We start from the raw sequence: 144,179 nt of genomic DNA on the forward strand, positions 1-144,179 counted from the left end.
CAGGCCCCTGAGGAGGGGCCGGGCGTGGCAGGAAACAGCAAGGGGCCCAAGTTCCTAGAGCTCAGCTGGGGGTGAAGAAGCCAGGGGTGGATGAAGTTAGCAGGTCTTGAAGGCCAGGGTCAAGATTCTGGATTTTCATCTAAATATCATGAAAGTCATTCGAGGATTTTGTGCAGGTGAGTCACCAGCATCTTAAAAGGATCTCTTGACGTGGTTTTGAGAGAAGATTTTAAAGAATCATGGTAATCACAAGGCCGATGGCCAAATATTTCTTGCTCTCTACCTCCTGGGCACATGCTGGCTTCCTGTTTATGCTTCCTGTTGTGCAGCGTGGCCATGAGACTCTGACCAATGAGTTGTGAGCACAGGTCACTGTGTCACTTCCAGGCCAAGCAGCTGGTTGCCAGATTGCATGCCTCCAGAGCTCCTTTACAGCCACCAATGATGTTCAAGGTGGATGCAGCTCAGAAAGCCTGGGTCTTTGTTTGTGCTGCTATCACAAAATACCCAAGACTGCTGGGTAGTTTATAAAGAAGAGAAATTTATTGTCTCACAGTTCTGGAGGCAGGGAAGTCCAAGATCAAGGTGCTAGCATTTATTGAGGGCTGCTCTCTGCTTCCAAGGTGGCACCTTGAACACTGTATCCTCCAGAGGGGAGGAACGCTGTGTCCTCACATGGCAGAATGCAGTAGGGCAAAGAGGAAGAACTCCCTCTGCCATGCCCTTTTATAGCAGCATTAATCCATTCATGAGAATAGAGCCCTCATGACCTAAACACCTCTGCAAAGGCCCTACTTCCCAACACTGTTGCATTGGGAATTAAATTTCCAACACATGAATTGTGGGGGACACATTCAGGCCATCACAGCCTAGGTCCAAAGAGTGAGGAGAGACAGGGTGGAAGTGTTGACCTGCAGACAAGTGGCTTTAGCAAGAAATCCCTGTAATCACTTTGTTGGGATAAATCACGAAGATTTGGGAGGGCTACCATAGCATAACCACGCATATCCTGACAGTACAGGGTGCAAGAAGAGAAGACTAGAAGTCCTCCTCTTTTCAGTTAGGAGGCTGAGAAGTAATTCTATGTTGGACTGGAGTGACAGCAATAGAGATAATGGGAAGTGGTCAGATTCAGGATATATACTGAAGGTCAAGTGCAAAGGCTGGACTGATGTAGGGTATAGGAAAAAGAGAGAAGTCAAGGATAACTCTAAGGATTATGGCCTGAGTAACTGGATAAATTACTGAAAAGAACACTCTGGAAAGGACAGGATTATTCACAGTGCCAGGCAGACAGCAAAGCTACACGATTCTAGGTCTTATGGTTATTACTTTAAGAGGGGAAGGAATATGGAATGTAGATACTTAAGGAACTTTTCGATCCAGAGTTATTGAGATGTAACTTATATACAGTAAAATTTACTTACCTTTTTTCAGAGACAGATTCTTGTTCTGTCTCTCAGGTTGGAGTGCAGTGGCATGATCATAGCTCACTGCAGCCTCGAATTTCTAGGCTCAAGCAATCTTCCTGCCTCAGCCTCCTAAGTAGCAAAATTTACTCTTTTTGGTGTACAGGTCTGAGTTTTGACAAAGGCATTCTATCTTGTAAGTACCTCCATAGTCAAGATGTAGATAACTTCCACCCCCTGCATTCTTTTTTGCTGCCGTCCCTTTGTAGTCAAATGCTCCCTCCACCCCAGTCCTTGGCAACCACTGATCTGTTCTCTATCCCTCTAGTTTTGCCTTTTCCAGAAAGTTACGTAAATGGAACCACACAGCATGTGACCTTTTGAGACTGTGTTCTTTCACTTAGGATAATGTATTTGAGATTCATCCACATTACATAGATCAGTAGTGTGTTCCTTTTAATTGATGACTAGTATTCCATGATATGGATGTGCCACAATTTGTTTATCGTATCGCCAGTTAAAGGGCATTTGGGTTGTTTCCAAGTTTTGGTGATTATGAATAAAGCTGCTATAAATATCTGAACACAGGTTTTTATGTGAACATATGTCTTCATTTCTTTTGGTAAATCCCTGGGAGTGGGATTGCTGGCTCATACAGTGAGTGTATGTTTAACTTTATAAGACACTGCCAAACTGTTTTTCCAGAGGAACTGTACCATATTGCACTCCCGCTGGCAATGTGTGACGGTCACTCCACAACCTCTCCAGCACTTGGGATTGTCAGGTGTTTTTTTTTTTTTTTGCCATTGTGATGTGCAGTGGTGTCTCTTTGTGGTTTTAATTTGCATTTCCCTAATAAATAATGATGTTGAGCATCTTTCCATGTACCTATTGTGCATTCGTGTATCTTTTGGTGGAATGTCCACTCACATCTCTTGTTCATGTTTTCATTAGGTGGCTTGTCTTCTTATTGAACAGTAAAAGTTCTTCATATATTCTGGATATAAGTCCTTTATCAGATATGTGCCTTGCAAATATTTTCTCTGTCTTTGATTTGTCCTTTCATATTATTAACAGTGTCTTTCAGAGATAAGTTTTTAACTTTGATGATGTAGAAGCTATCAACTTCTTCTTTTATGGATCATGCTTTTCGTTTCACATCTAGGAAACCTTTGCCTACCCAAGGCCACAAAGATTTTCTCCTATATTTTCTTCTAGAAGTTTTATAGGTTTAGGTTTCACACGTTGGTCTATGATACAGTTTGAGTTAATTTTTGTCAAGGGTGTGACATATAAGCCAGGACAATTTTGACTTGTGATATTTCTACTGTGGAAGAGGCAGATCAATGAAACTTCACATCTCTGATAAGCACGTGCACAGATGACACTGTAAAATGTCACCAGGTTGCAAAATCTGGTGAAGGTTCAACACAGATGGTCAGGGAAGTTCCATCTCACTCTGACTCCAGGGGAGCTTCTTTAGAAGTTAATCTTATCTTCAGCATTAGTCTCCAGATGTCCCCAGTGATACCAGCACAAGCCTCAGGCTTTAAGTGAAATGAGCTGGGTTCTCCCCAGTTCCTAAGACCCTCCAGCTCCAGGTAGGTAGTTGCTCCAAGCAACAGTTTTCTCTTTTGAGCCACTGAAGGAATATTATGTGCAAAATAGGGCATTAATTCCTAGCGATTAGGATTGACATTTTAACCTTTCTGGCTTCACTCCTTCTTGGGTGGCTTTTTCAGTCACCTCGTGATACTGTTTTCTCCTTCCTCTTCCCCTCAATCACACATAACTCAGAAAGCTTCATTAAGATCATTTAGGTCTCGGTGCCCTTAAAACTTCAAGGATAAAATCAGCGAGGGGAGAGAATTGAGAAATCAACACCGAATTGCCAACTGGTGATTTGGCCAATTGAGGACATTTTAGGAAAGGCAACTGCCACACACTATTGCCATCATTCCATTAAAGAAGGAATGCTTAAATTACCTAAACCTCTGAAAAAGAAAAAAGTGAAAGAACATCATCTAAGAATAAAAAACAGTCTTTCCCAAGAATCAACCATTGGTAATTTATCTGGTCATAGGAAAGTACTCATACATTTACCCCTTATTTTTCTCATTTCACTGCGGATTGTTGAAAATGTCACCCCAGATCAGGGTGTGGGACTCAGACCATAAGAAGGTGTATCATGGGTGGGGCAGGGGTAAGCACTGAGGTGTTTGGAACAAACCTTTTTTCTCTCACTTGTTTATAATACGTTCATTGGGGAATCCTAAGGTTCAAAGTCCTAGGCTTAGTGAGTATTCAGGTGTCCCTCTGGGGAGCAGCACTTGCAAATTTAAAGGCAGGAAGAAGCCTGAGTTGATAACTTTCCAGCCCTTCCCATTGGCAAGCCTCAGTGGCTTTCACTTCTTTCTTGAGCTGCCCTTCATGGTCTGAATCTGGGCCATTTTAAAGGTCCTTCCACTACCTCCCCTCCTTTAAGGAGTCTGCTTCTCTCAGCATTTAATTCTTTACGGCAGACACTGACAGTCCCAGGTAGACATATTCTTGTAAACTCATCAGTGGCTTCCATCGCATTCAGGATAAAGACCTCACTCCCAACTCACTCCATACACTGCCATATGGATCTATCCAGCACCTGCCTCTCCAGCCTCATTTCTCCTCTCTGGCGGGACTCTGGCCACAGCTGCTTGCCTTTAGCTCCTCCAAAGCGCCAGACATCTGACTGCTTTTGCCTTTTTTTCTTGTGGGCAACTTAACTTTTTCAGGGGAGTTCCCGGCTCCACCAGCTACATCAACACCCTCCCTCTCTTAGTACCCTCTCACCTCTCATCTCGCATTTTGTCTTTGTAGCAACTGTCACAATTGTAATTACTTGTATAATGTCTGGCTCCTCAACTAGGTGGTAAATTCCAAAAGATTAGGAATGAAGTCTATTTTGTTTATCTGATCTTCCAGTCCCTGGCATGAGCATGATAGCTAGTTGCTACTCAATATATTGTTACATGAAAGATTTTTTTTCAACAAATGTACACTAGTCAGTGTTCTAGGCACTTGATATATACTGGGTGGGATGGTGGGGGGAACGCAACAGAAAAATAAAATCCCTGCCATCATGAAGCATATATTCTACTGGGGCAAGGATCTGCTTAAACAAGATAGCTGAACTGTGGGGTATGTTAGAGAAAAAGTCTCCTCATTATAAGAGCCAAAGGTAGGGTATGCTAGGGAGAGAAAAGCAGAGCAGGACACAGGGACATGGGACATCAGGTTTGGGTTAGTGTATGAAATTTTTAGGTTGGGCCGGGTGCAGTGCCTCACGCCAATAATCCCAGCAATTTGGGAAGCTGAGGATGGAGGATCGCTTGAGCCAAGGAGCTCCAGACCAGCCCGGGCAACATGGTGAAACCCTCTTTCTACTTAAAAAAAAAAAAAACAAAAAAAACAAAAATTAGCTGGGTGTGGTATTACGTGCCTGTAGTCTCAGCTACCCAGGAGGCTGAGGTGGAAGATTGTCTGAGTTCGGGAGGTTGAGGCTATAGTGAGCCGTGCTGTGATTATGCCACTGCACTCCAGCCTGGGTAACAGAGCAAGACTGTCTCAAAAAAAAAAAAAAAAAAGAAAAGAAAAGGAAAAGAAACAAAACACATGGAGATGTAGATTGCGTGACCAAGGAAAATCTCAGTGAGGAAGTGACCTTTGCGTAAAGACCTGAAGGAATTGAGGCAGCTGACAATGAATGTGGGTATCTGCGCAAAGAGCATTCCAAGCCAAGGGAGCAGTAAGTGCACAGGCTCTGAGGCCCTGAAGGTAGGGAACTGTTTTAGAAACAACCAGGAAGCCGGTGTGAGTGAAGCTAATGCGGGGAAGGAAGTCAAATGTAGACTTCAAATTGTCTTATGTATCTGTGGAAACATTTATACTGGACATTTCTTGGCTAGTGCTTCTAACCAGCATCTACACTAAAACCATGGGGTTCCAACAATTTTTTTTTTCTCTTTGAAACAGAGTCTCACTCTGTTGCCCAGGCGGGAGTGCAGTGGCATGATCTCATCTCACTACAACCTCCGCCTCCTGTGCTCAAGTGATCTTCCCACATCAGCCTGCCGAGTAGCTGGGACTACAGGAGTGTACCACCATGCACAGCTAATTTTTGTATTTTTAGTAGAGACAGGGCTTCACCATGTTGGCCAGGCTGGTCTCAAACTCTTGGCCTCAAGTGAAACATTTGCCTCTGCCTCCCAATCAAATAATTTTTAAAGCAGTAGAACCCTTTTGTCAAATGAAATATGAAATGGAGGTTCAAGGGAGGAAACAGAGGAGCAGGGACTGGCTGGCAACTCTCACTGTTACTCTCACCCCACACTGGTCCAAGACGACATCTTAGAGGAAGATTAGTTTCCCATCCAGCTCAGCCTCCAAACTCCACTCCAGAATCACAGCTCTGCCTAGAGCCACAGCACTCTGGAGCACACTGTACCAGAAGTAATCCCATTTGGCTCATACAACTACAAGGAGACTTTGCCTCCAACATCTGAATGAAATTAGAGCCTCTAAAGTTACAATCACAGAGTGATCCTTGGGTCTGATAAGTTCCTAGAGATTAGTTCTCTACTCTGAAACTGTTTTCTTAAACACATTTTTTTGGTTTTTTGGGTTTTTTTTTTTTTTTTTTTTTTTTTTTGAGACGGAGTCCTGCTCTGTCGCCCAGGCTGGAGTGCAATGGTGCAATCTTGGCTCACTGCAACCTCCATCTCCCTGGTTCCAGCAATTCTCCTGCCTCAGCCTACCGAGTAGCTGGGATTACAGGCGCCCACCACCATGCCCAGCTAATTTTTTTTTTATTTTTAGTAGAGACAGGGTTTCACCATGTTGGCCAGGTTGGTCTCGAACTCCTGACCTCAGGTGATCCACCCGCCTCGGCCTCCCAAAGTGCTGGGATTACAGGTGTGAGCCACCATGCCTGGCCCTTCTTAAACCCATTTTAAAAAACTTTTTCTTTTTTGAAAAGATAACACAAGACAAAGATACAAAAAGACATACTAAAACAGTCAATCTCCTATGGATAAATTACAGCATATTTGCAATGGAATTCTACACACTTAAGCAAACAAAAATGAACTATTGATATAGGCAACAACGTGGATGGATATCACAAACATGCTGAGCGAAAGGTGCCAGCCAGACACAAGAGTACAGACCATATGACCCCTGAATATGACCTTAAAGAACAGGCAAAACTAATCTTTGGTGACAGAAGACGGAATTGTGGTTACCTAAGTGAGGGATGACTCATTGGGAGGATAAAATGTTTTATTGTTCTAATGGTGGAAAGTGGGGTGTAGATGTATGCACTAAGCTGCAGTGTGAAAATCTGTGTATTTTATTCTATGTATAGAATAATAACAAAGTCTCCTTTCCACTGCTATGGCTCCCAGCTACCTCCCCGGAGGCCGCTCTTCCAGTGAGGGTTTCTTAGTGCCCCGTTTCTTTCACGACCTTCATGCCAGGGGCAGAGTCCTGGGGGCATGCCAGGCAGACACCAGAGGCCAAGGCTGCTCCACGGCGCAGCTGCACTGGGCCATGGCTTGTGTACATACCCTTTGGCTTTCTACGGCCCTTTTACCCCTAGAACCCTATCCCTCTCTCCTCCTCTTCTTTCTTTCATCCCTCCCCCTAAGGAGGCAGCTGTGGCATTGAGGCCTTGAGAGGTTGCTGACCCTTGTTAAACAGTGTTGCTTCTCCTGGCCCTCCTGGGTGCGCCTGCCTGGAGAGGACACTGCGTGCTGATCAAACTTATTGTTGACACATTCATTCTTTTATCTCTCCCTTCTGATCCCTGGACTGATCTCCAGGAATTTCTGCTCCCTGGGTGCTCAGTCTCAGTGAGCTTCCCTGGTCGCAAGCCCTGATATGCTTCCCTTCCATGGGGCAGTCCTGATAACAACCTACTTTGTATTTGCATATATAAACCTGGCTGAGGGTCTGTCTTATCTCCAACCCCCCCACCCCCGAGCCACAACTCCTAGCAGCATTCTAAGACTCCGTCCCTCCCCTAACCTGGGGCATCAGCACGGCCGTGTCTGTGTCCTTTATCTTATCATCTGGGGTCCTCCTCCTACCAGATCTCCCGGCCTGAGGACAGAGGGTCCCGAGTCACTTTCAAGTCAATTTGGCAAGCGTTTTTGGAGCAGGCCAGAAAGTGAAGGGCACTACCCTGTTCCTCGACTTCAGAAACCGAATGCGGGGGAAATGGTGCACAATTCAGGCCCAGTTATAATAGCTCCTAATACCCAATATCTTGTTTTGGTCCATCGTGAATACCAGGCATCCATCAGCGAACCTTCCATGCAAGATTTCTCTGAATTCTCAAAACAACCCTGGGAAGATTAGCCCCATTTTGGAGATGAAGGAGCTGAGGCACGAGGTTTTAATGCGGGCATGTGGTCGCCAGAATTTGAATAGCAACTTCCCTAAGGAAACGCCCTATTTAGACTCTAGGGGAGAGGAGGATCCCAGGAGGAGTCCGCCAGCAGGAGCTCAGAGTCTGGCCTGGGGGCATTTAGTTATGCCACACCCTTTCTGCACTGTTCCCTCCCGCGTCAGGGGACTGACAAGGAGGGGGGCTTCGGGCCAGCGTGTCGGCCGGAGGCAGGGACTTCAGAAGAGGCAAATACAAAGCTCCGCATGGCAGAAGAAGGGCGCGGGGGAACGCGGTCCAAAGGAGGACCTTGTCGGCCCCCAGGGCACTGCAAGCCTCGAGGCGCTGTGAGCGGTCAGGCTGTCGCAAGCTCCCGCGGCGCGCGCAAACTGCGTGGAACTACTTCCCCGGGGCGGCTTCGGGGCCGCCCCGAAGTCCCGATCCCGGCAACAGCCTCACGGGGCGCCGAGCGCGGCCCGAAGCCAGTTGCCAGCTCCCGGGCGCGGCCACGTGCGCCCCGCCGGGCTTGCACGCTCCGCCACGCCGGGCCGCGGGGCCACCGGCAGGCACGCGCGCCCCCAGCGCGCACACACTCCCGGGCACGCACACCGACGGCCCGGCCCACGTCCGCCACGCCCCGCCTTCCCCCGCGCCCCGCCTCCGCCCTCGCGGCGCCGGCCGCTGCCCTCCCATTGGCCGCACGGCGCGTGACGCGCGGCGCCCGGCCCCGCCCCTCGTCAGTCACTCGGCGGAGGCGGCGCTGGCGGGGACTAGTCTCGGCCGGAGACTGACGGCGGCGGCGGCGGCGGCGGCGGCGGCGGCCGGAGCTCGAGCCGCAGCGGCTGAGGGCGGGCGGGCGCGGGGGAGGGAGGGGGGCCGGTCCGCGACGACTCCCCGGACGGCGTTTCTCCTCCGAGCGGCGCCGGTTTCGGCTTGGGGGGGGCGGGGGTACAGCCCATCCATGACCATGGGCGACAAGAAGAGCCCGACCAGGTACCTGCTCCGAGCGGAGGGGGCGGAAGGGGAGGGAGGGCTGGGGGCGGGCGGGGGCCGGCGACGACTAGGCCCCGGAGCCACCCGGGGCGGGGGGAGGCGCTGCTAAGATGGAGATCCGGGGGCGGGGGGAGGCGGCGGGCGGTGGCGGCGGCGGCGGCGGCGGCGGGAGGCGGTGTCGCTCCCGCTCGGGGCCGGCGGCCGTGCGCGCCGCAGCCATGGCGGCTCCTCCTCAGCCGCCCTCCGCCGCCGCCGCCGCCGCCACTCCTCCCAGACAAAGGGAGATTTAACCAGGTGGGGAGGGAGGGAGGGAGGGCGCGAGCTTGGGAGTGGAGAGGGAAGGAGCCGGCCCACTCCCCGTCGCCGGCCTCGGGCTGCCCCTGCGCGCCCCCTCCAGATCCGGCCCGCGGCTCCCCTCCCGGCCCCCCCCAGCCCCACGCTCAAGTCCACAAGTCCGCCCGCTTCCTGCGCCCGCCTCGGCCCTTCCCGGGGCGCCGCCGCCACCGCCTGGTGTGCGAGGCTATCCGGCCCGGGCCCGGGGCTTGCAGGGTGCCAGTGGGGGCGCCCGGTTCCCTTCCTCGCTCCCTCTTCCAGTCCCCGGAAAGGGTGGGTGGGTGGTCGCCTGAGCGAAGTTTCCAGCACTGGATTCCTGCGAAATTACGACGGCTCACTCGCGCCTGTGTTTTGCTGTCTCTCCCCCGTTTTCCTGCTCCCTGCCTCTTCCCTCCCTTTTCCCCCACTCTCCACTCCTCCGAAGGCCAAAAAGACAAGCGAAACCTGCCGCAGACGAAGGATTTTGGGACTGTAGCGTCTGCACCTTCAGAAACAGTGCTGAAGCCTTTAAATGCAGCATCTGCGATGTGAGGAAAGGCACATCCACCAGGTACTTGAAGATCTGTGTTACCTTTTGTTAAAGGACTTTTTTTTTTTTTTTTTAAGTGAGAGAGGGTAGTGAGCCTTACTTTCTGCCCTTTTTCCAACTTGTTGATTACGGCTTTTTTTGCATTTGCGGGTGGGTTGTGTGTGTTTTTGGGTTGAGTGTATTAAGTGTTGGGTGAAAAGCCTTGTGTTCACTAAATGATTTATGGGAGGGAATTTTTCCAGGTTTTCATCTTATTTCAAACAGACACTGGATTTATTTGACACTTGTGTCTATTGGCTTATTGGTATTGGCTGGGGAAGAGAGGAAGCAGTACTGTCGCTATGGATTGTAGGACATAGACCTTTTATATTTTTGCCATGTGTAGAATGGTTTTAATTTGCCTGTCCCGAGTTATTTTTCTCTTGTCTGAGAAATTTAGTGGGGGTAGTAAGGCTGGCTGTGCTTTTCCTGTCTTGAGCTGCAAATGTCTGTTACTTTCTTGCACTTGAAAATAAATGTCGGTATTTGATAAAGTAAGTGCATTTTGTGGGAGGCTGAGCTGTCAGTTTTTTTTTTTTCTTTGACTAGCTTATGTGGGGTGGTGATGGGGGACGATTTTGTAAAATGGTGAAATGAGCAGTGACTATGTGGAAGTTTGTGTTTAAAGCTCTATTATGATGAAAAGAATGTTGAAAGAATTCCTTTTCATTTTGATGAAGGTCGTAAACCATGTGATTAAAATGAGTTGAACTACTTTAGATTTAACATTCATAAATACTTGGATAAAATGTCAAGACTGATGTTGTAGTCTCGGTCATCTTTTAATTTGTGTCTGGAATTTGTTTCATTGGCGTTAGAGTTTGAAGTTAAACTGTTCTTGGTGTCATTTAATGAACAGGCATTGGGTGTGTATGTGAGACAGAATGAGTTTTTGGTGGATTCTTTAGAACATTACAGTTGATTGCCAAAAATCTCATTTTATCAGGTACGTATTTTTGAATTGGTGACATTCCAGTATGACTGTGTAGTAGTACTTCACAGTTCCAACTGGATATTGTTTTTTGGTTAGATGAATATGTCATGTTAAGGTTTCATTGGTTTATTTATACTTGGGATTAAATAGGATTATTGGGCAACCTAAAATAATCTAACTCTGAGATTAATTGGCCTAATTATTGTTTCTGTGAATTGCACTCTTTGAATGATGAGACCTTTGAATAAAAATAATCAAAAACTGAAAATACTACCCCATACCTTGTTTTAAGTAAATTTTTGTCGGTGTTTTGTATTGTCATGGAATGTATCTAAAGTAAAAAAAACACGCATCAGTAGTTTCATAGATTTTGTTTTGCTGTCTAAAATAGGGAATTCCATCAAATGGCATGAAAGTTTTTAGAAATGTATTTGTTATTTAAAGCGGTAGTGATTGTATATTATTTATGAGTAATGTTTTTTACGTGTAGAATCCCTCAGAGGCCAAACCTCTTTATTGTGGTTTTGCTTTGAGTGTTACCGTAGATGGTGTTCAAGTAAATGATTAGGAAACTCCTAAGAACTTGAGAACATTACTGGTGAAGAGAAACGTAAACCAAATTCAAAAGTTTATGTCTGATTTATTGCTGGGAATGATTATCTCATAATGAAGTGCATTTCAGTTTTTAACATGTATTTTTAAAAACCTTACTCATCAATTTTTCGGAAGCACATGGAAGGTGTTGACTTTTAAAAACGGCATGTATATATGTTTAAAGTTTTTTCAGAGCCACAGATGACAGTTGAAACTTAGTTAAAAATACTGAATTACTCACAATGAAAATATTTTAGAGTCTATTCAGGAACAGGGAGAGGCATCTAAGGGTCTTCGAGTAATTTTCTGTTGTCATTTAATAGGATTTGAATACAGATTTAACAGGTGTGAGGACAGAAAACTGTGTCCATTCATGACACTCTTAGCTGGCCACAGTTTCATTTTGGTTATTGTCAATATTTTGGTGTTTTAGATCTATTCAGAAGTCATCATTGGTTGGAATGCAAATAACGTTTTGGTTTTCCTACATTATGAACAGGTTTTATGTGGAGAAGTGAGTTCGACAGGTTTTCATCCTATCCTGTCTTGTGTGTTAACTGTTGGTTAATCCCTTTGTGATACTGGTTACTGCCATGTTTTTTTCTTGGCCCTCTTGTATTTTTTTTGTACCTCAAAGCTTTGAATATGAATTTGACTTTTTCTATCTTGTGTAGTTTTAATCAGACTTGGTATTGATTGATGGCAATAGAAAACTTGTGTTTTGGATGCTGGGTAATAGGCAAATATTTGTGATTTTTAGAATAATTTGTTTCGTGGCACAGAAATTGTGTTTTATTGCTCTGAGCTGGTGTTACTTATTTTAACAATTCTAGCTAGTTGGCTAGCCGGTGGTTATTTTGCAGTTTTTGATCATTCTCGTCGCTGTCACCATCATCTACCAGTCAACCAAGGAAACCACCTGTGACTTAGTGGTAGGCCAGTATGATAGAGAACTATATTTGCCCTTTGAGGGTGGAATTGATATTGCTGATGTGATTGGGAAAATACTGCCATTCGTCTAAAGAACACTTACTAAATTCCTAGGATATGAAAGATGCTGCTGAAGGGATTGGAGAGAGGAGAGGGGAATGTTAAAATGTTGATAAGCCATGTATGGGAATGATCATAATTCCAATTATAAAGGCTGTACGGATGCAGGGGTCTGACTTAGGGAATCAGAAGGATTCCTTCTTCTCCATTTCTTTTGGACAAGGAGAATTACAAAATCACCTGTCACCTTTTCACTATTACCATGTACGTCAGATATTTTTAGTTCTGCAGGTGGAATTGTTAAGGTGATTGAGAATGAGGTCTTTTTTTTCTTTTTGGAGCAGCAGTAGAGCAGAATGAAAGGTGAGATGGTCTTAAGGAATCTGTTAAGGGAAGAGGGTGGCCTAGGCTGTGTGGAGTTTCAGGGGCAGCAGGAGAGATCTATATTTTAGATGTATTATCAATATGTGTTGGGTGTCTTTGGTTCTTTAATAAACTTGTTTTTCTAACTAGGCTGTCCACTCTTTATGCCTTTTCTGGTTATATACATATCCTTTTGTTTGGAGACAGGGCCTTTGTCACCCAAGCTAGAGTGCAGTGGCATAATCATGGCTCACTGCAGCCTCAACCTCCGTGGCTCAAGCGATTCTTTCACCTGAACCTCCTGAGTAGCTGGGACTATGGGTGTGCACCACCACATCTGGCGAAGTTTTGTAATTTTTATAGAGACAAGGTTTCGCCCTGTTGCCCAGACTGGTCTTGAACTCCTGGCCTCAAGTGGTCCTCCTGCCTTGCAGGAGTGACTGATAATTTACTTATAACACCGATTTTAAGTGTGCAAATCAGTGATTTCTAGTCATTTTAAGGAGTTGTGCAGCCATCACCGCAACCCAGTTTTAGAACATTTCTATCATGTCAAATGGTTTTCTTATATCCATTCTGTAAGTCTAACACAACAGAATGGAGAAGTCATGGGCAACAGGTTGCTTCAGTACCATGCTGATGTACCCTGAGCCTTTCAAGTTAGAAAATAAAAGAGTGCATGTTAGAATGTGTGTGTAAGGTGGCAAGTGGCTGGGGGAGAAACACTATCCCTTTCTTAAGTGATAAAGTAGTATTTCCCATCCTGCTTTGCCAGTCTCAAGAAAGAGGATACCAGCTTTTAAAAGTAGGAGAAAAAAACTGCAAATGCATGAATGTACCCAACTGTGTGTGTGTGTGTGTTTTTTTTTTTCTTTGTATTTTCCACCTTCCTACACTTCCAGCTGATGTTTTTTTGTTGTGGTGGTGGTTTTTTTTTTTTTTTTTTTTAAATGAAGAGACAGGGTTTTGCTATGTTGCTCAGGTTGGTCTTGAATTCCTGGCCTCAAGGGATCCTCCTCCCTTGACCTCCCAAAGTGCTGGGATTTGCCCAGCCCCTAACTGTTGTTTTGTTAAGTTGCATTCCTCAAGATTGGGCAGAGTAGCTTCCTAGACTTGGTGATTTGATTTTATTTTTGTGGTCTTGTTATTTCTCTGCATTCAATGTTACCTTAATTGTAAAATAAAAATTACCAAGACATTGCTGAATATAGTTGTTGATTAGTATTCCCTTGATACTAGTTCTGCATTTTTACTTTCAGCTACTGCTTAATCATATTCATTTGCGAAATTGGAAAATTTTTACTTTGGCTAATTACCATAGGTTTAGAACTTCCTGGTCTTCAACTCCAGAAATGTATCACTGTGTTGAGATCATGTTTTATTTCATCCCTGTTTATTTCAATACTGCCCCTCTGAAAAGTTGACTGTTTTTGGAGCTTTTATAGACAAGTATGAGTGAGGAAATTAGGTGTAGAATAAAATTGTGTAGAAATAATTATCTTTGAAAAAATTTGGTATTCAGGATATTGAATTGGAAGTGTTGAAGAAGCAGCTGTTTTGTGTGTAATACGTTTCTCTTGAGAACTTACCAGTTTTTTGCAGTTGTAACTTTGAACTATCCATCCCCCCCTTAAATTTAGATACCCTGACAACCCAAAATCTCTTGAATTGTCATGAAGTACTTTAGTAGAAGTTTTATGGAAAAGCACGACATAGTTATGATCTTTGCTGGAAGCTTCAAAAAGGCATCATCCTGTGATGCTTTTTAGGTAGAAAAACTCCCAGAAATAAGATAAGGTACCTACACTGGGCAAAGCCAAGCCTCTTACTCATGTTTCCTGGTAATCCACAGCAGTGGTTTTGCTCCTTTCATCACATTGTTTTTGTTGTAGTGTTTGTCTTTCATAAAAATTCTCCATAAAAATACATAAAAATTATCTGTCTTCCAAATCAAACTTTTATCAAACCTTCCAAGCTGAAAGCTGGTACAATTTTAAGATCATTCTTACCCAGGAACAGAGTAATAATTTATTTTGTGTTTACTGTTGCATTGGACTTAACTGATTTATTGGTAGTGACTTGATCTTATGTGTACTTGGTGACCTTAAAGTAAATTACCTGGGTAGTTGTGGTCATTGACAAGTTTTTATTGAGCACACAGCTGTTTGCACTCTTGGTGTACGGTGGTATAAAGACGGACCAGGTCCCTGTTCTTACGGAGCTTAAAATACTATGGACAGGAAGAGAAAATAAACAAATGAACAGAAAAATAACAATTTCAGCTAGCGACAAGTGCTACGAAGAATTTAGAGCAGGATAAGGAACTACAGAGTGATGAGAACTGGGTGGAGTGACTGCTTCATAGACAACGTTGAGATAATGCATTTAATTTTTTAGGAAAAAGTAATGCTACTTCCTTTTTGAGCCAGGGGTAATTCTTATGTAGGTTTACCTGTGCCATTTAGCTCATTTGGTTGGGGGACAGACAGCTTTTAGATTTGGAGCCCTTGTGCATAGGCTGCTAAACTTATAAACTTAGTTCTGTGTTGTAGACTAAACCTAGGCCAGCTAATTTACTAGTACTGTTAGTTATTAGGGTGGGAGATTATGAATGGATTCACTTACATACTATTTATTCATGTGGCGTGTATTTGTTGTGCATTTTAGTAGGTGCTGGAGAAAATTCCAAGATTAAAAACTTTCTCAAGTAGCTGTAGTTTACCAAAATAGTTATCAGAACTAATTCGGTTCATTAGGACTTTCGGTAAATAGTAGGTCTGTCGTGTCCTAAATGACTTGAGCTAATACATTCTACAGTCTTCCTGGCACTTGTTTTCTCTTTTGGCTCATCACCCATGCTTTTTCTCTTTGTGGCATCTTCTGTGTTACTTTTCATAACTAGTACTCCCACTTCCCTTTTTACCTATAGATATAAACTTTTTCAGCTGTCGCATACATAGAAGTGCACAAATCGTAAGTATAAGGATTTGATAAAGTTTTGCAAAGTGAGCATACCTTTGCAACTAGCACCCAGATTGATTTTTTTTTTTTTTTTTTTTTGGAGACAGGTATCTGGCTCTGTTGCCGAGGCTAGAGTGTGTTGGTGTAATCACAGCTCACTGTAGCCCCTGCTTTGAGGCTCAAGTGATCCTCTCACCTCAGCCTCCTGAGTAGTTGGGACCATAGACATGTGCCACCATGCCTGGCACACTTTTAAGAGCTTTTTTTTTTTTTTTGTGAGACAGGGTGTCCCTATGTTGCTTAGGCTAGTCTCTAATTTCTGGGATCAAGCTATCCTCCCGCCTCAGCCTCCCAAAGAGTTGGTATTATAGGCATGAGCCACTGTGCTGGCTTGCTCCTAGATTCTTAAAGAGAACATTACTAGAACATTACCGGAAGCCCCTTGTACGCTGTCCCCTATGGGCCACTTCCCCCACCCCATTCCTGTCTTTTAATACTAGAGATCAGTTGTGCTTGTTTTTGAACTTTATGCGAGTGGAGTATACTATGTATACAGTACACAGTAAATACTGTATGTACCACTGTGTATATACAGTATACTCCACAGTGAGTGAAACAAGCCAGTCTCAGAAGTGTACATACTGTACGTACCACTTTGCTTAGTAGCCACAGTGTATGCATCGTGGTACATACATATACTTCTGAATCTGGCTTGTTGCACTCATGGTTAGGTGTGCAGGATTCATCCATGTTGTTGTGTGCAGTTCTTGCTTCTTTTACCAGTCTGTTTTATTCTAAGAATATCTTAGGCATTCAACTCTGCATGCAGACCCTTCCTTACACGTTCTAGAGAGAGAACCTGTCTTCACCCTGTGTTTATTACCCACATACTTGAACAGCTGTCTCCTCCAGGCATCATTATGCAAAAGGAATGAAACCCGGTGTGTGCAGCTTTTTTAGAGGACGTAAAAGGAGTCAGCTCCTGCCTCTCATCAATAGTATTGTTTATCATTTCTCTTTTGAGGCATTGGTTGAATAAATGGGAAAATTCCTGCTTTCAAGGAACTTAGCAGACTTGTTGACAGATAAGACCATAAGAAGAAAGCCAGTGAAGTGTACCCAGTGATGTGAACACCGTGGTATGCGCAAGTACGTAATAGAGACCGCATGTGCTTTTTAGAAGTTAGAGATAGTCATTCTCTGGGGCTTCCTCAGGAAAACCCTCACTGAATCTGGGATCTAAACTGGGCCTTATGATTCTTGGATGTAGGGTTTGTTGTATAGGTTGATACAAGTTACTTATTAATAGTTGTTTGCCCCCCTCCCTATTCACTGTCTTCAGGTGATGTCCACACCTTTACACATCTCCTCAGGAGCTGGTGATTCCCAGATACTATTTGTTAACCTGCATCACCACTCCCATGCACACGAACACAGGACAAACAAATCCAGCTGCTTCCTGGCATCTCTACATGAACGACTTAAAGGCAGTTCAGATCCCACATAGGTGAAAAGCGGAATTCACCTATCAGAGTGTTTTCTAAAATCCCAAATAGATTATATCCCATTCCTGCTTAGAATGAGCTCCTGATTCTCATTACCTTTTGGATAAAACCCAATCCTTAGTATCACAAGGGGCTTGTGATTTGGTCCTTTTCTGTGTCATTCTTCAGAATTTCTGGAAGCAGCCTATCATCGCTCCATCTGCCCTCCATACACAGCGTTTGTGTGTGTTATGCCAAACTGCTTGGTGTTTTCCAACCGTGGACCATGATATCTCACTTCCTTACCTTACCTTCATATGCTTTTCCTTTGTGTCTTCTTCTGAAATGCTTCTTCCTTTTGTCCAGGCTGACTCCTGTTTGTCTGAGACATGCGTCTCAGGAAGCCTTTCCATTCCCCTCCAGTCATTCATACCTCTGTCATAAACACATAGACTGTATTTTTAATTTGATTTCCAATCTGTCTCTTTTAGGTTGTCACCTTTTTTGAGGACAAGACCTTTTTGTTTCATAGCTTTAGTTTGCTGTGTCTGTTACAGTGCCTGGCATTTGGTGTAGGGGTTGAGTAAATGTATACAGAATAAATGAAGACTGGGAGAAGCAGTTCCAGTTAAGAGTTCTAATAAATAACTGTTTTTTCAAAATCTTGGGGCTTTCATCTTGTGTGTTGAATGTTACTGGATTAGGGGAAAGTTGTCTTTATGAAGTGTGCCCTTAAAACTAGTATTCCTGTTTTTCTGTTATAGTTCCCTACTCCCTGCCCCACACCCCCCCTTAAAAAAAACAAGTACTAGAAGTTAAACATAGAACTATAGCCTTGGAGGCTGTAGGCAGTGCATTTAAAGTACTTCTGGAGTGGTTTTGAGCTTCAGAGCATTGACACACTTCCCTAAATAACTGTGACAATTCTTTCTATTTGCTGTTGCCCATCGGTGATTTCAGTGGCCAGTAGTCATATTGGAAAGTCTGATAATAAAGCAGGGGATCAGTCATGTGGTACCAGACCAGTTGTGGGGAATGTTAGATGTGTTAAGATGTGATAAGCAACTACATTCCTGTTTGTAAACTGGCATCTATGGCGGTTTAAAAATGGTGGCAAAACCATTTTGAGTATTGTTGGAAATGTTATCTGTTGTTCTGCCATGTTAATATACCTATAATTTGATTGTTGCATCTTGTACCCTTGATAGTCATACTTTGTACATTGTGTATGCCACTATTCTGTTGAGTAATTTGGATTAATTACTTTGGTTAGATTGAAGTCGTGACTCATTCACTTCACTCATTTATTTAGCTGTAGTTTCAGTTCCATGCAGTGAGTGACACAGACTATGGTGCCAAAAAGGAATTCTCAGTAAGGGCAATGCACATAAATTACTGTGTTACTCAGAAATCATGAATAGTTGAAATCACAAGGTAAATGGTGAAAATTTTGTTTTTAAATAGGATTAGATATGACTTTCTCCCCTCCTTTCTTCCCTCTGTCAATTTAGAAAATCTACTTAAATTGTCCTGTGGTTGGGAAAAGAAACTAGTGGAAGGAATATGTTAAAAAAGCATCTTTCTTAAAATGTATTCAAAATATTTTTCTCTACAATTTAAGAGCATTAGCAAATACAACCTAGGATGAAACTTTAACCGCCTTTGAGAGGGACAAGAAATGAAATTAAGGGTGATATATGAAGCCAGTATCATCGGTGTACTGGGTCTCATAATACATACAATACATGGTAGTTAGTCATAGGGAGAAAACAAACCTGGTGGCTGCTTTCTAAGAACAAATCGGATTTCTTGTGTAGCTATGTGGTTTAACTGTTCTTGTCCTTCTTTCACAAAACTAAACAGGTTTAATATCATAAGTGCTACAGAAATAGTCAAGATTGCTCTATAATTAGGAATCTAGCTCAAACTACCTTAAGTCAGAAAAGCCAAAAATTTACTGGCCCACGTAGCCAATGAGAGAAGGTTGATGTTTGAACTCGGGGAAACGGGAAGAACTGCAAGAATCAGGACTCCTGTCACTTGACTGGTCCCTAGGTTAAAACAGAAAAACAAACAAAGGTCACCTATCATCCTGCCATTCAGAATTATTTATTGAGCATTTTGTTCATTGGACCTCACATATTTGAGTAACTATGGTTTTACAGTTGCTTTGCTTTAATAATGATATTTCATTGAATTTTCAAAATGATGGTTCCCTATGGGAGTGGGAATTATGCTATGTGTTATATGAAACAAATTGAATTTGATTTTTAAAGGCATGTATTCTTGTCTGTTGGGTGATAGAGTTCATTTTGATTTCTTCTTCTAGGGGAGAAGTTTTATGAACACTTAATGGTTTTAGAGTTCTATTTGTAGAAAATAAATATAAAATCCAGATTTCTTTCAGGATTATTTTCATTTTGGGAAGAACCGAAACATTGGATTCTTAGTATCTATAGCATAATTAACTTTGCCCAAATCTTCCATTAAAGAAAAATTATGTATACAAGAGAACCCACACTTAATATTTTTGTTCTAAATTTGTTTAGATTGCTGGTTCTCAAACTTTAGCATGTTATCAGAATCACTTGGAAGACTTCTTCAACACATTGTTGAGTCCCATTCCCAGAGGTTCAGAAAATTAGATGTTGACATTTTCAAAGTGAACTTAAGAAAAGTAAGTGGTCTACATTTATAGGAACCATGTTTTTGGCATTTGAGGTGATTACTTAATTGGTGAAAACATTGTGCAAAGTATAGGAGTGTTTATAAATTAGGGAACCATATCAATTAAACCCTATCTTTTTGCATTCTAAAATCATCTGTCTTGCATTATTAGCACTTAGGATTGGATTTCAGACATGTTTAAAAAAAAATCTGATTTCTGCCTGTGATGTGGTGGCTCATGCCTGTTATTCCAGTACTTTGGGAACCTGAAGCAGGAGGCTTGCTTGCTAACAGTTAGGAGTTTGAAACCAGCCTGTGCAACAAAGTGAGAACCCGTCTTTACAAAAATAAAATTAGCTGGGCATGGTGGTGCATACCTGTAATCCCAGCTACTTGGGAGGCTGAGTCAGGAGGATTCCTTGATCTCAGGAGTTCGAGGCTACAGTCATCTATGACTGCGCTCCTATACTCCAGCCTGGACGACAGAGCAAGACCTGGTCTCAAGAAAAAAAAAAATCTTAGTTTTTTTTGCATTGCACAGTGGAGAGATGGAACTAGGTCTTATAATCAGTAAACCAATATTCCAGTAAAAAGCCTGCAAAGAATGCAAATAAGTAATAAAAGAACTACAAATTAAGTCAGTAAATATGAGAAATGTATAGCCTTCCCATTACTCAAAGAAATACAAAATAAGATAACTTTTTTTTTTGGCAAATCAAGTTTTAAAGATTAAAAAAATAACTTCACTGAGATTGAGAGGTAGGCATTCTCATAGACTCTTTGCGGGTATGGGAGTTGATTTACATTTTCTGAATGCCAGTACGGCAGTTGTTATCAAATGCCTTTAAAATATTTGTGCTCTGTGATCTAGCAACATAACTTCTAGGAATTTGCTTGACCTGCATATAAAAATTCCTGTTACGAATTATGTCATTATTACAACAAAAAATTGAAAATGACTTAAATAGGGATTATTAGGGAATTGCCAAAATTATGGAACCACCATGATGGAATAATTTGCAGCTGTTAAAAATGTTTTGTGGGTTTTCATACCTGTCATTTTTTTTTTTTTTTTTTTTTTTTGAGGCGGAGTCTCGCTCTGTTGCCTAGGCTGGAGTGCCATGGTGCAATGTTGGCTCACGGCAAGCTCCACCTCCCGGGTTCACGCCGTTCTCCTGCCTCAGCCTCCCAAGTAGCTGGGACTACAGGTGCTCGCCACGACGCCTGGCTACTTTTTTTGTATTTTTAATAGAGACGGGGTTTCATCGTGTTAGCCAGGATGGTCTCAATCTCCTGACCTCATGATCCGCCTGCCTCGGCCTCCCAGAGTGTTGGGATTACAGCCATGAGCCACTGCACCCAGCCCATACCTGTCGTATTTTTTTTAAAAAAAGTTTTCAGATCTGCCACACATTGCTGGTGACAATATGAAATGGTACATTCCACTTTGGAAAATAGGTTGGCAGTTTCTTACAAAGTGAAACATATACTTACCGTAGGACCTAGCAGTTGCCTCCTGAGCATTTATCCCAGAGAAATGAAAGCTAGTGTTCACAGAAAACCTGCCCACAGCTTTCTTTATTTGTAATAGCCCAAAACTAGAAAAAACTCACATGTTCTTCAGTAGGTGAATGGTACATTCATGCTGTGGAATACTATTCAGCAACAAGAAGGAACAAACTATGGATACATAGAATAACTTGGGTGGACTCCTGGGGCTTTATGCTGAGTGAAAAAAGCCAATCTTAAAAGGTCTCATACTATAGGATACTATTAACCTTGAAATGATAACATCACAGAGATAGGAGAACACATTAGTGGTTGCCAGGAGTTAGGACTAGTGGTGGGAGGGAGGGAGATGGATATAACTGTAAAAGGGTAGCAAGAGGAAGATCTTTGTGGTGATGAAGTAGGTCTGCATCTTGATTGTGGTGGTAGTTACATGAATCTAAACGTGATAAAGTGGCGTAGAACTATATGCATACCTACCAATGTCAGTTTCCGGGTTTTGACATTGTGCTATCAAGAAGGTGCACATGTTGGGAAATTGGGTGGAGATTACATGGGACCTCTGTGTACCATTTTTGCAACTTCCTGTAAATTTATAATTATTTTCGAAATAGTTAAAAATGTTGAGAATATGTGATAAAGGAAGAGGTTCATAATCAGAAAAACAAGTTACAAAATGATAAAATTACATGAAACTAATATTTCATACCATTCGTACTAATACATATACGTGGAAGGAATGACTGATAAAAACCTTAACTCTGAGATGATGATTCTTTTTTGTATTTCTGTAGTGTATGTGTGGATGAGTCAGTATCACTTTTATAGTGGTAAGAAAGCAATTTTCCTAATAGGAAATTCTTAGAATTAATCTGGTTTGGAATATTCAAGTGACAATGTGTTTTTACATTAAGGGATTAAAATTTTTATCAGGCACACTACTAACTTAGTATTAAAACAGCTGTTAAGATTGGAAAGTATCTGAATGTATTCTTTAAAATATATTGTATTTGTAAATTTAAAATTATTTCATACTTTTCATATATATTATAAGACATTCTGTGTGTTCTAAATCAGTGCTATCCAAAAGAAATATATTGTAAGCCACATGTAATTTTAAACTTTCTAGTAGTCACAGGAAGAAAGTAAATTGAGCAGGTGGAATTAATTTTAAGAATATGTTTTATCGAACCATTTATATCCAGAATGTTTTTTTTTAAACATGTAACCAGTATTACAGTGAGATACTGTACATTCTTGTTTTCAAACAAAGTCTTCAAAATCTAGTGTACATTTTAGGATTACAGCAAGGTTTAGTTCAGACTAACCACATTTCAAGTGCTCAGTAGCCACCTGTGGCTAGTGGGTACCATATTGAACAAGAGGATGAGTAGTTGGGAGTGAGGGCTTTGATGTCAGACCCAAGTTTGAGTAACAGCAGCTCTGCCATTTGCTCACCTTGTGACCTTGGGAATGTTACGTGAACCTGTGCTTTTGTTTTTCATTTATAAGATAGGGATAATAACTTCTCCATAGTGGTATTGTAAGGATTAAATGAGTCATTGTAGGTAGCATGCTTGGCACAGGACTGGGCACAAAATATGCACTGTAAATAGTATATGTTATACAGTGGTAATTTTTAAAATTCCCAAATATTGTGTACTGAATTGAATGAGTAACCATTCTAAAAGTGTGACTGATTTCTTAGTAGTAGTAGTGAGTAAATACATAAGCAGTACAGGAAATAATCCTTCCTTCTTACCATTAAAGTTTTGGGTCCTTTTAAATTACGACTGATTGAATAGACAAATATTTGAGTACTCATGTGCAAAATATTGTACCAGCCACTTGAACATTTAGAAGGTAGGTCTTAAGATGATATCCTCAGATGTTTTATATTTACATAAGTACTTGACATTTTGCTTGCCACTTTTGTGTCTTTTTTTTTTCAATGTAATACTCAAAGCAATCCTGAGAGATAGTTGTTACTCTAACTTTCACAATTGAAGAAGCTGAGTTTCAGAAAAGTAACTTATTTGGTGTCATACCCAGTTAGTAGAATAGAAGACAGGTGACTTAATTAAATGGACAAATTTAATATGATGTTTAAAGTGTTTCAGCTACACTCCTTTGATTCTTTCCCTTCCAACTTTGCCATCTTTTCCAGGACCATTTAAATTAGAGGAGGACAATAAAATGTCAGTTGAGGAGTTACCTTTCTCCGAATTATCCTGAGGTTATTAGCCTATTCAGATAATCTGTAATGTAAAAAGTTAACATAAGCCTGTGTAGATTAGATGATTTATTTTGCTTGTTGCAGTGTTTCTCTTTATAAAGTTGAGTATTCTTCATCCTGTCTTTTGGATACATATACCTATAAAAACGGGCCAAGAATATGCATTCTGTGCTGACTGCCTTAAAATCGGATTCTTTGAAGTGTAGTTTGTCACTTCACTTATTCAGAAAATTACACAATTCTTTTAAGGAACTGTGTGCCACGATTAAAATCACTAGTGAAAGGCAGTGAGTTTGTGAATGATTGACTTTCCCAGGGCAGTGGTGCAGTGGAAGGCACTTGTTACCTGGGCAGAGTTAGATGGAGCGTATTTCATAAGGCGTTCAGGCTCTGTATTCTAGTGTGTAGATTTTGTTTTCACTGTATGCATTGCTGGATTTATTTCCAGTTTCTTCTCTAGTTAAAATACTGAGGAAGTCACAGGACATCCAGTTTGTTCTTGGGTACTATGGGACAAAATATATGACAGTAAACTATCAGCTCATCTTGGCAAGTACTTTTGGTGTGGACCACTGAAGCATATTTGTAAGAAGGGAATTATATTTTGGTGGTCAGGATGGGAGTGATGATAGTTTCAAAGATTTCTATTTTGGAAGAGGGATCTCAATGCCTAGGATTTCTGAAAAAATTCACTGTACACAGTTTCTGCTACTGCAATTACGTTATAAATAAATGCTTTAATTATAAGATACAACTTTATATATGTAAAGATGTGTATGTTAGGTTGAGATTTAAAACCGTGGGTTGCAATTAAAATAAAAGATTCCCTGAAATTCATGGAACTGGACGATGTCTTTCCTTTCCTTTATGTTCTTTTAAAGATAGGGTCTCGCTCTGTTGCCCAGGCTACAGTGCAGGAGCATGCTTATAGGCCACTGCAGACTTGAACTTCTAGGCTTAAGCAATCTTCCCATTTCAGCGTCCCAAGTAGCTAGGACTACAGGCTTGTGCCACCAGGCACAATTTAATTTGGTTAAAATTTTTTTTTTTTTTTTTTTTTTTGTAAAGGTGAAGTCTTGATATGTTGCACAGGCTGGTCTTGAACTCCTGGCCTCAAGTGATCCTTCTGTCTTGACCTCCCAAAATGTTGGGATTACAGGCATGAGCCACTGAGCCCGGCCAGAACTAGATGACGTCTGTGTCTTTTCCAGTTCTAAAATACTTTGCTATGTCAGTTTGGGCAATTTATCATACAGTAAGATGACTCTTAAAATTTTACAATGCCAAATTACTTGTCTACAAGTATATAGAGAAGATAATTTGTCATTTCCTCTCCCCCAGTGTGTTATATAGATATTCATGCATTTTGTGACTTGTTTTTCTTTCTTTTTTCTTTTTTTTTTTTTTTTTTTTTGATGGAGTCTCGCTCTGTTTCCCAAGCTGGAGTGCAGTGGTGCAATCTCGGCTCACCGCAACCTCCACCTCCCAGGTTTAAGCGATTCTCCTCCTTCAGCCTCCTTAGTAGCTGGGACTACAGGCGCCTGCCACCACGCCCAGCCGCTTTTTGTATTTTTAATAGAGACAGGGTTTTGCCATGTTGGCCAGGCTGGTCTCAAACTCCTGACCTCAGGTGATCCACCTACCTCGGCCTCCCAATGTGCTGGGATTACAGGCATGAGCCACCGTGCCCGGCCACATTTTGTGACTTCTGAAGAGGAAAGCTTTATCTTAAAAATTTTTCGTAGTGTTATTTATGTGTAGCTGAATGATTTTCTTATTTAAGTTATAATTAAGGTTTTAATTTTGAAATCTTCATTCAGGGGTTAACAAATATTTGCCCCATTCTAAGAAATTAAACTCAATGCAGACTGACCAAAGACCAGATTCAGTCAATCTCCTTTTCAGGATCTCTGAGATGAGGGCTTCAGGACAGAATACCTGGTGTGGAAGGCTAGTGTTTTCAAGTATAAACAGGTGTACTGCAGCCCTAAGGCTGTTCTTACTTAGACCTTGATCATATTAATTAAAAGAATGACACTGATACATTTTTTTTTTTTGAAAAGTGTTTTTATTACTGAAATGGTTAATACTGAATCATGCTTCACAGCAAAGCTTGGTTCTAATAGAACAGGTGTACATTGGGTGTTTTTCCTGCTTAACATTTATTGATACCCATCTCTAGCATTCAGTCTGATACCAAATTCTGCTGACTTTATTTGTCCAGTATCCCTGCTGCGACTACCTTAATTTAGGTTCTCATTATATTTCATTTTCTATTTCAATTCTTAATTGCAAGCCTGTATTACCCAGACTTGTACCATTGCAGTAGCCTTGAAACTGTTCTGCCAAGTCTAGTCTGTTTGCTGCCTAGAGATATCTCCAGAAAGCACATAGACCATGTTGTGTGCTTAAAAACCCTGGATACTGCCTCGTTGCCCAAAGAGGTCTTGCCCTGCTTAGCATGCACTTTCTGGTCAAACTGTTCAGTGTTACCTGAACATGTTCTTTTATGCCATTATGCTGCCTGCCACATGTATTTCTAGAACTGCTTGAAGATGTTAACTCTTTGGGGAAACCTTCCTTGATTCTTTTTTTTTTGTGACAGGATCTTGCTCCTTTGCCCAGGCTGGAGTGCAGTGGCATGATCAAAGCCCACTGTAGCCTCAGAACTCCTGGGCTTACGCAGTCCTCCCACCTCAGCCTCCCAAGTAGTTGGGACTCCACAAGCATGTGCCACCATACCCAGCTAATTTTTTTCTCTCTTTTTGAGAGATGGGGTCTCCCCCATGTTGTCCAGGCTGGTCTTGAACTCCTGGCCTCAAATGATCCTCCCACTTTGGCCTCCCAGAGTGCTGGGATTACAGGCGTGAGCCATTGCTGGGCCTTGATTTTTGTCTTTTGTGATCTTTGAAGCACTTTGTGATATACTTACCATACCACACAATCATTTTGTACTGGAATTTCGTGTTTACATTTGCTGCTCCATATCCGCCCCTGTGTGAGGCTCTCAGGGATAGAGACTATAACCTGTTGTTGAATCTTTAGAGGCAAGGTCTTACTATGCTGCTTTTGTGTTCTTCAAATGTATTTAGAGGGCAGTCTGTTCTTCTGATTTCTTATTTAAAATGTTTTCTTTTTAAAATAATTGTGTGATATATTGGTTAACCCCCTCTGCAAATAGGTTTATTCATTTAAAACCTTTGGGAAATGCCTTGGAAATACTGCTACACTACTTTCCTTTTTCACTTCAGTTTCTAGTTTTACTGTGTGCATCATCTCTTTTTTTTACCCTTAAGATGATTCCCTTGATTATCTGTCTCTCTTTGAAGTTCATGCCTGCTTTTCTGTTCATAGCTGATAAAACAGTTGATTGCGAAATCGGATTCTTCTGAAGTAGTGTCTGTTTTAAAACGGTGATCCCTCTTAGTAGGGCTCCCATACAATGCCTTCTGAAGTTCTCTTCTGCTCTGTGCCCTCTGGCTGAAAGTTTTAGAAACAGAGTGACTAGAGTGGTCTAGAGTCAGAATACAGTGTAAGGAAGCAAAGGGGATGAAAATTGAGAAAATCGTGAAGTCTGTATTCTTCATGAGATTTTGCAGCTGAATAGGACTCAGAATAGTTGTAATTCTCTTGGGCTAGATAGTTGTTTGAACTGATAAATAATTTAGATACCGGAATTTTCTCTCTTCTTTTTCAGGAGCCACCTCCTAGATAATCTTCCGCTTTAGCTGGTACTGTTTTATAAATGAAGCCTCTGAATTGTTCATTAGTATTTTCAGAGCTCTTTTATCTAGTAAGCTTTATGAGAGAAGACATTTTTCCTGATGAATTGGAATGTTTTGATTAAAATGGTTTTTTTTATGTTTTAAGTTAATTTATTAGACATTAGTAAGCACTTAATTTTTGGGGCACAGTATGTGTGGAGACTAATGCTCAACTACAGAGTTAGTTTCTCAGTAGATGTTATGTAGAAACTTCTGGAATCTCAGTACCTAGTTTTAAAAAAATTAGAATTAGGAAATGATCTATATAGAAGTAAATAAATTTAGTACACAGTGACCAGATTGATCCCTAGATTGGGGGGTTTTTGCTAATTTAATATTAGATTTAATCCTAATATTTAAATCAACTAGTAATGCCATGAATAATTTTGATCTTTTTGTGGTTTTGAAAGATGTATTTTCAGAATTAATTTTATTACCCTCATAACATGCTCAGAGAACTTTGGTGTAAAGATAATGCTTTGTTTTTCTTGGTGGCCAATATAATCTTTTAAAGTGTACTTCTTAGCTTAGGTATCCCTGGAAGTTTTTGTTCTCAGTTTAATGATCTTGTCAAGTAAATACCACCTAATTATCTATTCCTATTCCGCTGTCATTTATCCAGGCAATAGAGTTTTATATTAAATAATGCTTTAGGAATGAGAGATTTATTTGTAATTCCTGTTCAGCTATCTTGTCTATAAAGCAAAATTCATACTTACAGTAGTTTTTATTCTCTAACTTCTCAGTTAATAGGCAGTGTGGTGAAGTGGAAAAACCCTACAAACTAACATAATGACAAATACATCTTGGATATTTTTGTGTAGTTCTCTTGTCATTTTAACTTTTCTAATCTGCTAATGAATCAGACTTTAGAGGAAAGAAATAAGAGCTGACCTTCTGCCTTCCTCCATATAACTGAGTAAACCTATCTGGATTGTAGATTTCATTTCATTTCCTTTTTTTTTTGAGACGAAGTTTCACTTTTGTTGCCCAGGCTGGAGTGCAGTGGCAGGATCTCAGCTCACCGCAACCTCCGCTTCCTGGTTCAAGCGATTCTCCTGCCTCAGCCTCCCGAGTAGCTGGGATTACAAACATGCGCCACCATGCCTGGCTAATTTTGTATTTTTAGTAGAGATGGGGTTTCTGCATTTTGGTCAGGCTGATCTCAAACTCCCGACCTCAGGTGATCCACTTGCCTCAGTCTCCCAAAGAGCTGGGATTGCAGGCATGAGCTACCACGCCTGGCTGTAAATTTCGTCTATAAGAGAGCGATACTTGTGGTGTTCTTGTGTTTATATATTTTTTCCTCCAAGAAAGTGGGCTTTTTGACTGATGGCTTGTTCTTTAGAGTCATAATATCTTTAGTGTATAGATAAACCAAAATTCTTCTGTAGTTCTGTGATGGAGGACGCAATTTGACCTTCAGGTTAGTGAATATTTGCATTGACTTGTGCAATATTCTATGTATATGAATGAACACATTTCTGATTCTTGTCACAGGCTGTTTAGAATCAGAGGAAGCAAGGCTTGTTGGTCTCTGCTGCTCTACTGCAAAAGCAATGTGAGAGTGATGAATGCAGAACAATTAGTGTAGCTGCCGGTTTTCAGTTGTCTTATATGATTGGAAAGTTCCTCATCTAAACACTAATTTATTTTAATCGTTAACCTTTTCATTATTTTCTCCCTCAAAGATGCGCCCCCCCCCCAATCAAAAACAAAAACCCACCCAAGCCCTAAAATTAAACCAAAAAAAGACTTCTGGCAAATAAAGTTGATTTACTTTTCTTTCCTTACCTCTGGCCTTTCAAGATTCAGAGACTCGAAAGTAGTGAAACAAGTCATACTTTTCCCTATATCCTGCCCACAAAAACTTTCAGATGACATGAAGCAAGAAAGAACTAACTAGATAGTTGACTTCTGAGTAAACTCAGGCTTTGCTTCTTGTGTATCTTGTGGTAGATAAGAAAGACTTTGGACCAGATACTGGTGTGAAGATAAGGAAGAAGAGTAGGTTTACTTTATTGTTGGGAATATGGGAAATATATTCAAAATATATGAAGCTGTGTTCTAGTGTAAATATGCTAGGTTGATTATCTCTTCCAGTCATCACGAAAACCACTTCATGCCTTGGTGAAACTGGCAACGTGGGTTGTTTCTGAAGACATGCATGTTACAATTTATGAGGTGTATTTTTTGTGTATGTGTGTGTAATGGTAATGATGGTATTCATACTGAATTTACTGCTACAGTGTTACAATCTATTGCCAGTTAAAATTACCCAGGAATGAAGATAGAGCATTTTGAAAATACAAGTTAGTGGTAAAATACTTTGCTGTACAAAAGTAGAATTTATTTGTTACATTTCTATACTGCATCATCAAATAATATTAAACAATTGGATTTTATCTCCTGGTAAAACTTGTCTAAAGTAAATGCTGTAGACTAATGTGTAATTTTGAATTATTTAGTCTCTGTATTTAAAAAAATTCAATAAGTATTATACTGCAACCAGCATAAAAACACAGCATTTGACGTCCTCATTTAAAATTTTTCAGCTTTATTAAAGTGTAATTGGCATGTAAGTAACTTCACTTTTAAAATATTACCTGGGAAACTACCACTGTGAAGATAATGATCACATCTGTCACCCCTAAAAGATTTCTCCTGCCTTTTGGTAATTCCTCCTTCCTGTTCCTTTGTCACAGGCAGCCACTAATCTGCTTTCTGTCACTATAGATTAGTTTGCATTGTCTTGAATTTTATATAAATGTAATAGTGTATGCGTTTTTTTTTGGTTTTTGTTTTTTTTTGATTTGCCTTCTTTCAGTCATCATGGTTATTTGAGATTAATCAGTGTTTATTTTGTTATTGCTGAATAATATTCCATTGGGTGAACAATCTGCAATTTAACTGACCCTTCACCTGTTGAGGGACATTTGAGTTTTTTGCAGTTTCTAGCTCTTACAGATAAAGCTGTTGTATGCATCCCTAAACAAGTCTTTGTGTGGACATATGCTTTCACTTCTCTTGAGTAAATACCTAGGAGTGGAATTGCTGGGTATTTTTAACTTTTGGCTGAACTTAATAGGTTCTAGGAACTTTTTTTCTAGATTCTGTAGAATTTTCTCCATAGACAATTTTGTCTTTGAATTGAGACAGTTTTTACTTTCCTTCCAATGTGGATGCCTTTTATTTCTTTCGCTTGCCTGTTGTGCTGGCTAAAACTTCCAATACAGTGTTGAATGGAAGTTTTGGGAGTGGACGTTCTTGTATTAGTAAGTGTGATGTTAGCTGTAGTAAACATTTAAATAGGTTTAGGGAATTCCTTTCTGTTTTAATTTGCCGAGGGTTTTTTTTTCTTAGTCTGGGTCTTGCTCTGTGGCCCAGGCTGGAGTGCAGTGGTGCAGTCACAGGTCACTGTGGCCTCAAACTCCTGGGCTCAACCTGTCCTCCTGCCTCAGCCTCTTGAGTGGCTGGGACTAATGCACCACTATGCCTGGCTAATTGTTTGGGGGGCCGGGGGGGGTGGAGGTGGGATCTCACTGTATTGACTATGCTGGTCTGGAACTGGCCTCACGCCATCATGCCATCTGGCTTCGGCCTCTCAACGTGCTCGCATTACAGGTGGGAGCCATCGTGCCCAGCCCATTGAGCGTTTTTATTAAGGAATAGAAGTTGGATTTTGTCAAATATCTTCCTCTCCTGCATTTAGTAAGACAGTCATACAGTTTTCCGTATAATGCTGGATTACATTGGTTGATTTTTGATTGTAGGAGTCCTAGACCAACTTGGCATTCCCAGATTAAATCTCACTTTGTCATGATGTATTTTCATGATGAATAATCCATGTTGGATTATTTTGTTAAGAAAATTAGCATCTGTGGTCATGAAGGACATTGGTCTGTACTTATTTTTACCTTCTAAGCTATTTGTCTGGTTTTGGATTCACGGTAATGTGGGTCTCATAGAATAAGTTGGAAAATGTACTGCCCTCTTCACTTTTCTGGAAGAGTGTGTGAAGAATTGAAATTTTTTTTTTCCTTTTTTTTTTCGAGACGGAGTCTCACTCCGTCGCCAGGCTGGAGTGCAGTGGCACAATCTTGGCTCGCTGCAACCTCCGCCTCCTAGGTTCAAGTGATTCTCCTGCCTCAGTCTCCCAATTAGCTGGAGCTACAGGCACCTGCCACCATGCCTGGCTAATTTTTTGTATTTTTAATAGAGACAGGGTTTCACCATGTTGGCCAGGATGGTCTCAATCTCTTGACCTCACGATCCACCCGCCTCGGCCTCCCAAAGTACTGGGATTACAGGCATGAGCCACCGTGCCTGGCCTGAAATTATTATTTTCTTAAATGCTTGGTAGAATTTACTAGTGAAACCATCTGCTCTAGGATTTTCTTTCTGGGGAGATTTTACTACAGATTCAATTTATTTAAAATACGTAAGGGTATTCAGATTATTGATTTATTCTTGAGTGAGCTTTGGAAGTTTGTACCTTCCAAGGAAGTTAGGAATTTGTTTTATTGAAATAATGTTCATGAAATTTCCTTATCTATACCTGTAGAATCTGTAGAGATGTCACTTCTTGTTTTCATTGGTAATTTGTGTCTTTGTCTTTCGATGAGTCTGGATTATCAAGATTTTATTGATCTCAACAAGCTTATGATTTCACTGTCTTTTTGTTTTTGTTTTGTATTTCATTGATTTCTCATGTGATCTTTATTATTTTCTTTCTTTTGTTTATGTTGAGTTTCATTTGCTCTTCTGTTTTTAGTTTCTTAAGGTGTGTACTTTGCTCCGTGGTTTGAAACTTTTTTTTTCAGTATGGGTGTTTGGCGCTAAAATTTTTTCCCTCAAGTTCTGCTTTAGTTGTAACCCCCAAATTTTGATATTTTTGTGTTTTCCTTTTCATTCCATTTCAGATGCTTTCAATTTTTCTTTTTTTTTTTTTATCTTATGAGTTATTTAGAACTGTCATTTAGTTACTAGATATGTGAGGATTTTCCAGATACCCTTCTGTTTTTGCTTTCTAATTAAGTCATGTTGAGCTTTGTTACTTTGGTGCATAAACATTTAAAATTATGTCTTGATGAATTGACCCCTTTTTCATTCTGAAGTTAACCCACTTTATCCATGGTAATAGTCTTTGCTCTGAAATGTACTTTGGCCAATATTAGTATAACCACTCCAGCTTTGTTTCGAGTAGTGTTAGCATGGCATCCCTTTACTGTATTTGTGTCTTTGTATTTGAAATGAGTTCCTTATAGGCAGTATGTAGTTGGGTTTTGTTTTTCTAACCAGATATCATAATCTCTGCCTTTTAATTGTGGTTTGTAGACCATTTATATTTAATGTGATTATTGACATGATCAGTTTTAAATCTACCATCTTGCACTTTGTTTCCACTTTATTTTTTGGCTTTAGTTGTTTTTTAAATATAATTTATGTCTTTTATTAACTTACTAGCTATAACTGTAGTTATTTTATTTATTTATTTATTTATTTATTTTGAGACAAGCTCTTGCTGTGTTTCCCAGGCTGGTGTGAAGTAGGGCAATCTGGGTTCACTGCAGCCTGGACCTCCTGGGCTCAAGCAGTCTGCCCACCTCCGCTTCCTGAGTAGCAGGGACTACAGGCACATGCCACCACACCTGGCTAATGTTCTGTGTTTTTTTTTTTTTTTTTTTTTTTGTAGAGATAGGATTTTGCCATGTTGCTCAGGCTAGTCTTTAACTCCTGAGCTCAGACGATTCACCCGCCTTGGCCTCCCAAAGTGCTGGGATTACAGGGATGTGCCATTGCTCCTGGCCAGTTATTTTAGTTGTGTTAGTATACATCTTTAACTCAAGTCAGTTTGCCTTTAAGTGGTATTACACATCTTCACATACAGTCTAACAACTTTGTCGAAGCTCCTTTTTTCCTTCTGGCTTTTGTGCTGCTATTGTAATACATTTACTTCTACATATGTTGTAACCCTCCCCACAGTGTTGTAATAATTTTTACTTTAAGTAGTCCGTTATTGTTTAAATATTTAAAAAAAGGAAAATTTCCCACATTTTTATCATTTCTTGTGCTCTTCATTCCTTTGAATAGATCCACATTTTCATCCAGTAATATTTTTTTTCTACCTAAGGGACTTTGTGTAATATTTCTTATAGTACAGGTCTGCTGGTGATTACTTTTTTAAAAAGTTGCAAATTTTTTGTTTTGCCATTTTTCTGGTAACAGCTTTATTAAGGTATAATTCACATATTATACAGTTCATCCATTTAAAGTGTGGAATTTATTGGTGGTTAGTACATTCACAAAGTATGAACCTTTGCCATATTTTGTTACCCCCTCTCCCCAACGAGGAATCCTGTACCTTTTAGCAGTCACCCTCCAGCCTTCCCCAACTCCCAGCCCTAGGGAGTCTTTAAAATAGTACCTGTCTCTAAATATTTGCTCTTTTTTTTTTTTTTGAGACAGAGTCTCGCTGTCCCCTAGGCTGGAGTGCAGTGGCGTGATCTCGGCTCACTGCAGGCTCCGACCCCCGGGGTTCACGCCATTCTCCTGCCTCAGCCTCCCGAGTAGCTGGGACTACAGGCCCCCACCACCTCGCCCGGCTAATTTTTTGTATTTTTAGTAGAGACGGGGTTTCACTGTATTAGCCAGGATGGTCTCGATCTCCTGACCTCGTGATCCGCCCGCCTCGGCCTCCCAAAGTGCTGGGATTACAGGCGTGAGCCACCGCGCCCGGCCGAAGATGTGCTTTATCTTAGAATTTTGTGTAAATGGAATCACACAATATGTGGTCTTTTGTGACTGTCTTCTTTCAGTAGCATAGTTTCCAGGTTCATTTATGTTGTAGCGTGTGTATCAGTACTTCATTCTTGTTTATGGCTGAATGATATTCCCTTGTGTAGACATGCCACATTTTCTTATCCATTCATCACTTAATGGACATTTGCATTCTGCCTTTTGATTATTATTAATAATGTTATTGTGAACATTTGTATATGTATTTGTGTGGATATATGTCCTCTTGGATATATACTTAGCAGTGGAATTGCTGAGTCAAATAAGAACTGCCTTTAACCTTTTGAGGAACTGCCCCACTGTTTTCTAAAGTGGCTGTAGCATTTTACATTCCCAGTAACAGTGGTTTCCCATTTCTTGCCCTTGTTTCAAAACATATTTTCAATGTGTATAAAATTTCCAGGTTCAGTTTGTTTCTTTTAGTTGTCTTAAAAGATGTTACTCCACTGTCTCCTGGGTTACATAATATTTGATTATCATTCTTTTTTTTTTTTTTTTTTTTTGAGACAGTCTCACCGTGTCACCCAGGCTGGAGTGCAGTAGCGTGATCTCTGCTCACTGCAACCTCCCTCTCCTGGGTTCAAGCGATTCTCGTGCCTCAGTGAGTAGCTGGGACTACAGGCATGCACCACCACGCCCGGCTGATTTTTGTATTTTTAGTAGAGGTAGAGTTTTTCACCACATTGGCCAGGCTGGTCTTGAACCTGACCGCAAGTGATCTGCCCGCCTCCCAAAGTGCTGGGATTACAGGCGTGAGCCACTGTGCCCGGCCAGTAATTGATTATCATTCTATCATTTTTATCTTTGTTCTTTAAAATAAGTCTTGGTTTCTCTGACTGCTTTTAAGATTTCACTTAATCACTGGTTTTTTAGCATTTTGATTATAAAGGGCCTTAGTATAGTTCTCTTCATGGTGGTTGGGCTTGGGGTTTGCTGAACAGCATTTTGCCGCCTTATTTAAAGCTTATATCCTATTGGGAAATATATAGAATTTTATAAAATGAGAATGTTAAATCCTCATTCATATTAAGAAATATGCCATAGCCTATTTGGCCAAGAAGAGCTAGAATCCTTTAGATTGCCCTTGGTTGCTACTGTATCTTTCTCTTTGGAAAAATTTATTTAAGACAGGTTTTAGAGATATTGCCCAACCATTAACTAAAATCCAGTGATTGGCACAAGGTTATGGAGCACATTAATAGTAATAGAGCCTACACTGGACTCTTAGTCTACCCTTGGGTCTTCCCATCAAATTACACCACCTCTCTGACAAACCAAGTACTAGGAAGATGACCAGGGATACTACTCTGGACCCTGTGAGTGTTGACTGCTGCTGTGCTCTATATTTTAGATTCCTTTACCTCTAAGATAAAGAAATGGTATGCCTCATTCCCCTTCCTTTCTCCCCTTATCCATCCTTCCCTGTCTTTCAGAACTATGGTAGACTCATATTTATTTCATAATGAAATAAAAACTGTCTCAATTTCCAGCTCTTTCATTTCTCCATACAAACACTTCGGTGAAACTCTTTTTTGTTATAGTCCACAAACAATGATAACTATCTCAGACTTCCAGTTATGTTACTTTAGGAAGTCTATGATTTGGATTGGCTTGCTATTCTCAAACAGCAGTTAGCTTGACCAACTTTTTTATTTATTTGGTACGATGGGCTTTGGGGTGTGAACTTACTTTCTCTTGACATACGTTTCTGTTTTTCTGCCCACCTAATTTCCCCCTAGCGGGAAGTATGTATGAGTGTGGGTTGGTGATTTTAAATTACCATCTGTATCACATCCATAGCGCTTCCTTTCCCTTTGTAAGATTTCCTTTGTTTTTAGAATCCTCTCATGTTGGTTATTCGACGTTCTTTGTAGATAATTGTGGAGTACCTGGAGCATTTTGGCTATAGTGGAATGCTTTACAGGTCTTTATCCTTTTTGAAGTTTTCTGATTGGTTGTACATTCCCATGCATTAGAAACAGATTGTCTAGTAATATGGAACATCCAGTCACTTATCTTGTAGAGTTCAGGAAGTACGTGTATCTTCTTAAAGTATCTTCTGGCGTTCAGGAGGAATTTTCTAATGGAAAACCAAAATGTTGTAATTTTGAGAAATCTTTTTTAAAGTTAAATTTACTGAGGTATGATAATATAGTAAGAGTAACCCTCTTTGCTGTATAGGTTCTGTGAGTTTTGATGAATTTAAGTCCTATGATAATTAAGAAAAAATAATGTAGTTTAATTTTCATTTCCCTGATGACTAATAATAAGCATCTTTCCTGTGCTTATGTGAGTCATCTATATATTTCTTTGATGAAGTGAGTTCAGATTTTTTGCCACAATTTCTAGATTGTGTTGCTTTCTTATTACTGAGTTTCTAGAGTTTTCTGTATATTCCGAATACTAGTTTTTAATTAGGTATTTGTTTTGCAACTATTTTTGCTGAGTCTTTGACTTTCCTTTTCTTTTGATTTTGACTTTGCATTTTCTTAATGGTGTCTTTTGAAGAGCAGAAATGTTCAGTTTTTATGAAATCCACTATATCAATTTTTCTCCTTAAAGGCTTATGCCTTTTTAGTTCTTCCATATGGAGGAAGATATAGATCGAGATTCTTAATTTTGATGAATGGATGCCCCATTCTTTTCTGCACCATTTGTTGAAAGACTCTCTTCTCCATTGAGTTAGATTGGCATATTTGTAAAAATCCTGATTACTATTAATATATATGAGTGAGTTTATTTCTGGACTCTGTTCCATTGACTCTTAAGTGTCTGACCTTTTGCCAATACCACGCTGTCTTAAAAATTGTGAATAGGTAAATCATGAAATCAGGTAGCATCAGCTCTTCAATTTGGTACTTTTTTTCCAAAATTGTTTTGACTTCTAGGTGTTCTCTTTTTCCATGTAAATTTTAGAGTCAGCTTGTCAATTTCTAAGAAACTTGCTGGAATTTTGACAGGATTGCATTGAATGTGTAGATCAATACTCTTCAATAGGATTATCTGTAATGATGGAAATGTTGTGTATTTACACTATCCAGTGTGTGTCCTTATATGGCTAGTGACTACATAAAATGTTGCTTGTGAAATTGGAGAAATGAATTTTAAAGCTTATTTCATTTCAATTTATTTAAATTCAAATACAGTCAACATGTCACTAGTGGCTGTTGTATTGGACAACATAACATAGGTTATTTTGGGCACAATTATATATTATTTTGACTTCTTAAAGTCAGTATTGAGTTTTAAAGCCCACAAATGTGGTATATCTCCCTATTGAGTCCAAAAATTTGAGATTGCAGCATACATAACAGATCTTATAGTACATATTTTGTTAAATTTATCCTGGAGTATTTAATGATTTTTGGATGTTATTTTAAGTGATATTTTTTCTTTAATCTTTTAATTGTTCATTGCTAATATGCAGAAATAAAAATGATTTTTGTATATTGACTTTGTATCCTTTGGCTTGCTTAGCTTTACTTATTCCAGTAATTTTTTGTATGTTCTTTGGGATTTTCTGCATAGACAATCATGTAAACTCTCAGTAAAGACAGCTTTATTTTTTCTTTTCAGTCTGTATGGGTTGTATGTATTTATTTTATTCTTTTAGTGCATAGGTGAGGATCACCAGCTAGTTTTGACCAAAAAGTCTTAGTTTGCTGAGTTTTAAAAATTACTATGAATGGATGTTGAGTTTTATTAATGCTTTTACTGCATCTATTGAGATGATCATATAGTTTTTCTTTTATCTTTTGACATGGTGAATTACTAATTTTTCAAATATCGAACCATTTTTGCCCGACCCACTTGGTCATCATTTTTTTTATATATATTGCTGTATTCAATTTACTAATAAATTGGGTCCATGTTCTTGAGGGCGATCGATCTGTGTGATCTGTGGTTACTTTATATTGTCTTTGTCTAGTTCTAATGTTCTGGTAATGCTTGTAACTAACATTGAGGTGAGAAATGTGTCTTGTCCACCCCCTCAACCCCAAAGACACACACATTGTGTAAATTAGCCGGGCGTGTTGGCGCATGCCTGTAATCCCAGCTGCTCGGGAAGCTGAGGCAGGAGAATCATGTGAACCCAGGAGGCAGAGGTTGCGGTCAGCCAAGGTTGCGCTATCGCACTCCAGCCTGGGCAAGAAGAATGGAACTTGATCTAAAAAAAAAAAAAAGAAAGGTTACCTTGGTGGGAAGAGGGAGGGGTGTTTGGTTTAATTGTTGAACGTTTTGAAGCACACACTAGTTATTTATTTATTTTTATTTATTTGAGACAGGGTCTCACTCTGTTTTCTAGGCTGCGTGTGATCATGGCTCACTGAAGCCTCGACCTCCCAGGCTCAGGTGATCCTCTCACCTCAGCTTTCCAAGTAGCTGGGACCATAGGTATGTGCTACTGTGCCCGGCACATTTTTAAGAAAAATTTCTTGAAGAGGCAGAGTCTCCCTGTGTTGTCTAGGCTGGTCTCAAACTCCTGGGCTCAAATGATCCTCCCTCCTTGACCTTCCAAAGAGCTGGGATTACAGGTGTGAGCCACTGTGCCCAGCCTAGTAATAGATATAGATCTATCTGTTTGTTCCTTTATGTTATCCGGTTATTCCTTTTTGAGACGGGTCTTGCTCTGTTGCCCAGGCTAGAGTGCAGTGGTGCAATCATACTTCGTCAAGTGCGACCTCAAACTCCCAGGCTCAAGCGATCCTTCCATCTTGGCTTCCCGAGTAGTTGGGACCAAAGAAAGGCACACTCTGTCATGTCCAGTTAATTTTTGTATTTTTTGTAGAGACGGGGTTTTGACACGTTTCCCAGGCTGGTCTTGAACTGGGCTGAAGCAGTGCACCTGCTTTGGCCTCCCAAAGTGCTGGGATTACGGGTGGCGTGAGCCACCATGCCCAGTCTAATTTTTATTTTATTTTGTTTTTTTTAAGTGTAGGCAAGATCTCACTATATTGTCCAGGCTGGTGTTGGACTCCTGGGTTCAGGCAATCCTGCTGCAACCTCTCAATTATCTATTTATTCTTAAGTGAACTTTGGCAGTTTGGAAAAATTAGAGATCACATTGCATTTAAGCTGTCAACCTTAATATTTATAGAATTGTTTGTATATCTCTCTTATTATCCTTTTAATTTCTGTAAGACTTGACATGTTTTCCCGTTTGTTTCCAATACAGAGAATATTTATCTTCTTTTTTTTGGGGGGTTTTATATGCTACCCCTTTTAAAACTTAAGAAAAAATCCATAATGCTTCAAACGAATAGAAAAGCATACAGAGTGATGTAAGATACCCATATATGCTCACCACCTAATATTTGCTTTAGTTTTAATTGAATTTTTAAAACAATGAACATTTAGCATTGCTTTAAAAGAACAAATTCCTCTTCATCTCCCTTAGTGTCTTTTCTAACCACTGTCACTGAAGTAGGTATACATCATTCTTACGCATATTTTCCTATTTTTAGTTCTTGTTTGTATCAGTCCATCATCATTCTGTACCTTTTTTGTTTGGTATAGTTACTTAAGTGATATACTGTACATATCCTTTTGGATGTTGTTTTTTTCACTCAGCATTGTTTGAGATTACAAGAATGTTGACACTGCAGTGTGTGTACTATGTTAGAAATTAGATTCTAAACATCATGTCTTAAATGGGAAACTGCTGCTCTCTTTATCTTACTTGCAATTTATGTTTGAAAACATAACCTATTGTCTGTTGGCAAATGATAAAATGAGAATATTTTGAAAATTGTATTAGCCTCTATATTGAAAAGGTTAGAATATTGGATTCTAAGTTTTATTGCCATGTAATTTACATACCATACACGTTGCCCTTCAAACAGTTCAGTGACTTTCAGTGAATTTATAGTTGTGCAACCATTACTACAGTTCAGTTTTAGAATATTTATATCATTCTCAAAAAGTCACCTCATGCCTGTTTGCAGTCCGTCCACTCTCTGTAGGCAACCATTGATCTGCTTTCTGTCTTCATAGAAATTTTATGTCAGTGGAATTATACAATAGATAGTCTTTTGTTTATGTCTGGCTTCTTTCACTTAGTATAATGAGTTGAGATTTGTCTCCCTTGTTTGTTGCATCATCAGTGCTTAATTCCTTTTTATTGCTGTGTAGTATTCCATTGCATGGATAAACCACATGTAGCTGGAAACGTAACTAATGAAGTCTATAATGGCTAGTTGGTGGACATTAAGAGTGCTTGCAGTTTGTTACTGTTGTGAATAAAGCTGCTGTAAGCACCTCTGTAGCAGTCTTTGTGTGCACATATATATATATATATATATATTTTTTTTTTTTGAATGGATATGTAGGAATAGATTGCTGAGTTGTATAGTAAAGAGATGTTTTAACTTTTAAAGAAACTACCACACTGTTTTCCAAAGTGGTAATTTTATATTACCACCAACATATGAGGGTTCCAGTTTATCTATATTCTCACCAACACTTGGTATTTTTTTAATTATAGCCTTTTGAGTTGGTGTATTGTGAAACCTCATTGTGACTTTTTAAATTTGTGTCTCTCAAATGACTAACAATATTTAGCACCATTTCTTGTCATTAGCCAGTTGTAGATCTTCTTTGGTCAAGTGTCGTCTCTTCATATATTTTACCATTTTAAACATTGGGTTGTCTGTCTTATTTATGGAGTTGTAAACAGTTGAGGAATGGGCTTTACCAGATACCAGATATGCTGGTGCCTTGATTTGGGACTTACAGGGCTCCAAAATGTGAGGAGTAAATTTCTGTTATTTATAAATTACCCCGTATCAGGCATTTTGTTAAGCCCCTTGAATAGACTAAGAGTTCAGTTTATAATTTACTTCGACAGAAAGGTATTTTTCAAGAAGGTAATTTTAGCAGTGAAACAATGAGGTATACTTCATGAGCCTTTTTTAGTTGGTTTCTAAAACCATGTTGGGATACTGCCTTGAGTCTTGGTTTTTAGCTTTCTTATCCCAAAACGAAAAAACCATTTACTGTATCTGTATTTCTGTTCTGAACCTTCTGGATGTATACTAGTCGTCCCCCCAACCCCCCAGCCCATTAGTGGGAGATGCATTTTAAGACCTCCCAGTGGATGCCTGAAACTGTGGATAGAACTGAACCCTAGATAAACTGTGTTTTTTCCTGTGCATACATTCCTGTGATAAAAGTTTAATTATACATTAAGTACAGTTAAGAGATTAACAAAAATAACCTCACTACTCTTGCATTTTGGGTCATGAGTAAGTCAAATAAGGGTGACTTAAGCACAAGACTGATAATACCACAGTCAAACTGAAATGGCTATTGACAGGCAGGATGGTGTCTACAACATGGATATCTTGAACAAAGGGGTGATTCATATCCCTTGTGGGACAGAGTGGAACAGTGAGGGATTTTATCACGCTGTTCAGAGCAGCATGCAATTCACAACTTAAGAATTGTTTATTTCTGGAATTTTCCGTTTAATATTTTTGGACCACGGTTAACTTCAGAAAGCAAAGTCTCAGATAAAAGGAGATTACTGTATTACAAATCCGTGAGAAGTTTTCATTGTATTACTTTGTAGTGAAAAGCAGTAGATACCAGCCTAGGCCTGCTCAGGTCGTTTTGTTGAAGAACAAGTAATCAAGCCACCGACTGATTAATTTACAAAAAATAGTAGAAATTTATTTCTCACAGTTCTGGAGGCTGGGAAGTCCAAGATCGAGATGCCAGCATATTGTGTCTCGTGAGGGCTGCTCTCTACTTCCAGCTTTGTTGCTGTGTCCTCACATGGCAGAAGGTGGAAGGGCAGAAAGGCCTTGCTAGTTCCCTCCAGCCCCTCTTTTTATTTTATTTTTTATAGAGATAGCATCTCCCTACGTTGCCCAGGCTGCTCTTGAATTCATGGCCTCAAGTGATCCTCCCACCTCAGCCTTTCCGAAGTGCTGGGATTACAGTGCTTCCGGTCCCCCTTTTAGAAGGCACTGATCCTATCCATAGGGCACAGCCATAATGGCCTAATCATGTGTTAAAGGCCCTACCGCTTAATGCTGTCACCTCAAATGCTGTTTCTTTGGGATTTTCAACATGAATTATGGAGGGGACGCAAACTTTCAGATAGCAGGAGTATACATTTTCCAATTCATATGTATTTTTTGCCTGCAAAAGATAAAAATTTTTCTTGCTTAAAAAGTAAAATTGACTTCCCTAAACTGGTGGTAAGATGGGGAAAACGTTAATAGGGATTTCATTGGTGCTTTACTGCGAAGCTTCTTAAATGAGAACTCTGTGAGGGAGAAAGTGAGTGACTTGGAGTGTTGGTGGATTAACATATGAGCTCTGGTGCAAGATTATTCCCATCAGAGAATTAGCTGTGCCTTTTTGGAAGGTATCTCTTTTATTTTGTATTTTACACAGTTATGTGGAGATTGATGTAACAGATGAAGCACCTGCTTCATGCAGACATTAACACAGTATTTTTCCAGCATAGTTGATGCACGGAAGTGCTAATATGGAAAATAAGGATGGTGTTTTAATAAACATGTTATAATCTTTTAAACATACATTATCTTGGAGCTTGCCTAAAATGGATTTTGAATGTTTTCAAGTCTTCTCTGGTGATGATACGTACTGCTGAGTTAACCACAGTCTTTTGGTTAGGCTACAGTTAGTTAGCAAAGAGCTACATGTAGCTATGTAGGTAGTCTGATTTTGTCCTCTTATCAAGCATAGCCTAATAAACTGAGTGGATTGCCCAAGCTGATTTGGATGTTTTCCCTCAGTTACAAACCAGGAAGCATGTTTTGCAGGCTGTTGAAGAAATGTGGATAACAGGTGACTGGACTTGATTTCCTTCTTTAATTCTTTCCCAAACATGGCAAGTTTTGCCCTCATTAGCTACATTTTCACTGTATGGTTTAATTAGGTTTTCCTTACAAGATTCAGCACTAATAATGCTTTTTGCTTTTCTGTTTTTGAAGAGTATTCTCTGACACTTTTGTTTATTAGTGTCTTTGGGAGTGGGGAGGGAGGGCATTTGGGGAAGGAATGCTGATACGACTGGGAGACTTGTGCTACTACCTCAGCTCTAGGGTGCTCTACTTCATGTGGGCATAAAATGTGTATAAAAAGGTAAACCTGCTAACAAATAATGGAACTTCATTTGGTGAAATATAAATGTAGTATCTCTTGTCTCTTATTCTCATCATTAGTATAGCTGCAAAAGAGGATTGATTGGAACCCTTCTGAATCTTTCGAGACTGATAAGAATAAACCAACTTCACTGTTCACCTCCCTGCAGATCGTGGCTGTTAGCACATCTAAGGTGCATCTGTAGTTCTTGTCACCGATGAAATGGCTTCATGGGATACGGGGGATCCTTTTTTTTTTAAACATTGGTTTCCATAGATAAACATTGAGATGGCTTCTTGTAACAGATTTATGAATCGGCTGACTCATCCTTAATCTTTGCGATTTGTTTGTATAGAATTTGTTCTCTGGGCTAAAGTTGATTTCTCTTTCTCCTTGTATGTATGTAAAATGTCCTTAGGTTTGTGTTCTGAGATGTCTATATGGTTTATAATATACTTTAAAATTCCTAAATAGCTTAGAGTAAAAGATAAGTAACTATTTGATAAGGCTTAACAGTTAAATTATTTGCACATTTTTATAGATTATGGAAAATAGCGTACCTTACTGCTTTTGTAACCACAGTGAAAGTTCCTTACTGTTTCCTAGCTTTCAGATAAGAGCACAAACCTCGGGTAGAGTTCTGTGTGTTCAGTAATTGGGTAACTGCAAAGAGTTCTTATACCCATCAGCTTTTCTTAACCAGCTCTGAGAGAATTAAGCTCTCCTGCTCCAAGACTTCCATTGTAGACAGTTACCTTTTCCCCTATGCATTCAAAATGGTACTAGTTATAATACATACTTGGAAGAATTGAGAAAATAATCACCCACATCATTTTTTGGGTGTTCTGTGGTTCAGACTGAGAAAGGCCATGGACCTAGAGAGTACACTGTGATATTATTTCTCATTCAGATTTACAAATGTTAAACAAAACTGCCTGCAGAGTTGTTCTTAGTACTTTGAGACATAACCTGGCATATGCTTTTGGCTTTTCAGTAACCCAAATAGTTAGTGAACCACCTGCAGTCCTTTCTTTCACAGGCAGTAATGTGCTTTGGCTGCTCAAATTATTTGGAATTCCTGTACTTTTTATTTCTCTCTCACCTTACATAGGTTTTCTTCTCTGTTAGGGATGTTCCCTTTGTTCACCTAGTTCACTGAACTTGAAGAGTCACTTCCTTTGTGAAGCCCTTAGTCATCTGCCAGCACGAGGTTGGTATTCCCTCTTTTGTGCCACAGTACCTGCACTTAAAATCATTATCACATTTAAAAATAATATTTTACAGAATTGCCTCACCATTCCTATCTCTATCCATCCCTGGAGGGCAGGGACTGTTAGGTTTGTCAACACCTAATGTGTGTTGGTTGAATGTTGAACGAGTTGTTGATACACGTTTGCTGTATAAGGTAGGCATTTTACGATAAAGTTTTGCAGTATTAATAATGGCAGTGGTCGGGCACGACGGCTCATGTCTGTAATCCCAGCACTTTGGAAGGCCGAGGCAGGCAGATCACCTGAGTTCCGGAGTTCAAGACCAGCCTGGCCTACATGTTGGTGAAACCCCGTCTCTACTAAAAATACAAAAAAATTAGCCGGTTGTGGTGGTGGGTTCCTGTAGTCCCAGCAACTCAGGAGGCTGAGGCAGGAGAATGGCTTAAACCTGGGAGATGGAGGTTGCAGTGAGCCAAGATCATCCACTGCACTCCAGCCTGGGTGACAGGGCGAGAGTCTGTCTCAAAAAACAACAAAAAACAAAAACCCAGAACGAAACATTCAAAGGGCACCAAACAGCGCAACACATTGGCCTTTGTTGAGATAGAAATACCATCATGGCTTCATTAAAATACCATGCTCAACCCAGCTGAACCGGTAACCATAGCCTGACTGGGGCATAAGAACATTGAAGCATATTCTGAGCGATGTAAAACCATAGTACTTCAAATACAGGTATGTAATTAATTGTAGAGAATGAGCCAGCATCGTATTTGATAGATGAGATAGATAGATAGATAGATAGATAGATAGATAGATAGATAGGGCTTCAAAGGAGGTATGTACCCAGAAGACCTAGATGAGATTGCCTGCATTGTCACTACCTAATATCTTGAAAGGTCACCACCATCTCTGGGCTTCTCATATCATTTTCTCATTTGTGAAATTGTTGTTTTGGGAGAATTCCTTGAATATTTGAGCAAGTGTGTTGAAAGTGAGAGGCAACAAAATAGATGTGTGAACTGTAGTGAAACTTAACAAATTCTAAGTTTGGATTGTTGAGAGGTTTCTATCACTGCTCGTCAGTCAAAGAGACTAATATATAAAGTTCTGCCATATAGTGGATATTCAGTAAATGTTTGTTGAGCCAATGAAAGAAGTGAAATTCCAAGATAGAATTAGCAAGAATGACACTTGTAGGTTGAACTGGGGCCCAGAAAGAGTAGTCTAGGCAAAAGATGCCTCTGGAGAATGTCTGGAAATACCAGTACTACATGGGAATGGATTGTGAAGTTAATTAAAACCTTGAATCTGGCTTATAGTGCATTGTGGGAACCCAAGCTGATACTTCTGTACTTCGATCTGATGCAGGAGGTGGGATACTTACCATATATTGAATGACCATTGTGTGTCAGACCAAGTACAAAGCACCTTATAGATGATTTTTATGTTGATAGCAGCTGAAGACACCTATTTTTACCTGCATTTAAAAGATGAGGATAGAAATAAGCCATCCAGAAAACACATAAAAGGTAGTATGATAAGTAATTTATGTTGGCAGAGGAAGTGGTTACATGAAGAGAGGGGGAAGAAGAAAGCAGGAGGGGTGGTAGTTGTGTTGTTGCAAGGGTTGCTCTTCACACTGGATCTCTCAGACTTTGCCTTTGCAGATTTGGTGGGGAACAAAGGTGAAGCTGGTTTTCTTTCTTTTGGAAACAGTTACTTGTTTTTGTTTTAATTATTTACTGAAGGATTTAGTCAGACTTTTAAGTTTGTTCTGTTGCATTGAACATTGGTCATACTGTAAGGAAGGGTCACAATTGATAATGCTTATTACCTATTTTTAAAAGATCAAGTGATGAATGACTAGTGGCAGTGTATTGTGAAAGCTCTGAATTTGCGGAGGAAAATAACAGTTGAATTTTCTTGAAAGTAAAACTAAGAACTGTGTGTAGTAATTTAACTTCCCACATCAGTGAGTAATTTAACCATTTTAACCACCCAAAGAAGTAATGAAAATAAAACTTTTATTCAAATATTTGGCTGTACACATTATATCTATTGTTTTACATTTCAAAGCTACATTTATTGAATGGACAACATTTTTTTCTCTCACACTTCATTACCTTCTATAGAACAGATAGAGCGAGTCACTTAAGTTTTTAATTCCTACCTGCAAACCTTCTTCGTAATTACATTTATTTCTGAAATGCCTTACAGCATCTTGTCAGCTTCCTCCCCGCAGCCCCAGAGATTTAAATCAGGTAGATTCTTACGATATCAAGAAGTGTTCAGCTTCTTCTATAGAAAGTTATGATTTATTGCAACATACTGCTATAACCGCTTTGCCAGTTCATCCATTGCGAATCCACTGACGGTACTGTCTAGTGTGCATCTTAGTACATTTTGTGTTGCTGTAACAGTACCTGAGACTGGATGATTTATAAAGAAAAGAATTCTATTTGGCTCATGATTCTGAGGTTGGAGAGTCTAACATTGGGCAGCCCCTTTGGTTGAGGGTCTTGTGCTCCTTCAGTTCATGGCAGAAAATGGAAGGAAGCCAGCATGTGCAAGGAGAAGGAACAACCCACTCTTTGAGTAATGAATCCAATCCTGTGAGAGGAAGAACTCACTCCCACAAGATGGCATAGTCTGTTTATTAGGTATCCCTCCCATGACCTAATCACCTCTGACCAGGCCCCACCCTCTAACACCGCCACACTGGAAATCAGATTTCAACATGAGTTTTGGTGGAGACAGACCACATCCAGACTGTAGGCACATGCATGAAATATTTTTGCTTTGTATGCTCTGAATATTTTGTGGTGTTCATAGGTTTCGCTCATAATCTCCAAAAGGGAAATTGTAATAACTTCTAACTTGCAATTGAACTCAAACCAGTATAAACAGCCTTATTACTTTTAAAAAAAGTTTTAGGAAGAACTGGTAGTTTAGTATTTTAAGCTGTATCAATTGGATGAAATAAAGTGGAGGAAATGTTTAGAAGTATTAAATTGCTGAGTTTATAGAAATAACTTATATATAGTGCATGAAAAGGAATGTATTTGAAAAAGATGCCTGATGTACGATAAAGCAATTGAGCATTATTTCAGTAAGCGCAGAGACTGATTTATAAGTTAATACTTTAATATAAAGTCATACCATTGCTTTAATGGTGGTGGTGGAGCAGAACACATTTCTAAGAATTTACTATTGTTAAAACAAAGATTTCTGTTGGAAGACATGTGTAAGTCATCCTTTTTTTCAAAGTAACTGTTTGGGAAGGAAATAAAAATATGAATAAAATGTGTTTTAAATTATGTCATCAAAAGGTGGGATGTAATGTTCTTCACAGATTTAAAGAAACATTTCATGTATATTTGGACCTAGAAGTTTTGGAGACTGAAGGCATTTGCTAAGCATTGTTTTTCTTTTAATTCATTTAAGGCTCTGTATGGCATCTGTGTCAGGCTGACAAATTCACATGTGTTACAGAGTTGAGTCATGAGGCCAGATGTGCACCCGTTAGCTAACAGGTGGTATAAGCGTTAAGAAGCCCAATAACCTGTTCTCACGTCTGTCTCTGTATACTGTGGTCAGTGAAGACTGTATAAGTGCAGCTGTGGAAAGTTTATGGACAGTAAGTGGGATAGGTATTGAAAGACACTTCTGGTACTGATGGGAGACTGTATTTCAAACAATAGTGCCAGGATGGTGTAATTTACATTTGGCCCAGATTCACCTTAGTTCTTTGAGAGAACTAATTTTTCTCATTGTGGCAATTGTAATTGGCCCTCAGAATGAATCTGTTTTTAAAATAGTGAAGTGAACATTACATTGCATTTTTTACTTTTGAGATAAATTTTCGTAAACAAGTCTTGATTTTTTTCATGCATAAAACTGCCTGCTTAATGGTTAAAGTCTCCTTATGCTTTAATGTAAATGTTTGTTATCAAAAATATGCAACAGCCTGACAGTAAAAACAGATGCACAGATAAGCCCAAGTAACCAGTGAAATCCAAAACTATTTATGAGCTGAGTTTAGCTTTGAATTATTTTATACACTAACCTGTGTATATAACCAATATTGGGGGCAGGGTCCTATTGGTACAGATAACTAACACTGCCTATCAATTTTCTTCTATAACAAAGCACAGGATTTTTACCCAAGGTGTCTCTACTTGTATTTAGGCAATTTTAATAGCTAAAGAGTTGACCTATATGTGACTAGCATTTGAGTTCTTAACGGTAATATGCCAGTAACTTTAGGAGTAGTTTTGAATGCAGCTCCTCTCTTCGAGCCTCTTGGGACCCTGCGTCTGTCCTTGTCTGTCAGATTCTCAAAAACTTTACCTGGGACACAAGTAGACTTGGGTTCAGTAGTTTCCCTTTCCTTTTTCCCTTTCTTGAGAGTGGGGAGACGTTTCTTTGTTGGACAAAAATCACTCATCTCATTTTTTTCTTCCACTTTATGGATTTTACGCCATCTCCTACAGAATAGAGTTTTGATTAGAGTATTCAAGACCAAATTGCTTACTTTCAGGGTAGCTTTATTATTCCAGCGCAATACTGCACTCCCTACTGCATTTTTGGTACAAACTTGCTCGTTTGAAAGGGTGTGAAAAGAATGATGTGGTTCCTGAGATTTTGCTACTCAGATAGAGAGTAGGAGGAGACAGCAGGAGTTGGGTTAAATCTAGGAGGAATGAGGTGGGGGAATGTCTAGTGTTTTGAGGAAGGGCTGTGAGAAACAAAATGCTATTTTCTGGGAAGCTTGTTAAGAGAGTTGTCCCTAAGGCAAGTAGTTCTCTACTGGGATTTCATGTTTCTAGAATCTCCTCGGGGGAGCTATTTAAAATACCTTTGTTTAGGTGGGCCCATCTCCTGCCCATTAAGTCAGTGTCTCTGTTAAGTAAACAGCATTTCACCTGTTTGAACTTAGGAGTTTTAGCAGCCGAAGGCATTTACTAAGCAGACTTTGATTTTCTTTTAATTAATTCATTCAGAGGCTCCATATGACACTTGTGTCAGGGTGACAAGTCTCCACTTGTGACATACTTTAGGCTGGACCAGAGCATCATTGTTCTTTTAAAGGCTCCCCAGCTGATATAATGTGCAGTCAGATTTTTGAGCCACTGCTCTCCAGGACAAGCATGGTTGAGAATCAATGATGTGATCTGGTGGCTTTGTCTCCCAAGTTGCTTATTTTTTAGTAGTGTGTGTGTATTTTGTTTAATCTTCAAGTGAATTTTAAGTTTCCAGTTAGATAGTACAATAGTATGGTATAGGGGTTCATAGTAGCTGAGTACATACATGATCCCTAAGTAACAGTGCTTGATCTGGCTCCTTGCCTTCAGTTCCTGCCTTGTCTTGTCAGCCCAGTCTCTTCAGCTTAGCCACCCTAGTCTTCTTTTAGTGTTAACTAAGGTATGATTTTTCTTCCTACCACAGGGTCGTTTTCCATGTTTTTCCTGACTGAGACCACCCATCCTTGGCCGCCCCCTACCCCACCCCTGGCCCAGACGTGACTACATTTTTTGAAAAAGTCCTTGATGTTCCTGTCCTTTGGAACATTTCCCTCATTTGCAATTTTCTATCCATGTGTGTGATTATTTGCTTGTTTGGCTCCCTTATTAGACCAAGCTTTTTGGATCTGCCTATTCTTATCCGCCTTTATTTCTAGCATCTCCTCAGTGCCTGAGATACAGCAGATGTTGAATGAATGAACAAATGAAAAGTGCAAGGTAACTAGACAGAAATTCAATTAGTTGTATGTGTCTGTAGAACCGAATAGGAGAGCAGTGCGATAATGTAAAAGCTTCTGGGGCTGGAGAAATTGTAATGGACAGGAATAGTCGGGGAAAGCTGTAAACTGGAGGTAGAAATAGGGAAGAGGGTAATCGTTGTCAGGTTTGGGGGTGAGAAGTAGTGGGAAAATAGGTAAAGAAACCAGACCTATTTGTTTAGGGTATAGGGATGTTGCTTGGGAAAAGCAAATATTAAATTGGTATCAAATTGAGGGGTTTAGGTTTTAGTCGAAAGACATTGAGGGTCTTAGGGGAGGGATTAAAGCAGTATTGGTAAAAGATGAATTAACTTTAGGGTAGAGGCTACAGTGGGAACGGTAAGGAAGGAACTGTAAATACTGTGTGTGAGAAATGAGTAGGATATGGGTTTTATCTTGGCTTCCTGGAGTGTAGTTTTGAGGAATCTGGGGCCCCATTTTCTACCGTGTTTAAGGAGGGAGAGCGTTTATTTATGCTTGGGTATTTGTTATCTCTGGGCTTTTGGGAAATGACTAAAGATGAATGGTAAAGTCAGTGTGGGAAACCTTGTGGAGGAGAAATAAATAGCCAGTGTTTATAAAGGGTGATTATTTTTTAGAGGAATTGTTATCAAATGATAGTTAATGCTTATTGTAGCAAAATTTAAGTAGTTTGAATTTCTTTGGGTTGATCTTTTTTTAAGAAAAAAATTAGGATAATCCAAACCTTTTTAAAGTTCTAAATTGGCAGGCAGACTACTTGTTCATTCTTTTGATTGTTTATTAATAGCAGATGAATCCTAGGACAGATTTTTAATATTTTAGAAATATATTTTTATGTATTTGTGAACATTAATTCCAAGATATTTATATGAATCTTACAAGGAAGGCAGTGTTACAAGATAAAAAAAAAAAAAAAAGAAGCAGGACTACTGTATCCAGAAGTTAGCAGACACTAAATAGCAGTAAAACTTTTGGCAAATCACTTAGTATTTGCATTTCATCTGTAAAATACAGTAGTCCCCCATAGCTGTGATTTCACTTACGAGTTTGTTACCCACTGTCAACTTCTATCAGAAAATAGGTGAGTACAGTAAGATATTTTGAGGTAGGAAGAGAGAGCAACATATACCATGTTCACATAATTTTTAATACAGTATATTGTTATAATTGTTCTGTTTTAATATTGTTAGTCTCACTGTGTCTGATTTACAAATTAAAGTTTATCGTAAATATGTAAGTATAGGAAAAAGCGTAGTATGTAGGGTTCAGTACTGTCTGAAGTTTCAGGCATTCACTGGGGGACTTGGAACATATCCTCTACAGATAAGGTGGACTACTGGTAGAAGAAATCTGACTAAATATATTCTAACTGGGAAGGGGCAACAGAACATGGTTGCCCACTATTTATTGTATGGACTTCCCCACAGCTTAAAAGAAAACAGATCCTAATACAAAGAAAAATGGTAATCATGATTGGTGCTTTTTAATTTTGTCGATAATTGTTCCTGTTAATTGTCCTGGGAGTAAGATGCATGGAGATTTATCAGTGTTCTTTGCTAATAACTAGCCTTGCAGGAAGCCTAAGCCTATTTAGTGGCTAAGCTCATCCGAAAGCATTGTCAAAGCCAGAATATCCGTGGCAGTATCTTGAAGGCTTTTCTGTGATCCTGGTGGGCACCTGGTTGGAAAATTTTCCATGCAAAGGTTACCTTAAATGACCTGTGAAGTTTAGGGAGTCAGTTTAGTATTGGTACATGTGCTGGGGTAGGTCCCCCAGATACCTAATGGCTTTGCCTTCAGCTGTCTCTGCTATTTACCCCACAATGGGGTAGGATGATCTGACCTGATTTAAGTTCCTTAATTTTTGCCATACTTCAGCACCTATCTCTATACCTGGTTTCTAATATCTAGACCCCTTAGAAAGTGCTTCCTCTACTGCTTTCTATCCAGCTTCTTCCCAAAAATGGCAAAAAAATTTTGCATTTAAGGAAGATTAGAGGCAATATAGTCCCTTTTCCCCAAGACTGTCTTTCCTGAAGGATCAAATGGAGCTAATCAGTGGCTGTTAAACCTGGGAGAGTATCAAACATGCAGGGACCCTGTCTTGTCTTACCCTAAGAAACTCATCTGCTTTGCTGGCTTCTCCTCTGCCCCCATTCTTAATTCATCCCCCTCTTCTGTCCTTTTTCATCAGAGCTACCTGGAGTTCATCCAGCCATAGCAAACATGTTGTATATTGTATATTTGTTCTTTTTCCTAGTCTCAGTTTTCTTCTAATAAGCACATTTAAAATATTTGTTTCATTTCCACTCTGTACTTTGAAACATATAGGTGTTTTCTATCCTTGCCTTAAACCTACATTAAAGTAATATATAGAGTACGTTTATTGGAAGGGAGTTGATTAGCCATGGTTCAGTGCTAAATTTACTAAAAACTAAAAAATTAAGATTAACATTGAGTTTTCCTAAGATACTTAATATTTTTCAGTTTTTAAAGAATTTTACTTTAGTATGGACCCTATGTAAAGTACATGCACAGCTTTAGACTAAATATGTCTGAAATTTTGAAGACTTTAAACAATTTATCAATGCATATTGTAGTTAGATTCAAGCTGGATCCTTACCTGTTATCAGATGCCAAATACAGGATAATGCTCTCAGCCACCAAGTATAGCCAAGCGAATTCAAGACTGTATAATTTCACAATGAGCACCCAGCTTTCCATTTGTGGCAGATGTAGCTTGATCCTGTTATTTTTCCTATGGGGATATTCAGGATCATAGATTGGCCCACTAGACTGATTTCAAGTGCTTTCAAGTGATATTTTCACTGGAGAAACGGACATTTGATGGGAAGCTTTTATTGGGGAAAAAAGAATTCTACCGAGAAGATTAATGGGTCTATAATTTTAGAGACAGAGACAAAACACTGTTTTAAGACAAGTTAAACAGGGGTACTGGCATTAACTTCAGAAAAATTTCACTGGGTTCTTGGAAAGAAAAATTTTCCTTACATGAGAACCTAAGCAGTGGCACATTTTCCAGACCAAAATTTCTTCTTGTCATTCAAAGGTTTCAGATACAATAAATTATAGCTCCATCATGAAAAGTCTGAATGCCAGAGAAAACAAATGACGGGGCAAGGATCGCACAGCTAGTTGCTATGCGTGAGGGCTAGACGTTGGTCACTTCACCACCTTATTGTTATGAGGGCTAATTTAATCAGATTAACTTCATCTCAAGCATCTATTGGTTCAAATAAATTGAGTTTACAGAGCTTTGTGCTTTTTTTTTTAAATATGAAGCCTGTAACCAAAGGATGTGATAATGGCAGTAGTCAAAAAAGTAAATTGTATACCTGTTTGCTTACATGGGTCACCAGTATGTCAGCCTTGCTACTCAAACCCCTTACTTGCTTGATGATAGATATGTGCTAGGAACATTACCACCGCCAGCCCTGTCTTAATCCGTTCAGACTGCTGTAACAAAATATCATGGACTGGATAGTTTACAAGCAACAGGAATTTATTTCTCACAGTTCTGAAGGCTGCAAAGTGCAAGATCAAGGTGCTGGCAGATTGATTCAGTACGTGGTTCATTGCAACTTTTTGGCTGTTCTTATATGCTGTAAGGGGAGAGGGATCTCTCTCTAGAAGAGCACTAGTCCCATTCATGAGAACTCTGACTTAACTACCTTCCAGAGGCGCCACCACCTAGTATCATCACCTTGGGGATTAGGATTTCAACATATGAGTTGTGGGAGCGGGGAGGACACAAACATTTGGATCACAGTAAGTCCACTTTCCCCAATATCCTAACCGAAAGAATTGTGCATTTTTCCAGTTGGACAGGATTGTATGTCTTTATTCTTTAGGGCTGTGTGGTTGAGTGGATACCAAATATTGTTAACTTGAGAATAGCAAACCTTGCTCTCGTGAAAAAGCAAGGTTTGCCATTCCTTGTAGCTCTGGTCATCTAGACTCTAGTTGCCCTACCCTCTGTATTTTTAGGGTCTGGGAGCTCAGGATGGTTTTTACAGTTTTAAATGGTTGTTATGTATGTGTCTACATAATATTCTTGATTTTGTTTCTTGGCCTAAAAGAGTTATTATCAGACCCTTTACAGAAAAAAAATTGCTGATCCGTGGTCTAAAGGAATACAATACACGGCCAGGCACAATTCCTCATGCGTGTAATCTCAGCACTTTGGGAGGCCAAGATGGGTGGATCACCCGAGGCCAGGAATGTTTGAGGGTGTGGAAAGTGCATATGTATCTATTCATTGTCTATTGCTCTGTAACACATTACCCTGAAATTAGCCACTTAAATATTATCTCACAGATTTTTGAGAGTCAGGAATCTGGAAGTAGCTTAGCCGGACGGTTCTGGCTCAGAGTTCCTAATGAAGCTATAACAAAATGTTAGCTGGGGCTGCAGTCATCTGAAGGCTTGACTGGGGCTAGAGGATCTGCTTTTCAAAATGAGTCACTTACATGACTGCTGAAGACCTCAGTTCCTTGCTGGTTTTTGGCAGGCAGGTCTTAATTGTTGACGATATGAACCTCTCCATAAGGCTTTATGAGTGTCCTCATGATGTGACTGCTAGCCTCTACCAGTGACCCAAGGGAGAGCAAGGTGGAAGCCAGGATTTCTTTTATATTCTAACTCAGAAGTCACTCAGAACCTCGTATTCTGTTAGCTGTGATTCTCTAAGTCTATCCCCACAGTCAAGGAGAAGGGAATTAGGCTCCCTATTTTCTTCTTTTAAGGGAGGAGTATTAAAAAATTTATGGACCAATTTTAGAACCACTGCAGTCTATTTCAGTGGTAGTGGTGGCAGTGGCAATGGCAGTGGGCTGTAGTATATATGCATTGGAAGGTATTAATGGATTGTATTTTTTTAGGAGTATGGTTGGGTTACATATAGTAAGTCTTGGTGACCTTTCTAGGCAAGCAGCAGAAGGGAGGCACATGAGCATGTATATTTTGGGTGAAATTAGGCATGTTTATTTGGATGGTGTGTGTATTTTTTGTTGGTATCTTGCTGTGTGTATGCGTGTGTTTGAAGGCATGTGCATTTGAGGGGTGTGTGCACTTGTGAGGTGATTGGTTGCTTGAGGGGCATGGGCAGGTTGTGTGCATGTGCGCACGCATACCTGTCTGAAGGGCGAGTCTATGCTGGTGTGTCTGGGATGAAGTTGGGGTAGGGTAACACTGGGATGCTGTGTTATCTGGGAGGAAAGTTGATTGGTGGGAAAGAATAGACTCCCCACTGTCATCAGGTGGGTTAGGATTTCATTTGGAGGCCCCTAGGAGAGGCCGTATCTCTACTTTTGGGGGCTGCTTTTGCCCTGAACTGGGATTATTTCATTACAAATGCGCATATGTATGTACATACATACACATGTGAATTTTCTATGGATGACTTCGCTGCACAAGCCTGTGGAATGCATCTCACCCAAGCCACCCCATTGTAGTCTGCCTTCATCAACTCAAAGATTTGCTTGAGATATCTCCGGACTCTTAATTTTCATGTTTCCAAATTGGCCCAATGGATTTATCTATGAAGGAGATTGATTAATATACAAAGACTTATTCCCTCCTATTAGAACATATCCCAGAGCATCTCTATTCTGAGAAGACCTTAAACTGTGGATTTTAAAATCAGACTGCTGGTCAAGTGTCATCAGAGGAAGGAAACACAGAAGTGATTGATCCTGCAATACCAGGTGTTGACACTCTTCCTTACTCTTCAAAATATTATTTCCAGAGGCTTGGGTTTTAAAAGAAAGAGTGAAAACTTTATGAGGTACTTAAGATTTAGTTAGGGAATTAAATACATACGCAAAAATTCAATTTAGGAATATACAAGCAAGTAAAAACAAAATATAAACTCTGTTAATTCTTCTGCAATAAAAAGCAATGACGGGGCCAGGGTGGAGAGGGAAAGTTCTTGGATGTGGATATTAAATTGCTCCATGATTGTGTCACTGTGTAGATGAAAATATGTGTAGAAAAGAGGTAGATGACATTTGTGTATGGTCATTTCCAGTCAATTTAGCTATGTTTTCAAGGCATAATCCAATGTAAATACTATGTTTTTTAGTTCTCATAGTTGATAACTTGAGAAAAATTAAAAATCAGACATTAAATGTACCACCTGAGATTCTGCAGGTCCCACATGGAATATTAGCCAGTCATCCTTGTTGTTTGTTATTTGTAAACGGGAATCTGCTTCACCGGACGTTCATTATTTGAGATCCACAAGTCCCCTGAAATTGCATGCAGACATTTGTGTGTGTACTTATTTCTGAGTAGGTTAAAGTTTCAACGTGCAGTCCTCTGTATCCCAAGTTTCACTCCTCGGATTCAACCAACCACTTGTTGAAAATATATTCAAGAGAATAAAACCAAGAAAAATAACAATACAACAATTAAAAATAATACAGTTTGATAATTATTTCCATAGCATTTACATTGTATTAAGCATTATTAGTAATGTAAAGATTAAAAGGTATATAGGAGGAAGTGCATAGGTTAAATGCAAATATGCCATTTTACATAAAGGACTTCAGCACCCACAGATTTTGGTACCCGTGGGGGTACTGGAACCAATCTGCACAAGGAAGATTTTGGTTGGCAGCGCCACTGTCCAGTCTTGTCATTGCAGCTGTTGGTCTGAGTGTAGATAGCTGTTGGTCTGAATGTGGAACTCAAAAATTTAGAGGGGGAAATCACCATATGCTGTACCTTCCCCCACAATCAAACACTCACCACTTCGTTTTAAACATGTTCATAGTTAATCTGTGGGACAGTTTGTTCAGTTCTGCCAAAACCTTGTCAGCCAGGGGTTTGTCATGATCTTAAATATTTGAGAAGGTTGAATAAGGTTAATTGTCATTATGCAAACAGATCAGTTAAATTGAAAATTATTGAGTATTTTTTCTGTGCGAAGGCTTATTTTGAGTTTTGTGCTTTTGGAAATATTCTCAGTTGAATTTGCTAATTCCTTCAGAGAAGATGGGTCATTTGTTGGATAGGCAACACCTCTTTTATGATTAAGGTTTCACTGGTTAGTCCTGATATGTCCTCACCCATATCCCTACCAATCCCAAATATATTTCCTAGCTCTCGTTTGAAAGGGAATGATTTTAGCCCTGGGTGACTGTATTGTATTTGTTGTTCCCGTGAGATAATACTTCATATAAGAGAGTATTGATGTGTTTGAGTCTTCTTGAAGTTTTTCTTACTAAATGTTATGTTTGGGGATGTGGAAACATGCTGGAAATAACATGGTGTTGTGGGTTGCTTATTAAAAATAGTTAAGTATAAAAGGAAGTTGGTTTTCTTTTTTTTCTTTTTTTTTTGAAACAGAGTCTTGCTCTGTCGCCCAGGCTGGAGTACAGTGGCGCGATCTTGGCTCACTGCAACGTTCGTCTCCCGGGTTCAAGCGATTCTCCTGCATCGCCTCCGGAGTAGCTGGGATTACAGGTGCGCACCACCGCGCCCAGCTAATTTTTGTGTTTTTAGTAGAGTCGGGATTTCACCATGTTCTCCAGGCTGGTCTCGAACCCCTGACCTCAGGTGATTTGCCCGCCTAATCTCCCAAAGTGCTGGGATTACAGGCGTGAGCCACCATGCCCGGCCATAGGAGGTAGTTTTAAACGTGGTTTTTATGACTGATAAATTTAATGCAGGAATACCTTATTTAAGAGGGTGAGTCTCTTTAAAGGACACTTGGAGAAGATGCTTTATTATTGGTCATGGATGGAACTCAAAATTGTGGTCTGCTTCTGAAACAATTATATTCTCAATTCTAGTACGTTGCTTTAAATGCGTTTGTCTCCCATAATGAGGGCTGGGTGCTGTTGTGGAAGACACAATAACAGTAGGAACCATGGACAGCTGCTAGAGTAACAGGTGGGACACTGTCATTGCTGTAAACCATCAAAACAGTGGCAGGCGCTGTATTGGGTAGGGCAGCTCTGAATACTTCTCCAGGGAATCTCATCATAATAGCAACCTAAAGTAATCAAAAGAGAAAAAATTCTTTTCCATGTAATATTAAATGATACAGGGTCTATAGAATACAGTTTTTAAAAACTAGAATCAGTGGTGGTGCTCAATAAATGTAGTGTGGCAATTAAGGCTTTTTTCTTTTGGAATATTTTTTCTGTAGCATCCACATTCTGAGGCATACATGTGTCTGAAACTTGGGGGGAAATATATTCTTGTGATTTCACTAAGACCAAAGTTTTTAAAACTTGAATTTGCTTTATTAAGATGTATATACAAGTGTGAAAGAAAAACAAAAATAGCACTTGTATACTTTTTCTTCCAAGCGTTTATTTTACTGATTCCAACCTTTTTTTCTCAATCATATTGATGAGAATGTAGGACAGGTATTTTCTTTGTTTTAGCAGTTGGGAAAACAGGCTGAAGGCTGTGGTTCGTTCTTACAAGTCATCTGCAAATTGATTAAAAGTGCCAGGGCTAAAATTCCATTTTCTTAACATTTGTTACTCTTTTCACTAGCATTACATTCACATTAAGAAATGCAGGGGCTGATCACGTGGCTCATCCTGGGGGTCTCAGCACCTTGGGAGGCCAAGGCTGGAGGATTGCTTAAAGCCAGGAGTTTGAGACCAGCGTGGGCAACAAAGCAAGATTCTGACTATAAAAAAACAAAACAAAACAAAACTGGACACGGTGGTATGCACCTGTACTCTCAGCTACTCGGGAGACTGAGGGAGGAGGATTGCTTGAGCCCAGGAGTTCAGGGCTACAGTGAGCTATGATCACACCACTGCACTTCAGTCTGGGTGACAGAGCAAGAGCCTGTCTTAAAAAAAAAAAAAAAAAAAAAAAAAAGCAAGCAGATGAGCTCTATAAATATTACTATGCTGTGAAATCTTGTCTGATCTCAGAATCTATTATTCCAGTTCGCTGAACCCCTTCAGATTTTGGTTGTCTCATCCAAAGTGCAGCATATCCATCCAGCTCTCCTTTCCAGTAGACGTTGCTTGTCTACTGTGTTTACTTCCAATTCACTGATTCTACAAACCTTTATGCAGTGCATACACTCTTACTCATCTAGGTCAGTGCTTCATTTTTAAGAGATGGTTGATTGTACCTTCTTATAAAGCTGTTTAGCTTAGAATAAAAAATGCTTTACTCTATTACTCTGCTCCAAAATTAGGCAAGTAGCTGTCTTTACTTTCGTTCTGTTCTGAGTTCTTGTACCTCAATTAAGACACTCTTTGGACACGAAACTCCGCGGGCTTCTAGTTTATTTTTAACTTTTAAAAACGGATGTAAATGAGACAGAAGAATAGAAATAATCTCCCTGTTCATCACCCAGCGTCAACAGTTTGTATATTGGCAGGCCTCTTGATCTTCATAAATACTGTACGGGCTTATTGTTTTTGTTAAGCCATCAGCTTAACAGTGCACTTGTATAAAAGTGCATTCTGGGCAAAAAATTAGCTCCACACCATTAGTCATTGGGGAATTACAAATTAAAATCACATTGGGATGCTACTATACACCCACTTTAATGGCTCAGATTAAAAAGACTGACAGAACCAAGTGTTGTTGAGGATATGGAGCAATTGGAATGCTCATACTTTGCTGGAGGGAATGTAAGATAGCACAGTCCCTTTGAAAAAGAGTTTGGCAGTTTATTATAAAGTTGAATATATATCTTGCCATAAAGTTAAACATATACTTGCCATAGGCATTTTAGCCAAGATAAATGAAAACATATGTCTGCACAAAGACTTGTTAATGAATGTTCATCTCAGCTTTATTTATAATAGTGGCAAGCTGGAAAAAGCCCAAATATCCATCAACAGGAGCCTGGATAAACAAAACACATAACAACATGGATGATTCTCAGAAATACTATGCAATGAAAGTAGCCTTACACATAAAGAAGGGTATATACTGTATAATTCCATTTATGTGAAATTCCAGGAAAGACAAATGGAATCCATAGTTACAGAAAACATCAGTGGCCTCCTGGAGCTGGGAATGGGGATTGTCTAGAAGGGGCACCGAAGAGGATGAGGGGTGATGATTAATGGCTGTATACATTTGTCAAAACTTCTTAAAACTGTACACTTTGTTGTATATAGATTGTACCTCATTAAAATTTACCCTGTACAAACATTGGCCATGTCAATAAACTGCAGCACTTCTTCTTTTACTTCTTCTTCACGTTTTTTGTTTTTATTTTTGTTTGGATGGCAGGTAATCATTCACCTGTAAACAAGCAGGGTGTAATTTTGGAGGTACCACTAGTCTTTAGTTCTATTCCAGCTGTAGGGAGGGCTGGATAGGGTCAGAAGTAATGGGATTCTTTGCTGCTTTTCTCTGCTGCAGGCTGTTTGGGTCTTTGGAAGATGAAGCTTTGGCTCTTATATCCTTATTCCTGGGCGGGATAGCTCCAGTTTCTTTCAGAGACTGAAGTATTTTCCCCTCTCTTCCCCACTATCCCGGAAAAACATACTTAATGTTTTAGAGAACACTTTGTCTAACTAATGAATCTATCGTTATTTCTCCTGATAGTTCTCCTTTTGGCCACAAGTTGTTTGATGCTCAAGTTTGTCTTTAGAACACAGCAGTTTCTCATTAGCAGAGGTATTTGATTAGTGATATAAATTAGTTTAAAACTCCTGCAAAATATATTCATAATGATATTCAGAGCTCCCACACCTAACTTTTGGTGTTGGTTATGCTGTCTGGAATTTAAGGCTAATTGGGATAGGGTGTAATGATATATCACTTTGCGTCACTTACTAGTTAGAATATTGTAATCCTTCTCTAGGTGGCCCGTAATGGTTTTCTTTGAGTACAGTGCTTAGGAACGTGAAAAAGTCCAAGAAACATCTGTTCCTAAAAATCATCTAGATTTTTAAGAGTTCGAAAAAGAATGGGGGCTTGTCGTAAGGAAATAGGGACTGGGTGCAGTGGCTCACACCTGTTATCCCAGCACTTTGGGAGGCTGAGGTGGGGAGATCACTTGAGCCCAGGAGTTCAAAACCAGCCTGGGCAACACAGTAAGACCCCATCCCTACAATTAATTAATTAATAAGCCAGGCGTGGTGTCATGTGCCTGTATGTAATCCCAGCTACCCAGAAGGCTGAGGTGGGAGGTTCACTTGAGCCTGGATATTTGAGGCTGCAGTGAGCTATGATCACTCCATTGCATTTCAGCCTGCTCAATAGAGTGAGACCCCCGTCTCTTTTTGTAAAAAAAAAAAAAAAAAAAAAAAAAAGACAGTCTGAAGGAGGAGCTCCTGATGGCCAAAGCTGGAACAATTTGAGCAAAAAGTTATATAATGACAGTTTTCTATTTTAACCTATAGGTTAAAATAAGTATCCATGAATTCATATTGATGTAAATAATTGAGTAAATATATGGGAGAGCAGAGAGAGCTCTTAAAGAAAAATTCCACTTAATAATTATAAAAGGAAAGAGGGAACTAGAAAATCACCATTAGGACAAAAATACCACCACTACCAACAAAAAGAGATTTGTGCCGAATCCACGTTTGGACGCTAAAATTTAGTAGCTTAAGGTTTCAGGAGAAAGAGCTTATTTATATAGTCTCAATATCTCTGTCAAAATAATTTATTTGAAAGACAATAACTTTAAGGTGGAGAAACATAGCAACATCATGAACCCTTTGGTGTGATACCCTGAGGAGGGCACATCATTGCCGTGGTGTTGTAAAAAGTCACGACTTTCATTCTGATCATGAGAAAACATGAGACAGGCCCAAATTAAGGAGCATTTCTGCAAAATAACTGACCAGTCCTCAAGAGTTTCAGGTTCATAAAGGACAAAGGCCAGAAAACTATCAGGAGGAGCCCAGAAAATGAGAAATAACAACAGAATGTGATGTGAGACCTAGATAGGATCCTGAAACAGAAAAGGGTCATCAGTGGGAAAACAGGTGAGATTCAGGAAAGGTCTGTGGTTTAGTTAACGGAATTGTACAGATGTTAGTGTTCCAGTTTTGATCATTCTGTGTTTATATAAGATGGTAACATTAGGGGGAACTGGGTGAAGGGTATATGAGAACCCTACTATTTTTGCATCTTTTCTGTAAGTCCAAAATTAGTTAATAAAGCATCTAAAATTTCTACTTCTAAAAGGCATTAGAAAAATCTGTTTTCTCTTTGCAAATTAGTGAATCATTTTCAGCAAGTCTTTGCAGAAAGTGTACTTATAGCAGTTTAGTTTGGTGGGGAGGGAGGTGTCCCCTCCCTCTCTCCCTCCCTTCCTTCTGTGGAGAGGTATCTCTCTCCCTCCCTCCCTCCTTCCCTCCCAACAGGGTCTTGCTCTGTCACACAGGTTAGAGTGTAGTGGTGCATGATCACAACTCACTGCATCCTTGACCTTCTGGGCTCAAGCAGTTTGCCCACCACAGCCTCCTGAGTAACTGGGACTGCAGGTGTGTGCCACCACACCTAGCTAATTTTTTTCTATTTTGGTAGCGTTGGGGTCTTCCCATGTTGCCCAGGCTGGTCTTGAACTTGGGGGTCAAGTAATTGGCCCACCTCCGTCTCTCAAAGTGCTGGTATTACAGGTGTGAGCCACCACATCTGGCTTCCCTCCCACCCCCTTCAAATAAAGACCTTTCAGAGTCACTTATGGAACATACAGAATCCTCACCTTGTTGGAAACTTTTTACAAGGGATAAAAATTGGATTACACTGATGCCAAAGGCAGATAATTTGTAGTGGAATACTAAATTGAAAAGCTTTTGTGTCAGAATGATTACACTTATGCACGTACTTTCATGTGTGCAGTATACAATCCCAATTTTCACAATACCCGTTTTTTAAATCTAAGATTTTAGGTGAGTCTGTAATTGGAGGTCTTGCTAGTAGTGTGAGAATCTCACTTGATGCCACAATACTTGGGGTTGTGATAATGTAGTTTCTCTGAGGTTAAATAAGCAGGCATATTATGTCATGCTCTGGGGACTCAGTTTTTACTACCTATAGACTTTTTCTGTTTTGATAGAGAAAGAGAAAAAGACAAAGAGCATTCCTAAAGGACTGGATTCAACTTCCTAAGAAGTTTGTCCTAGTTCCTTCTTCTAAGATTTTTTAAAATCATAGGCATTGTAGAGCAGATTGCAAAAGTAGCTTTTTTCATACCGGTATAGGTGGGACATGTTTTGGTAGTTGGACTGTTCGAGGTAGGAGGAAAGGTGGAGGGTTAAGGGGCATGTATGTAATCTGGTGAAGGAATTGGAAAAGAAACGCTTTGGAATGATACCTTCCTGATTGCCAGGTTCAGAGGCTTGTCCTCAGGCCTTATTTGCTATAGCTTTTAAGATTATTTTTAATATTATTGACCATTCTTTCCTGGAAAATCTTCTCTCCCTTTTAAAATGGTATCTCATTCTCTTCGTTTTCCCCTCTTTTACTGGCTTCTGTTCATCTCCTTTCCTTCTCACGGTTTAGTGGAAAGAGCAGAAACTTGGGTTAAACTCTACTTGCCCTAGTCTCGTTTTTACTGTTGGCTGTTTGGTTTATTTAATAACTTCAAGAAGTCATGAGAATAGTGAGAAGTAATGTATGTAGAATGCTCAGCACAGTGCTTCCTCATGGGAAACATTCGTTACCTGTTAATTTTCTTACTTCTTCCCCTCTTTTAACAGGGAGCAGTTCTGTCTCTGGGTAGATCTTTATATTCATTGAGATCTCTCTCTCGTCTCTCTCTCTCATGTATCATATACGTTGAGATCTCTGTCTCATATATGTAATATCCCTAAAGAGCTCAGTTCTGAGGCCCAGAGAGAGAGAGTTAAGTACATCATTATAATACAATGTTATGCAACATGCTGATGTAGCATCTGCTGTCTGCACTGCGTTATACAGAGGACATACACTTGCAGCCAGCATTAGCTGACCTACTGGCAGGAAATTATTATTTTGAAGCAAGTTTGGGGAGTACACATAACATTGAAAAGGTCGGTGCTGTCTCAGAGATGTTCGTCATCTAGTAGGCAGACATAGACAAGCAGGGTGGTAAATTATAATGTAGAACCATAAGTGGTGGAGGTATGTCAGGGTGGTTTGGGAACACTGAAAACCTGACCACAAACTTAATTTGCCAGGAGAAGTTGGGAAAGAAGCGGCATTTGAGCTGGGTCTTAAAGCAGGTATGGGTTTTACAGAAGAAGTATGGAGAAAAAGGGCATTGCAGAAGCTGGGGAATAGATAAGCAAATAAAACAAGTAGTAAAAGGTGTCTTCCGAAAAAGATAAGATAAAGTTTAGTGTGGCTCGAGTTCCTATGAATGAGAGGCCTGGGACAGTGAGTATGGAGAAAAAGCAAGCTGAGAGAAGTGTCTGAAGAAACTTGGGAAGAGCCTATATATCACGCTAGGGAGTTAGGATTTCATTCTGTTAGCAGGCTGTGGCAGAGTTTTAAGCAGAGGAAAGGGAATTCACCTTTTCTCTTTAGGCCCTTTGGTCTTTAGCATCATGTATGATAGCTAGAGGGAGGACTAGAAAAGACCAGATAGGACCTTATGGACATAGGAAGATATTTACGTCCAGAGCTAGCATGGAGGAAGACAATGAAAATGAAAGGTGGGTATAGGAGATTAGAGAGTCCTTTCTGAGGTTTCCTTGGCATGTGAAGAATGAGGGTGGGGGGAGAGTTCACATACTAGAGTATTCCCAGTGGTGTATTCCGAACATAATGGTCTTAACTAATTGATGCTGAAGCCATTAGATGATACACATTCTGATACTTTTTTTTTTTTTTTTTAACATCATTTCACCACACTTGCTTGGAAAGTTCTTTGGAGAATTTTGCTTAGGTAAGAAAAGTACTCACGAGTGGGAGCTGTGCAGAATTAAGTTTTTACGTAGAAGTACTTATTAACACCACTCTGGTCCTTCAAAATGAAAAGAGTACAGAATGAAAGAATTGATTAAGATTTTCCGACAAATGTTTTCTTTAGTTAGAGCGGACTTTGATACTTGCATGATTAACTTCTTAGGCACTAAGATGTGCATGCTTGGGTGTGTTAGGATGTGATACATGACTATTGACAGCCTCAAAGATTCTCTTCTTTATTCAAGTTTCTGTTCTTACGCAAATGTTTTCTGGTTATTCTGATAAATATTTCATTCATATGTAAAAAAAAATATGACTAACATTTTAAGTTCAGAGATCACTATTTAAATCGACATACGAATTCTCATCTACCTGTGCCAATCTGTGCCCTCCCAGGCCCCAGAAAAACAAAACCGTATTTGTGGAGTTGAAGTAATTATCAAACTCATTGCTAGTGTCTCTAGTAATAGATACCGGTAATTTTAGAGTGTTCTTCACCTTTATTAATATCTGATTTTTCAGCCATTTGACCAAGTAAATAAAGATACCCTAAAACTTTTCTTCCCTTACTCAAAAGCCATTTCCTTCCCTTACTAGAAATAAAGACCATGATTACCAGAAATGTTTGAGGTATAGATGGTATTGTCACAGTTGTAATTGTATAGAGACCATCAAATTGTCTTTCCATCTGGTGGAAGAAGAGTGATCACACTTCTCAATACAGAGATAACACAGTATCAGAATACTCAGTGTTCTTGGGATTCCTCTCCCTATGTCCTACCCTTTTATAGCCTGGCCTACCAGTCAGAACAATGAACACATTGCAGATGTCTTGGGCAGGCATCTTTTGATAAAACTGATGAGAGAAGTTCTCTTTGTTCTAGATTGCCCTCCCATATTTGCAAAAATTTCTACTCCCTTATATTGTATTCCTGTAGTTAAGGTTAGACATTAGCCCAGTGATTCTCACCTAGGAGTGATTTTTTCCTTCCAGGAGACATTTGGCAATGTCTAGAAGCAAATTTGGATGTCACAACTTGAGAGAGTGTGGTACTGCTGGCATCTAGTGGGCTGCTAAACATTCGCCAATGCATAGCACAGCCCCCACAACAAAGAATGAAGGGGCCCAAAATAATCAATAATGCTCAGATTGTGAACACTGCAGTTAGTGAAGTGTTGAGAATCTTCTGAAGTGATAATGGGCTTCAAGAAAGTTTTTAATAACCAGTAATGTAATTTTTAATAACCAGTAATAACGTTTTAAAATATTAAAACCAATAAAGTTTTAATAACCAGTAATTATAATAGATCTCTTGACCATGAATGAATTTGTCAGGGCTGTTATTTTGTATTACTTAAGTTTTTGTTTTGTTTTAAAGGTTAGATTTGAGGGAAACCTTAAAAGTTTACCTTAGTTTAGTTGGAATCTTAATTTGATAGGTGAGGAAACTCACACCTGAGGAGGGCAGCTAGTTTAGTATTTGTTAGACTGTGGCTTATCTAATAGCTTCTTTCTTTGATGAATTACTGATTCTTTTGTGTTTTGGAAGTACCCATGTTTGTGACATGAACTGTAATTTCAGAATCGTTAAATGCATTTTAAATAGGATCTTTGACAGCTTTAAAGTAATTTGCAGAGCAGATTGGATTGCTTTAGTGTAATGTTTCTTGGAGAAAGACTTGATTTGTCAAATTTATTTGCATCTGAAAATAGCGTTTTCTTAGAGATTCTTAGTTTCTGGGATTCATCTTAATCATTGACATGGCTTAGAAGGTACTTCTGTGTATCTTTTTTGGTGGGGGGGAAGGAGTAGTCATGTCTAAGTCACTAAACCAACAGTATGTAGTTTTAGAAGGTTTGTAAAAGCATGATGTTTATTTCTTACTTGAATGAGTTACTAAGAACGTAAACTGCAAACTTGCCTGCACCTTAAGAACAAATACTTTATTTAATTGTCTTTATTAAATACCCAATACAAGTGTCTGAGCTAAAGGAACCTTAGAGATCACTTACTCTAATCTTTTTATCAACAAAGAAATTGAAGTTTGGAGAGATTATCTAACTCATCCAAAGTCACAGACTTAGGGTTCCAAGATATAGTGAAAAGGGGAGGTCTAGATATCTCTTCCACTAAAGGCCGGTGTCCCAGCTTGTGTGACAGGGCAGACCCCATGTAAGACAAAGGACCTTGCCAGAGGTCTGGGCTGTTGGAATCTCTTGTGTTATTATCCCATCGGCCCCTTGGAAAATGAGCGTGTATCCACACACATCCAGAATGCACAGCACTGTGCCTCTACATTTAGTAGGCACTGGGAGAAGTCTGTTGCATTAGTCTGAAAATGTAAGTCAAAATGCTAAAGGTGAAACTGAGATGGAGAGGAGATGGCATAAGCCAAAATGCCAGAGATAGAGTTGAGATGGGAGAGGAGATGACACAAGAAATGTTACATCTCTGACACAGAGAGTAGGGTTGGATGTCCACGTAGGCTTTGCTCCTTCCAAGGAGGCAGGTGAGGAGAGGTTTGCCTCTACCTCTCCTGTAGTTACAGTACCAGCAGTTGCCGTGGTGGCCACACTGCCTCAAATGGGACAGTGATCCTACAGCACTGCTAAACCAGATAATCAGCAAGCAAAAAAAGTCTTTTACCACAGAAGAAAGTTTATGTTGAAAATATGGAATGGAGGTATCAAAAAGAAATGTAGCCATTTTCAAACAAAAGTCTATTTTCAAAACAATTTAGGAAATCTTTTTCTTTAGTGATACATTGAACTAACACATTCTTTGTCAGTGGGCATGTTCTTTGGAGAAGGGCTGAGGGAGAGCTAAAGGGCTATTTATTATGGGACATTTACTTAAAATATTTGAATAACCACAGATAAAATTTGTTATAGGCACTGCAAGAGAGAGGAAATGGAAGGAAGCCAGCTTTATAGTCTATGGCTTAAATACTTGAAGCCCACTTTTAGAAAGTTGTTCTAGTGTTAAATAAGTTTAAGATTTTTCTTTATTCTCAAAATGTTTCCAGCAATTCGAGTCAGTGCTGCTTTTCACCTTTTTTTTTTTTTTTTTTGAGGAAAAATTGAAGCCTGAGAAGTTAGCTTCTCAAGACTCTCTCTTTCTTTGCCCGTGATGCGGTAGACTTGCACAGTCCAATATTTGGCATGGTGCTGCGGTGGCTGTTTGCAAGCGTTTTGGTCAGAAGATCCCTTACATTTCGTAAGAGGATTAATGACCCCAAGGAGCTTTTGTTCATCTTAGTTACATATATAGATACTTCTCATATCAGAAATTAAAACTAAGAAATGTTTAAAACATGGAAATATATAAGCCCTCAGACCAATGATGTCATATGTCATTGCTTTGGAAAGCTCCATTGTAAACTCTTGAAGAAAGGAAAGTGAAAAGGCAAGTATTGTTTTAAAATTATTATGGAAATAGTTTTGTCTCGTAGATCCTCCTGAAAGGGTCTTGGGGACACCCAAGAGTCTCTGGATCAATACTTTGAGACCCACTGGGCTGAGATAACTGTCTGTTGCTGCCAGATTGGTTTATAAAATAGGTCTTTTGTTTCCAAAAATCAGAACCACTTTTAGCTCTTTTTATTTATTGAATATATATTCCTGAGTTGCAGAAAAGTTACGGTGCTTTCACCTATTGGTGCTCAGGTAGTGAAGTCTGTTTTCAGGGCATAAGAGACATTTTAATTCCAAAATGAAAATTTAAGGTGAAGGAGAACATTTCAGAATCTGCTGTTTATTAAGGTAAAGATACTTGTTAGTCGTGTGGAGCCAGTTATTTCTAACCAAGCAGTATCTGGTGACAGTTTGTGTAACACCATGTGTGGATATTTTACAATTGAAGTTCAGTGGCCCTCCCTAAAGGCATCCTCTTTTAAAAGGGATTTCTGCAAAACCAAATTTCTCTCTGAAATATGCAGAAAAACTGGCAGCTATGTTGGTGAGGCTCCTTAGTGCTGCTGTTGCTGTTAGACAGCATAATTAACTTTAGGATGCTAACATATGCGAAGGATGTATGTCTCTAGAACCATTTCCCAGGGCAGACTTACCAGCTTCTTTCACTTGTAAATCTTTCCACTTGCCTTCCAGTATCTGAAGAAGGGTGGCAGACACATCTACGGCTGGAAAAGTAGTGCTTTGGAATGTATGTATGATTTTTACAGGGAATTGTCTTGTGGAATATCTTTCTACATGTCCTTTTGCAAGAGCTAAGTGAATGGTACCTAATTTCATCCTCATTTCAGGTAATTTACCTTAGCCCATTAGCAGGTCTGGATAAAGTCCAAAGGCTGTCTTAACTCCAAAGTCTATACTCTTCGTTTGTACTACTCTGTTTCCCTATTACCTGTGAAGGTGATGGAAGGAAAGATCAGGGAGAAAGGGGATGACTTGAGTTTTGAAATTTTGATAGGATCAAATTTGAGGGAAATTTTTAGTTTTCTAATACAGAGCAGAGTGATTCTCTTGAGTCAAGGATGTATGTGGGAAAGAGTAACCTAGAATGGGACTAAGACCCCCTTCAGGTCGCCTAGTAGCTCCTTGTAGATGGGTCAAAGGATTTGAGAAATTGAAGAAAAGTGTTTATGTGAAAGAGGAAAGTACTATTTAAGAAAAAAAAGAACTACAAAAAACAATACTGTTTGGGAAGCAGAGGGAAATTAATAATGTCCTGCAGTGTATGATCCTGATAAAGTGACAGTTGAGTTTTTAATTATCCATATTATAATGATGGTTGGCTTCAGTCAAGTCATGAGGTCATGTAGGTTCCTTGGTGTATAAAAAATACAGTGAAACAGAGTGTATGGGTTAAGTGAACAGAAAACAAATTTTATTAATCATCAAAGCCAGAGACCAATAGTGTTTACTGGACAGTGCTGTTGGGATAAAACAACTCAGGTGCTTTCACACTTTAACACTGCTTTCCTTAGAAGTAAATATATATGTTGCCCAACTTAAAAATGGATTGTATTCCACAAACATATTTGCAATTTGGTTGTTTACAACTTGGAATACATTATCTTAGACAAGTCCAGACAAAGATTTAGTCTCAGTATGGCTTTAACAAGGTACTTTTGCAAAGAAAAAAAAAAGTTGTGTTCAGTTTATAAAGCATTTTCACACATGTGGCCCACCTAGTTTCCTGCAATTGGATTTTATTGCCATTCCTGTTTTGTTTTTAGAATGTTTTAGTCGGCAGGTGTTACAGAATAACAGCTGAGTTGTATACTTTGGTAGGTTCTAACCTGGGATATATGCATTTTGGGACATCAGTAATATAAAAATGCAGTCATTATTGGGTGGGGTAAAATCTGTCCTAGCCAACCCAGTGCACATGTGTATGTCTGTACAGTGTACATGTATATGACCTTCTGGATGTAGGGACAGGAAAACAGGTCATGTGAGAAGGCTCCTTTTAATTACAGTATCATAATGTGACTTGTCCTAAAGAATCCTGATAAAGAGTACCTTCAGTGGAGAGACTGGCCCAGAGTTGCTAAATTCTTTGAAGTTGCTAATTCTTAGACTAATAGATTGCCAAGGCAAGGAAGGGTTGGGGGAACATAAAAGCAGCATATGAAGAACTCAAGGGCTCAATGTAAGCTGATTTGATGAAGACATTTTATAGGTTGTAAGGGACTGTCTTAATTGTAAAGTACCTTTTGTTTGAGATGGTTGGGTTTATTGCCTTAATTCCACAACCCGTGGGTATTTTAATTAAAAAGTGAAATGCCAGGTGGAATTCCAAAAGTGAGCACAGTGGACACATGATTGATAGTTTATGAAAAGCTGGACACATAATCAAGGAAAAGATACAATTTATTAGAGACTCTTCTTGCTCTTTATTGCCTGAATCACAAGAAGATGGCTTTGTCATCTAGTTGCTCGTTGTGGTAGCTGAGATCCAGAGAAGTGTATGAGAAATGAGCAGTAATATCTCAGGTTGCACAAGAGGAAAAGGAAAAAAAGAGTAGTACACGGGGGAAATGCCTCTTTAAAAAATAACTGTTTTGCCTGTGCTCCCTGAAAGTGGTATCAGTACACATACCAAAGCAATCCAGAAAAGGTGTCTTGTTTTCTGTTCTTATTTGTGCTCGTGTACATTTGAACTCTGAAGTTTTTCCTTTCCAGACACTTAAGAATGCACCAGGTAAAGATCTGCTTCACTTTTTATAGAATGGACTCTTTTCTAAAATGTTAGCTGCTTAAATGCAAATAAATATTTTCCTGATGATGTCTATTATTGAAGTTTCATAGCACATTTTCATTTATATGCTACTAAAATGGCAACAATAAACCTGTAAAATAATATTTCAAGAAGACACCCTTTTCATAAGAAAATATAGTCGTGAAGAAGATACAAAAAGCTTGTTTGCTAAATTTATGAGGGAAACTGTGTTTACTATCTTGAATCTCTGGTCATTTTTTTTTTTTTTGGAGATTGGTGGTGGCGATGGTGATGATTGATTGGTTTTAATTTGAGACTTAGACACCAAAAGCTGTAGGCCATGGGCTCTGATCTAATGTTTCCCACTGTATTGTGAAGGTGTTTAACTGCTTATGTAACGTTAGTTGGGGAAACTTGAATGATCGCGGAGACTCAGACTGTCAGCTTCGTATTGAAGAAATGACTTGCCACAACATGTTGAAAGTTTTGCCCATTAAATGAGTGCTATTTACAGTGTGTTGTATGACACTTAGAATTCATTAAGCAATGTGAATTTGTGGGAAGTTACTATTTCTTACCGATCAGCAGTGTTAAATATCATAATATGGGTTCATTCCTTACAGAGAATGTTCTGAAGGCAGTGGAAAGCAAGGAAAACATTCTTGCCTGTTCCCCCTGCCCCCTTCTCTTTTCTTAAGGACAGCCAGGTGGTCCCCTTCTTGCCAGAGTAAGGCATGGTGAGACTAACAAAGGTGGCAGTGGTGTTCTCAGGGAGGAGTCTAGCTAAACTGTAACTTGGGGACCTGAGTTTTTCAATCCCTAGTACCCTCATCGCCCTTTTCATCTCACATTGCCACCCCTGACACACATGCCAGGCTGCACTCTTCAAAGGCATACCTGTAGAGTGTTTAAGGACACCTGAAGATAAGAGGAGTCCATGAAGAGTCCAGATGGAGCTGAACCTTGGATGAATTTCTTACTCTTTCTGCTCCTCAGTCTTCCTAATTTGTAAAATGGAGATGACAATTCCTCCTTGAGGGGATGTTGTGCTGACTCTGACTTCTTGATGTGCCTGTCCTGTGATAGCTTTGAAAAGGTTCTTCCTCTCTCCCATGTTAGGTACATTTGTAAAGTTTAACCAATCTAGAGAGCCTGGCACAGCATCCCAGGAGTGGAATGTGGGAGTGTGCATAGCTCTTAGTGGAAATTGGACTTTCTCATTCTTCCACTTGCCATGCATCGAAGAGAGTATTAGGGCAGAAGCGGGGAGGGCACAGATCGCAAGAGCTGCCAGAACAGCTCTGATGGCGCAGCATCTTTATATGGGAGGGCTCAGCCTGGTGGCCCTTGTATTTTTCTTTTCCTTTGCCTTCCAAAAGGTGAATTTCCCTGCCTCATCCCCTGCCCCCCAACTCTAGGAGTACTGTGGCATTTATTGGGAGAGCTAGTTTGAAAAAGCAGTTACACTAATTAAGATGATAAATGCTCACCTGTTGTTGAGGGCATTGGGTGGGGGAAGGGGGGCAAGTGATGGTTTAAGAGTTAGGTTGTCATTTAAGGACACATAGAGGACATTCAGAACACAGCAGTAGTTTTCAAACAACACAGGTAGTTTAGCAGATGCCCCATTTTTGTTGGTAATAACCAGATCCCAAATAGTCTTGCGTCCTTTTCATTTGTGAAGTTTTGGTTTGTTGACCAACAGAGGGAGAAACACTTCACCATACTAGTCAAACATTTTCTTAGGAGCAAGTGAGACATTCACCTAGTTGTGCTTATGTGTTGCATTTTCGGAGGACTTATGGCTGAAATTTACCTTTTGTACATACAGACTTCATCCTGCAGATACTGGATTGTGTTGCATGCACTGAAGAATTCTGAGTGTGCATTTGCTGAACTGTTGAATGATATTAGTGGTAGAACCATCCAGAGGGGCACCTTACATGTTATCTACAGTGTGCCAATAAATAGTCCTGGCAGACGGGCCGTGTTTTAGGGAATAAGTCATTTTGGATAAGCATGATCTCTGGGTAGTGGAGACCTGCTTCTTTTAGGCATACTATATTCATGCTATTAAAGAGTAATTTGTGAGATGCAAGTAAATTTCCTTTTCTCTCTCTGTTCATCACTTGCTCTCTTTTCTCCTGTACTGTCCAAACCAGGCACTGCTTTCGATCTCCGTGGTTCATTTAATCTCTTTTCTGATTTCTCATTTCCAAATTCTGCTCACGATCCCTACACTACCTCTGCCATATTGCCTGCCTCTCTGGGAAGGGAGAGGCCAACTGAGAGAACGTCCTCAGATTGTCGTCTTTCTAGTAAAAATGTCACTTTATCTTTACCTAACATCTCTCTCATGTCTCAGCAGAAAGTGCCCCCATTCCTTTCCCCAGGGCTTTTGTTTGATTGTGTTCTTTCTCTCCCTTTGACCAATGATTTAACCTCTCTGTCCTGCGTGCCCTCTATCATTCTCCCTCTTTGATTGTACAGCATCATCCAAGACCCTATTTCCTACAGAAATTCTTCTCAGTTTGCTTGGGTAATAAGCAGAGCAATCTCTTACCTCAGCACCACAGTTCAGAGGTAAGGAAGAGCTCCTATGCTCTTCCTCTGACAACCTTCAGGCTCTTAATTCTTGCTGCCCTGATCCCACATAGCCTGCTCTCCTAAAAGTCACCAGCGACCTCGATTTCCAAAGCTTGGGCTCTCTTCTCAATTTGCATCCTACTTTGTCTTTCTCTGCAGTGTTCATTTATTCATCCAGTAGATGATTTTATTGAGTACCTAGCCCTGCTTAATGCCATGATGACGAAGATGATTAAACGTGGTCTTTGCTATGGAGTAGTAGACAGTTGATTAACAGTTACAGCGTAATGTGATAAGTGACAAGTTTTACAGGTTGTCCTGGAGTAAGGTAGGCTCCTCCATCTCAGATTGGATGGGCCTGGTGATTTAGGCTGAGATTTCTCTGGGGCCAAGCCCCTGGCTTACCTTTGATTCTCTCTGTGTTTAGGATAGTCTTAAGTTGGTGTTCAGCTGTCCTGTCTTGTTCTTGGATCAGATTTGTCTGGCGTAAAGTACCCATATTGGCTTAATTGAAACTCTTCATCAGGGTGTAGTTTCTCATAAAGTTTGAATGGTTTATTCACATTATTAACTCCGGCTACATTATTTCATTTTAACACCTGAATATTGGTTAATGTATGGTAGTTTAAACTGTTTGGTAATCCCTGTAGACAGCTGATCTGTGGCCCCAGTTGAATGCACGTGCAGTGTTTTGTAGTGGTCATTTTTTTTTTTTTTAAGTATTAACACAATCATACTTCCTCTTTAAAAGGAGTAAAATGTGTTAGAATGGCTACTGCTGCTGTTAGAATCTGTGAAAAAGGGAAAGTCACCTTTCACCTAGGGGGTCCTGTGTGTTTCTTGGAAGAGAGGGGCTTAGAGTAAGTACATGCCCCTTCTCCAGGGTGCTTTCACATGTGTTTGAATCAATCCCTTGTCACTTGTGATCCAGGCTCAGGTAATACAAGGTTTCATGGTATGCCATCCCATGACCAAAACTTGTATTGCTAGAGGCCAGTGGCAGACTTGCTCTGAGCTTGCCCCCTTTTTTGCAGTTTTCTTGCAAAGCCATGACCAGTACTGAAACACTCAGAATATACCCATTTCAATGCCCAGATTAACTTTGATACTGTCATGGCATAAGCATCTGTCCCTACCTCTCCTGCGTCACCTGTCAGCTGTATCATAGCCACTGCCCAAGAGGTGCTCCAGTAACCACACTTAGCTTAGGGAGCCAGCATGTCATGCACCTAGTGACTCTCATTTTGTTTCCTGGTAAAGAATATCAACATTGGCCAGGTGCAGTGGTTCACACCTGTATTACCCCAGCACTTTGGGAGGCCGAGGCGGGTGGATCGGGAGTTCGAGACCAGCTTGGCCAGCATGGTGAAACCCCGTCTTTACTAAAAATACAAAAATTAGCCAGGCATGGTGGCAGGCGCCTGCAATCCAACCAAGCTACTCAGGAGGCTGATTCAGGAGAATCGCTCGAACCTGGAAGGTGGAGGTTGTACTGAGCCAAGATCGTGCCACTGCACTCCAGCCTGGGCAACAGAGTGAGACTCTGTCTCAAAACAAAAAAGAATAGCAGCATTAGGTAAGAATGCAGCAGCTTTGTTTTGGGTTTTGTTTTTAGATTTTTGTTTTCTAATCCTCCACCACTGACTCTCCCATTGATGAGTCAGACTTGGTCTGTCCAGTTATTTTTCTCCAGTCCATTTCTCCATCCTGGGGAATTGGAAAGGGGGCTGTCGGTTCTGAAGGGGACTATTACGTTGTGGCAGCCAGTTGTTTTACTTTGTAAATGAACCATTTATATATTTGTTTTCCATCTTAAACTTGGAGAGTTTATTATATTGTAAATGTCTATCTAGATGGGAATGTCTTGGAGAGTTAATATTATGTAGAAATAAAGCATAGGCATTCCTCTCTCCCTTTCTCATTTAGGGATGTGAATGGTCATGCATTGTGAAAGTGTTTGGCATCTCTTAGAATTTGTGAACAATAGTGCTAAGAGCCAGTGTCAGTTGGAGATTGGCACAGACATAATGGTTTATGGCACAATGAATGTGTCACTTGTGTAAGATTTTTTTACAGTGACTTTCAGCTTCACTCCCTTGGGAGCTAGTATGAGCCATAGTTACCTTTATTGCTCTGTATGTGTTGTCTGTGCCAATCACAGAGCTGCAGGGGAGCAGAACAAGTTGGAATAATTAGATTGAGGAGTGAATGTCACACTTCTAATTTCATTCTCTTTTCAAGGGATTACCAGTGTCCATTTAATAAAATGAGATTAACCCTCTGCAGCAGGAGTACTTGAAAGCTGTCAGTCAGTATAATCTTGACGGCTTGAAAGAAGTAGTGTTCTCAGCACTCTTAGAAATACTGTCATGTTTTATTGGTTTAAAAACTATTTTACTGCACAGGGATGTGTATGTTAGTGTTATCACATATGAATGTATCATTTCCTTTGAAAAAGGAAAAATTTAGTATCCATACTAAATAATCCATACAGAATAATGCAGAAATAACATGTACCTTATAATTTAGTTTTGAGTTGGCAGATATCAGTAATAAAATACCCAAGGAATTGTGAGACCAGCTAAAAATGTTTAAAAATTTTATAAAGCAAATAGTGATGTATATTTTTTGAACATTTCAGAAAACCTCGGATCAATTCTCAGCTGGTGGCACAACAAGTGGCACAACAGTATGCCACCCCACCACCCCCTAAAAAGGAGAAGAAGGAGAAAGTTGAAAAGCAGGACAAAGAGAAACCTGAGAAAGACAAGGAAATTAGTCCTAGTGTTACCAAGAAAAATACCAACAAGAAAACCAAGTAAGTTTCTGGTTAACTAAGTATAGGATATTACTTTGCAAGTGAATTCAAGATATCTTCTAAATGCCTTTTTTTGTTTGTTTGTTTTGTATCTCCCCCATTTAGACCAAAGTCTGACATTCTGAAAGATCCTCCTAGTGAAGCAAACAGCATACAGTCTGCAAATGCTACAACAAAGACCAGCGAAACAAATCACACCTCAAGGTACTTGGAAACTAGAATGACATACTAAATTACTGCTCTGATTTACTTAATCGTAATCATGAACCCAGGGTGGTTTTGTGCCTTGGGTTTGTAGGCTAAGAAGGTGAAGAGCTAAGTGTGGGTGGAGCTGGTGACTTTTTCCCTTTTTTAAATACTGTGGCCAGAACAGGAAACAGATAATAGTAATTTTCCATTGGTCCCAAGCTTTGCTATCTGTGCTTGTTGGATTATTGCTAAAACTGAGCAGCATGCTCTGTAGTCGGCTTTGGCATGTGCGGTAGGCAGTTCAGATTCATTGCCACAGTGTCATGAAGTCTTGTGCGTATTGATGATGTTCTGCCAGAAGCTGTTTTTGATCCATAACTTACTTAATTGGCTCTTCCCTTGTGGTGTTGCTTCTAGGCCCCGGCTGAAAAACGTGGACAGGAGCACTGCACAGCAGTTGGCAGTAACTGTGGGCAACGTCACCGTCATTATCACAGACTTTAAGGAAAAGACTCGCTCCTCGTCGACATCCTCCTCCACAGTGACCTCCAGTGCAGGGTCAGAACAGCAGAACCAGAGCAGCTCGGGGTCAGAGAGCACAGACAAGGGCTCCTCCCGTTCCTCCACGCCAAAGGGCGACATGTCAGCAGTCAATGATGAATCTTTCTGAAATTGCACATGGAATTGTGAAAACTATGAATCAGGGTATGAAATTCAAATCCTCCACCTGCCCATGCTGCTTGCATCCCTGGAGAATCTTCTGTGGACATCGACCTCTTAGTGATGCTGCCAGGATACTTTCTGCTTGCCATGGGCATCTGGCCACCAAGGAATTTCGCACCCTGACGATTACTCTTGACACTTTTATGTATTCCATTGTTTTATATGATTTTCCTAACAATCATTTATAATTGGATGTGCTCCTGAATCTACTTTTTATAAAAAAAAAAAAAAAAATCTGCTGTGCACAATTTTCCATGTACATTACAACTGGTTTTTTGTTTTTGTTTTGTTGGCGGGGGGAGGGTTGGGAGGGGGAGGGAACTTTTATTTATTGTGTTCACAAACTCCATCCTTTCAGCATATCCTTTTAAGTTTAGTTCTTTCTTCCAGTTATACTATGTACTATCAGTTTTGATATAACTATATATATATAAATATAAAATTATATATAAAGGGTTATTTGAAACCAATCCATGGCAACGCTGGTGCTTGATACACTGTGAAGTGAATACAACATTGAACAGTTACAGATCTGGGACAGTCCCTTCTATGAAAGTGCTGAAATTTAATTAAAATCAGTCTTACATGAAGTATGTTCCAATCGATGTGGGAACTTGACTCTCTCATCTGTCTAAAGAGTACTGGACGATATAAAAATATATATTTTTTAAACAATGTGATCTCAAATTTAAAGACTGCTCCAGATAGCCTGCATTTGCAATGGAATAGCTGACAAATCACAAGTGGTTTAGTTGGGGAGGGCTTTGATCATTCAAAAGTAACTAAAGTAGCTCCAGAATGCCAAGTATTCATGTAAATTACGGTTACATGTTATCATTTGCTGTTCTTACATAAGCACTCGTGAAAATATGGTATTCTGTAACTCGAATTCCATCCATTTTCCAGACCTCTACTCATGTCTGAGGTAAATCTAGAAATTGTCTTAGTTTTAGGATTGAAACAGTCTATAAACTGTATTTTTGGTCCATACAGGAAGCTAGTTCCTTGTTCCTACTTTCTGCCTGACATTGCAGTGGTGGTTTCTGTAATTAAAATTTGTTTGCCTCATGTCCCTTTGTCTCATAAACCTTCACTCTACCGATTCAGTTGTGAGCATTCTTTGTTTTCCCTTCTCAAAACCTACTATGATTTGTTTTACTGAACAAAGGTTATCAACCACACATCCAGTCCTGACATGGAGCTTTTCAGTGTTTGGAGACATTTCTCAATCCCCTGCTGTGGCAGGAACTCCAGTGGTGAACGGCTTGCGCGCCTGCAGCCAGAGTTGCAGGGAAAGCTCGTACTTACCGCGAGCAGCATGTAATCTTTTTTCTTCCTGGACATAAAGATAGCTTGAATAAACTGTTCTATTTCATTCTCACTCTGTTTACTGTCTTGCAAAAAATAATAATAATCAAAGACCACTAATAAGATTCCACCTTTCCTTATTAAAATAACTTTAAAATTTTGTTTTGCTTTTGTTTGGATGTGGGGTCTCTCTTCTATTTGACTTTTACATTTAGATACAGAGTTTGTAGTACTTCAGAGACATTTCAAGCATGAGAATTTGAGGTTACCTCTCTTTATTTGACCGTTAGGGACTCACGTGAGGGCAGCCCAATTTGTGATGAAGCACCACATTTTGGTGTTAAAAACCTGGTTTGCTTAATAATAGAAGTAATTTCTGTCTGTGGAGGCAACAGATAAAAAAAATTAACAGCTTGAATTGAGTAGCCAACAGGAAAGGTTCCTTTCACATTTACATTAAAACTATTCTGTAGTCACTAAGGTACCATAATTTAAATTCTTTTCTCAAAGGTATAGATTGTAAAGCAGTGCCATTTGTTGCTGTGGTCCTATTCTCAAATGCATGGACAATGTTCCCCCCTTTTTAAAATAACGCTTGTGTCTGGGATGCAAGCTATGCTTATCTTTTTAAATACATTTTTAAAGTATTTATTAATGAACCAAAGGAAATCAGATGCTTTCTGTAAGCATCAGAATATATAATACATAGTGATTTGACTATGAATTTTAAATCCACATTTTAGTATTAGTGGGATATTGCAAAGACATTCCTTCTAAAGTTTTAATATTCCTTTTATTAAGGGTCTCAGGGAGGGTAAATTAGTCAGCCATATTTATTTTCCAGAGGTTTAAGAAATTGCTGTTTTTAACTTTTTAAAAAAACTTAAATGTCACCAAACTCATGTAGGTTGCACTGCTTTTTGAACCAATAACTGTTGGTATGCACTTTGTTCAGACACACTGTACTTTTTCAAAAACTAGTTTCATGTAAAGTGATTGGACCCCATAGATTAGTGGAAAAAGCTGATTAACCAGCTACTCATAGGCTGCTAATTCATTCATGCCAATGTTTTGGTTTTTCAGTTTTGCCTCCATGATAAATTAAAGAATGGGGAGGGGTGAAGGAAGGGGGAAGAAGATTGCTTTAGAACAAGTGGCATGAAATTACCAGCTTCGTAGAAACCGCAGCTAACAGTGGGAGTTATCTAAGCAATCAGATGTTACAGGGCCAGCCCTTCAGCTGCTGTGGTGTATTCTGTTGGGTAGTGAGGTAGTAGGTACAGACTTTTCATTTTGGAAATTGATGACATCCCTCAGGCATGTATTCTGGAAATGGAATTCCTGTAACTTCCTGTGTCTGCAGTATGCCCTACAATTAGTAGGCAGCGTGTAAAAACACTAGTGTAGATTATAAAGCTATATATTAAAAGAGGACCAGAAATACTTGGTATTCAGTGGCACAGAAAGCAGGTTAAACAAACAAAAAGCACAGTGTTATGCTTGCAAGTTTCCATTTGTTTTAATACCACGCAATCTTTCACACTCGTGTGTGTGCACGCACACAGAGCTTACCTGACTTGCTCTGCTTGAGTCATGCAGTTAAAAAAAAAAAACATCTTGACACCCACACAATATTCTAATCAAAACCTTTCAGTTTCAGTCTGGATATTTAAAAACATTGGCAGAAGCTTCTGTGAGTTTAGTTCCACTAAGATGTTTCACCTGCCTTATCAAGACCATTCTCAGTCTACTTTTGTTAGCTACCGTATCTTAAATTATTGAAAATTTATTAATTGCTGAATATGTAATAACCTTTGCTTGTATGTAACCGAAAATGGTTTAAGAGCCAACATTTAGAGTATGACAATGGAGCTGAACAGTTTTTAATGCGCAAGCAGTTCTGTTCTTGTGTATGACTTGTAACCTTAATTTACTGTGTAAAGATGGTTACATTATTTCCTTAGCTTTGTTTGTTGGAGACAAATAGAGAATGCTTGTTAAGTATGTCAAAACAATCTTATCTTGTGAATTTTTGTTAATGTATTATACGAGCTATATTTTTCATTTGCCCAGAAAGACAGCTTGTATAACGCTTTTGGAAGTTTCTGCTCTGTAATGTCTTTAGAGCTGACAGTCTGTTAGGTTTGTTTTTTTCTTCATGCTAAAGTGTCAGTTGGTGGTTTTGTGAACTGGTCAAAAATTCACAGGTCTTAAATGTTTTGGGGGAAATTTATATTGGACACTGCTCTTTGTCTAGCAAATAAAAGATGTTAATATATTCCTGTTACTGGCATGTGCACGACTATGTTATTAGAAGCCACTTTATCATTTTCCTGCTTTAAATAGAAATGTCTATTTATGAATTCTGCTTGTAGTTTTTTCACAAATAAAATAGTAAAATTTACATTGGAAATCTTTATTTTTGTGTGTATAGATTGTAGCCTTAGAATAATAGTTAATTTTTAACCTGTGGAATATTTCCAATGTGAATCGGAAGCTCACTTTGTATTTTAGAACTTATCAGAAGCTGAAATAGCTGGGTATCTTAAGTACATGCCTCAAAGATGCAAAAGAAGACAAAATTGAGCAAAAGAATCATCAAAATTTGAAAGAAAATGAACTGTCTCCTAAGTGTAACCTTTGAGATGGATTGCAATGATGTAAAGGAAGGAAATGGGATTTAAGGAAAGAAAATGGAGATGATGCTAAGATTTGCTAATTGAGGACTGAAAATCCTCAAAAGACAACCCCTGTTTCTGGCCAACTGGATTTAGGTCAACTATGTCTCAGAGATGTGAATAAAGTGTGTTACTAAGTTAAAAGCCACACAAGCTCACTCACTGCCCCATGCTAGGGAGACTCCTGCCTGCTGCTGCAGGTGCTGAGGCAGAGTTAAGAAACCACTGAAAACACGTCAAGATCCATCCCCCATTATTTTGTCCTGGGTCTGCACCTGAACTAGCGCTGGAAGGAAGAGAGTGTAAATAGCGCAGGATTTTGAGTTGAAAATGGGTCTGTTCTGATAAAACAGCAAGTCCATTCTTCGCCCTCTTTTTTTTGTACTGAACGTGACCCAAGTTTGGCCCTTCAGAAGTCTTGGAAAGGATCTGGAAGGGTTGAAGGACAGGGATTGGATGGGGTGTCGATGTTTCCCCCAGGCCGTTTTGGATACAGATATGCAATTTGCTAACCCCATGCCCCTCTGCTTGCTTTTGTGCCTGAGGAGTTCGCTGTGAGTTCCCCCACTGCTGATGGCACTGGTGCCATCCTTTGGAGGAGGATGGGAATTGTCTCCCATACCAGGTGTGGACCAAAGCAAGCACTTGGCCTTTACAGGGGAGGCACGAGGAAAAGTCGTTTCTTTCCAGTCGTGTGGACGGAAAGGGAGGCAAAAAGCTTTTCTCTAGTCCTCAGCCAAACTCCAGTGTTGACACCAAGTGTCCAGACCCCCTTTGAGAAATCCCATGGCTAGAGTGTGACAGGATCATGGAAGCAGCTCTTGCTCAATTATTCTTGATCAAGGGTGGAATGACGACTTCAGCCAGCAAGGGCCCAGGCTTTTGCTCTCTGATTTCACGGCCATACGGCCATGCGGCATGGAAATGGAAACCAGCCAGACTCCACCTTGGGCGGTGAAAAGAACATAAGGGACGTCCAGGAGGCCCTTGGTCTAGCATGCCCCTGACCTCCCAGCGGTTCTGGAAGGCCACTCCTAACCCTTCAAACCATAGCAAGGAAGGTTAGAGCCATCTTTGTGTTAGGATCAAAGCTCTTGAGAAGGTTCTGTTGGCTAACCACTGAAGGAAGCCCACGGCCTGTCTTTAGGGCTTCTGTCAGGAAAGTACAATGGACATAGACAACTAGCTACTGCAGGGGGGCTCTGATTTTCTGAGACGGGATCCTAGGATGTGTCTGGAAGCCTGGGGAGTGAAGGCAGACATGGAGGTGTGATGTTCTGCCTGATAGTGCCTCTCTCCAGGCATTAACTACAAGGCTGGGTGGGGGCTCACTGTAAGGCATCCAGTCCCTAAGCATTTATACAGTCCCAATCGTGCATCAGTGCAGTGCTGGTTATAACAGGGAAGAATTTGTGGAGGGGAGGGCACAGGCTGAAATTGGCCCATTCCTACACGTGCTCCTGACCTAGACCTAGAGTAAGTGACACTGACCCCAACTGTCTCCCTACCCACCTCCAGCTTGTGCCAGACATCACTAATCAGTCACAGCGCTTCTTTCCAGCTGAATCCAGACTCAGAATCCTCAGAGCTCATTGTTAGCATGTCTTCCTGAAGTGCAACCCATTTGCCATTCCTTCCCTGGACGAAACCCACCCCAAACAACTGGGAAACGCTTCAAGGCAGTTTCTAATCAATGCTTCAGTTGTGGAACTGCATGAATCCAAGAAGGCCAGCTGAGAGGCTTGGAGGAGTCAGGAAGGAAGAAAACTAAATATCTAACACCCAACTCTTCAAAGAGTTCAACTTCCTGTTCAAAACAGGGTCAGACCAGGGGATTCTTAGTGAGGCCAGTGTTGAGCACTGTAACTTTAAATGCAGCCCTGAAACCCCAGACCTGAAGGCCTGCCAGTGTCTTACCCCTACAGGCCAGACCAGGACCTACTTGCCCAAGCTGTCCCACTGGTTCTGTCAACCGGGGACTCTCAAATAACAGAGTAGAACACCACACGGATATGATTCCTGGAAACCACAGAACTAGGTGAGACTCCTACCTCTGACTGCCTGAGTGTCCTTGGGCAAGTCAGCCAACCGGGCCATTTCCCTCAGTTATCAAATAGGGATTAGAGGTGTATGTGCTCCTGCTGTGTTCTCTGCTCCAAGGAATCATGGCGCAGTGCTCCCAGAGGTGGGTTGTGTGTTACCATGTTTTTAACAACGGGGAGCAAAAACTTTTTTTGAACTTTCATCCTGATGCTTCACTGATGACACCGGAAATGAAGAGAACTTGTTTTGTGATTGTTTTATTGTGTTTTCAAGTTTTAATTCATGAATTTTCCTGTACTAAAACAAAGAGCAAAGTTGGTTACAGCCTGCATGTAAATAAAGTCCAGTGGGATTTTAGACACCAGCTTGATGTTTCTATGTCTACAAACAGTGTTGTAATGAATACGGTCTTTCATCATTAAACATTCGATGTTTTAAAAATGACGTTTACTGTCCTGTTATTATTGAAAAGGCAAAAGGTGAAAGTTGATGGGAGAAGTAGAGATGTGCACGGCACCTGCCGTGATCACACCGTAGAAGCTTACTAAGCATTAGTTGCTGGGTTGTGCATAAATACACGTATACGTACACACATGTATATCTTCTTAATTGAGAATGGGATTTTTTTCATTGGTGCATAAATGCCGCAGGCTTCTTGCACAGAGATGTTTGAGGTACAAACCCCTAGATCTGCCACAAACACACTCATGGTGTGAATTCTAGATGAGAATCATTTTTTCAGCCTGAGTAATTCAGCCATCACAGCAGCCCCAGAATGAGGAGCGCTCGGTGTCTGGGAACCAGGCAGATTTATAAATTGTATTCATTGCCTCTTCACATTAAAAGGAATTTGTACCCGTTTGGAGAAGTCTCCAATAGAGTTATCTTATTGGTTGGAATTATAGCAATCTAGCAAATGTGTGAATCCAAGGCATTTCCAAGAGGCAGAAACCTCTAATAAAATATACTGTGAAGTTCCAAGCAACCCCTGCTTGTAGAAATCATCCTGACAATGCACACGAAGGCAGCAAACAAATAGGGGAATAAGAGGGAGACTTGCAAGTGGCTTCCATTCATCTTAGAACAATCAGCGGCCTCCGGCGCTGTTAATGCCGTTAATCGTGTCGTGGTGTCGCGTGTGGCCTCTGCTGGCTGGCAAGATGGGGACCACTTTGGTGGGCTGCTGAGCAGAGGCAGGAATGCCAACACCCCGGCTGGGCTGGCCCCTCTGCTGCAGAGGTTGATAAATCTCGAGTGGGAGCTTAGGCCTAGATGAGACTGAGTGAACTGGAAATGGAGACACATGTGAGTAGAAGTGGTGGGACCAACAGTTCACTCTACAACCTTTGTTTATGTTCCCAGCCCTCTGACCGTTATTCATTAGTGGTTTATTTTTTGTTTTTCTTGTTTTCTGAGACGGAGTTTTGCTCTTGTTGCCCAGGCTAGAGTGCAATGGGGCAATCTTGGCTCACGGCAACCTCCACCTCCTGGGTACAAGGGATTCTCCTGCCTCAGCCTTCCAAGCAGGTGGGATTAAAGATATGTGCCACCATGCCCAGCTAATTTTTTGGATTTAGCAGAGACAGGGTTTCACCATGTTGGGCAGGCTGGTCTCGAACTCCTGACCTCAAGTGATCCTCCCGCCTCAGCCTCCCAAAGTGCTGGGATTACAGGCGTGAGCCACCATGCCTGGCCAGTTATTCATTGGTTCTATGCAACATGGATTGGTATCATCATAGCAAAACTTATCGAAGTAGAAAGAATGGCACATTTTATTGGTACTGTTTTAATGCCTTATGTAAACACATTTAATCTTCACAGTGACTCTATTGAATATAGCAGGGGTTGGCAACTACAGCCCATGGGCCTAATCCATCCCAATGCCTGTCTTTGCATAGCCCTCTAGCTAAGAATTACTTTTACATTTTTTTAATGGTTGAAAACAATATTTAAAGAATTATAATTTAGGCCGGGCGCAGTGGCTCACACCTGTAATCTCAACACTTTGGGAGGCCAAGGCAGGTGCATCTCTTGAGGTCAAGAGTTCAAGACCAGCCTGGCCAACGTGGTGAAACCCCATCTCTACTAAAAATACAAAAAATTAGCTGGGTGTGGTGGCGTGCACCTGTAATCCCAACTACTCAGGAGGCTGAGGCAGGCGAATCACTTGAACCCAGGAGGCGGACGTTGCAGTGAGCCGAGATCATGCCATTGCACTCCAGCCTGGCAACAGAGCGAGATTCCATCTCAAAAAATAAATAAATAAATAATTTTAATGATTATTAAATGATTTTTGAAGAATAATTGTGATGTGAAAATTACATGAAATTCAAATTTTAGTGTCGGTCAATAAAGTTTTATTGGAACACAGCGCACTTATTCATTTATATATTGTCTATGGCTGGCTGATTTCCCCACTACGATAGCAGAATGGAGTCATTGCAACAGAGACTGTGCGGCCCAGAGCCTAAAATATTTACACTCTGGCCCTTTCTAGAAAAAGTGTGCTAACCCCTGCAATATACTCCCATCTTAGTCACGTTCTATGAGGTAAGCAGTGATACAGCCCTCCATGTCTGGAGACTTAGTAAAAACTCAATAAATAGTTGTGGAATGCAGGAATCCTAACTCCCTGCTTTACAAATGAGGACGCTTGGGCACAGGAAGGTTACCCAGCTAGTAAGTGGGGCAGTCACGGTTTGAATCAAAGCTATCTAATGTAGAGCCCTGGCTTTTAGTTTTCAAGAGACTGAATGCACAGCTTGCCCCAAAGCGTGTTCCTTGAAACATCACGTAGGCCAGATGCCTAGCTTTGGCCAAATGTGTTTGGCAATGACTGTTTAACATAGACGCCTTCTTGAAGTTTCACAGTGATCATCAGTGTATCAAAGGCTCTCAGAAGTGCTACAGGAAAGAGACCCATTTAACTTTCTTTACTATGGTGTTTTAAAAACTTAAAAAAAATTTGACCTACCTTCCACCAACTTATATAGCTTGGGTGAAAGCTTAAGAGAACAGAGCGAGGGACTTGCAGGTAAGACATACTAGGTACAAATTGCATCTGTGACCTTGGGCGCATCATTAAACCTCTCTGAACCTCCGTTTTTTTCTCTGTAGAATGGTAAGACAGTTCTAAGGATTTAGTGAGCTGATGAGGTCCTGGCTCCTGGTAGATGCCCAGAAAATGACAGTTCCTTGCTCCACCTGGGTACTGACTTAGATGTCCTGCAACCTGCTATTTCCCACCATAGGGACCACATTGGGAACCAGTGTAGCTTTGCAAAGTGACAGCTCATTTCATGTTCAGGTGCCTAGTGGTTACAGATAGGACCATTCAGAGCCATCAAATGCAATCCCAACTGCAGAAGAGGGAAGGTTCTGGCATCCTAACCGCAGACTGGAAAATGCTCCCAGAGTATCTGCATGCCAACAGCATGGCCTGGCCTGGCACCGTGGCAGGGAGCCACACTCCCCGCCTTGTGGGTTTCTCGTCCATCATTTTCTGGGAGAGATCTAACAGTGTACTCCGGCTGTCAGTAGCGCTCTTGAATCCGCTCTCATCTTAGTCACACTCCTGCTTAAGTGAGTCGTTCTTGACTCCCTGGACACCAGAAGCCTTTCTTCCTGACAGCAGGTGAGAGGCTGGCAGCCTCTTGACGTGACCATTCACTTCAGTGCTTTCGAAAATCCCCGGCTGCCCCGCGACCCAGACATCTGAAGATTTTGCTCAATAGACTCTGCTGCCAGAAGGTGTGTTGGGACTTGGCGAGCCCAGCCTTGCACTTGCTCTGCCTGAGCCAGGGTAATTCCCTCATCAGTGCCTACCCTCGCCTTCCTGGAAAAGTCTGGCCCTCCCCAGGGGGAAGAGAGGGAAGGTGGCACACCACCTGGCACACAGCAGGAGCCCTGTAGATGATCTCACTGCCCAAATTATGGAGTTTGGTGAAATGCAAATTCAACATGTATTCTAAGAACAAAAGGGAAGAACTCAGAAATTTCCTTTCTTAGTATACCCTTCTGCCCTGATGGTGCTTTGGCTGGAAAGTTTGAAAAAGCCTGCTACCTTCCTACCTCGCACTCCACAGAGTGCCTAGTTTCGGGAGGGCTGGAAGGAGGGGGAGGTATATATTGACAAAGTATGAGTTCCCAGGCCCTCCCATGAGCAGGGTTTTTTGTTTGTTTGTTAGTTTGTTTGTTTCAGATTCCATGTGCATTTGCTAGTTTCTGGCAGTTGGCAGATTGAGCCAGCGGCTGCCTTTCACACATACTCCTGAAGACCTCTAAAAAGCATGAGAATCAATCACCTCAGCACCCCAAGAAGCCAATGGAAGACCAGCATTGACTCTGCTGCCGTTTTTGTTTTGTTTTGTTTTGTTTTTGAGACAGCGTTTCGCTCTTGTTGCCTAGGCTGGAGTGCGATGGCACGATCTTGGCTTACTGCAACCTCTACCTCCCGGCTTCAAATGATTCTCCTGCCTCAGCCTCCCAAGTAGCTGGGATTACAGGTGTGAGCTGTCACGCTCCGCTAGTTTTTTGTATTTTTAGTAGAGGCGGGGTTTCACCATGTTGGCCAGGCTCGTCTCAAACTCCTGACCTCAGGTGATCTACCCGCCTCGGCCTCCCAAAGTGCTGCGATTACAGGCATGAGCCACTGCACCTAGCCTCTGCTGCTGTTTTGATCAAAGGACATAGTTGCAAGATAGTGACCTAGTCAATACCCTCACCCCCTTCTCCAGCTCCTCCCTGTCCTACCTCACCGTCCTCTTGGGGAACAGGTGCTCCCATTCCAGGGCCAGCCATCCTGCTGGGAGTTTGCATCCCAAGCAGCAGCAGGCCCTTTGGGAGGAGGGGAGCCGAGATGACCATCAGCCTTCCAGTGTCGCTTTGAAAGGTGTAACATTTTATTCCCTGAGTTTTGTATGCCTCCGCTTAGCTGCTTTTCTCTTAGTGCATAGCCAGGCTGAAAACCAGATTTGTCTGACGAGAAGAGCTTGTATTTGAATATAAAAGCAATGACATCTCTCAATTACTACATGGTAGAGAATTTAAATTTTTTCTCAATCCCCTTCCTTTCCTTTCTCTTTCTTTCTTTCTTTTTTTTTTTTTTTTGAGACGAAGTCTTGCTCTTGTTGCCCAGGCTGGAGTGCAATGACATGATCTCGGCTCACTGCAACCTCCGCCTCCCGGGTTCAAGCAATTCTCCTGCCTCAGCCTCCTGAGTAGCTGGGATTACAGGTGCCTGCCACCACACCCGGCTAATTTTTGTATTTTTAGTAGATATGGGGTTTCACCATGTTGGCCAGGCCGGTCTCGAACTCCTCACCTCAGGTGATCCCCCTGCCTCAGCCTCCCAAAGTGCTGGGATTACAGGCATGAGCCATCACTCCTGGTCTTTTCTTCCCTTCCTTTTTCATAATGGAATCCCAGTGATTAGCCGGGCTGATTGCCTTCTAGGATGAAGACAACATTTCCCAGCGTCCCTTACAAAGCTAAGCATGGCCAGGTGACCATTTTCTAGCCAATGCGAAGCAAGCTGAAGTGCCATGTGTCTCTTCCGGGAAGTGTTCCGAATGATGGGGGTGGAAGTGGAGAGACAAGCATCCTCTAGCTTTCCAGCTTGGAACTTGAATGTGATGCCTGGAACTCTACCAGTGATCTTAGACCATAAGGGAAACATTAAGGATGGAAGCCACATATTAAGTATGGCAAGAGCCGAACGACAGAAGCCCGGGTCCCAGGTGAACCCATGGAGTTGCTGTTCCAGGCTGGCCTTGTCTAGCAATTTGACCTCTTATAGATGTCATAAATAAACCTCTCTTTTATTTAAGCCACTATTACTTTTGAGTTTTCTTTCTGTTATATGCAGATGAAGTTAGTATTAACTGATTTTAAAAATTTCTAGTAAAACGGATGCTCCCCTCCCCCCAGAAAGAAATGGGCCACATTTCTCCTGAAGCCTCCTGTAGCCCTGGGTTTGAGTAGCTTGGAACTATGGACAATGCAAGGGTTTAAGGTCAGTGGATTTGGGGTCCAGTGGATTTTTCCTATACGAACAGGTCATATTAATACCTTTTTTTCATAGAGCTGCTATGTTTAATCCAATATATATTTCTTGACTGCCTGCTTTGTACCAGTTACCATGTTGATCCAGAGCTGAATAATACAGTCCCTGTCTTCTAGTGCAAATTGTCTTCAGTGCTATGTTAGGTTTCAGCTAGCCGACTTAGTCTCTGCTGCTGGGAGGTTTCGAAGATGAGAGTGAAGTTAGATCTTAAATGAAGGATTCATGAATGGCTTCAGAGGGTCTGTGACACGAGTTCCTTCTTGAAAATTTTCACAAAAATTGTGTGTGTGTGTGTGTGTGTGTGTGTGTGAGATAGCAAATGTGCATTTTTATTGGAGACAGTGTTTGTAATTTTTTTTTAAACAGAATCTCTCTCCATTGCCCAGGCTGGAGTGCAATGGGTGACCTCTGCCTCCTGGGTTCAGGCGATTATCCTGCTTCAGCCTCCCAAGTAGCTGGGATTACAGGTGCCTGCCACCATGCCTTGCTAATTTTTGTATTTTTAGTAGAGACAGGGTTTCACCATGTTGGCCAGGCTGGTTTCGAACTCCTGACTTCAAGTGATCTGCCTGCCTCTGCATCCCAGTGCTGGGATTACAGACGTGAGCCACTGTGCCTGGCCAGGTTTGTAATTTTTATTAGAGTCTAGAATGCTTCCATGGTCTTAAGTGGAAGTGCTACTGCGAGCTAAAAAGGATCCAGATAATCTTGGTATGGCTCTCACTTCTCTTCCGCTAAATGGCTTCCTCCTTGAAAAAGAATCTGTATAATGCAGAGAATGTGATGGCCACATAAGTTAACAGGGCACTGTTGGGCTGCTTCAAATGGAACATATGCCCACCAGAATCAATCAGCTGAGGCTGTGTTTTGCTACTGTAACAAATGACCTCAAATCTCCAAGGCTAACAACAAAGGCTTGTTTCTCATCCATGCCAGTGTCCCTGTGCATTACTCTGGAACCCAAGCTGATGGAGCAACCTCTCTGGGATATTATTGTCAACCTTGGGGCAGAAGGGATAGCAAACCATGCACTGCCTCTTCAACCTCTGTTTAGAGGTGACACGCATCACTTTTGCTCACGTTTTACTAGCCTAAGAAGTACACGATCACTCCTGACCACAGAAGACTGGGATCCCATGAGAAGGGTTCCAGAGGGAGAGGAAGCACACATTCTGAGCATTAATCGATCTACCACACCATTTTATTGGGATACAAGAATGCGAACAGAAACTGATCAAAAACGAGCAGGAATTAAACCTAACCCAGCTTCTTCAATTTCACTGTACTCAACACTCTGCAGCCAAGGAGACATGCTGAACAGAAAAACCTGGTTTTCCATTCTTGCCACATTGTTAAAATTGGAAGAAAATCAAAACCAGGTAGAGGTACTTGGACTCTGGGAGTCTTTGTGATGGGCAAAAGACAAGACTAGTAAAATGGGTGTGTTTAACAAATGTCTACCATTAGCCAAACTAGGGGCCTGCCTCTTTATGCCCCCAGTACTGGCCTTTATATCAGGATGCTTTTAACACATAGTTCATGCTCCCTGGATGTACCTTGCTTAACATACCCATAGTTTGAAGAATTTCCTAGATCCACATAGCACGCTAAGTGTAATCGATTGGATCGTGTCCTTGCCACCCCAGCTACCACCACCAAATTCATATGTTGAAGCCCTAAACCTGTATTTGGACACAGAGCCTTTAAAGAAGTGATCAAGGTTAAAGTTACAAGGGCAGGGCCCTAACCTAATAGGACTGGTGTCCTTGTAAGAAGAGGAAGAGACACAGAGGAATGGCCATGTGAGGACACAGCATGAAGACAATGATCTGAAAGCCAGGGAGAGAGGCCTCAGGAGGGACCAGCCCTGCTGGCACCTTGATCGTAGACGGTCAGCCTCCAGAACAGTGAGAAATAAATGTCTGTTGTTTAAGCCACCTAGTCTTTGGTATTTTGTTATGACAGCCCAAGCATCGCAATACGTTAAGAAAAACTGGCCGTGTGTGGTGGCTCACACCTGTAATCTCAGCACTTTGGGAGGCTGAGGCAGGAACATTGCTTGAGCCCAGCCTGAGCAACATAGTGGGACCCCCATCTCTGCAAAAAACAATTAAAAAATTAGTCACACGTGGTGGAGTACAGATGTAGTCCTAGCTACTCGGGAGGCTGAGGTGGGAGGATCATTTGAGCCCAGGAGGTAGAGGCTGCAGTGAGCTGAGATTGAGCCACTGCACTCCAGCCTGGGTAACAGCGAGACCCTGTCTGAAAATAAAAGAAAGAAAGAAAAACGAAAATAGCAGCCCCAGTCCCCAGCCCTACCCTCTTCCCTTCTCTGCTTCTTCAGAGGAACATTTTCTGTTCTGTATCACTATTTCTTTGGTACTTGTTTCCACCTCTCTTAAGAATCATGCCTAGAGCTCCTTGCTGTGTTTTCCATCTTGTTATCTCTTGACTTTCCACTATGGAAGATGAGATTTTAGCCCTTATTCCCTCTGCCCATCCTCATCCTATATAAGCAGACTTTTCTCTCACCCCCTGCCCAACTCTCAATATTATTATACTGTATTTGGCTAAATCAAAATTCACTATTTCTATTGTTTTGACTTTATTAGTGCACATCATCACAGTGGTGTTTTATGGTAAAACCATGATTGTTTTTCCTTTCCTACACAATTTTTGTTTTCCTAGAGTTTATGATTTTTTTTTTTGTTTGCTTCCTTATCATCAATTCTACCACAAACACAGGCAGGGTGAGTTGGAGTCCTGGTTGGATGTAGCATTTCACAGAGAGGTTTTAATCCAAGGGTTTGTAAATGAAGGGGCTGTTGAGAGAGGTGTGGTCGAGAATGGAGAGGCACCCCAGGACTTCAGCAACAGTAGGAAGCTGTTGACAGTGCCAGGCCTGAAGGGCAAGGGGAGGAAATAGTGTTCCTGGAGGCTAAGAGATTGAGCTGCGGAGGAGATGCCTGTAGGAGCTGTGTTTGGGGAGGGATGACATAGCCACTGCTGAAATGGCGGTTTATTAGTTCGTTCCCATATTGTTGTAAGGACCTACCTGAGACTGGGTAATGTATAAGGAAAAGAGTTTTAATTGGGTCTCAGTTCTGCATGCTGTACAGGAAGCATGGTGGGGGAGACCTCAGGAAACTTACAATCATGGCAGAAGGTGAAGAGGAAGGAGGCATATCTTACCATGGCGGAGCAGGAGGAAGAGAATGAAGGAGGAGGTGCTACACACCTTTAAACAACCAGTTCTCAGAAGAACTCACTATCACAAGAACAGCAAGGGGGATGTCCACCCCGATGATCCAGTCACCTCCCATCAGACCCCTCCTCCAACATTGGGGATTACAATTTGACCTGAGATTTGGGTGGGGACACAAATCCAAACCTTACCAGGTGGCATCAAAGCAGTCAGGGAGAGGCACGGAATACACTTGACCTCTCTCTTTTCTTCCGCTCGCATATCTTCCCAGTGCCTCCCATTAGCCAAACTCAGTCAGAACCCAGGTAAGGGAGCCAGGAGTTTCAATCTGCAGAGACAGCCTCCTGGAGGCTGCCGGCCAAAGAAAGGCAGAAAATGGATGAGGTGGGCCATGGTGGAGACTCCCAGCACATTAATCCAGTAGTCTCATTTCTTCTCAGCAGATTCACTGGCTTCAGGTATCACAGCAGTTTCAGCTTTTTGGAGACATGTCTCCCAGAGCACAGCCTCCTGACCTGCTCCATCCAGGCTGGGGGTCCCTGCTCTCATAGCGGCATCTCCTTGACCGTCATCCTGGGACTCCCTTCCTTCTCTTCAGTGTTGTATCTCCTACTTCCTGCAGGCTCTGTCTTTCTCCTTCTTTGCTTACTCCCTCATTTTGGTGGAGCTCATCGTGCAGTAGCTTCCTGAGAAAGGATGTGTGTGTGGGAGGTACATTCTTTGAGACCTTTCAAGACTAATGATGTCTTTATTCTTCCTTTACATTTGACTGATAGCTTGACTGGCATAATCTCCCAGGAGGAAGTGGTTTTCCGTCCTCACAGCTGGTGACACTGATGAGAAAATCGAAGCCCTCTGACTCCTGATTCTGTGCATGGAGATTGTTTTCTCTCTGGAAACTTAAAGAATCTTCTCTGTGTCTTCGGTGTACTGAGGTTTCATGGCTATGCTCTTTGGTGTGGGTCTCTTTTCACCACTGTGCCAAATACCCAATGGGCCCTTTCAATCCTTCAGGGTTGGGAAATTCCTTTGAAATATTTCACTAATGACTTCCTTCTCTTCATTTTTTTTTCTGCTTTCTTCCTAGATCTCCAGCTACGCAGGTATTGTATCTCCTCTAATTTTCTTACAATTTCTGTCTTGTGTTGCGTTGTCTTGTGTATCTCTTTATGCATTTGGTCTTCTTTGAAGGAGATTTCTTCATGTTATGGGTTGCATCGTGTCTCTCCAGAAGATGTTGAAGTCCTAACCCCCATTGCCTATGAATGTGACCTTATTTGAAAATAGGGTCTTTGCAGATGATCAGGTTAAGATGAGATCATTATTAGGGCAGGTCCCTAATCCAATATGACTGTACCCTTATACAAAGGGAAAATCTGGATACAGAGACAAACACACACACAGGGAGAACACCGTATAAAGACAGATCTGACAATAAATCTACAAGCCAAGGAATGCTCAAGAGTGCCAGCAACCCACCAGGAACTAAGAGAGGAGCAGGGCACAGATGGCTCTCACAGCCCCAGGAGGAACCAACACTGCCGATTTCCCCTTCGGAAAAGTGAGATGATACATTTCTGTTGTTTAAACCACTCAGTTTGTGGTACCTTGTATTAAGCTTAGCCTCTACTTTAGCCCAAAGCTGCCTGCTTACATATTTCAAGTTCAACCTAGAGATTTCTCTGCACACAGTGAACTGTAACCCAACTAGTTGTGGAAACAGACTGTAACCTACTCTTGTACCAATCACAGAGTTTTGGCCAATCACAGGCTGCCAGCTGTTCAAACCATGTTCAAGTAAGGCAAACGCCCAGCTATAGCCAATTCAGCTGTTTCTGTGCCTCACTTCCATTTCCTGTATCTCACTTTCCTCTCCATAAATATTACCCCATCATGTGGCAGCCCCAGAATCTCTCTGACCGTATTCTGGTTCAAGGAGCTGCCCAATTCTCAAATTGTTCTTTACTCAATTAAACTCCATTAAATTTAATTTGCCTAAAGTTTTTCTTTTCACATGTGTTATGGCAGCCTTAGCAAACTAATATACTTCATTGTCGCCTCTAGTTCTTACTATTAAGTTCTTCCTTTCTTCCATCATGTTTCAAATTTCCAAGAGTCATTCATTTTTACATATCCTTTTGGTCACCTCTACTTCTCTCTCTCTTTCTTTCTCTCTCTCTTTTTTTTTTCTTTTAATTGGAGATAGAGTTTTACCATATTGGCCAGGCTGGTCTCGATCTCCTGACGTCAAGTGATACACCCACCTTGGCCGCCCAAAGTGCTGGGATAACAGGGGTGAGCCACCACGCCCGGCCCTGTTACATCCTCTTCTTATTTCATACCTGCAATATATTCTTCCATTTCTCTGAGAAAATTAATGATGCAAATATTCAAAGCTTTCTTTTCCCAGACTAGTCTCTGTTGTCAAGTTCCTTGTTTCATGTCTGTCCTGTTAGAGGATTTTCTCAGGTGTATCTAAATCTCTTAAATCTCCTATTTAACAGTGGAGGAGGGCCAGGCACAGTGGCTCATGCCTGTAATCCCAGCACTTTGGGAGGTGAAAGTGGAGGATTGCTTGAGGCTAGGAGTTCGAGACTAGTCTGGGCAACATAGTGAGAGCTTGTCTCTACAAAAAATTTAAAAATTAGTTGGGTGTGGTGGTGCATGCTGGTAGTCCCAGCTACTCAGAAAGTTGAGGTGAGGGGATTGCTTTAGCCTGGGAGGTCGAGGCTGCAGTGAGCCATGATGGCACCACTGCACTCCAGCCTGGGCCACAGAATGAGACACTGTCTCAAAAAAAGAAAAAAAAGAAAAAGAAAAGAAAGAAGTGTGGAGGACAGTAAAGGTGAAAACACCAAGAGCAGAGGGCATTAAACTTAGAGGGATGTGGTGGGCTGTGTTTTGGGGAAACCCAAATATAAATGTCTTCAGGTCTTCTCCCTCGGCCTAGTCAGCCCTTCCAGTCTCCTGCCTGGACAGCAGTCTGGAGTCTCAGTCTTCATTATGTGAAGTCACACATCCTGCCCTGGGGACCTCTGTGTCACCCTCTCCAGAGGGCAATGCCTCACCCAGAGTGGATTGGGGAGGACAGTTTCCCGCAACCTGGAGTGAGGGCTGGGCCTAAGGAGCAGATCTGGGAAACCATCTACTCCTGAATTGTGTTGAATCTTTTGTTTTGTGAAGTGTATGCATACCATCTACTCCTTTAACTCACTCCTTATTTAGTCCTCCCCACGCTTCACCTCCACTTCTGGAATTATAAGAGAAACAAATTCCTGAGCTCTGGAAGATTCCATTGATTCTCAGTTTTTACAACTTGGCTTAGGATTTGGCTTTCTCAAGGCAGTGCCTGCCTACCCATCTATTTTCAGCTTAAAATATTTTCTTGTTTTCTCCTCTCCATTCTCCCAGTCCTATGGGGTTTTTGTTTGTTTGTTTGTTTTTCAGTAAAGAAAAAAATAAATCCTTTACTCTAGTTTAAGTGGTTCCAAGAGGGAAAAAAATGACCTGTGTTCAAGGGTCCATCTTTGCCTGCAAATCCTAAGGTCTCTTTTTAAAACTAATATTCACTTTTATGATTAAAAAAACACTCAACAAATGAGTTCCAGAAGGAAACTTTCTTAATGTGATGAAGGGCACCTATGAAAAACCTACAGTTGGCATCCCACTTAGGGTTGAAAGATTGAATGCTTTCCCCTGAGATCAGGAATGAGACAAGACAAGAAGTGCTCTTGCCACTTCTGTGCAACATTGTACTGGGACTTCTAGCCAGGAATCCAAGAATTAGGCAAAAAAATTACATTAAAGGCATGCAGATGGAAAGGAAGAAGTAAAATTATCTCTACTTGCAGATGACATAATCTTGTATATGGAATATCCTAAGCAGTCTGCTAAATACCTATTACAGCTAATGAACAAGTTCTGCAAGGTTGCAAGATAAAGACCAATATACAAAAATCACTTGTATTTCTATACACTTACAGTGAAAAATCTGAAAATGAAATTAAGAAAACAATTCCATTTTACAATAGCATCAGAAAGAACAAAATACTTAAGAATAAGTTTAACAAGGAAGTCCAAAACCTCCTTTGTGTGGGTCTGTTTTTGGACTCCTTACTCTCTATCTGATATATGAATCGTTCCCTTCACCAGTGCCACATCATTTTGATTATCTTCCTCCAATTTTACTCTCCTTTGCAAAAATTGTTCTAATTATTCCAGTGTCTTTGCCTTTCCATACAAATTTTAGAATTAACTTGTCTGCATCAGCAACAACAGAAATCCTGCTGGAATTGTGTTAAGTCTATTTATCAATTTGGGGAATGTTGACGTTTTTACTCTGTAGAATCTTCTGATCCATGAACATAGTATGTCTCTCCATTGCTTTAGGTCTTTGATTTCTTTCATCAGTGTTTGTAGTTTTCAGCATACAGATCTTGTATGTATATATTGTCATTTTTATAAATACGTGTATAATACATACTATTTTTATAAATGAAATAAATTCAGGTTGAGTATCCATTTAAAAATAAAATAAAATAAAATTTAAAAGTGTAAAACCTATGCTTTGAAAACTATAGAACGTTGCTGAAAGAAATTTTTTAAAGACCTAAATAAATAGAAATACACCCCATGTTCACCAACCAAAAGATTTAATATTGGTAAGATGGCAGGACTTCTCTGAATTGCTCTACAGACTCAAAACAGTCCCTACTCACTGATCCCAATAGTCGTATGGAAATACAAGGGACTCAGAATAGCCAAAACAATCTTAAAAAAACAAAAAGAAAATTAAGGGGCTCACACTTTCTGATTTGAAAACTTAGTACAAAGCAACAGTAAACAAGGCAATCTTGGTACCGACATAGACGTATAGATCAATGGAGTAGAATTGAGAGTCCAGAAATAAATTCTCACGTTTATGGTCAATTGATTTTTCATGAGGTTACCAAAACAGTGCAATAGGAAAAGAATAATATTTTCCACAAATGGTGCTGGGACAATTGAATATCCACATGCAAAAGAATAAAGACAGATCTCTATTTCACATGGTATAAAATATGAACTCAAAATGGATCGAGATCCTAAATGTAAGAGCTAAAACTATAAAACTCTTAGAACAGCCTGAGCAACATAGGGAGGCCCCATCTCTACAAAAAATAAAAATAAATAAGTTAGCCAGGTGTGATGGTGCACACTGGTGGACCCAGCTACTTGGGAGGCTGAGGTGGGAGGATCACTTAAGCCCAGGGGGTTGAGGCTGCAGTGAGCTGTGATCACATTGAACTCCAGCCGGTGTGACAGAGTGAGACCCTGTCAAAAAGGAAAAACAAACAAAAAAAAACAACTCTTAGAAGAAAACAAGGATAAATCTTCATGACCTTAGATTGGCAATGGTTTTTTTTACATTATACCAAAACAAAAGCAACTAAATAAACATTGATAAATTGGACTCCATTAAAATGTAAAACTTTTGTGTTTTAAAGGATACAATCAAGAAACTGAAAAGATAACTCATGAAATGGGAGAAAATATTTGCAAATCATATGATAAGGGACTTGCTTATAGAATATATAAAGAACTCTTACAATTCAATAATAAAAAGACAATCTAATTAGATGGGCCAGACATCCTAATTAGTGGTGTGCACCTGTAGTCCCAGGTACTTGGGAGGCTGAGGTGGGAGGATGACTTTAGGCCAGGAGTTCAAAGCTGTATCGCTTCTGCATTCTAGCCTAGGAAACATAGTGAGAACCTGTCTCAAAAAAACAAAAAGACAACCCAATTAAAAATTGAACCAAAGATCTGAATAGACAATTCTCTAAAAAATTACATACGAATGGCCAATAAGCACATGAAAAGATGCTCAACCTCATTAGCTACCAGGGAAATGCAAAAGACAGATAATAATAACAATAACAAGTGTTGTTGAAGATGTAGAGAAACTAGAACCATCATACATTGCTGGTGAGAATGTAAAATGGTGCAGCCACTTTGGAAAATAGTCTGGAAGCTCCTCAAAATGTTAAACGTAGACTTACCACGGAACCCAGAAATTTCTGGGTATATAACCAAGGAATAAAAACATGAAAACTTGCACACAAATATTCATGGCAGAATTATTCATAATAGCCAAAAAGTGAAAACAACTCAGATATCCCTCAACTCATCAATGGATACATTCAATGTAATGTATCATATAAATTCCAATGTTGGGAATAAAAAGAAACAAAGTACTGATACATGCCACAACATGATGAACCTTGAAAACATTCTAAGTAAAAGAATCCAGACACACAGCTCACATATTGCATGACTCTGTTGACATGAAATGTCCAGAAAAGGCAAATCTGTAGAGACAGAAAGTAGATTAGTGGTAGTTTAGGGTTGGGGAGGGATTTGGAGAGAAACATAGAGTTACTGCTAATGGGCACAGAGTTTCTTTGGGGAGGGTGATGAAAATGTTCTGAAATTGATTTTGGTGATGGTTGTATATTCTGACATGAATATACAAAAATAATTGACTTGTCCACTTTAAATGGTTGAATTGCATGGTATGTGAATCATATATAAATTAGTCTGTTTTCTTAAATAAAATTTTTTCCCTTTTGCTATGGTGCTGATATTATTTTTTAAGCCTAATTTTAACTGTCCCGGCTTCTGTATTCCTACTACAGCCCTTTATGTTAGTTTTTTTTTTTTTTTTTTTTTTTTTTTGAGACAGAGTCTCGCTCTGTTGTCCAGGCTGGAATGCAGTGGCACAATCTCAGCTCACTGCAAGCTCTGCCTCCCAGGTTCATGCCGTTCTCCTGCCTCAGCCTCCTGAGTAGCTGGGACTACAGGTGACTGCCACCACCCCCGGCTAATTTTTTTTTTTTTTTTTTTGTATTTTTAGTAGACACGGGGTTTCACCATGTTAGCTAGGATGGTCTCGATCTCCTGACCTCATGATCCACCCACCTCGGCCTCCCAAAGTGCTGGGATTACAGGCGTGAGCCACTGCGCCCGGCCTCCTTTATGTTAATTTTTAAAGTAGTTGGGCTATGCATTACAATCAGTATAATGACACTATAGATTTAGAAGGAGGATTATGGACAGTGAGTCAGGTAATCCTGAATGGATTCTGGCACATCTGCCACTTGTTTGCTCTATAGTTTTGGACAAGTAGCTTAACTTCTTTGGGCCTCATAGTTTCATAGTCTGCAGAATGAAATTACTAATAGAACCACAGGAAGGAGTTTTGTGTTTATAGGAGCTGTGTGCTAAATGGATTATGGGAAACACTAAGATGCTTTTAGCCTATCTTCCACCCAGGAAGAACATGTTAGAAGTATGTATTAAGCAAGATTCTTTTGGTTGTAAGATACAGTAAAACAAAGCAGCTTAGAGGGAATGAATTGGCTTGTGTTACCTGAGAAATCCAGGGGTAGCTTCAGGTATGGCTGGATCCAGGGGCTTAATTGATGTCATCCCTTCCTCTTTCCCTTGCTCACTCTCTGGTAACAGTTGAGAGTAAAGACTCTCAAGCCAGAAACCTAGGTTTGAATCTTACTTCTTATGTGACCTTGGGCAAGTGGCTTAGCCTTTCTATGCCTCAGTTTATTCATCTACATAGAATGTGTGGTGATAAGAGTGTTGAGGAGGAGGAGGAGGCTTGTGGGGATTCAGTGAGGTAATATGTGTAATGTGCTTAAAATAGTGTTAGGCACAGTAAATACTAAATACGTCTTTGCTATTATCATTATTATTATTTATTTTGTGATCCAGCTGTAGCCAGGAATATTCCATCAGGCCAGATAGTTGGTTCTTAGAAGCATGAATTTATATCCCTATAGCACAAAAATGTAAGAAAAAAAAGAGAGAAGGACTATTCTTACACACTGGCTTTGAATCCCAGGGAATGTGGGTTATGTGCCCATCCCTGAACCAAACAGAGAGACACAGTTGCCCTATGATTGGCACAGTCTGGGGCATGGACCCATGATGCCCAGGGTCTGGGCATCATAATAACCTGTTGAGATCACGTGGAGACACATGGAGTTAAAGAGGGCAGAGAAAGCAGAAAGTAGTCAGGCAGACATAAACCAGTACTACCTCCACCTACTGCAAGGACGTTTCCAAGCATCGCTGGAGAGAACTGAATCTGGGAAGGGTCTGATGGGGCCATGGCTCTTTGGTGAGGGAAGAAGAGCTTATGGTGGGGAAGAAGCTCAGCCTTGGTACTGGAGGCCTGCTCTGCACCCTGCCATTCCAGTTATCTCTAGAAATACGAGGCCTCTGAGGCTTCCTTGAGGCTAAGGAATGCCATGTGGTATGCATTATCCGCCAAGTAATAGGCCATTTACCTTCCCCAAAGCTGGGAGCAAGCAGACCTAATTGGTGTAGCCACCGGAATATTGTGTGTCTCCCATTGGGGTCCCAGAACTTGAGACCCTCTTACTTTTGCAACCAGGACAGCATGTTGAAAAGATGGTGGTCTTTGTTCTAAATGGAAAAAGCAACAAAACCACATTTTAGATGGTTATGGGTGTTTTGAAGTGGTTTCTGGTTAATTCCAGCTCCATGGAGCCATCTGAGAGGTTTGCTACATCTGGGGTCTGCTAGAATCAGAAAACAATTTTGCTAAGCCAGCCTGTGTCTGCATTCCCAAATATAGAGTTCAAGGACTCATCTTGGAGAAACTGAAACAGAAGCTTCCAACAAAGGGTTCTTGAAGTCGTTTTGTAGTTAACCTTTCTGTGTAATGTGAGATTTCTCAACTAAAGGGTAGAAAAATAGATTCAATTTTAATAAATAACAGATACTTGATTATAGGAGTTCCAATGTGCCTCGCAGAGTATTGGTTGCCATATGCTGGGGGTATTAGTCCACAGCCACATATAAACTGATCCGACCTATCTATGTTTTAAATTTCGGTTTCTCCTCTATGTGACAAGCAGGCTGGGCCTCGTCCGGCTCTGTGACAGGCAGCAGTGCAGCTTCTGGAGCCCGGAGCATGAAAACCACAGTGAGGCCCAGGCTGCAGTCCCTGCCCTCATTTAATCTGTGACCTCATGGACTCGTCTCCAAACCATAATTGAATTCCCATTTGATCTGTTTGACCTCAGCCTCCCACAGCGCCAATTCCCTGGTGGACGGGGTGTGCTCTGAGAACTCTCCAGGCTGCAGGGGTTGCCACCTGTGCCCTCTCGGGCAGAACGTGGCCTCCAGACAAATCTTATTTGGCCTAGCCAGGGTTGAAAAACGCTTTTGAACGTGGATGCCTTTGGATGCTGTATTTGTTCCCTGGGGCTGCCGTAACAAAGTACCACAAACTGGGTGGAGTAAACAACTGAAATTTTCTTGTGCTTCTGGAGGCTGGAAGTCTGAGATCAAGGTATGGGCAGAGTTGGTTTCTTCTGAGGGCTGTATGGGATGGATCTATTCTGTGCCTCTCTCCTTTTCTTGTAGATGGCCATCTTCTCCCTGTGTCTTCACACTGTCTTCCCTCTGTACACGTCTGTGCTTGAATTTCCCTTTTTAATAAGGACATTAGTCATACTGGGTCGGGGCCCACCCAAATGACCTCACGTTAACTTGATTATCCCTGTAAAGTCCCCATCTTCCAATAAGGTTGCATTCTGAGATACCAGGGGTTAGGACTTCAGCATGTGAATTTCGGGGAGTGTAATTCAGCCCGTAACAGATGCCATGGCACTTCGTTTTGCCATGGTACCATCCATTTGTGAGTACCTTACACCGGCGCTTCTCCTCTCACTTGTTTACATGCCCTCCTGGCTCCTGTGTATCTTTTTTCGGGGGATGGAGTCTCACTCACTCTGTCGCCCAGGCTGGAGTGCAGTGGTGCAATTTCTGCTCACTGCAACCTCTGCCTCCTGGGTTCAAGCAATTCTCCTTCCTCAGCCTCCCAAGTAGCTGGAACTACAGGCGTGCACCACCAAGCCCGGCTAATTTTTGTATTTTTAGTACACATGGGGTTTCACTATGTTGGCCAGTCTGGCCTCATGTGATCGGCCTGCCTCAAACTCCTGGGCTCAAGTGATCCTCCCGCCTTGGCCTCCCAAAATGCTGGGATTACAGGTGTGAGCCACCGTGTCTGGCCTCCTGTGTGCTTTTGGATGGTGACTCCTCCCTTGTTAGTTCATAGTTCATTCATTCATTTGTTCAATCAATCATTCATCCTCATAAGATTGTTGAAAAAAATGAAATAATTTATTTCCATGTTAGCTTAATATCTGGCATATATATAGGTATTCAGCAGCATTTATTTATTTATTCATTTACCCCTATTTATCAGGCAAACATCCACCAAATGCCAGGAACACAGCAAAGCCAGACAAGTTCACTCCCCTGATGGAGTGTATAGTGAGGCAGGGGAGAGACTCGATCCAGTGTTCACAGTGTAAATGTATGAACCAACTGTGATAAGTGCTCTGAGCTGCAAGGGGCAGCGGGAGACCAGGCCATGTGGAGCCTGCAGCCCGTGGGAAGGCATCTGAGCTTCTTTGGAATGTACCAGATGGTCAGACTGATAACTTATCAGCAGAGGGTGACACTCTCAGGGTAGCACTGGGGCAATCAGGTTGGAAGTGGGCAAGAAGGGATTCCGGAGATCTCAGGGAGGCTGCTGCAGGTGCCCCAAGAGAGAGATGGAAGCTTGGTCTCAAAGGGAGTGGAAAAGATGGAGAGGGGTGGATGGCTTTGAGAAATTAGGGGTAGATTGGCAGGACGTGTGGATGGGAGGGAGGTGCCAGGGATGGACAGGCTTACAGATGGGGCTGGATGGTGTGGCTTCTCACTGAGAGAAGCAAGAGGATCCGGTTTATAGGTACATGTTGAATCTGAGGAGTCTGAACTTGATAAAGCATGGGGCGTCACTGTTAATCATCTACTCATTCATTTGACAATCATTTATGGGGCACTTGGACATGGGCAAGCGTGGTGTTAGATGTCAGGAATACTGCAGGAAGCAATGCAAACTGCCTTATACAATGGACATTCTAATGAGGAGACAGACAGTAAATAAGTGAGCAAATAGATAAGACTATTACAGAGTGTGATAAGAAAATAAGGCCAGGTGAGGTGCTAAGGAGCGATTGGGGGTAAAAAGGGTGGCCTAATTAAGTTGGGGTGGACAAGAAAGGCTACTGTGAAGGGCTGCCATTTGAGCTGAAGCATGAATGGTGAGAAGGAGCTGGATATGGAAGAGATAGGGGACGATCATCTCAGGTAGGGGGCATAGCATGTGCAAAGGCCCAGAGGCAGGAAAGGCTCAAAATGGGGTTGGTGTGAGAATCAGGGACCAGAATGTGCGTGTACTTACAGGCTAAAGTAAGGCATTCACACCTTTCCCCAGGTCCATTTAAGAAGGAAAGCCATGTAAGAAGGCCTTAAGCCGGGGAGTGACAGCATCTGCTTTCCTCATTATAAAGATCAGCTCGATTTTGAGAAAAGACAAAGTGGAATTTTAGGGACCTTGCCCATACTTTTCTCTTTTTGCTTAACTTGGTTTGAATTGAGTTTTTGTCTCTTGCACCCCAAGAGTTTTGATGAGCACATTGGGGAAGAAAAACCTTTCTGGTGGGACGTGTGTCAAGATCCAGGATTCACAGAAAGTCAGAGCTGGGTGGGGCCTCCGGGATGGGCTAGGTCCGGAGTATCGTGACTACTCCCCGCGGAGACTGAGGGGCGCCAAAACCCAGGCCTCTTTTATCTGGAACAGCTGCTCTTTCATTGGTTTTGCACACACAGAGATCTGCGAGCGCTTTCCTCAGTGCTTTCCCTGCCTGACAATGTCTGGAAACCACTGAGACAAGTTTGTGCCACTGCTTTATACATGGGGAAACTGGGGCTCAGGGAGATTAGGCCACATGGCCAGGAAGAGGTCAGATGTGGCTGTGCCACTCCTAACTCAGTACCCTTGGCAGTGGAGAAGGCTGCCTGCCTCCAAGGCTGGAACTGGGCAGTTTGCTGTGAGGGCAGAAGGTTCTTCCTTTCTTTCCTGGAGGTGGCCAGAGAGGGGCCTGAAGGAGCTGCAGCTTTGTGATCCACCTCTTCCAGGACATGAGGGGAGCCATGGGGCCAATTCACAGGCTGGGACAGATCATGCATAAATAGAAGAAGGCAGGCCCTGGAGCTGAGCTGCCTTCTGGGGTTCCGCACATGATGGAGATGACTGTCACTTACCCAGCCTCCTCTGAGGACTCAGGACCTCAGAGTCGTCAGGACCATGGACCATGCTCCGTGGCCCAAAATAGGGTTTGGGGCACAAGCTTTGGAAGTAGAGCTGGATTCAAGTCCCAGATCTTCCCCACATCTAGTTGTGGACACATTATTTACATTCTCTGAGTGGCAGTTTCCTTGGCTGAGAGAGAGGACGCATAGCAGCCTCCCAGCAATGTGGTGAGAACTAAATGAAGCACTTAGCACATCAAGCACTGAGCATGGCGCTTGGTACCTGGTCAGAGCCCAATACGTGGCTATTCTGCTGTTATAATAATTTAAGAATGATCACTATTTTCGTTCCAAGTTCCACACTGCACAGTAGGGGACAGGAGGCCGAGGAAGGCAGAGCCTGAAGGAGTCTGAACTGGGGGCTGGTTTGTCAATTGGCATGAAAATCCCACCTCACAGTAAATTTCCAATGGAAACGAAGCGTGAGAGTTCAGTGTTTTCCCACTTAATGGAATTGTGACTTTTCTTCTAGCCATGGTTCTTTGTCCTGAGTAAAGTTGTAGCAAAGGCTGTCACTGTTCGCACTTCTTTATTTTTACTTGTGTGAAGAGCAATAAAAATAAATAAATCGGCTGTGTGATTTCAAGTAACTAAAACAGAAACCAAAAATTGAGGGAGGAAAAAAACCCAACAAACCAAAACAAAACCAATCAAAATTTGCTTCTTCAGTGGCCCAGATGCCTCTTCTGAGGTTAGGCACCTGGGGGTTTGTCTGCTCTGGAGAACAGACACGCCAATTGCATGGTGTTCCCAAGGCTTAGAGGAGCAGAGTGAACATTCAAATGCATTTTTGCTCCTCCAGCAGTTTCAAAAATAAATAATTATAAACCTAACATTTTTTGATCTATTTATCATGTGCCAGGTGCTATAAATTTGTGTTTTACATGCATTCTGTCCATTAGTTTCCCCAAAAGCTAAGGATTAGTATTATTCCCTTTTACAGGTCAAGAAACTAAGGCTGAAAGAGGGCAATTAACTTGCTTATGGCCACGCAGCTGGTAAAGATCCCGGGAGACTCAGGACGCAGGGTAGGGCAGATTGCTCCAGAAAAGATGCTGAAATTCCTTCTGGAGACTCTGCTGGGTGGGGGTTGAAATATGGTGGTTGAGCCCTTCTGTGTTCCTAGGGCATCTTGGGAGGAATATAGAGTGGCCACGGCTCAGAGGACCCACTTCCTGACAGACTGTTTACTTCCAAGAGTAGTGGCCTCCTTCAATGGAAGAACTCCTAGACTTTCAAAGTGTGTTAGTCAGATTTTGCACTGTGATATGCTGCGTGACAAGCACCCCCACAAAAATCTCAGGAGCTCACAACCACCACTCTTTCTTTGTCTTGCTCTTGGGTCTGTGGGTCATCTGGGGGTAGATCTGCTCTAGGCTTTGGGTTAGGATCAGGAATGTTCCATGTGCTTCATTCTGGAATCAGAGGTTTCACAGAGGATGTCTTATGGGGAATGGCAGAAGTACAAAAGACCCAGCCAAACCAAGCAAGCACATTTAAAACCTCTACTCACCTCACATTCACTTACATTCCGTTGGCCAAAGGAAGCCAAGCATTCCATCACTGTACAAAGCGGATGCACAACCCACTTCCTCTGCAGTCCCATCTCCACACGATGGCAGCTTACTGCAAGAACACCTTGCCTTGCCAGGGTGGGCAAAAGTTTTGCCTCTTCTTTCCATGACAATGAGGTTGGAAATTTTCCCAAAACAAAAGAAAAAAAGAAAAAAACTTTACTAAAGACTAAAGGGAGAAACACAGAGAGGCTGTAGGGGATGTCCACCAGTTCTGCTTGTGAAGCCTCCATTCAGCTGGTAATTCCCAATCTCCTCTTAGAGAATCACCTCTCCTCATTCTTGGTCCCTGTGATTTGAGGGTGAGAGGTTACTGCCCTGGCCTGCCAACGTCAGGGGTGGACACCTGATCCATTCCTGGCCAATGGAAATACTGCTGCAAATCCTTGTCCAAATGACTGTCTCTGGGCTGGTCATCTCACCCAAACTGGGCCAGTGACTTATACTAGGCCTATTAGAACAGGAGTTCGCATTGCTGGTGAGTCTGTGAAGCTTCTAGTATATAAGCTGGGAGCCTCTGGTAGCCGTACTTGGTACCTCTCATACCATAAAGTGAAGCTCACACAGAGGCAAACAGGGCCAAAGGATGAGGCAACATTGAGCATCTGGATCCAGCTGTGGCTGAAAGCCCTAAACTATAACAAATTTCTTTTTGGGGTAGGGGTTGGGGATAAGCCAGTTTGAATTGGATATTTGTCCCTTGCAACCAAACAACACCTTACTAATTCAGAAATAGAGGCAAAGGTAGAGTAAGATGGTTGAGATCAGACCTGGGTTCAAATCCTGGCCCTGCCACTTAAAGCTGTGTGCCCTTGAGGAGTCTTGATCTCCGCATCTGTCAAATGGGAATAGTCATGCTGCCTTTGAGGTGGTTGTGAGGGTAAACCATATAAAACGGGTTGTCTGGGTCTGGTGAATGGCTGATGCGTATGCTAACTCGAGGATTCAGAAGCAGGCTTCCTGTCTTCCCTGGGCGAAAGTCCAGCCTCACCGTTTGTTTGCCCACAGATCCCACAGGTCACGCGACCTCCCCTTCCTGTTGCCCGCAGGAGGCCGGGGTTGGCACGGGCTCCGAGCTCTGGCAGGCTGCGCCTTCTCTCCCAGAACGTCCCTCTCGCCTGCTCTCCAGGCCACCTCTGGGCCCAGCAGCTCTGTACCTTGGAATGCGGCTGTGCTCGCCCTGCAGACCAGCCCCGCCCTGCTCCTGGAGGAGGAGCTCTTCCCCTTCACAGAACTGCAGGCCCTTAGCGGCAGGAGACCGGGGGCTCTAGAGACTCCTTCAGCTTTCTTGGAGGGAAATCTCAGGTTCCCAGGGCACAGAGCAGCAAGTGGCACCCCCAGAATTCAAACCCAGGCCTTTGCCTCCATGCTGCTTCTGCCCTCAACTCCCTCCCTGGGAGCGCTGCCCCATGCGGGGGTCACAGACAATCGGGACATACCAACCAAGGAAATTTTTTTTTTTTTTTGAGACGGGGTCTTTCTCTGTTGTCAGGCTGGAGTGCAGTGGCATGAACATGGCTCACTGCAGCCTTGACCTCCTAGGATCCAGCGACCCTCCCACCTCGACCTCCCAAAGTGCTGGGATTACAGGCATGAGCCATCACGCCTGGCCCCAAGGAATATTTTTAACCTTAACAGCTATAGACTCAAGTCAGCAGCTATTCCCAGCCTCTTCTGCATGAGAATACAAGCTCCACAAGGACGGGGGTTTTTTGTCTGCTTCATCCCTACTGTGTTTCCAGAGCCTTAAATAGTGCCCCATTCACAGTCAGTGCTTCACAAATGTTTTGTTGACGGAATAAAAGGATGGAGTGAATGAATGTATGCGGTGCTGCTTCTCCCTCTGATAAGTGACGTAAAGTTCTATTTGTAAATATTTTATGTGGCTTTTTTTTTTTTTTTTTTGACTTCGAGTCTCGCTCTGTTGCTCAGGCTGGAGGGTAGTGGCGCGACCTTGGCTCACTGCAACCTCAGCCTCCTGGGTTCAAGCGATTCTCGTGCCTCAGCCTCCTGAGTAGCAGGGATTACACTCAGCAAATATTCATAGCCACCACACCAGGCTAATTTTTTAAATTTTAGTAGAGACTGAGTTTCACCATGTTGGCCAGGCTGGTCTCGAACTCCTGGCCTCAAGTGATCCACTCATCTCGGCCTCCTAAAGTGCTGGGATTACAGACATGAACCATGGCTCCCAGCCTGTAAATACATTTGAGTAAGAAAAAGTTAGGTCAGTTGGAAGGCAAATGCTAAGGGAAGAGCAGCAGGGTGGTGAGTGGAAGTAGAAACAGCAGTCAGGTGGGGCCGGGATGCCGGGATTTAGGCAATGTCGGGTGACTCAGCTCTGCTGTTCCTTCCAGCAGAAAATTCTGTGGTTCTCAGAAGCATGCTCTTCATGGGCTGAAGCAAGAGGTGAGTTCGCTCTTCCCCTGTGTATTCGTTTCCTGTGGCTGTCATAACAAATTAACTACAAACTGGTGGCTTACAACAACAGAAAAGTATTCTTTTACAGTTCTGGAGGCCGGATGTCTGACCAAGTTGTCAGCAGGGCCACACTCCCTTCGAAGGCGCTGGGGGAGAATGCTTCCCATCCTCTTCCAGATTCTGGCTCCAGGCTTCCCATGGCTGTGGCCCCATCACTCCAATGTATCTGCCTCTGTTTTCACATGGCCTTCTCCTCTGCGTCAGTATCTTCACCTCTTCCCTTTCTTAAAAGGATGCTTGTCATTGGATTTAAGACCCACACAGGTAATCCAAGATGATCTCATCTTGAGATCCTTAATCTAATTACATCTGCAAATACCTTTTTTCAAATATAATCAGGTCCCATTCACAGGCTCCAGGGGTTAGGACTTAGACATGTATTTTGGTGGCCACCGCTCAACCCGCTATACCTGGATCTGGTCCCTATTTGGCACCAATCCCTGTTCTGCAGTGCTGCCCTCTCCAGGGAAGCCTTGCTATGTCCTGAGGCCCCTTAGGGGATGAGGACTGGGGGCATCTTTGACCCGGCCCAGTGAGGAGCAGCAAGAGTCTTCTTGGGGAAGCGGCTTGTTCCCAGGCAGCCATCCTGGGGGCCTGTTTGCTCTGGTCATCCATTTCTGAAGGAGGAGGAAAGGGGTTGAGCTGGGAGGGTTTGGTCCTCAGGGAATCTGTTGAGGGTGGGGGCCTGCTTATCCACCTCTTTGGAGTTATCTAGTTCCTCTGCAGACTTTGATGAATATTGCTTTCTGAATGCAGCAGGGGGAAGGAAGAGAGGAGAGGAGGGTCTGCATCAGGCACGTGACTTGAGAGTCCCATAGCCTGGATGCCAGTGCTGCATTCACTCGACAGATGTTCATAGATCACCTACTGTGTGATGGAGCAACAGTAACACAGCGCCAGGAGCTTGCAGCCCGGAGAGATTAGACAGATAAAACAATGACAAAAACTGTGATCACTGCTAGAAAGGAAATAGACTGGGTGTGGGGATGGAGAGTGTCAGGGAAGGCCTCTCAGAAGAAGTGGTATTTGAGCTGAGACCTAGAGTTGGAGGAAAAGCATTCCAGACAGAGGGAGCAGCATGCGCAAAGGCCCTGAGGTTAGAAAAGAGTCCAGCTCATAAATGGAAAAATGTCCAGTGCTGGAATGTACTCATTGGGGGTGAGAGTGGGAGAGGTACTGAATCCTACTGGCCTCATGGGCTGTGGGAAGGAATTTGGATTTTATTCAAAAGATTTTAAACACGTTGTGCCATGACTTGAGTCAGCATTTTTAAAGATCCCTTTGGGGACCAGCAGAGAATAAATTATAGGGCAGTGGTCAGAAACCTTTCTCTCTAAAGGTGCAGATGGAAAATATTTTTGGCTTTTGGCTGGGCACGGTGGATCATGCCTATAATACACGCACTTTGGGAGGCCAAGGCGGATGGATCACTTGAGCTCACGAGTTTGAGACCAGCCTGGACAACCTGCATTTTTTGTCTCTACAAAAAATACAAAAATAAGCCAGATGTGGTGGTGAGTGCCTGTAGTCCCAGCTACTCAGGAGGCTGAGGTGGGAGGATGGCTTGAGCCTTGGACGCAAAGGTTGCAGTGAGCTGAGATCATGCCACTGCACTCCAGCCTGAGTGATAGAGCCAGACCTTGTCTCAATTAAAAAAGAAAGAAAGAAAATATTTTTGGCTTTGGGGTCCATCTAGTCTCTGCGGTAACTACTCTGCTGTTGTAGCCCCAAAGCAGCCAGAGGTAATACATGAGCCACCAGCCATGGCTGTGTGCCAATAAAACTTTATAAAAACAGGCAGTGGCTGGCCTGGCCTGGGGGGCTGTCCTTTGCTGACCTCTGTTATAAAGTGGAAATGAGAAGAGTCTTGTGGTCCATGGCAAGTGACTTAACTCTGTGCCTCAGTTTTCTCATCTGTAGAACAGGCACATCTTACCTCATACAGGTGTTGTGAAATTTCTGAGTGTTAATGGAAATAAAGTTCTGAGGGCGGAGCCCTGGCCCGTGATAGGCGGTCGACTCTCAGTGGCCATAACAACATTAGTGGCTGCACTAATTATTATTACATCCAGCTGGGATGATCATCACAATTATAAAGCGAAGACTTGGAGTGAGTATAGTTCACCAATGCTGGTCATTGTAGTACTTCCGTGGTGGGTTGGAATGTCTGTGTATGGAGCTGAATGAATCCTACAGTGACATGAATTAGAGCTTCCTCCTTGGGTGTGCCAACATATCTTCCTCAAATCTTGCTCAAAGGCAAGATTTGTCCTGAAACTTTATTCTTCAGTGTAGCGTCTGCCACCTCCTGCCCGCCAGCCCAAGTGGCCCTCCTGTCATCCTGTGCCCCTTTGGGGAATATCTTTCCAGCTGCAGCAGCTGCCCTAGGCTGTTCCTCTGGGCTGCATATGAGGTTTAATTAATCTTTGTTTACAACTTCTTGCTTTTTTTTCCTCTCCCAACACGGGGGGTTTCAAGACTTCTCTTTCCGGTAGCTTGGTAGGAAGGAAACTATAGAGAAGGATAAGGGTCAGTTTTTCTCAAAAATCTCACCTGGGGAAGGAAGAGGTAGGTACGGAAGAGAGAGGTGGGTGGGGAAAATGTGGGTAGGTGTTCCGGGGAGTCTAAGAGACCACATTGGTCTACATGTTCTGGCTGACTTAGAGGGCACAGCTCAGGCTGAGAGGCAGGAAGGGTAATGTGGGGCCTTGTTCTCACCTCCGGTCCTCAGGGTCACTGTTTTGGTCCCCAACCTCTGAGACCAGGTGCTTCAGGGGAGGTGGGAGGGGCCTAGTCCTAAGGCATTTGTGGGTGGGACCGATCACAAAACCAAGAGGGACAGAAGCAAGAGGGATGGGCACAGAAGCAGGGAATGCGGCTAGGACTTTAGAGCAGAAAAATGGGGGTTCCTAAAGTTCACTTTCTCCTAAGCCTGCTCTCCCAGAGCAAAGACCTCCATGGTAGAGTTTGGGAAGAGGGGGAACCTTGTTCAGAATTCTGTGTTCTTCCAGTTGAATGTCCCATGGTTAGGTAAATGTTGTGAGTCTAGGAACTGCTACAAAATCGAAACAGACAGATAGATAGATGAGTGGGTGGATGGATGGATGGATGGGCGGAAGAATGGGTAGACAGACAGAGAGATAGAAGATGGATGGATGGCTAGATAAATGATAGATGAATAAGTGAATAGATACATATAGAGCAGATCTTCTCTGTACAATCAAGTGAGAGTCATTCATCATTTATTAACAAAGATTTCATGAGCACCAACTATGTGCCAACTATGTGTCTGGTACTGATTAGACAATGCCAAGTGAAACAGGTGGGCTCTCTGCTCTCGCAGTGCCCTCAGTCTCTTGTAAAATCTAATGCTCTGGGCCAAGAGAAACTATTACGATTTCTCTCGGTGTTATTTCTTAGTGTGAGTCACAGAGGAGCCCACATCCTCCACCAGGAGAAGGCAGAGGGAAGGTCCTTGAAGGCCTGGTACCAACATAAGTACATTTTAAGAAGCTGACAGGCATCATTGAGCCAAACCATTAAGGCTTTGGAGTCAGGCCTACCTGGGTTCAATTCCCTGGTTTTGCCACTTTTTAATTTGAGAACTTGGATAAGTCATTTCACCTCTCTGAGTTTCAGTAGCCCCATTTGTCCACTCATTATTTATTTTGAGTTCTTGCTAGATATTAGATACTGATTTAGGTGCTGAGGAGATGGTAGTCAACAAGATAGATAAAGTCCCAGTCTTTGTGCAGTTTATAATATACCCGTGGGGAGACAGAAAATAAAGAAATACATCAATTTCTAATACACCAGTTGGTGATGAGTGGATGGAGAAAAGTCAAGCATGGGGTGAGGGGTTTCATATGAGCAGCTCCCTGCAGGAGGCGAAGAAATGAGCCATGTGGATGTCTGGGGGAAAAGCATTTTGGGTGGAGGGAACAGCACACACAAAGGCCCTGAGGCAGGGGGCACGCTGCAGATGTGATTAAGCTCAGGATCTTGAGATGAGACGATCATCCAGGGGGACGAATGTGATCACAAAGGTCTGTCTAAGAAGGAGGCAGGAGACTGGAGGGACAGAAGGCAATGTGACAAGGGAAGCAAGAGGTTAGACGGATCCGAGGAAGGGACCATGAGCCTGGGAACACAGGCAGCCTCCAGAAGTTGGAAGAGACAAAGGGGATGGTTTCTCCCCTGAGGCCTTCAGAAGGAAGACCTTTAGAAAGCAGACCTGCTGTCACCTGATGCTAGACTTCAGATCTCCAGAACTCTAAGAGAATCAATATGTTTTAAGCCATTGAGTTTGTGGCAACTGGTTCCAGCAGCAATAGGAAACTAGTCTAAGAATGCCTTTCTTCTTTTGTAAAACAGGACCGTGAGAGTCCCTGACTGAGGCCCTGTAGAATTAGGGGACAGGAAGCCTGGCAGCTCTGCCTGAGGAGGGAGAGCTGGCTTGGGGATGGCCTGAGAACCAGGCTACCCCTGGGACTCCAGCTCCAGCCCCTCTGGCAGGTCCGAGGTGCCCCTGGAGGCTCCACTCTCTCCTGCCTCCAGGCCTCTGCACAGGCCCTCCCCTCTGCCAGGAGCTCCCCCATCTGGCCCCATCCATCCTTTGGCTAAGCCCCAGATGGCTCTGACCCCTTTTTTCCCTTCCTCATCACCCCACCAAGTAAGTGGAGCTCCTGCTTCTGGATTTATACCCTAACTGAGCCCTTGCACACTCTTAGCATTTAAATACTTGTTTTCCACTTTGCTTTCCCCTCTAAGAGTAAGACAAATAGCTCCCCGTTTATGGGGCCCTTACTGTTTGCCAGACAGGGCCACTGTGAAGAGCTGCACAGGCCATGACTAATCAACCCTGGTGTGAACAGCACCCACTAGAGCTGTGCGAGGTGGTAGCAGCAGTGCTAAGTGCTCATTAATTCTTCACAGTGACCCTGTAGGGTAGGGCCTTATGCCCATTTTACAGATGAGGAAGGAATTGTGGGGCAGAAGGGACACCCTCATAGCTCCCTGGAACATATTTTCTAAGCATTTATTGAATATTTTGTTAAATCCTCAGCATGACCCGGTAAGATTGGTGCCATAACTATTCCCATTTTACAGATAGGAAAATCGAGGCTTGGAGGAGCAAAGCCACTGGCCCGTGGTTGCAGATCTAGTAAACATGTGAGCTAGGATTCAAGAATGGGTCTGCCTGCTCCTGAATCTGAGGTCTTAAGCCTCTGCTGTGCTGTCCTCCCGACTACACACCCCTAGAGCCAGAGACCAGGCGCTCATCACTGTTGTTTCTGCCTGGTTCAACAGAAGAAATGCTCATAAAAACTTGCTGAATGAAGGAATGAAGAGGAAGGAATGCATCAGGAGGTGGCCCTGAAGTTCCTTGGCTATGACCTGGGGGATGCTTTATTACCTGGCGCGTTGTAATTTACGGTTATAAGTGGCTGTGAAGGTCAAATGAGCTCACCTCCCCGGCAGCCCTTTGAGAACAGGACAGCAGTGTTAGCGTGGGAGGGATGTTCCTGGGCCCACACCCAGGTTCTCAGCCTCCTGGGGAAATTCTGCCTCTCTGGCTGCCCTCACTCTTCTCAACTTCAGAAAAGAGTCTGGCTTTTTCTTCATCTCCTGGAGGGCCTGAGACCCTGGGCGTTCCTGGAAGAGGCTCCTGTCCCCACCAAGGCCTATTCGTGACAACTGGGCCCTTGGCTCTTACCTGGGGGAACCTCAGAAAATTTCCTCCGGTTTTCACCTCCCTGTCCCTGGGGACCAGGCCCCAGTGGCTGTGGTGTCAGGAGCAGTTGGTGTCCCCACAGAGGGTCTGTAGTACCCTTTGGAGAAGCAGGTGGCATTTCAGGGTGGCTGCAGAGGGCCCAGCTGGGCTCATCGGTGGCACCGTCACCAGGCTGTGCAGCTGCCTCCCAACACTTTGGGGCTGAACGTCATGGCTTCCCAAGTACATGCGCGTCAAAGATCTTGATTAATCCTAATGCCTTCCAAGAGATGAGGATTAATCATTGTGCAGGTTCACATTTCTGGGTTGTTTACTAGGTGCCAGGCACCGAGCTGAAGTCTTCATGTGGATTGTGTTTTTCCTCCTCATGACAAGCTTATGAAGTAAGTGCCTTTCTTGAGCCAGTTCCCATTTGTGAGTGGGGACACCGAGGCGCAAAATGCAAAGCTCCCTGCTGGAGACCACACAGGTGGTGACAGAGGCATCTGGGCATCCAATCCGAGTTCTGCCAAATGGCTTCTATCAGAAACAGCTGTTTAACTGATGAGAAAACTGAGGCCCAGAGAGATGGAGTAACTTGCCCAAGGTCATCGACCCTGCCCCCCAAAGTCTGCTGCCCAGCATCTTGCAGAAGAGTAAGGGAGGGCTGAGGCTCACCACCTGCCCGGGCTCCGGGGGACAGCCCCGGGGGGGCCGGGCGTGGGAAATGCCCTGGGCCCTTGAGGGCTGTGGGCCTCTGTTTCCCCAGCTATAAAATGGTGGTGGTAACAGAGGTGTGACTGACAGACACATTGCTCCTTCCTAAGGCTTCTCCAGCCCTGCATTCCAAGACCTGGATTTTCTAGGGCAGTGTTTGGCCCCAATCCAAGCCCCATAAATGGCTGCCAGTGGGCCCACCCCGCCCCCACCCAGCTATCCTCCCTCCCCCAGCCGTATAATTGGAGTCCTGTAGGTGAGTTATTGGCTCAATATGTTTATAGGTTCCCTCAGCTCCCCTCCCCCTTCCCCCCCAAACAAAGGAGCTATAAGACTTGAGCCAAAACACAGCTCCAAGAACGTGTGCCTGTGACCCAGCCCCTGCCAGGGTGAGGTGGAGAACTTTCCATGTGGCCCATTCCTGGGCAGGGCCTACTCCTCTTCTCCCTCCGGCGGCTCCTGCTTCCCTCTTCCTGTCCCTGCTGCTCCACAGAAGCTGCCCTGTGCCCTCAGGCTGGGCCGCCTCCCACTACAACACTTTAATGGTTTTGGGAAGGGTAGGGACTGTGTTGACAGGCTACCTGGAGGCAGTTGGCCAGGGAAGTCAGTCAGTCCGCCCTTGTCTCACAGTCAGACTCCGAGACACAGGCAGGGCCACACAGTGAGGCACGGCCACGCACACTGTGAGTCCCAGGCACGGTCAGCTGGTCTGTTGGCCAGCCTCAAGCAGTCAGCCAGTTGGCAGACCCGGCCAGTCAGGGAGTTAGCCGTTGTCTCACAGCCAGACTTGCCTATATGAGTCAGGGCCACCCAGTCAACGCCCACGCACATCAGGAGTCGCAGTCACAGCTGGTCAGTCAGACACCCAGCCAATCTCAGTCAGTTGGTCAGTCAATTAGTCATTGTCTGTTGGTCAGATTGTGTTACACAGTCAGACATGGCCGCTCACACAGTGAGTCACAGCCGTGGTCAGCAGGTCTCCTACTGCCCGGTCAAACTCGATCTGTCAGCCCATCAATCAGTCAGTCAAGGCAGGGTTAGCCAGTCAGCCAGGAGTCATCAGTCACCCACACAGCCAATCAGAATCAGCCACCCAGTCAACACATTCAAGTTAGTCAATCCATAGGTTATTGTCTCACAGCCAGACTCAGTTACATTGTCACAGCCATCCAGTCAAAGCCACTCACAGCACCAGTCACCCAGCTGTCTCTCGGCTGGCCTGTTCATCTCAGTCAGTTTCTGGCAGTTGAGTCAGCCAGAGTCAGTTTTCCGTGACTAAGGCAGGTGGTCAGTCCACCCGGTCTGTTCTGTGAGTTTGGTGTAGTCAGTTTCATGGTTAGTCACGGGTAGCCATAGGCTGTGGCTTGTTCAGCCACAGCCACAATGAAACACCAGGCAACCAGCCAGTCAGTTGATCTCAAAATGTCAGGCGTGCAATCAAGGTGGTCAGTCAAGACTCAGGGGTCACAGTCTGACCCACGGTTACCTAGTCAGTCTGGAAGAGACAGCCAATCCCAGAGCCAGCTAGTCAGTCAGTCAAGATCATCACTGATGGCTATCAGTTAGGAGATCATAGTCAGTCATCCAGACATCCAGTCAGTCTGAATCAGCCTGCCAGTCACACTGACTCAGTTATCCCCTCAGTGACCCAGGCAGGCAGTCACAATAGTCAGTCATAGTAAGCTGCCTAGTTATCCAGTCAGTTTGAATTAAACAACCAACCAGTCAACCATACACCAAATCCATTGTCATCAGCTGGCCAGTCAGTCAATCATGTATGTGGTCAACGAGTTGGTCTCCTTGTCAACCTGTCACCTTACCACTCAGGTTCAATCCACTGAATCTATCAGCCCAGTTGCAGTTGGCCCAGTCATAGGCACAAGCTCCCACAGTCCATGGCCTGGTCAGTCCAGATCACAGCCAGCCAGCCACAGAGAAACCCACAGTGACCATCAGTCAGTCAGTCAGTCAGTCAGTCAGTCAGTCAATCATCTAACTTTGTCAACACCAAGGCCCTGACTGACTTCTTAACAGTATCACATGAATCAGTAGCGATCACTGACAGAAACCCTAGATCAAACCGAAAGCATGCCTTGACCCTTTTCAGCAATGTCCAGAATAAGTGGTCCCCAGTCAGCCAGCTACTCCTATTCATCAGGAAGGATAGGGGCAGGGGGAGGCAATTAAGTTGACATATGAGTTCAGGGGAACCCACTTGTCAGCCAGAGAGGCCATGGGGCTGATGGCCATGGAGAGAGGGCAGAAGACCCTTGGGCCAGTTTTCCAGTCCCACCACCTGGATGCTCCATGAGGGTTTTCTCAGAGCAGGGACCCCCAGTGCCCTTTCCAACACCCCTGCTGTCCCCAGGTAGGGGAGAGTGAGAGTATGAGATACCCCTGCAATCGCTGGCGTCCTCCTTTCTCCTCCCTCCCTTCCCCCTTCCTCTTCCTCCCTTTCCTCTTGCTCTTCCACTTCCTCCTCACCTCCGCCTTGCTCTACATAGGTGAACCTAGCCCACCCACACTCAGATCCTGTCCTGGTGTTCCACAGTGCCAGTCCCTCCCCCCCTACACACACACCACACAATCACAAACACTCCCACCAGACACATACACACACCAGTCACAAACACCACCACACATACCACACACATACCCACACACCACACACATGTATACCCACACACCACATAACACACATACACACCCACACACATCACACACATACAGACCCACACTCACCACACATACACACACCCACACACACCACACACACACCCACACACCACAATACACATATACACACCCACACACCACACATACACATAAACACACCCACACACCACACACCCACATACACCACACACCCACATACACCACACCCCCATACACCACACATACACACCCCCACATACCACACACCACACACATACACACCCACACATACCACACACATACACATCCACACACATCACACATACCACACACATACACACCCACACACAACACCACACAATCACAAACAGCCCCACCACACCCACACACACACCACACACCCACACACACCACACACCCACATACCCCACACATACCCCCACATACCACACACCACACACATATACACCCACACATACCTCACACATACACACCCACACACACCACACACATACACACCCACACACACCACACACATACACACCCACACACAACACTACACAATCACACACACCCCTACCACACCCACACACACACCACACACCCACATACCCACACATACCCCCACATACCACACACCACACACATACACACCCACACACACCACACATACACACCCCCACACACCACACACATACACACCCACACAACACTACACAATCACACACACCCCTACCACACCCACACACACACCACACACACCACACATACACACTCACACACATCACACACACCACACACACACCCACACACCACACATACCCACACTCACCACAGTCCAAACACCACCACACCCACCACACACATACACACCCATACATCACACCACACAATCACAAACACCCCCACCACACCCACCACACACACACCACACAATCACAAACACCCCCACCACACACACATCACACAATCACAAATACCCCCGCCACGCACATACACACACCACACAAACACCACCACAGACACCACACACATACACACCCACACACACCACACAATCACAAACACCCCCACCACAGCCACCACACACACACACCACAAATCACAAACACCCCCCACACTATACACACACACACCACACAATCATAATGCCCCCCACCACACACACCACATATGCCAACACACATACACAGGCCCACACACATACGCTCACACACATGCACACACACCACACATACACAAACACTCCCCACCACACACCAGACACCGTGTGCATGTGCACATACCACATGCATATACACACCCCCACACACCACATACATCACATATGCCCATATGCCATACGTCACACACAGACAGCACACTCACACAGCCCTCGCACACCACACCCTCCCACATGCACATGCACTTACAACACAGGGCACATACACCACACATGCACACATGCATATACCACATGCACGTACCCACACCACGCACACACACACATATGCTCCACAGACACACACACACACACACACACACACACACACACGCCCTGCTTCTTGGCTTGCCTCCTCGTTTTGGAACATCCTGTTCCAGGCAGCCTGGGAGAAGGCGCTCAGACACTCCTTGGGCCGGCCCCTCCCCCTCTGCTCCCAGGGTTTCCGCCTCCTGTCGCCGCCCTTGCTGGGGTCGATGGGGGGGGCGAGGGGGAGGCCCTCCTGGCATGAGCCTGAGCGCAGTGTCCTGGGTGTGGACTCTTTCTGCAGCAGCTCCTCCTTCCAGCTTCTCTGGAGGAGACGGATGAGCAAGGGAAGGCTGGAGAGGGGAGGTGTCTTGCTCACTTCATTTCTCTGCCCGGGGCCCCCCCTTCCCCCCCCCCGGCCTCCCCTGGAGTCAAGCAGGGCTCCCCAGGCAATCTCGTTACCTGGGCGAACACTGGCAGGAGTCCAGCTCAGAGAAGCAGCTGGGAGTTCTAAGCCCGAGGGGAGAGCTGTTCATCTCAGGCTGACTGGGGCTGCTTTCTGCTGGAGCGGGCCACACTCTAGGCAGAGGGGCTGTCTGGACCTCTTTCTAGCACCTGGACTCCACCACTTACTAGCCTTGTGATCACACTGGGCACATTAATTGGGGTTTAGGAGCCTCAGCTTCCTCCTCTTTAAAATAGAGAGGATAACAGAGCGCATCTGCTTGGGTCTGGGTGACGATGAAACGAAGAACACGTGGAGAGGGCTCAGGGCAGCATCTGGTAGCTCCTGTGACTGTTGACTTGGGGCTCATTTGTTCCCACCATGCAATTTGGTAGCCAGGCCAAAGGGGGTTCTAGAAGCTTCTTTCCATGCTCTTTCTCTCACCTGGCTCCATGACCCCCTGCCCTATTGCAGCTTCCAGTCACCGAGGGCTCCTAAGTGCCCAATACCACGCTGGGTACTCTGTTAACATTATCACCCTGCACCCTCACAGTAGCCCCATGATGTTGGTGCCCGTGCTATGCCCATTTTACAGAGGAAGAAACTGAGGTTCTGGGAGTTAGAGTAATATGCCCCAAGCCACAGGTAGTTAGTGGAAAAGCCAGAACTGGCTGACTTCCTGAGGCCCATAGGGTGGCATAGTGCCTACCCTGGTACTGAAAGCCACATGTGCATCTTTGGGGCCTTTGGGGAGGGTGGAGAGGTGTTTTCCCTGCCCCAGTTATCCCAGGTTCCCAGCTTCTGCTCTATCTTGTACTGGTTACCTGACATGTTTGTTGGCAACATTCATTGACTTTGGATTGGTGAAGAGTTGAGTGGATGTTGGTGGAAGCACAGGCACTCCAGAAGCTGGGGGGGTGGGTGGAGGCACTCCTCAGCCTGGGGAGGCCCCAGGGACACGTCCAAAGCTCTGGTTTGGCTGAGCAATTCATATCTGAAAGGAATGTGTGAGAAGGCTTTGGGAGACACAGAGAAGCTATCTTTTATGAGCGTAGGGGAGGCCGCAGAAGAACAGCATCCAAATCTCTACATCATGTGGACCTTGCTGTCGATAACAGCAATCTTAATGACAACTCTCTACAGGCCCTGGGCTCCTTAGGAGGTAGGAGGGTGTCTTTATCCAGAAACCCTTTCTATTAACAGTAACAACATAAAGATTCCACCCAGCGCCTCCGGGGCTGGCGGCAAGAGGACTCCAGCTTGGGGCCACCCCCCAGGAGAGATTCCTGTGAGCAGCCCTCGAGGGCCTCGCGGTGATGCCCCCCAGCCTTCCAGCTTTCCCTCAACCCGCAGGTGGCTCTGCGAAGGCCTCTCTTTATTTGGAATCGCACTTGGCAGTGATGACACTTTTTGAAGGGCTGCAGGGTGGAAGTCGGCAGCAGAAGCCCTTAATTCCCAGGGCCGAGGGGGCTTTGCAAAGACGGCTCCTCTCCTGCTGAGCACAAACCCACCATTTCTCTCACTTCCAGGCTCCAAGGAGGAGGGCCAGGCCACAGTGTGAAATGCTCTTAGAGGACTCCCGCTGGGGTGACAAGGCTCAGAAGAAAAAGGCAGATGGCTCCCCACTGCCCTCGGATGACATCCAAACGGCCTGCCTGCTGAATTAACAAAGGCCATCCTCATCCTGCCTCCGGGCACTGCTCCAGCCCAGGCCTTTGCCATGCACACCATTCCAGCCACTGCAAGCTTCTCAGTCCTTACAGCAGGACTCCTGGCACCCCAAGCTGCCCCCTCTACAGAGAATATGCTTCCCTCCTGTCATCTCTCAGCTAACTCCTATGCATCCTTCCGGACTTAGGTGTCACTTCCTCCAAGAAGCCTTCCCAGAATGCCTCTCCGCTAGCGTCTAGTAGCCTCAGGCGTTCTTTAGCTTGTACATTGCATTCTCCTGGTGTCTTCTCACTGTCTTCCTCTGTGCATGTCTGTCTCTGTCCATTTCCCCTTTTCATAAGGACACCAGTTATATTGGATTAGGGCCCATTCTAATCATTTTATGTTAACTTGATTACTTCCGTAAGAGCCTATCTCCAAATAAGGTCACATTCTGAGGTTCTGGAGTTTAGGAGTTCAACACATCTTTGAGAGAGAGCACAATTAAACCAGAACACTTGCTTCGTGACCCTAACTTCTAAGCTAAGTGTATTCCTTAACTTCTCTGAGCCCTGCTTTTCTGTCTGTTAAATAGGAATTGTGAAAGGGAGAAGAATTGCCCCAGGATGCTGGGGAATTTGGCTCAAGACTGGGTTCCACTGAGCGGCTGTGTGACCTTGGGCAGCCCCTTATCCTCTCTGAATCAGTTATCTACTGCTGCAAACAGACCACCTCCAAGCTCAGTGGCCTACAACGACATCATATATTTTGCTCATAAATCTGCAATTTGGGCAGGGCATGGAGAGGAGGGCTTTTCTCAGTTCCCATTTGACAGAAGCTGAGGCAGCTCCACTGGGTTGGAGGATACACTTTCAAGACGGCTCGCTTGTGTGGCTGTGGCTAGCAAGTAGGTCTGTCTGTTGGCTGGGAGCTCAGCCTGGAGCTGTGGGTTAGGGACCTTGGATTTTCTCCATGTGCTGTGTGGGCTTCCTCACAGTATGGTGGCTGGGTCCCAAGAGCCAGCATCCCAAGAGAACCAGGCAGAAGTTGCATTATCTTTTGTGACCGGGCCTTGGAAGTTGCATAGTGTCACTTCCATCGTAACCACAAGCCTGCCCAGATTCCAGGGAGAGAGCCCAGGTTCTGCCTCCTGGCGGAAGAGTGCCGAAGTTATGTATTTTGGAAAACATGATTTGCTGCATCCTTCACTGACTCAGGCAACAAGAGTTACCACTTAACCAGGCACAGGTGGTGAGCTGAGGCCTTTACACACATTATCTCATCTAATCCCCACAACAACCGCCTGCTGCTGGTGGTATTGTTATCTCATTCCACGGATTAGGAAACTGAGGTTCAGAGAGGTAACTTGCCCAAGGTCACCCAGCTAGACAGTGACAGAGTCAGACCTTCCTTCCCTCCAGAGCCTTCTGTTACTCAGATGGACATCACTAGTCACTGCTGTCTAGAAGGTCCTGCCCATCCCTCCTCCCTCCTCCTTTGGAGGCCCCTGAACTTAGTGCTTATAGTGTTCTTGGCCTTGTGAAGTTTGCCTTTTGTACCCAGTCTTTTCTCATATAAGAAGATCCAGCTGGTGGTGGGGTGAGGCTGATGTGGGCCTCTGAGCCAGCCTTTAGGCACATGGTGGCTTAAAGAAGCTTTTGCAGGCTGGGAACACTGTTTCTATGGGAAAAGCATTCAGAGTCCATCCCATTAATTTTCAGACACTTCTGGAAACTTCTAGAAAGATAGTTAGACACTGCCTTTACCAATAACTTCATCTAGATTGATATGTAGGTAAACGTGTGTGTGTGGTGGTGGCGGTGTTTCTTTAAATATAGGGTTTAGAGTCTGACAAATTGGGTCTGAGTTTCTTTTTTCTTTTTTGAGACAGGGTTTTGCTCTTACCCAGGCTGGAGTGCAGAGACATGATCTAGGCTCCCTGCAACCTCCATCTCCTGGGTTCAAGTGATTCTCCTGCCTCAGCCTCCCAAGTAGCAGGGATTACAGCTGTGTACCACCATGCCCAGCTAATTTTTGTATTTTTAGCAGAGACGGGGTTTCACCATGTTGGCCAGGCTGATCTCATGCCATCCGCATGCCTCGGCCTCCCAAAGTGGGGGATTATAGGTGTGAGCCACCAGGCCTGGCTGGGTCTGAGTTCAATTCTATAATAATAGTCAAAAGGCATTAGTTTATAATCAGAATACAAAGACCCAACCCTCACCACCACCCCATTTTACAGATGAAGAGTGTGAGGTTCAGAGAGGTGAACTGACTTACCCAAGGTCACAGAATGAGTAATTGACTCTTGAGCCTGAGCCCTTTTCATCTTAACTCCTCCACTTAAGGCTGAATCATGAATAGCCATTAGCCACTGGATGAAAACATGACAATGGTTGCATGGCTGGTGAGAGGAACCTGGCTCCTGGAGGCTCTGCACCAGCTGGTGCTTCAAGGGGAGAATGAGCATTTGTGCAGCTTGGTGGTTAGGTCAAGGTTTATCAGGCTGAAGATTCCCAGAGACCTTGCTTGGGATCTTGGCTTTGCCACTTACTGACTGCCCTGTCACCTTGGAAAAACACTTAGCCTCACTGAGAGTTCAATTCCCTGCTTGTGAGAGGGGTCTAATAATAGCAACTTTACTGGGTCATTGTGAGTAGGAATGAAGAGAATGCCCATGGAGGTCTTTGCACAGGGTCTGGCGCATGGGATACCTTCAGTAAAGGCATCTGTTTTCTTCATATCCAGAGACATCTGAGATGGAGCTGCTGTCAGAGGCTTGGCAGGTGGAGTTCCTCCATGGCTCCATAAATGTTTGTTGCCTGAATAACAAATCTCATTTTCTAGAGATGGAAACTGAGGCCCACGGAACTAACTTTTTGTGCTCATACAATGACAGATAGGCAACGAGGACCTGAAGCATGAATGAATGCATGAATGAATGAATAAATGACTTCTGTGTTAGGCTGGATTCCCTCAGAAGCAGACTCTGAGGTGAAGATTTGAGGACCAGTATTTCGTGTGGGAGGTGACCCCAGGAAACTCTGGGAGGATGTGGGAAGCGGGGGACATTAATAAGCAGGTTACTGCTTTGGGTGACGGGGACTCCATCCCATCAGGGACCCTGGGAGACAGTGGGGGACATGTCTTAGAACGTTCCCCCTGAGGATGGAGGAAGCTGGGTGCTTAGCCTCCAATTCCCCCTGTGTATCCCTGTGGCTGCTCCTGGGGCGCTAATTCCATGTCCTGCCCTGGCCAAGCACGCTCCTGGACAGAGGGCGCCATGCACAGAGGGATGTGGGTACTTGCCCAAGATACCTGTGGCTGTCAGGGAGCAGCGAGGGCTGATGGGGTATAGGCAAGTCACCAACAGACTCGGCTTGGGCTCCGGCAGCTCTCTGATTCTGGATGTCCTTGGAAGGCAAAATATGATTCTGAAAACAATCTCCCTGTAATCCTTCCTCCTCTCCTGCATTCTGAAGCGCCTGTGCTAACCCTCTGGTCTCTGTCTGAAGCACCTTCTCCCACTGCCACCTTCACCAGCATTTTCTCCCCAGTCCCTCTGTAGCAGGGGGAACCTGCCTGGAGAGCAAGCTGAACCTCTGAGGTTGCAGCAGGGAAATGGGTGGTCAGAGCTTGAAGGAGCTGGTTCGGACGAGGCCACTTCAAGCACTTTTGGCTAAGGGAGCAAGGAAGGGGTTCTGTGTACAGGTGTGCAGAGGCCACTGGCCTGTTGTTTGCCCGCACCACTGCTGCCTGCAACCCTAGGCCGGGCTCTGCGTCTTTGGAGGAAGAGGCTGGGGTGGAAGCCGAAGTCACCTTTCTCTGTGGGATAAGGGGACAAGCTGCTTGCCTGGCATGGGGGAAGCTGACATTCCCACTAGACTTGAAGTTAGGCTTTGGTACTAATCTTGGCTGTGCCACTTCTGGCTGTGACCTTGGGCAAATCTCCAGGTTCATTCTTCTGCATCTATAAAATGAAGGCAGTTTTAATGCCAATTTCACTGGGCTCCTGTGAACGTGACATTAGCTATGGACACATTTGGTAAATGATAGAGTGAAGGTAAAGACTGCTCCCTACGTCAGCTTGAAACCTGGGGCTTCCTTGGGTTTGTTCTTGGAGGATTTGAGCTTTTGAGGATCCTTGGGAATCACATGCTATTGGTCTAGACATTGGGGTCCACTCAGCTGACTTGACATCGGGGGCACAGCTAAGGACCCCCGTCAGAGATTCCAGGCAGTGAACACTGATGGCTGCAGACGAGGGGAGTCCATGGCAATTGCTGCTTCATGAAGTAGGTTCATAAGCCAATGGGAATCACCCCCTTAGAACACCTAACACACCCAGGGAAAAGTGGACGGGGAGAAAAGGTACTAAATGGTGCAAGAAACCAAGGGCAGAGCCAGAAACTGTTAGCTTTCTTTATGCACAGTAACAACTGAGCCCCAGTGGAGTATCTACTATGTACCTGGCCCTGGGCTCAGTGATTGCCACACAGAAAAACAACCGTATTTCATCCTTGCAGAAAGGAAAGAGGTAGAAACTATTACTGTCTTCGTTTTTACAGACAAGGAAACTCAGGCTCAGAAAAGTGAAGGCGACTCCTGGGAGTGCACAGCTAAAAAGTGGCAGAGCTGGGATTGGAACCCAAGCCTGGGTGACTTCAGAACTTGAATCTCAGCTGTGAACCCAACACAAAGAAAGTCCCCCTTGATTATGAACAGGAGGAAGAAAAATTGAGAAACTAGTTGAGCGTGCAGATCAGAGGAACTTGCAAAGAGGGCAGGAGAGTTCTCCAGCAGCACAGGCGGCATCATTTGCAGGGCCCAGTGCAAAGTGAGAATGCAGGGCCCCCTGTTAAAAAATCATTGAGAATTTAAAGTCAGTGGCAGCTGAGCATTAACTAAGCACAGGGTCCTTCTAAGTGCAGGGTCCTGTTTGACTGCTTGGGTCACATGCCCCTGATGCTGGTCCTGTGCCCCTGTTTTGAACAGTGAGTGGGTACAGATGGGGTTTCCTGCAGGAGGATGGGTAAAGGGCAAACTCCTGGGTCAGATGGCTTGGGTTTGAGCCCTAGGAATTCCCAGCTTCTTAGCTAATGACCTTGAGCAACTTCTTTAACTCCTCTGGGCCTCAATTTTCTCATCTGCAAAATGGAATGTTGTTGGCTCTTCTTTTCTAGGAGTACTGTGGGGCAGATGCAGTAAAGTATTGAGCACAGCGCTTGGCCCATGGTACTGACCAGAAGTACCGGGTATTAGAGTTAATAGTCCCTACTGCCCCACCTCCCCAGGGCACAGTGCCCATGGAAATGCCAGGTCCCTGCTGTCTTTACCTATGCCCTGCTCAGCCTGGGTTGGAATCTTGGAGGCTGTAGCCTCCCCACTCTGGCAGCCCTTCTTTCCCTCCCCATCCCCCAGGCTTTTAATGAGTTTAGTATTTTCATCAAATCATTCTTCCTATAACACAGGGCTGGGGAGGCTAAAAATAGCTCCCCGAGTCACATGACAGCTCCAAATGCGGAGGCTCCCAGCAAAGGTACAAGTGCGACTCTCTGTTTCCTAGGAAATGAGAGTCATTGTGATGCCTGACGCCAGACCGCCGCCAGTGCAGCCGGGCCCTCGCAGGGGCACATTGTTTCCTCTGACATCCTCCAGTGTGACAGGTGGAGGGTGGGGGGCATGGAGGGCAATAGCACCCCCAGAACTGGCAGACCCCAGGCCTGGTGCTCTGGGCTCAGAGCCAGAAGCTACCCCTTCCCTTCAGGAGCAACGGTCTTGGAGGCAAGGGCTTTCTCATACCTGGACACCGTGTCTCCATCCCTTTCCCAGTGAGCAGGCAAGGCATGTCTTTGCCAGCAAGAGAGATGGGTTTTTCTCTCAGGTACCCACGCTCCCTGCCCACTTGGTTCCCTCACCAACTCCTTGCAACTAAAGCTATTTTATTATTTGGGCGTAAAGGTAAATCTGTTGACAAATATCCCCCAAGGAAGTCTTTCTGGACTCCTCCCAGGTTCCTCCCCCGAATATAGAATAACTTCCAACACCCTCAACCAGTCTCAAGAGACCCAAACTTGAGGGCATTACAGTAACGCGGAGGGCTTCTTAACACACTGGATGCTGGGCGCTGGCCCTGGAGTTTCTCCTCCAGCAGGTCTGGGGTTGGGCTCAAGAATCTGCATTTCCAGCAAGTCCTTATGTGATGCTGATGCTGTGCTCCAGCAGCAACCTTTGAGAACTGCCATCCTGGATGCTGTGACCCCCGCCCCTTTCTTCTTTTTCCCTAGCCCCTTTTTTCTCTTCTTTTCCCTCTTATCACTGCTTGTAGCAACCCTAAACTACTTTTAGTCTCCCCATACCCTGGTCCTGCACTCACAATTTTGTGGCCTTTGGGCCTTTGCTTTGGGTCTTGCTGGCTGGAGTGCCCTCCCCGCTACTTCTCCCTTGGCTAACTGCTACCCTTGCTTTAAGTAGAAATAGTGAGAGCTAGCACTTATTCACAATTCTATATGGTAAGCACTGTTGTTATTCCCACTTTACAGATGAGGAAACTGACATTCAGATGGAAAGTCACACCCCTAAGTTACAGAGCTAGAAAACAGAGCTGGGATTTCAGGTGGTTTAATTTCACTCCTACAAGTGAGTTACAGTTCACCTGTTGACTCCCATAGGAAGCCTTTAAAGCTTCCAGACTGGATTTCATACACCTTCTTGGAGGTCTCCTGCACTAGCAGCCTTGCAGAACAGTTTTCTATTGATGGATCTGTCTTCTTGCTTTGACTGTTCATTGCTGAAAGGCATGGACTTTGTCCTAACAATCACAGTATCCCAAGTGCCTGGAACAGGGTCTGGCACTGGTAAATGCTCACTAAATGCCCGCTTGCTGGCTGATTGACTAAATAATGACTGCGCAAATGTTCACTGAATAAATAAGTAAATGTTTGTTGCCTAATTACTATTAAGTGAATACATAAATAGTAGGTGCTCAATGCTGAATAAATGAATGAGATATTAAATTCTCTATACATGCTGGTTGGCTGAGTGAATGAATTAATAGTAGCTCTTAATAAATATTTTCTGGATAAATGAATGAATACATGAATGATTAGTAGGTGCTCATTAAGTGTCTGTTGCCTCACTGGGCGAATGGATGGGTTGGCTGGTAGATGATAGATGGGTTGGATTGGTAGGTGGATGGATAGGATAGTTGGATCAATGGATGGGTAGATTGGTATATAGATGGATAAACAGGTGAATAGGTGGAGGTAATGGGTAGATGGGTTGGTGAATGGGTGGATGGATGCATGGATGGGTGGACAGATAGGTTGGTATATAGATAGATGCATAGCTAAGTAGAGAGAAGCAATGCGTGGCTTGGTATATAGATGGATGAACAGGTGAATAGGTGGAGGTGATGGACAGGTGGGTTGGTGAATGGATGGAAGAATGGAAGGGTAAGTTGGTATATAGATGGATGGATAGGTGGGTAGGTGGAGGCAATGGGTGGATTGGTATATAGATGGATGAATATGTGAATAGATATAGGTAAGGGACGGGTGGGTTGGTGAATGGATGGATGGATGGGTAGATGGATAAACGGACGGATGGATGGGTATGTGGCATATAGATGGGAGGATAGTGAATACATAGAGGCAATGGGTGGGTAAACTGGTATATAGATGGATGAATAGGTGAATAGATGAAGGTGATGGATGGATGGATGGATAGGTTGGCAATAGATGGATGGATAGGTGAACAGATGGAGGCAATGAGCGGGTGGGTTGGTGAGTGGATGGATGAATGGATGGATGGGTAAGTTGACATATAGACGGGTGGATAGTGAATAGATGGAGGCAATAGGTGAGTGGGTTGGTGGACAGATAAATTGGTGGATGAGTAGGCTGGCATATAGACGGATGGGTGGTTGAATAGATGGAGGATGGGTGGGTAGATTGGTGGATGGAGGCATAGATAAGTGGGCTGGGAGGCAGACCCATGACTTCGACATTGCTAGCACAGGGCAATCTGTGTGATGCCATTTCTGCCAGATAAATGACAAAGAATAAGTTATTGACAGAACCCCAGGGCATGCTGGGTCTGCACTCAGCAGGACAGCCTGAGGGTTCTCTGAGCCACCAGCTATGACTTTGGAAACCAGATGGATGATGCATCTTGAGCATCAGGAGGACGCTGTGGACCTGTTTTAAATGCCAGAATATCACCCAGCTGTGAGATTGGGGCTTGTCGTTTGTCATGTTCCTGAGCATTTGTTTTAATGACTAATTATTTCCCTTTTCTGACATGGCTCCTTGGAAGGGGAGCAGGGGAGCTTGGCTGGAAGCTGGAGACCTGTGCTAGCTCTCAGCAATTGAATTCACTAACAAGCCAGAAGTGAATTAACCCCAACCTGCCAGGTGCAGAGCAAAACCTGGAGGCCCAACTCCCAGGCCCAGCCAGGTGCTGCTCAGCTGGGAGTCCCTTCCAGGGTTGGCTGGCACCTGCAAAGAATCCAGAAAGCTTAACCCAAAACTCAGGAGGATATCTGAAGAGTTGAGGAAAGGTAGATTGTTGACTTGAAAGTTACTCGATTTTTCCCCAACACAAAAACAAGATAAATGCTTCAGGTGATGGATATCCCAATCATCCCGATTTGATCATGACAAACTGTATGCTTGTATCGAAATATCACGTGATCCCCAAATATGTAAAACTATGATATGTTAATTAAAAAGAAAGTTACTTGATTTTGGTCTACATGAAATGATTAACCGTGTGTGTGTGTTTGTGTGTGTGTGTATTGCAAGTACTATGTATAGAACATTATATAAATACTTCACCTGAATTATCTCATGTCACCCTTGCAACAGCCCTTTGAGTTAGACTGTATTATCATCATTTTCCTCATTTTACAGATGTGGAAACTGAGGGACAGAAGTTGTTACAGTGGTTTTAAAACATGCCTGCAAATTCTGTGATATGCCCTTCAAGAAGTAAAGCCTAATTCGCTTTGCCTTGAGTATGGGCTGGGATCTGTGACTTGATTGCAAGGAATTAGAATGAGGTATAGATGGCACATGTGACCTCTGAGACTAGATTAAAATGGTGATACAGCTTCTACCTAGCTCTGTCTCTCTTGAGACATGTGCCTTTGGAGACCTGAGCCACCATGAAAGAAGCCAGGCTGCCTTGAAGCTGTCATGCTGGAGAAACCACGTAGGGAGACCACACACAGAGATAGAAAGAGCCCCAAGGAGCCCCAGCCACTCTAGTCTCAGCAGTTTGAGTCTTTCCAGCCCAGGCAGCAGACATGTAGGTCAGGAAGCCTTGGAGATGACTCACCCCAGCCCCTGCCTGACTACAACTGTGTGAATGACTCTGAGGGACAACCGCCCAGCTGAGCCCAACCAGCCCCCAGAACCAGGAGTGATCATAATAGAATGATTCTTGCTATGTTTGGGTTGTTTATTATATACCCATAACTGATACGATGGTGAAATCAGCTGACCTGTATCAAGGAGCTGGAGAAGAATGGAAACAAGATTGGAGCCAGACAGGCTGGTTCAGGAGCCATGAGCTCAGCCCATAGAGCATCCAGCCCTGCCTTCACAGTCTTGCAGATTTAATCTATCCATTGCATGGACTGGCATGGCACTAGACTGCAAGGCACTAGCCTTGTAGGCTTGGAGAATTAATTTAAAAATTCAAGTAAAGCATTTGTGTTCAGTACTTGGGACATGGCAAGTTCACCATCTTAGTTAATGACAACTCCATCCTTGCAGATGCTTAGCCATAAATCTTGGCATTATGCTCAAATTCCTCCCTTTCTCTCATATCGTACATCTAAGGTGTCTGCAGACCTGTCTGGTGCTACTTTCTTTTGGGTCCAGAAAGCTATGCCTTCTCCCTCCCTCCCCCTGTCCCTTCACTGCTGCATACTGGTGGGAGCCTGCATTACCGCAGCAGTTTCCTGACTGCTCTCCCTATCTCAGTCCTGGCCCTTTTAGTCTCTTCTCAACACAACACCCAGAGAGATCCCCTTACAATGTAAGTCAGATCATCTCTCGCCTCTGCCCAAAACTGTCTTGTGACAGCCCGTTTCTCTGAGCACAAAAACCAAAATTCTTGCTTCAAGTGATTTCCAATGCCCTACACTCTCTGCAACTCCCTCTCTAATGCTTACCTTCCTGACTCAGCTCCCGACTCACCCACCCTGGCCTGGTTTACTCCACTGCAGACACACTGAGCTCCTCACTGTTCCTTGAACATTCTGGGCACACATTCATACTACCTTGAGGTTTCCAGCTGCTGTTCCTTTGGCTCAAATTGCTTTTCCTGATGCTGACCAAATGGCTTACCTTTAGCTCTTCCAGATCATGGCTCAAATGTCATCTTCTTATTGAGGTTACTTCTCACCACCTATTTAAAATGATGCTCCCTTGTCTCTATCTTTCCCTCTTTTTGATTTTTTCTTCATAACACCTGTTGCTGTAAAACACATCAATATCTTTTTTCTTATTCGCCTTGTTTCCTGACTCTCTCCACTAGAATGGAAACGTCACCAGGACAGAGACTTTTGTCAGTTTTGCTGGCTGCCCCTAGGATAGTGCCTGGCACATAATAGGTGCTCACTAAAGAGTTGCTGAGTGAATGAAGGGATGTGTTGGCTGTTGTTATTAGGGAGGCAAGTTAGGAAGTTGTTGGGCAACTCCAGGTGAGAACAGACTGCGCTGTGGAGATGGAGTGGGCAGTGCTGTGGTATCTGGTGGGGAGAGGGAGGCATGAGGATGTTCTGGGTGTTTTGGCCTGTGTGGGAGTGTGGAGACAGGGTGGGAGGAGCCGGCTGCAAGGGAAGAGGAAGATGGCAGGTTGGTGTGGGAGAAGCTTGAGGTGCTTCTGGGTGTCCGTGTGAGGATTAGGTCCCTGATAGAAATGCAGGCGGGAGTCGTGGTGAAAAGTCCAGCATGGAAGAACCCTGGAAACCCCCAGAGAGTGGTAAGGTGAAGCGGCTGAGAACAGACAGAGGGAACAGAGTTTCTCACTCCAGTGCCCACACAGTCAAGTGGGTTGTGTCAGGAAGCAGCAGGGCCTATGGCAAAAGAAAGTGCGAGTGCTGCTGCCAAAAGAGACAGGGACATCTCCCAGTTTCTGTCAGTGTCAGTGTGTTGTCATGTGGGAGACAGGCCCAGGCTTGCAAGAGCTTCTGGTTCATTGAGGGAAGCCAGAAATCTGAATTTTCATGTGAAATTTATTGGGGTTTTTTTGAGGCAGTTCATTCAAACTTTGCAAAAGCACTGTATGGGCCAAATAAGCCACATCTGTGAGCTGAATGCAGCCCATGTGCAATCAGCAGGCAAACTCGGGGGTAAGAGGAACAAGGAAGAAGCTGGGGCAGAGCCCTGGGGCCATGGCTGCAGGGTTTGCTCTCTGAAGGAAATCACAGGAGGTAGGAGGTTTTAGGAGGGAGTGGATTAGAGTGCTGGGTATCACAGAAGGCCACGAGTTTGAGAATGGAAATTTGGCCTACAGAGCACCACAGAACAAGTTTGTGCAATGGTAGGGGCAGAAGTCATCTTTTCAGAGCCATCAGAAAGTTTCTACCTGCTATGGCTGAATGTTTGTGTTCCTCCCAAATTCAAGTGGTGAATTCCTAACCCCCAAGGTGACGGTTTTAGGAGGTGAGGTCTTTGGGGGGTGATTAGGTTAAGGGGGTGGAGCCCCCCATGACTGGGATTAGTGCCCTTATCAAACAGACCCCAGAGAGCTCCCTTGTCCCTTCCACTATGTGAGGACACAGCAAAAAATATCATCTATGAACCATGAAGAGAGTCCTCATCAGACACTGGACCTGTCAATGCCTCGATCTTGGACTTCCAGCCACTGGTACTGTGAGAAACAAATTTCTGTTGTTTTCAAGCCACCCAGTCTATGGTATTTTGTTATAGCAGTCCAAACATACTAAGTTGTCACCTTATTTACAAGGGACAATAAGGAAGAATGAAGGAAAGTGTCTTTGCTTCAGAGCAGAGCTACCCTAGAAGGGAGTGGCCCAGGACTGCTCAGCCAGTGTGAAGCCCATTCCCCACCAATCCCATTTGAAGGGAGATGGAGCTGCTGGCACCTTCCAGTGGCATTCTGCGATGTTGTGAATCACAGACTTTGTGAAATGAAAGGTTAATGATGTTCAAAACAGAAGAATAAGGTTCATCACTCCCACCCCCAACTCCTGTTCCAGGTGGGCCCCTTGGTCCGTCCACCTGAGAGCGACTATGAGAGCTGGAAGCAGCACTGCCCAGCAGTGCTTTCCTCATGCACTGCCACCTTCTCCATCTGTGCCACCCAATACAGTAACCACGTGGCTGCTGAGTACGTGAAATGTGGTTCCTGTGACCAAGGAGCCGGATCTGTTATTTTATTGAATTTTAACTAAAATAGCCTCATGGGAGTAGCAGCTGCCATGTTGGATCATGCAGCTCTAGAGGTTTGGAAGAAACATCATGACTACATAGGCAATGACTCTGCCCTTCCCTATCGCCTTTCTCATCTCTCGCCAGGAGGAGGGAAGGCCAACAGAGAGCCTGGTGTCCTGGGTTGGGTCACTCTGTATTGACAAGACCCCGTGAGTGTGGCTCCCTTTTCTCTCTCTTATCTCCCAGGGGCTGGATAGCGAGGCTGAGGTGGGGCCTGTCTCCTTGGGGCTCTCAGGGTCATCTTGTCCTCTCTCTTTTTTGATTCTTATAGGCAGCTCTGGCACTCTGGTCTTATCAGGCCCAGAGAGAGCTGGACATAGAGCAGGGCTTAGTGGACTGGACATGGCTCCATGGGTTGTGGGCCTGAGCCTTGAGCTTCAGCTCAGTCACCCACCTATGGGTTCTGCTTGCCTGGCAGCTAGCCGGGCTCATCATAAAAGGACCAAGGTTAGTTTCCTTCCCCTGATCTCTCAGGTGAGGTTGTCTCTCAGAAGGACTTGGTGGGACAGGAGTAGGGGAGGAGTGGCCTTGGTTGGGCAGGATTCAAGTGTTCTTGAGTTCCTAAAACATTTGCATCTAATAGGGTCTCAAGCCCCTAACAATGGTATTTTCCTATTTTTTATTCTGGTATTCAAATAATAATGACAATAGTAAAATTAACTTCACATATAATATAGAAACATATTCCCTTTGTAAAAGATTAAAATAATTCAGGAAGTCCTCCCCACAGATAAAATTGCCTATGGCCCTCCTCCCAGTCTTCCTTCTGTACACACACACACACACACACACACACACACACCCCAGTAGGGGTGTTTTAACCCCCACTGCCAAAGATTATACTATATATTCTGTGACTTGCTTTTCTCACATATCGTATCTTGGGGGAATATTTCCACGTCAGTTAATGGAGGTAGATCCCACTTCTTTTAAATTGCTGCATAGTATTCCATTGTACTCATGCAGTGTGGCTTCCTTAATTACTCCCTGTGAATGGATATTCGTTTTCCTCCCTAAATTTCAATATCACAAACTGTGTTGCAATGAGCATTTTTTTACATACCTCTTTGTACACGTCTGTGAGCATAAGCAGACACACACACAATAGGGAGGTGTGTAGACTGGTTCAGCAAGTGTTCACTCCTTCCCTACCCCAGCCTCCACGGGAGGGGTGTACCTCCCATCCAGTTGACATCCAGCTTGGCCCCGTGACTTGCTTTGCCCAACAGAATGAGGGCAGGAGTGAGGGGCACCAGTTCTGAGCTTAGGCCTGAAGAGGCCTTGAAAGTTCCCACTTGTCCCTCTTCGGCTTCTACTTTCATCACGAGAGTAACACTCCCCAGGGAGCTATTGGTCCAAGAAGCCTGAGAGACACAGTCCGGAGCCCAGCCCAGCCATGTCCAGCCTAGATCAGCTGAACCCCAGCCGAATAGCAGGCAAGTAAGTGAGAAAATAAATGCTTGTTCTCTCCAGCTGAGAGTTCAAGGTTGTTACACAGTAAAAGTTGCCTGACACAAGTGAAAACTGGTAGAGCTCTTAGTGTCTGTCAGAATGTTTAATGATATGCCCTTTGACCTAGGGTTCTACTTCCAGGAGGCCAGCTTTCTGAAACATTCCATGGAAGACATATGGATGGTGATCTTTAGATGGACTCCAGCTTGAGTCCCACCAGTCCAATTGATGGGTGGACTGTCCAGGCACTGAGCTTCCCAGTCACTGAGCAGCTCATACAGAGTGTCAATTGCGGGGGCTAGGAAGGCCTTTATTGCTGGCCCCCTCCCCAACCCCTATCCCTTGCACAGCGCGATAGCTCCAGAGGTCAAACAGCTCCCATAGCTACACATGTGTGGGTACCACCTGGCTTTTCTGCAGCCACACAGTGCTGACTTGAGAGAAAGCCTTCCAGTCTTATCATCTTAGGAGCCTTCCCCAGCAGGATCAGTGGCTCCCACACAAGCTGTTCCCATCCCTAGAGGGCTGCGGGGGCACAAGGCTGTCCGGGGAGACTCATAAGACAGAATGCTGCCAGAAAGAATACTTTCTCATTGGGTTGAAGTTGACTATTTTCTATTCACCCGCTAAGCTAGCCAATCCCTTTTGCTAAAGAACCACATTTCCAGACCTCCTTCTCCCCTCAAGGTCCTCCAGTGGCATCTAGAATTGTGTCACGTGGGAGTCTTGTTGGGTGAGAAGACGCTCAGGGCAGTGATAAGGGGTTTGTCGCCCAGGTCTCCCACCTCGTTCCTCAGCTGCTCACAAAAGGTTGAGGGGTATAAAATTGACTCCCACACAAGACCCTGCAGACACCTCTGCAGATAAATTCCTGTTTTGTTAGGGGGAAGCCCAGATGGAATCTCGGGGCTGGCAAACAGATCTGTGGGCTGGCTGTCCCCACTCGCCTCTCAGTTCATCTGTCACTGTTCGCTCACTGCTGATAATTCTGTCAAGTTGGAGCACTTGCCTGGTTTGGCAGCATACTGAGTCGAGAAGGATTCTCCCCCATTCCCTGGTAGAAACTTACTGTGTCCACGGATATTGGGGGTGATGCTTGAGTTGGGAACAGGGCGTGGCTTCATGGTGGGGGCCTGGGGTTACTGAGGTCTTCATATCTAGCCAAGATTATGAGCATCTGTGCATCAGCCTGCAGTGGCTGCCCACCCACAGGGGCCAGATGAGCCGAGAAAGCTGTACTCATCAGTCATCCCTGGATGTCCACTAGCCCATCCTGAAGGACCTGCTTCATCCTAGCCTCTGCTAAGAAATCCTCCCACATAATAACAAAGGTGGGGGGGCCCCATTCCTTTTTAACTGCTTCATAGTATTCCATTATGTACACGTGGTGTGACTGCTGTGTTGTGGGAGAGGTGGACAATGATTGAAGTAATGTGGGGCCATGACTGATTATTCACAGGCTGGTCAGTGATTTAGGAGGTGCCGGGCGCAAAGCCCTGTCTAATTGGTACAAGAGCATCTCATTTCATCCTCCAAACAACTTGAAGGGTAAGTGCTATTATCCCCATTTTACAGGTAGGGAAATTGAGGCACAGAGAAGTTAAGACATTTGCCCAAGATGACACAGCTAGTAAGTAGCAGGGCAAGAATGCAGCCCAGGCCTGACTTCACCCCCAAGGCCACCCTTGTAGCCACCACCTCCCTCAAGGAGAAGCAGAGGAGATGGCTGCTGAGTCACATCCAGGGCCCAGTACTCAGGAAATTTGCTGAAGTCTTACTGTTGAAAGAGAAGATAAGAGGACATGACTGCACCTCACTCTTTGTGCCTGTTAGAGCCCCAGGTATGACAATAACCCTCCCTGTCCATACTCAACAGCTGTGAGGAGCCAGGGTGGGTGTCTGGCTGCTGCCAGTGACAAATAGCTGAAGCTCAGCAGCTGGATCCAAAGCCTTTGGCTTTTGGTTTTTCGCTTTTGCCTGAAATAATCAGATAATTACAGCTGAAGCAAGTCACTCAGCTTGACTTGCAGAAGCCAATTGCCTCCTTCCTGGATTTGTTCTCCCGGAGGGAAGCCTTGGCTCTGCTGTCCCACACTCTGGTGTGATCATCTTCAAAGCCGATACCCTAAATCCCGGCCTCAGCTCTTGTTCTGCTGCACTCAGAGAACCTGGGCCCGGGGGCTTCAGGGAGATGCTCAGATTGACCCTTCCTGGTCACAGGGTGTGGGACGGGGGTGCAAATATTGCCAACTGAGTTCTCCCCAGCTCCGACCATCCTGTAAGTAACCCGGAGCGCCGGAGGCCAGGCTGGGCTGGGCCTGGTGCCTGGCCGCTCCCAGCAGATGTGCCGTTTGAGACTCCAGCTTTCTCGCTCTTCTGCCTCCAGCAATCCCAGGCTGGGCCAACGCTAATATTTACATTCAAAGGCAAGGCTGCCGCTCAGGGCTGCTTCCGTCCCTGTGGCTTTCCCGGGCCCAGGGGATAGATTTGCAGAGCAGGGTGTCGGAAGACAGCTTGTGTGGGCTGAGCGAGATAGCAGGCAGGGAATTAGGCCCAAGGACTCAAATAGCAAAAATAACTACAGTGATGATAATAGCAACTATTTATAAAGTACTTATGATATGCCAAATGCTGGGATAAGTTTTTCCCATGCATTTGTTTTTCTTTTTCTTTTTTTTTTTTTTGAGACAGGGTTTCACTTGATCACCCAGGCTGGAGTGCGGTGGCCCAATCACGGCTCACTATAGCTTCGACCTCCCAGGCTCAGGTGATCCTCCCATCTCAGCCTCCCGAGTAGCTGGGACTACAGGCACATGCTACCACACCTGGCTAATTTGTGTATTTATTTAGTAGAGACAGGGTTTCGCCCTGTTGCCCAGGCCAGTGTCAAACTCCTCAGCTCCAGCGATCTGCCCTCCTCAGCCTCCCAAAGTGCTGGAATTAGAGGCATGAGCCACCGTCCGGCCATCCCATGCATTTTAACTTTAGTTCTCACCCCAGTGCTCCAAGGCAGGTGTATCATAGTTTTACAGGGTAGAAAACAGGGGCAGAGAAAAGTAAGAAATGGCTAAAAATCATACAGCTAGGAAGGAAGGGATCTGGGTGCACAGCTGAGCCAATATATCTTGGGACTCCTAAAATCAAATGCCTACAGGAGCTGGGTGGTTAAATTCGATGAGTAAAATCTGGTAAGTTTAAGGCACTAAGCAGGCGTGGGGATTGGGGCCACGGGGATGGAACACACCATCTATTGCCCACCTCCAGCTAGTTGTTGCTGGAAGGAAATGTGTGCCCCGTGGGGCCAGCTTGTCTGATTTTCAAAAGAAAATCTTAGCATGTTTGTTTCTACAATCGGGGGGGGAAACACATATTTATATATCTACAGGTTTTTATTTGAAGTCTTCTAATTTTTCAATGTTGGCAACACATTCCTTTTCTAAAAAAAAAACACAGCAGGAGCCAAGTCAAACATGTGCTCGGGTGACAGCACTGCTCTAACTGCTAAGCCCAGCTCGCTCACACTGTGCTGCGCCTCCACCACACAGGAGGCAGGACGGCGACTTCCGCGTGGAGAACCACAACCTGGATTGTCACCCCTGAACCTCTTTCAAGGTGGAGGTTTGGGTGCACCCTTGGATCCAGACCACTAGGTCTTTGCTGGGCCCCACACTTCAGAAGGCCTCACTCTGGTCCTCCTACAGCCATGCCTCCTTTCCACCAGGTGGAAGATCTGCTGGGCCTAGAGACCCCTGAATTTCCTGCCCCAAATGCCTCAAGTCCACTTTCAGGACCTGTGCGTCAGTTATCTGTTGCTGTGTAATAAGCCACCTAAACTTAGGGGTAGGAAGCACCAATCATTTCAATATTATTCTCAACCCTCTCCGGGTTCTGGGGGCTGACAGGGTCAGTGGAGAGGCTCTTCCTTGTGCCTCTCCTGAGGTCCTGTCAGAGGGTGGCTGGGCTGGAATCACTCACATCTGCAGTTGATCTGGCTGGGGCTGACACTTTGGCTGAACTGTGGCCAGAGCACCTGCACGTGGCCCCTCCATGCGGCTAGTGCTTCCTCACAGCCTGGCAACAGGGTTCAAAGAGGGCGGACCAGGAGGAAGCTGAGCCACCTTTTCTGACCTAGCCTTGGAAGTCACACAGTGTCACTTCACTGTGCTTTATGGCCTGAGGCAGTCACAAAAGTTCATCTGGATTCGAGAGGTGGAGGTAGAGGCTCTACTCGTCTTGAGGGGGACGGGTAAGGTCACATTGTAAGAAGAATCTATGGGATGGGAGATACTTCTAGGGCTGTCTTTGGAAAGTAGGCTCCATCTGCAACAGCCTGCATGCTGCTCTCTCCCTGAGGTCTTCCTGAGGATGCACCCTGCGGGAGGCAAGGCCAAGGAGCTACTGCTGGGGCTGGGGTGGATAGAGCCAGCTGCAGGCTGGGCAGGCACCCGCTGGGCATGCACATACCACACACAAGGCCCTCTGACCCTGCCAGTGTTAGGGGCAGGCTGCCTGGAGAGCAGCACAGGACCCTTGGACTTGCTTTGAGGAGTCCCTACTGAGAGCAGCGTGTGAACAAGATAGAGGACCGCTCCTGGGGGATCTGAGCGATGGCCTCCACTGAGAAGAAAGGGATGTGGGGAGGAGAAGAGAGATGGAGATAAATGAGCCTGCTGTGTGTCCATCAACGTCCTGACAAATAAGTCTTGATTGAGGTGGAAGGGAGGCTTAGGGCTTGCAGGGTGCTGTGAGGGATTGTTCGTGGAACTCCAGTTTGCAATGACACACAAGCCAGTTATCACACAGTGAAAGTCACTGGGCAGATTTGGGCCAAACTGCAGGCCTCTGTAGAAGGCAGGCGTTAAAGCACCGGTTGTGCATATCTAAATCACCCGGGGGGACTTGAAGACCTAATGATGCCTGGGCCCGCCCATCTTCAGGATTCTAATGCAATTAGCCGCTTTGTGGCCCATGCCTGGGGATTTTTAAAAGCTCCTAAGCAATTATAATGTGCATCCAAGTTTGGGGTCCACTGAGCCAGAGGAGCAATAGCTAGAGGTTCTTGGGCCTTAATGAGGGAATGGCTTGAATAGGCCCTGATGGCAACGGAAGGCGTTGCAGGTGGGAACAGCTGCAGCAAGAAGGGGCGGTGGGAATACACATTGCAGAATTTGGGGTAATATTGGGGAGCAGTAAAACATAAGGTCAGGTATTCTAAGGTGCTGGTATTAGTAATAGTAAAAAACATGGTGGCGTTCTGCCAATCATGTGCTTTCCTGATACATTCTTACTAGGTTCTTACAACAACCCTGTGAGGTAGATATTTTAATTCCCATTTTACAAATGGGAAAACAAAGGCTCAGACAGACTGCATGACTTGCCATAGCTAACCCTGAGCGGGGATTTCAATCTGTGACTCCTGAATTCTGAAGGTCATACTTGGAGGGTTACTGGTGCAAACGTGGTGCATTCCAGACTTGACGTAGAGGTAACGTAAAGCCAATGTAGTGAATTGGGGTTCTAGTGAAGTGGCATGTTGGAGTAGGTATCTGTGAGGTGGTGAACATGGCAGGTAGTGTGGAGGGGAGAAGATAGGATGGTGTGTGTGTGTGTGTGTGTGTGTGTGTGTGTGTAAGAGAGTGAGCGATTAAGCGAGAGAGAACGGTGGCCCATATCCCCTAGAGGAGGGTTCAACTCTGGGGACCTGAACAGATCCTTTCAAGCTGTGGTTCCCTTTCTGCTAGGGGCAGATCACTTGAGGAGGCCTGGATAGTCTTCTCCAGCCTGTGTGGTCTCATGGAGCCTCAAGCCTCCCGGCCTCATCACGTGCTATTCTCTTGAACTCTCACACGTTTTCCACCTGTTTCAACGCTGCTCATCTTTGCACACATTGCTGACATGTCACTAGCTCCTGGGGTCAAACTGAGTTTCAGGTTTGAGCTCTTGACACATACTAGCCCTGTCTTCCTGGGCAAGTTACTCAACCTCCCTGATTCTCAGTTTCTTCAGCTGTAGAAGGAAAATAGTAAAAATAGTCCTTGCCTCAGATGGTGCTGGGAGGTTCTATGTTATCACGCATGCAAGCTCTTAGGAAACAGCCTCATTCAGAACGAGCGCTCCTCAAAGGCTGCACCCATCACTCCGTCGTAGCACCCACAGCTGTATAATGGCTGCCCCTCTTCGAGACTGGAAACCCCTTGAGAGCAGAGGCCATGCCTGGTCACCACTGAAGCCCTGTGCCCAGCATGGAGTAGGCGTGGTAGGGATTGTTGGATGCTCACTCAGTACCTCTTCCCTCCTTGCCAGCAGAACCCCATTGTTGCTGGGAGCAGGGTTGTAGCTACCAAATAGGTCCCACTTTCCATACTCCTTTGCAGCCAGAGATGGCCACATGATGCATTCTGCCCCACCAGGTCATCTTAGGTTGTGCTCCTAGAAACAGACTCCTTGAAGCCAAGAGTCAAGGGCAAGTAGCTTATTTGGAAGGTGATTCCTGGAAGGGGAAATGAGACAAGGAAGAGAAGCCAAGTGCAGAGAGTGTGAGTGAGCTGGGGGTAACTGGGGCCAGATCCTGCTGGGAACCTTTGAGAGCTGGTGTACAACAGGCCCCCAATTTTCCTACCTGAGAGCCAGAAAGCTGGGGTGTTTGCCCACCAACTGCTGTCTGTCATTGGTTGATGCTGCTTCTGGGCAGCATTAACTCTGGCATCTCTGTGTGGCAACCTGAGCAAGCTACTGGGGCCAAAGAAAGGAGTTTGTAGAAGGAAGGTTCTGTAGAGCCCAGATGATGAATGTCAAGGGGATGTGGGTAGGGCAGGCACCAACAGTGTCTGTTATGGAAGCGTAAGTCTACATGGTTGCAAGAGATTTCTAGGAAAGCCCTCAAATGGAGACTGACTCATCAGATATGGCCCCTTTTGCTCAGGATCTCCCCACTTTCCTTTTGCATAGAATACAGGCTTAATGGCTAGAGATATGGTAGCCTTCTATGTACATGAGGCAAAAGCCAAGAGAGCCACCAGGACTTCTCTCTGTTCTGACACCTTTTCGTTATTATTTACTTGTGGACATTATGTCTTATAAGAAAAATAAAACCCCTCTCTTCAGTGTTTTAGGTGGCCATTGATATGAGTTTCCTGTTACTTGCAATGTAACTCAATAGAAGTTCAATAATTCAAAAATGTTGAAGAATGAGTGAGGAAGTGGTGGGGTGGAGTGGAGAGCATCACTTACTTATAGGGATGCCCAGAGGTTTGACTATATTCCTAGACTGTAAGCTCCTGAGAGCTGGACGGGGATTATTTTTGCTCATTATTTTATCCTCGGCATTTAGACCAACGCTTTGTAGAAGAGACTTGTGATCATTATTTCCTGAATAAACAAATAGCCAATGATGCAGAGAGGAAGCTGCAGATGCTCTAGACACAATTTATTTGAGTTTGCATTTATGTAAAGTCTTTTCATGTACCAGATTGTACTTCCCTTTTGCTAGAGGGAGAAAGGTTGAGGAAGGGAGAGAAGTGAGAGCAAATGAACTAAGATAAAGTATTAAAAGTTGAGTAGATCAGATTTCCTCTCTCTGAGCCTCAGTTTTCTCATCTGTAAAGTGGAGATAATAACCATACCAGAGTTTGGTGTGAGGATGAAATGAGAGAATGTATAATCAGTGATTTGCAGAGTTCCCGGCACACAGTAGGTCCTCATGAAAGGATACTTGATTATTATTATTGTTTTTGTTATTACTGCTAAGTACCTCCACTGGACCCTGTAGCAAATAACTAAGACATGGGTCCTTATCCTCAGCTCATGATTCTGTTAGGAGGAACTCGCTCTATTATGAGGGAGGATAAATCGTATGATTACCCAGTTTATAACTGGGGACATAGACTCTGAAGTGTTATAAAATGTACCTGAGGGCCTGGTACAGATCTGTAATCTCAGCCATCTTGGGAGGCTGAGGTGGGAGGATCGCTTGAGCTCAGGAGTTCAAGATCAGCCTGGGAAACATGGTGAAAACCCAACTCTACAAAAAATAAAAAAAATTAGCTGGGTGTGATGGTGCACACCTGTAGTCCCAGCTACTCGGGAGGCTGAGGCAGGAGGATCACTGGAGCCCAGGAGGCTGCACTGAGTCATGATTATGCCACTGCACTCCAGCCTGGGAAACAGAGAGACTCGGTCTCAAATAATAATAATAATACTAAAATAAAAAATAAAAGGTACCTGAGATCAGCTGACTGGTTTGTGGCAGGGATCTCCCAGCAGCACCATGCAGGAACTCTGGAGGAATACTTGAAGTGTTACTAATTTAGGGACACATTCAGCAAAAAAATTCTGTGACTTGGTCTTGTACCCAGGATTAACATTTGACAAGGGTCCCCAGGGGCTCTGTGATGGCAGCTCTAAGCCCAATCTCGCCTCACCTACTTCTCTCCCATCCTCTGGGCCTCCAAAACCTCCCAAGGCCATTCCAGCTCTGAACTGGAAAATGCATTTGTTGAAAGGGCTTGAATTGGCATGAAATAACTAAAGGAGGTGCAGTTTAGCAAAGCCACAAACTG

The 144,179-nt window shown here is 43.2% G+C and overlaps 1 protein-coding gene across 2 annotated transcripts; it reads left to right on the top strand.

The window, feature by feature from the left end:
* Positions 1 to 8,605: 8,605 nt before the first annotated feature.
* RYBP (RING1 and YY1 binding protein) lies at positions 8,606 to 81,200 on the top strand. 2 transcript variants are annotated; one of them, XM_055259045.2, is made up of 5 exons: positions 8,606 to 8,826; positions 9,584 to 9,709; positions 76,400 to 76,576; positions 76,682 to 76,780; positions 77,183 to 81,200. In XM_055259045.2, the coding sequence occupies exons 1-5, from the start codon at positions 8,795 to 8,797 to the stop codon at positions 77,433 to 77,435; spliced, it is 687 nt and encodes a 228-aa protein (XP_055115020.1). In that variant the 5' UTR covers positions 8,606 to 8,794; the 3' UTR covers positions 77,436 to 81,200. The 2 variants fall into 2 exon arrangements, with proteins under 2 accessions (XP_055115020.1, XP_055115022.1); XM_055259047.2 differs by lacking the exon at positions 76,682 to 76,780 and having other exon boundaries at positions 8,685 to 8,826.
* Positions 81,201 to 144,179: the final 62,979 nt, after the last annotated feature.

Source organism: Symphalangus syndactylus, chromosome 21 (genome assembly GCF_028878055.3).
Source record: "Symphalangus syndactylus isolate Jambi chromosome 21, NHGRI_mSymSyn1-v2.1_pri, whole genome shotgun sequence".
Taxonomy (NCBI): domain Eukaryota; kingdom Metazoa; phylum Chordata; class Mammalia; order Primates; family Hylobatidae; genus Symphalangus; species Symphalangus syndactylus.

What these genes read in the sequence shown, in the direction of transcription:
- RYBP (XM_055259045.2), top strand. Translation starts at nt 8,795, where the DNA reads ATGACCATGGGCGACAAGAAGAGCCCGACCAG. An exon ending in AATACCAACAAGAAAACCAA is followed by an intron (nt 76,577 to 76,681) that starts GTAAGTTTCTGG and finishes TCCCCCATTTAG; the next exon opens with ACCAAAGTCTGACATTCTGA. An exon ending in GAAACAAATCACACCTCAAG is followed by an intron (nt 76,781 to 77,182) that starts GTACTTGGAAAC and finishes TGTTGCTTCTAG; the next exon opens with GCCCCGGCTGAAAAACGTGG.